Source organism: Falco rusticolus, chromosome 2, assembly GCF_015220075.1.
Source record: "Falco rusticolus isolate bFalRus1 chromosome 2, bFalRus1.pri, whole genome shotgun sequence".
In the NCBI taxonomy this organism is placed as follows: domain Eukaryota; kingdom Metazoa; phylum Chordata; class Aves; order Falconiformes; family Falconidae; genus Falco; species Falco rusticolus.
This window is the reverse complement of record NC_051188.1, coordinates 69,001,288-69,119,644: the sequence shown is the minus strand read 5'-3', so window position 1 is coordinate 69,119,644 and position 118,357 is coordinate 69,001,288. Positions and strand designations below refer to the sequence as shown.

General features: G+C 42.5%; 4 protein-coding genes, 1 long non-coding RNA gene and 1 other non-coding gene across 8 annotated transcripts; 1 reads left to right on the top strand and 5 right to left on the bottom strand.

The window, feature by feature from the left end:
* Window positions 1–19,198: 19,198 nt before the first annotated feature.
* On the bottom strand, window positions 19,199–23,785 carry LOC119143824. 2 transcript variants are annotated; one of them, XR_005102836.1, is made up of 2 exons: window positions 22,177–23,785; window positions 19,199–19,499 (listed from the first exon to the last, which is right to left on the bottom strand). It is a non-coding gene; the product is annotated as an uncharacterized LOC119143824 (long non-coding RNA). The 2 variants fall into 2 exon arrangements; XR_005102835.1 differs by lacking the exon at window positions 22,177–23,785 and adding an exon at window positions 19,754–21,663.
* A 526-nt stretch (window positions 23,786–24,311) lies between these two features.
* On the top strand, window positions 24,312–37,773 carry CNOT11 (CCR4-NOT transcription complex subunit 11). Its single transcript, XM_037375984.1, has 7 exons — window positions 24,312–25,001; window positions 25,663–25,827; window positions 29,929–30,081; window positions 30,651–30,853; window positions 31,607–31,809; window positions 34,711–34,807; window positions 37,425–37,773. The coding sequence occupies exons 1-7, from the start codon at window positions 24,329–24,331 to the stop codon at window positions 37,620–37,622; spliced, it is 1,692 nt and encodes a 563-aa protein (XP_037231881.1). The 5' UTR covers window positions 24,312–24,328; the 3' UTR covers window positions 37,623–37,773.
* A 2,310-nt stretch (window positions 37,774–40,083) lies between these two features.
* RNF149 (ring finger protein 149) lies at window positions 40,084–62,811 on the bottom strand. The gene is made up of 8 exons (XM_037375985.1): window positions 62,214–62,811; window positions 55,622–55,872; window positions 52,691–52,759; window positions 49,748–49,830; window positions 49,182–49,278; window positions 46,337–46,532; window positions 43,872–45,957; window positions 40,084–40,695 (listed from the first exon to the last, which is right to left on the bottom strand). Exons 1-7 carry the CDS (start codon window positions 62,671–62,673, stop codon window positions 45,899–45,901), a joined length of 1,215 nt encoding a protein of 404 aa, XP_037231882.1. The 5' UTR covers window positions 62,674–62,811; the 3' UTR covers window positions 40,084–40,695; window positions 43,872–45,898.
* Window positions 43,441–43,556, bottom strand: LOC119143922. The gene has a single exon (XR_005102890.1). It is a non-coding gene; the product is annotated as a small nucleolar RNA SNORD89 (small nucleolar RNA).
* A 2,429-nt stretch (window positions 62,812–65,240) lies between the features above and the next one.
* CREG2 (cellular repressor of E1A stimulated genes 2) lies at window positions 65,241–86,112 on the bottom strand. Of its 2 annotated transcripts, XR_005102697.1 has the most exons (5): window positions 84,247–85,340; window positions 81,873–82,042; window positions 79,906–80,042; window positions 77,881–77,964; window positions 70,621–70,735 (listed from the first exon to the last, which is right to left on the bottom strand). XR_005102697.1 is itself a non-coding variant. In XM_037377641.1 (4 exons), the coding sequence occupies exons 1-4, from the start codon at window positions 84,646–84,648 to the stop codon at window positions 68,681–68,683; spliced, it is 846 nt and encodes a 281-aa protein (XP_037233538.1). In that variant the 5' UTR covers window positions 84,649–86,112; the 3' UTR covers window positions 65,241–68,680. The 2 variants fall into 2 exon arrangements, 1 of the variants encoding a protein (XP_037233538.1); XM_037377641.1 differs by lacking the exons at window positions 77,881–77,964; window positions 79,906–80,042 and adding an exon at window positions 65,241–68,840 and having other exon boundaries at window positions 70,622–70,735; window positions 84,247–86,112.
* Window positions 86,113–90,810: 4,698 nt separating this feature from the next.
* Window positions 90,811–117,595, bottom strand: RFX8 (regulatory factor X8). Its single transcript, XM_037377918.1, has 15 exons — window positions 117,585–117,595; window positions 116,138–116,261; window positions 113,334–113,395; window positions 111,782–111,868; window positions 107,222–107,280; window positions 106,139–106,233; window positions 105,004–105,132; window positions 104,848–104,925; window positions 104,217–104,330; window positions 103,409–103,559; window positions 101,942–102,000; window positions 97,495–97,651; window positions 95,831–95,925; window positions 94,557–94,671; window positions 90,811–91,093 (listed from the first exon to the last, which is right to left on the bottom strand). Exons 1-15 carry the CDS (start codon window positions 117,593–117,595, stop codon window positions 90,837–90,839), a joined length of 1,593 nt encoding a protein of 530 aa, XP_037233815.1. The 3' UTR covers window positions 90,811–90,836.
* Window positions 117,596–118,357: the final 762 nt, after the last annotated feature.

The following is a 118,357-nucleotide window of genomic DNA, read 5'->3' as shown; positions in this document are numbered from 1 at the left end:
GGGCCCGCCCAGCACCGGGTCCGTGGGTCCGTCCTGAGCCCCCGCCGCGGGGAGCCGTCGGGGCAGCCGCAGGGACAAGGGTGCCCTGGCCCGGCCGCGGGCAGCTCGGCTCCCCCGTTCCCCTCTAGACCACAGCCGAAAGCTGAGCCCGCAGATACTGACTTTGATGTTTGAATGCCAGTGCCTGAAACTTCACCTCTCAACCGAAAAGTCAGAATTTAATTTTACGGGGTTGGGGTTTTTTCTCATTTAAGTAATAAGCAGGCGCTGCTGGTGGTTGAGCTGTTGGTAGGATCATTTGCGAAGCTGCACAAATGGTTACGTACATTGGTAATCCTGACACTGTATTTCACACTGTCATTAACCCATATTGCCATTAAAACATGACCAGTGTACTTTCTCTCAGTCATGTTCCGCTTCTGATTAACAGCAAATATTAAGTAAGTTCTTATAACCACTGCAGTAGCAGGCTGCTAACCCTCACGCACTCTTCATTTGGATTAAAGACCCCAGTCACTGCGGGTTAAATCACGTACTCGTCATTTGGGCGAAGATCCCTCTAAGTAGAGAATTTTTATTAGGAAAAAAAGACCTGAGCTTCACTTCACCAAGCTCAACCTACAACGTGAGCTGTGAACTTCCCAGCTCTTTGAAAGGGACTGATGCTGCACTGCGCTACTTGGCATAGCCAGAGGTGATTATTAACTGGGAATTGGAAGGTGCCCATGCGGACTGGTTTCCAGCTGCTGGTGGGAACATTTAGCAGGCAAAATTCTGTACTCAGCTGCAATCCAGTAAATGCTGTGTGATCCATGTTCTTTCAATTTCAATGTAAAGCAATGATTTCTTTCCATACATAGAATAGCAAGCAAGCATTGTGAGCATACTACTTGTCTGATATATAAAAAGAAAAGCTATTAAAAGGACAAGATGATGGGCATCCACATAACAATGTATTTAAAAATGAATGAGAGTGTAAGAATGCTCTTTCAGGATAAGAATAGCTCAGAGGTTTCCCCTGCCCCCAAAACAATCCTGAGGACATGTAAGTCTTGAAAGTTTAAATGTTCAGGGAAGTGAGGTGGTAAATATTTCTTCCCTTTTCAGACATTTAAGTATTATTTTCCACTATTGTTTTTGGAGTGGTTTTTGCATTCAACGTTGGGTTTTGGGCAAGCTGATTTGAGACGTTAGAAGAGGGCCAAGCAGATTGCTGACCTTTAAGGTGCTTTTGAGTTTGAGAGTTAGCAAAAGAGTAAAGCAGCTGGTTTCAGGATCCGGTGTCACAGATCCTGCCTCTGTTACCTGCCTCTGTTAATTAGATCTTGAGACATGCTTCTGGTTGAACCCCACCAACAGTACTCCTTCAGAGTCATGGGCTTTGGAACCACATCCAAGTTGGCCCAATGATTATTCAAGCAAAATGGGATCATTCGTGCTTTTTAAATAAGAAGCTCTTGCAACACATGGAACTAGTGGAAGGTTATTGACAAAGAACCTGTGAGAGACAACTTCAGAGGGGGAAAAGAGGGATTCGTAAGATGAGGGAAACTGATCCAGGATGACAGGGTAAAACAAAGCACTTTGTAATATATATTGTAATAAATGCATCTACTGAAAGTAGGAGCATACTTCTCAACGTTCCCTGAGATCTGAGGAGAGACACTCGCTGCCAAAATGCCGCTGAGTTTTAGGACACGACTACCCTCAGTCCTACCCACTGAGGATGTCCTCTCCCATAGAAGTCCGCAGAACACATGAACCTGCCGGAGCTCCCTCAAGCACGAAGCCGTTCAGTGTGTACCGCATCCCTGCCAGGCAGGCATTTCAAACAGTCCCTGGCCTGGCAGCAGCATGGCTGAGGGCCATTAGCACACACCCTTCCCTGGCTCTTCTGCCCCATTCCTAACCTGGGACAGATGGACAGACAGGCAGCCACAGGCATAAAGAAGCAGTAACACAGCCACTTCGGCACCGAAACAGGCACTGATAGCCTCCAGGTCAAAAAGGCTTGCAGGTGGAAGTTGAACATGCTTATTGTATTATTTAACTGAAAACCATCAAGGAAAGAACACCCCAGATATATATGTCTCATCACCAAATGGTGCAGCCTCTACCTGCTAACTAAAGTCTTTGGCAACAGCTAACAGAAGGTTTATGTTCATGGAGAAAGTCCTGCAGCGATATACTGGCTGTTTCCACAGCTGGTATTTGAACAGGATTTGGATGATCTGAGTATCTTATGAAATCTCCTGTGAGGCAATAGTTTTATAATGCTGGTGTCTAGAGAGATAAATAAAACCAGGGAGCACAGGAATCTAGTAGATTATTAGACAAAAACCAGGGTGCTGTGAGAAGTTATACACCTTTTTTATATGTTCTCTGACACAGTCTAGAAAAGCTAGGACTATCTTACTCAGTTGATTGAAGGTATTTAAGGTTAGTAGGCGGCAGAAAAATAGCTTTAGAAAAAAATGAAGATATATTTGAAAGGAAAGAACTGAAAGAAAATGAGGTCTCTGGCCTGATGCCGCCCTTAACATGAGCTCTGAGATGACTGTGTTTGGATTATTTATGATGCTGGGTCCCTTTCCTAGATTTCAGTACCAAATAGCACAAGGCAGGAGTCTGCCATTCGGACTGCGTTAGAGCACAATATCAGTCATACCTGGAATAAACTTCAGAGATCCTGAGCAGCCATGAGATGGAGTACAGACTGCACAGGGTGCAGGGGACAGTCACAGAGAAAAACGTGCTTTCCTTTCTTCCCCTTGTCACTGACTGCCTTCCCAGCCCTAGGCATGCCCTTTGACTTCACACGGATTCATCATTTTCATCCATGAAACATATATAATTTTTATTCTGGATGTCACTGAGATGCTCAGGAAGACGGATTCCTCACGTGCATCAAAGGAATGATGCCTCCATGGCCAGGAAACAGGCAGACATGGTCGTCTGGGCCTCCTGCCTGCCTGGCCCTCTGCAGAGGGTACCAAACCCTCTGAGCCTACATCGCAGCAGAGCTGGGGACGCTCGAACATACTTAGGAGAGTGTGTAATGCTCTAGGATAGACTTTGAGGCTTGCAGTTGTATAGCTGAAGCTGATAGATGTATGTGCTGCCACCAAAACAGGTTGTCCATGCTCCCCCCACCTCCCACCAGAACTCCTGTAGTGAATTGCATTAACTGAACCAGTCGAAAACTAACTTTTATTTACTTAAGTGTTTTGGATAGGTTAGGTCTTTAGTCATGTTGTGATTGTAGGAAAACTAGGGTGAAAACACACATCCTGGGCTGGGGGAAAGAAACAGGCTGATCCTTCAGGCAGCAAACAGTAGGGAGATTAATTTGCATTTATCATTAAATGACAACCTAAAGATTTAGGCTCAATTCATTTATACTTACAGCAAAAAAATACCTGGAATTTGTCTAGCAGAAGCAGGTGCACAGTCCAATCATCTCCATGTTTCCAGTTACGAGTCTTTACCTTCTGTCTTTATTAGTGTCTGAAAAAGCCCTAATCAGTGAGCTAACTAATTTCTGAAGACACAGTTGATGAAACTCCCAGATGATCCTGAGTTTGGACACACTAGAAGCAGCACTAAATGCAGAGAAAAAACGTGTAGGGTGCTAGGGAAATAATACACATTAGCCAATACAGCACTGGAAATTCAAACTGCTGGCTAATACATCTAGGGAAGAATAACTAAAATATACTTATCCCAGGGAACCAAAAAAAGCTTTACAGAGATTAATCAACAGCTGCTGTTTTCAAGCCTTTGTTTTCGGCACCCCCCCAAAGTTTTCCACTACAGCTTTAGCCTCCTGTAGACCAGTTGTCAGCAGGCATCAATACATTGCTTTCTTAGTGGCGTGTCCCCTTGAGGCCACCCGTTAATGTGGAGGTCTGCAGCCCTCTGCCTGAAAACCATTGAGCACTCAGACATCAGGAAAGCAATTTTCCTGAGGAACTGAAGCCACGAGTCTTCAGGTTCTCCATATTGATATGTGGCTGGATTTTGAAAAGACCTTATCTCCCACCTACACTGAACTAAGGAGCAGATGTGGTGACACAGTTGTTCAGCACCTAGCAGCAGCCTTAAGCCCTCAGCATGCTGCTCCGGGCACAGAGTCACCCTTGAAAGGACCCTCAAGTTCCAAAATCCCCCACTGCTAAGTCTGCCAAGCTTTCCATGTAACATAGGATTGTATTTCCCACATTGTGGAGACAAATCCCCATCACAGACCAGGTAGATAGCAGTCTTCCTCTACAGAAGCCTGAAGGGACCATTCCTGATACATCATATTACATTCAGAGTACTTCAGTGCTTAAATGATGTAGATCTAGCTGAGACAGTTTGAGAAAAGAAAACAGAAATTATTAAGGGTTTAAAACTGGCTTTTGAGCTCAGATTGGACGGGCCTCAGCTGAAAGTGACAACTGAAGTGGTGCACAAAATAGCTGCTTACAAGTATCGGTGTGTTAAATACAAAGATGATGATGTATTTGTAGCATTTAAAAAGCAATTCAATAAAAGCAGTAAGAGGGAGATTTATTTTTTTTTCAAATAGGAAAGGTTAGATTAAATACTAAGCAAATCCTGCTGACCAGGAAGTTTTTTTACTGTGCTGGATAGTGTAGTGAGGGATTAGAGGCATTTTAGAAATAGTGTAAGATGAATCCTTTTATATAAGATGGAGTCACTTTCTAATGTAACTCTGTGATCAGAAAGATTAGGCAACCCAGCAAGATGCCCTGTGCCTCCTGTGATCGGCTAATAATGACTTTCCTCACTACAAGAAATCACCTACAAGAGGGGATTTTGTAAGGTGCTTTGAAAGGCTCCTCTGCAAGGTTTCTCACATCAGACACCCTCTCAGACATTGTCCCGTTGGAAAGGGGCCATGTTTGCTTCTCACTTGCAGAAAATCCACTTCAAATTTGGCAGAAATGAGAGGGCCCAAAGGGAAATCATGGTAATTCACACGCAGCTCCCAACTGCTGGCAGCATGCCTCCATTGAAACCGCACTGCAAAGACCCCTCCCATCAGACGTATCAGATCCTGGGAATCTGCTAAAGCAATTCTTAGATCTTTTCAATACATACAAACAAACGATAGATTTGGGTTTGAAAGTATCCAGGAGATGGCAAAAGTAGTCAAGGTCTTCCACACTGAGAACTGCTGTGGAAAGGCCTGAACATTCTCAGCTACACTTCTAAGTAAATCAGTCTTCACCATCTTTCTCCTGTAATGACTCGATTGCAAAAGTCAGTTAATGATTATGGGTCCACATGTTTTTGTCTTCCCACCTGCTCTAGTAAAGTAACAAAACTGTTACAACTTGTAATTAATTCCAGAGGATTCATTTACTATCTCTGATTAAATTAATGCCTGCGTAATAATGAAGATATAAGAAGGTATAATACACTATCAGGAGCAAGTGCAATTAAGCTACAGGCAACACTGTAAAAACACATCAGAGGTTTTGATTCACAGTTTTATGCAATAGTATTTCACAGCTTTTTCCCTGTCAACAACATTATAATGTGCACTTTTGTATTTCAACTGGTTGAACTCATTCAAGTACCAGGTCTTTTGATGAACTATTTAGGACAGCAACGTCCGAAATGTTTGGGCTGCTGATTCCACTTCTTGTTTTACTTCCAGCATCACTCCCTGGCTTTCAGTTGCAAAACCCACTTCTGCAATTTAGGACTGCCAAACCTTTTCTGGGAACCACACAGTTACTGTGACACTGGAGGGGCTATCACATTTCAAGGTGTTTGACAACACTTCCTAAGACAGCCCCTCTCAGGACATGTAATTAAAATAATACATGCATGTGGTTTAAGGCAGTAATTCTCCAACTTTTTTCTTGGCTCAGTCAACTTCCAGCTCTCCAAAACACTGGAGGAAAAAATGGTCCTGGAGGCCTATACTGACATGCAGCAAATCCCTGCAGAACACGCAGGCGATGGAGGGGAAACCCAGGCAGGGGCTTCACGGTCACTGTTTCAGCAATGGACAGCAGAGGAGTGTGACCTGGGCTCGCCCTGCCAATCACTTGATATTCCCCCACACCAGTGCTTAATAATGCTTCTGCACTCTGCCGGAGTTCAGTCATGCCCGCTTTCCTCTTCACCTTCCGTAGGTGCAGAAGACCTCTCTTCATCACAGCTTGCCCAACTCTATTGGTAATGACCCTGGGAAGCCGAGAGATGCTGTTGATGACTTCAGGTAGGATGGAAAGAGGAAGGCACTTCCCATATTACTGCCCAGGGTACCCTCCTTGACCATCCTCCAAGGGCCTGACCCCACACCTCAGAGGCATTTTCATTCCCAAAGACATAGCTATGGATAGATCTCATCCTCTCAGGACTTTTATATATTACCCAGTTTGACACTGAAATCTAAAATTATCCTGGTACAACAGGAAAGGAACGCCTAGCCCTGTATAAGAACCTGCATTCCAAGAATACCATTTAGTTTTGGCATGGCATAGTCATTATAATGTAGTGGGAATGGAAGACCTGGCCTCCTGAAATGCATTGACACTCTTTAAGGACAGCAAAGCAAGCAGCCAATGGTTTTGATGCTTTTTGGAACGTAATTAATTAAACTTTGTGATATGAGATCTTGAACAACAGAGCGAATTGGTGGTGCCAAGAAGAAAGGTGGCAGAATCAGAAGTAAAGGTGCAATGGCTCCATAACCTGTGACAAGGTGAAAAGCCTGGAGCAGAGAGGATAACATTTCCTAAAGGGAGGTTGTAACCTGCCTGTTTCCTAATTGCAGTTTTGTGTAGAGCAGTGGTGTTCCAGCAGTGAAAGCAAATGACCTTGATAGGAAAAAGGTATTACTGCACTAACACGCTACTGAAAGCGTAAGTGCTGGCATTCGCTCGTGCTAGGCAGTCTCAAAGGAAGCCCGAAGTGGAGTGGCCAGTGTTAGAAGCAACTTCCTCCAGGACTGTTTCCTGAGTCAAAATCCTCATACTAATTCATCTCCCAAGATCAAAAATTCTTCAGGAGTTCAGCAAAAGTTAGTTGATTCTGGGAATAAAAAAAAAAAAACAACCAAAAAACAAAACCAAAACCACCTCCAAAAGTGTGCCAGCATTGATTATAGTGCCCCATTTCATTTCTGTATGAAGATGGGCAGTGGTATTTCTACCATAGCTGTCTTCTGCTGAACCTGGGAACAACCTGCCTTAGCTAAAAGTATGGCCCAGGAAGCTGGCTGAATTTCGATTTTGCCTTGTTGCACTTGGAGCCAGAGGTTCTTGTTGTTTTAAAGATTTCCTTTAGGTGTTTGCTCTGTTTTTCCTTTGAGTAACCACCCTCTGGAATACTGTCTGTGTAGACAGTAAGACCTTCCTGAAATCAGGAAATAGCCATGCCTTTTTCTCAGTCACAGATGACTCAAGGCACGCAAGCATTTCAGAACAGAAACACATAAAGCTATATTATCTCCTTTAAAGTTATTATGGTCTCGCTCCTGCCTATATACAGCAGGGTCTGATGCTGTACTCCTGTTGCGTGGGATTTCTCATGACCCTGTGCACACAAGGACCCTATGACCAGCCTGGAGCCCGATAAAACTCTACTCTTTCCATCTTTGCAAATCCTGCCCACTTGTTTGGCAGCTGTGGGGAGCCAGCATCTCCCACCATGGGGACCAACACCATATGGCCACCTGAGCAGCATTGGGGTGAGTGTGACGGGGCTACTGGGGCTGCTGGTGGCGCCGGGGCTGGGCGTGGTGGTGAGGCAGAAGGCACAGAGAGGAATCGCCATTTCTACTCACCACCTGAGGATTTTGGACCACCTGTGGGGAGCTGCAGCTGCAGAAGTGGCAAAACTATGTCACAACACAAACCCGATCATCACAGAAGTGTCAGCGCTTTGACGCAAGTTTTAAAATGTGTGTGAGTGCCTTTGAGATACCCTTTAAGATATTTTTTTCTGGCAATTTTTTACTCATATTTGTGCACGGGAGAACCCAAAAGAATACTTCCGTTGTTATTCTTACCTCTTTCCACTGATCTGATATGACACCCAAGGTTATGCTGAGATTGTACTTGGCACCTTGCTGATATCACCAAGTTGGAACCGTGCTGCACATGCCTAGGACTGGCTTTGAACCTGTTTTGAACCTGTTCTCTTTGATCAGTACTGCACTTCTGCTTCTACCTGACTGCTATATCCTGGATGAAAGCTCTGTGATTTCCTCCTGCTTTGGCTGCTGGCTAATCTAAATGTGACACCCACTGTTTCAACAGAATTTGGAGGCTTTTTCACCCACCGACCCATGTTTTTGCAGGTAGGCAAACAAGGTGTTAGTCTTTGAAACAAACATGACCACAGAACAATAAAAACTGGGAATGCATAATTGCAAAGAAAATAGCTATAACTTTTTTTATCTTCTTTTTTTTATTATATTGCTATAAACAAATTTTTTTAGAATTTATTTTCTGGTCTACCAACTCACATGGTTTCTAATGAAGTCCTGCATTGTTTTGCTCTTACTTCAGCAAAGCCGGTGACTACATACATGTCCATATTTTCTATTCCTTTCAGGAATAAAATATTCATCACACAGAGAAATGCACCAAACCATCTGCCTAGTCTTTATGGGAGATGTAGAAAGATTTGCAAACATGCTCTGCTTCCCTTCCCATTTTCACAGATGAATAGGTTTACTTGGAAGTCTTTTCTTTTAATCTTTGTTTTACTTTGCTCTTTTTGTAAGTGTCTGAAGTCCACAGAGTCTTTTTCCATTCTTGTCATGGCGCAACAGTAAGAAATTAAAATGTTTTTACGTATTTAGTTCTCTCATAGATTAGTCTCTCCCTGTATATTTTGGGAAAATGCAACAAGCCAACAGAGCCTGAATTTTCAGAAGCTTTTGAGTGTGCAGGTTCAGACCTAGCTTTGCAGAAGTAATCAGCATATAGTTGACGATGGCAACTGTGAAATCAATCCCTTTGGAGTTCTGGTGCTGAGTGTCAAGGAGAACTCATAAAAGTAGTTTCTGCTTTTGAAAACTTTGGACTTAAGCCAGAACTTTCATCTCCTTATCTATGAAAATGGGATATGACTTAAATACCTCTCCAACAGTTCACGAGGGTTCATTAATGTTTATAAAATGCTTAGAATTGAAAAGCACTGAGTATTACTGATTATTTATTAATTCCCATTGTCTTGCATTTTCACATTCCTTTCACTTGTCAAAGAAGAGGATTTTGTGGGCAGCAGAACCAGAAAAACCTGTAACAGCCTCTGCTTTCCTCTCTGTCTTCCCTTACTGTAATAGCCTCCCTGTGCCCCCTCTCCAGATCCCCACGTTGCCTTTACACCTTCAATGCCCTCTTCCTGCAATGCCTCCTGTCTCCCCTCCTTCCAGCATGCTCCTGGATGCCCTCCCAAGGCCTCCCGTGCTGGGACCAGCTGGTCTGACACAGCTGCAGATTGGCCAAGAAGTGAGAGCATGAAAATTGGTTAGACTTGAGAGTCTGAAGAGCAAAAATGGGGGAAGACTCCATGGTAGACCTCTTCTCCTCCGCCAAGCTTCCAGCTGATGGAGTTTGTACAGCTCCTTCTCTTCCAGGCCTCTGCCTCTCTCTCTTTCTCTACTGAAATTAGCCACAGGTTTAAGAGTTACTGGGAACGGGGAGCTTGGTATAAGACTGTGTAAACGCAGAGTTGGTTTCTTGCTTTTTGATCAAGTAGACTTTTGAAATGCTCTGAATGCTCGGATCGTAAATAACACAGGGAGCAAACTCACTTCTTCTTGTTGAAACCATTTATCTAAGCACAGCACTGACATTTCTCTGTGCTCCTTTTTCCAAGGTTCTGCTCACAGCAGTACGTGTCTGTGAGTCGCTCCATTCATGGTACAGATTAAGCCTTCTGAAGGACACAGTGGCTTGTTTCAGAAGTGCTTATGTTCTCCAGCAACAAGACTCAGGACCTTAACAAAAAAGCATTTTCCAAAGCATTTGCATGCTGTCAAACTATCCTATAGTAGCTCTCAGCCCATCTACCTTGTGCCAACGTGACAAAGTTTACTCTGCCCCGGCAGGGCCTGTGGAAGCTGCAGTAACTCCTTCTGGCCAGGGGAAGGGTGTTGTAAACGGAGGAGCTTGCTGGGACATGCCATCTTCTAAAGAAAAAGAGCATATCTACAAAAATACAGGAACACGTACATCCGTACAGGCACTTTGAATACCTGTATGGAGAAAGCAGTGAGGTAACAGAGGAACTGAAACCAAGCTAGTTGTGTGACTGCTTTGCCCTTTTTTGGCTGAGGGGCAGCCCTAGGACTTGGGAAAACTGGTGCTTTCAGTTCTGCCACACATTTGCAGCTCTGGCAAGTTACACCTCTGCCTGCTTCTCGCTGTAGGATTTACCCTGGCTTACACACGTGGGTGTGGATGCCCAGACAAACCAAACTTGCCCGAAAGCACACATTTGATTCACAGTTCTATATGCAAGTCCACGCGAGGAGTTTTGGGAGGGTGGCTAGGACTTCAAAGCATCACCTGTGTGAACTACCTAAGGAACCGTTCCACTGCGTGCTGCAGAACAACGTGTCTGTCTTCCCTCAACTCTGGCTCACAGACATTCCTACTCCATTATTAAACAACCAAAAATAAAATACTTCTGATTCAGCATTTTCTCCCGTGTGTCCTCTCCAGCTGCTGCCCAGGCATGGATCCTGCACTAGCGAATGAGCTGTTGCTGTTTTGGACTGTGATGTTATTTCAGAAGGATGCACACAGAAGGCTCTGGCCATGAAGGGCATTTCAGCAGTGCTTTTTCTTAACCCTTACTTGACGGTGATAGTTCCTGTCTAAGAAATGGTGCTGCTCACGTAGCAGAATGAAGACAGCTGTTGTCTGCCTCGGACCACACCAGCTGAGGTCTCTGGTGCCACAGGGTTGTGAAATTGAATCAAGATCTAGAGTAAGGGTGATGAACAGCAGCTCTGTAGGGAAAGCCATCTTCAGGGAGCCCTGTGAAGAGCTTCCTCTGACCCACAAGTGCTATAATAAACCAGGGAGGGGGGGCAGTGCATGAATGGGCCATCACTACTAACCAGGAGATAGCTGTTGCAGGCTTAGGTAACCATTTTCATTAGACAACTTCTAATGCTGTGATAGTAAGAAGTTTGTGCTGTGGCTGCTGATGCCAAACCACAGGCTCTGGTAGCTAATACATGTGAAATAGTAGCTGGCTAAGGGAGAGTGCACTTTTCCAGCTACTCTGACTGCATGCATCTGTCCTTGGTGTGATCTCTGCAAGAAATGCAGGAATGATTGGCAGTCAGGGACATAGATCTGCAGATGGTGGCTGATCACAGAGAAACATTTGTGGACACAAGCATGGGATGCATAGTACATGAAAAAAAGGATCCTAAGGAAAGCTAGGGTTTCCTCTTTGGAGAAGGGATTCATTGTTTCCAACAATATGCTTACAAGTAGAATGTTTCTGCCCATTATTACATTATTTGACCCACTTCATCATCTTCTGTCCTGGCATGCAAAGTTATATGCTGAAGTCAGTTCACCTGATGGGAAAAGAAAGCCTAATTATGTATTAAATACTTGCAGAATGGTTTCAGTTGCTGAAGGCAAAATGGCTCAGCCTTCAAACTTGTTTGGATGCCAGTGCGCTCCGTGCCATTTGCGTTAACACAGCACTCTGCACCTTCATAGTTTCTGTGAGGGTGTCAGTTAAGGATGCCAGTCTTTTGTGACATCAAAAGAAATCAGGGATGCCACAGGGCCTCATGTCTCTGTACTGCACGTGGCATGCTTGTACACTTGTGTGCATTCCACTTTGTGCAAGTGAGAGGAAGACTTTCATGCTGTAGGTACTTCTTGACTTTTCTTCCTTTCCCATGCACTCCAAGGCCAACCACATTTTAAAAAAACTTTGGATCTCTGTCCAATATCTCTAAGCACTTGCAAAACAGGGAACCTTTATTTCCACCCACTCACCCTCCCCCTGCAACAGATTCCTGCCTTATTATCTTATCTAAGAAGAAAACTGTATTCTTTTTTTGTTAATGGAGGAGGGGAGGAGAGAATTTTCTTATTTACATTGATCATCACAACAGGGTATCTCTTTCTTCTCATCTCTACCCATTAGCCCGTTCCGAATCCCTTGCAAGACAGTAGTTTCCAGACACTCAGATGCTTCAGATTTAAGCTTGAAAGAATTCGGGAAACATGTAACCTGGGTTTAGTGAGGAAGGGTAGGACAATTGAAGAAAAGGCATGTCACCAACACGGGTTTAAATAAATTTTTAAGGTACTGACTTGTTGGAATTCCCTAACAGAAGAAGCTGCTTCCCAGAGTGTGACAAGAAACCTTATCTCTTTGCTAAGGAGATGTTTAAACATTATCTGCTGACCAGCATGTTAGCGAATAGGGAGGAACTACAGGAAGCTTAGTTTCTTAAATGATCTTACCAATTTCTCCATTTAAATAATCATCACGATATGGATGTGAGGAAGGCATTAGCAGATGTCAGATTAAGTTGGAGAAGCTGTCTGAAAACCAAAACTGCTTTTCCTTTAACTTGTGTGCCCTTCTCCCATAATGTGTCATCATGCTACTTATCTCCAAGGTGTTTACGCACTTCTGTTGCCACTTAGACATAAAATACAGGTCACTGGGGACAATGCTGTGATGCTGAAATATAAGAGAATATATATGTCACAATGGACGTATGAGCTCATGTACACAACGTTTATAATCTTAGCTTTATCTTCAGACTATTTCCCAGGTTTCTGGGCTATTTTCCAGACATCACTGCAGACACAGGTACAGTGAATAAATAATTATGCTCCGCACTTCCCTCCAACACAGAAACACACATACACTGCTCAGGACCATATCTTACAGTGGAACAGGCAGGTGGTCAAGCAACCAGGGGACAGGCTGGGCTTCTGCCTTGGTCTGAATATACTTGCTACATTTGGTAGGTGAAAGTCTCCCAACAGTGACACTGGAAAAACCCAGAGTCTGCCCACAACTTAATATATGGACAAATCTGCACTCTTCATTTGAGGCAGCACATGCGCTTGCGATGGGGCTATCAACTGACTGGTTAGGTGTGAACCTGTCCCCGTTCCTCCAGTGTGTATTATTTTCCATGACAGGAATTACCTGGGAAACACTTGTCAAGTAATGGCAGAGACAGTGATGACCACTTCTCTAGCATTGGCTTTGCAATTCTTTTCCACTGTGTTCCTTGAGCCACCACTGAGAAGCTTCCCAGATCATAAGCTTAATATTCAGTCCCTTTGGGATATAAAGAAAAACCCCAAGCATGCTCTGACCCCTGCCTCCCACACGTCCAACAACCCTGCTCCTTCCCTTCCCCTGTGCCATGTCTCTCCCCCACACCTGAAACACTGCCAAGCACCCACGAGAGCCCCTCCAGAAGCACCTCTGGACTGTCACCCTGGTCCCTCTTGTTCTTCCACCTTCAGGAGCTATCACACATCACGGCAGTGTTACAGCTACGCACAAGATGACTTTGCCAGCATGTTGCTGCCTACCACTGAATTCCACCACTACTTACTTCTCCAGTGATGAAACGGATAAGATCTCTCCTCTGGCCCAGCCACTGATTTTCATAAAACTTAGAGGTACGTCACACTTTTGAAAGAATTTTGCCTTTCTGTCAGATCTGGCTGGAAAAGATTAAAGGTGAGAAGTTGATGGGGGCAGGGAAGGGGGGGAAGGGGGCTGATTTGATAGACAGACAAATAGACAATGTGATTGCATCAGTCTCATTTCCTTAGGAAACCCGGCTAAAAATAAAAGGCTTTATTTGCCCCTGGGAATAAAGCAGAATGCCTCACATCTTTACAAAACATTTGTTTCTATGTATACTTATAAATAGGATGAGGGAGGAAGTTTGCACTGGATTTTGAGCTAAGAAATAAAAGGAAGAGCAGGAGGTACATGAATTCCAGTGTCAGGATCCTTTCAGGCAGATGACAGCACAGCAACGCATGCAGGGTCTTGTACACCAACGCCACGTCACCCATGTGTATCCATCACTGGCCTGCAAACCAGCTGCTCGTTGGGCAATTTTTCACACCGCCACAGGACAAATGCACTTTTCCTGCACCAGTGATGGATGATGCACTTTAGACCAAACCCTTCACGCACTCTGAAGTCAGCACACTCTCTCAGGTGTGAATGAGTGACAAGGAAATTGCTGTATTTGATCAGATTTATGGTCTCTATGATCAGATTTACATATTTGTAATCAGATAATCTATGATCAGATTTATTTTCTCTGATCAGATTCCTGGCTGACATTGACCGAGACTAGTTACTTCAGAGGAAATACTATCCAAAAAGGTCTCATCCATCACCAATAAATTGTGTAAGCTGAAGAAGCACTTACACACCTTCTAAATTTCTCCTTTCCTGCATTAACTCTCAATATTTTGTTATCTTTGAAAATTTCATATGCTTCCTCACAACCTTGGCCTCCACAATAGTCTGTGGCAGTAAGTTCTTGGTATGCATGCTGTATGTAAAATGTTTCTTGTTTACAGGACTTGAACTTACTACCTTTCGGTCTTGTTGAACTGGCAGCATTGTGGGCTTGGGCTTTTATAGGCATACTTAACAGACAGGGAGCAAAGTAGTTCCACATCCTCTAGAAAATTCTGATTGTTGCATGACACGAATGCTGACAGAACATCAAAAAAAGAGAATGCTTCGTACAGCAGGAGCCGCAGCGGACTTCCCTCATAGTGGGCTGGCAGAAACAGGAGCGGCTGTGTTGTCCATCTCTTTTGCTTTTGCACTGTCTTTCAGTTTTTGCTTCAATGGCCTATGCACGGAAGCCCCTTCTTCCTGAGACATGCTACAATTTCCATTACAGGGATGCTTTGCAGTCCCAGCAAACGCTGTACTGAGGACTGTCACTAGAGGCAGTCCTTGTCCTGAAGAATTTATGTTTAAAATATGAAAGACCAGCACAGTCGGCAAAACAGGGATGCAACACACCACTGCAAGACAAGAAAAGGAACATCTATCTTGCCTGCAGGTATGACTGGGGCTCTTACCAGGAGCTAGCCTCAACTCGGCTTCAAGCTTGATCTTGCTTCTCCAGGGGATGAGATTGATCTGTCCTAACTTAGAGGTCAAAAATGAGACATCCGAGCTCATGAGGGATTCTACAATCCTCCACCACCAGGCAAGAGAAGTAGGTACCTCCAGGAGACCATTCATGTGGCCTATCTTAAAAATGTAACAGCCATTTCTTCTGTCTTCAATTGTATACATTTGAGATTTCTTCTCAGACTGGTTTAAAACCCATGCTCCGCTCTGCTGCTTTCAGCAGGGTTACTCATTCCTACTGCCATCTATTCAAGATTGACTATTTTTCTCATTTCTAAACTTATCAGCCAAATGAAGATGGTCTTCTGGATCATCACTGTCAGTAGTTAGAAGTCAGTGTCTCTGGTATGGGCAGAAATAGAACTTTTCTTACATATTAATCACAAAACGTGCCCATGCCTGTCTTAGGTATCTCATTTGTTAAATAGTTTTGAATTCCTTAGGTAACCTCTGAGAATTATGTACCTTAATTTCAGCTTAACTTGCACACTGAGAACTACTACTAATTCAAAAAGCATCTTAGACTTCAAAATCACTTACATATTCTCAGAAGTTTTGCTCCTGATCTCACTTGCATCATGATCTTGAAAGAAAAGCACAGAGATGGGAAAAACATTGGAACAAAATGGTAATCAAAGCAGCTGATTTTTTTATTTTTTTTAAGCTCAACAGCAAAACCTCTGTCTAATTATACTGAACTGCAATAAAGTCTGAGTCATGACTTGTCAGGTGATGCTCTTGGTTGATGTGGTTACAAACCAACAGCTGCACATTGAGAAAGCAAGCAAATTAAAGACCTTTAAAAAGCATGTGCTTTCCTTGTTTCCGTGGCCCTTTGCTCTTCTCTCTCTGTATTACCTTATGTTCGATCAACTCATAGGGCAGAAACTGTGTTTCCTAATATCTTGATAGCGCCATAGACATTTATGTTGCTGTACAAATAATTGATATGTAAAGAATATGAGTGATGCTGTGAAAAGCCAGAAGGCTAAGGTTAATACTCAATGTAAACTTGACTTGTATTCATTTGTTATAAACACTCCCTGAAAAAAACATGTCACAGCACTAGAAAAATAAGGCTTTCTTATAACACAAGGAAAATATATGGCTGGTGCAGCCTGGCAACGCTGCTGTTTGTTAGTTTTATGCCCAAATACCCACACATGCAGGCTAGTCAGGGCACTGTTTGGCTGCTTCACACCTTGCTTATTGACTTTGCAGAAACCTCTTCTGAAAACAAAACTCTCTGCAGGATGTAACTGCTGAGTTATTCATCAAAAGGGACCTTCTATCATATCTTACATTTATGTATGTGTTTGCTGATATAATTTTTCTTTTTGTTTTTCTTAGTCCACCCACTCTAGCCTGAGTTAAGAGTGTTCCATAACTCAGCTATCTCCTATCTAGAGGGCATCCTGGGGCAGTTTACTTCGCTATGGAGCTAATGTGTTGCATTCTCTGACTAGATGTGGAACATTAATATCTTCATCGTGACCAGAGCAGACAACCAAAGCTGTGTCTGGATGCAGTGATTTTGTGTTTTTCCCTTTTATTTCCTTGTACCAAGGATGATGGCTTGCTTGTTGTAAGACACTGAAAACTATGTACTTCTAATATGGCTGATTGCAAGAAACAGATTGTGGGCGAGGTGGGGAGACATTCGATAGATAGAGATTGTGGATTTTTTTAGTAGGGAGATATTGTGTTGCATTTGCCTTGTCTTTGAATCACATTAAATATACACGCTGTTAAAAGGCTATTGAAATGTTCAAATGTCAGTGTTTCAAATGAAAATCAATAGCATGCTATTAGGCTCATTATACTGCTGTTATGCATCATTAAAATGTATTTAAAAGCTTTCAGCATAAAACAGGAGATGGGATGAATAACAAGACACTTTGAAGATATCCAGCATACTTAGAAGGCAATAAAGAGTCAGGCACAAGAGAAACTTTGTAGGCACTGGGAAAGAAAGCCCGGCAAAGAGCTCACCTGGTGTTTGAAACATATGGGAACATGAGAAAACAAATGAGACAGAACTCAGGATACAGATAAAATGAGTGGAGCTGCACCACTGCTGGAGGAAAACAAAATCATCAAAATTTTTTAAAGATACTTTTATAAATGGGTCTTTGCAGTTTGAGATTCTCTCTTTGCCTGGTCTATATATATCACTGTAGCACAATGCTCAGTGATGACCCTAAAAATACTACTGACATTTTGCCTTCTGGCACGGAAGGATTGTATTAGGTCCTAAAAGCACATTTATAAACCAGCTTTTCCAAGCACCTTTCTGGTCAAATGTCATGTGGAAAAGTGTCACTTCATCAGATACTACAACCTACTTCTTCCCTGTCTGAAATATGTTTCTAATGAGAAACTTTGGGATTAATATTTAAATATGTGTGTATTTATACATGAATAAGTATGTATACATACAATTATATACATATGAGAGAAAGAGAGCTTCCTTACTGAATTTCTGGAATTTTCTTTCTAATATGAAAGAATGGGAAGAAGTGACTCTCCCAGTGGCTGGGAGTTTAAATGGGCAAGAGGGACAACAGATTTTCAGTCCCTGCACACAAGTATTTTTACGCTTTTATACCTGATTGCCATTGAGCACGTTTGCGTTCTTCCCAGAGCAGGACTAGAACACAGACCACCATCCTGCATCTCACTAAGAACACTCTCACTAAAACCATCAGACCCTGCTTTTGCTCCCTTTCCCTTGCAGTGAATCTTCAGTCCCTGTAAACTAAGACAAGTAACTTCAGCTTGAGGAGATGAATACTCCTCTCTGCTCCTAAGAGCCATAGCCTGGGCTGGAGTATAAAACCCAGCAGGCAGAGGAAGAAAGAGAACTTGCATCTCCCACTTCCTGGACAAGAACTCTAATCAGCTCTGAATTATTGAATACTCTTTCAGAAGGTGGATTTCAAATTTGTATCTTAAAGCATAAAGTCCTTCCTCCTGCAATTGTATCTGCATAGGTAAAGATCCAGCTGAAATTGATTTTGGATGAAAACAGAAACACAAAGCATAAGTCAAGTCATCGAGCCAGGGAACAGAAATAGTCCCATTTGAGTCAGATATGCAGTTGCATAGCTCAAATTATAAATGCTGAATGCTCAAATTAAAGTTCACAGTGAAGAATTCCCGAGCAATGCATATACTCAATGTTTTCACACAAAACACACGCTCAGCTATTTTAGAATTACAGATTGATTTTTAAAAATCCCTGTCTGATTAAACAGTAAGAAAAAAGGAGAAATGAAAATATCATTTTGCTTCAAACCATTTTTTGAGGAAAAAAATGTTTCTGAGTTATCACGGAAGGGCCTACACAAACAGATGTATGCAAATAGCTGTACTTTTATGCTGCTTTCATGTGTCAATGTGACCTTGCTGGAGTTTCACCATTGATTTTAACTGGGGCCAAAGCACCATCTCTTCTGGAAGTGCCTAATGCTCAAGAAACTGAGTGGACTAATATTAATTTACACGTGTGAGCATGTGCCATTTGAAAACTGGCTTAAAATGCAGAGGTATTGCTAAAATTTACAGTAGTTAGAGAATTCAGCAACAAACGTTTATTTCTAAGCCACCCAGTGTTCAGCACTTACAAAGTCATTCATGCAATGGTATTTTTGGTGTCTCTTCAGCGCTCTTCAAGCTAGTATCCAATTATCCAAGAACCCTTGGCACCTTTGAGGTCTGACTTACAAGTAGAGATACATTCTCATAGTTACTCAGGAAGGCTTCTAGGCATTGTTGGCATGCCAGTGTTGTTGACTACTTCAGGAATAACAAAATCTTTAAACCGGTGGTCCTATCTTGTGTTTTGAATTAAAGAGATAAACTAGGAAGAAAAACATGCAGTGGTCACTAGAAAGAAACACATGAAGAGATGCCTACAAAGTGCACCTACTCCTTCCTCTCCCTGTGTTGTTATTTAAAATACACTGTAGATGGGATGGGTCACTGAAATTATTATGGAAAGGAATTAGCGTACAAGAGAGAATTCTCACGAGAATAAACAGAACAATCTGGAAACGCTTTAATTTACCCTTTGACTTTAAGGTGTGATTTAAATCCTTCCCACTGCGTTCTTCCCAAATGAAACATGGGATAAGATATGATGGTGGGAGTTGTCTCCTAAGGATCCAGTCTCTTTGTTAGAAGAAACGCAAATACTTGCTGCAGAACAAGTCAATTTAATACATCTTCTTTGCCACTTTTTCTTTCTCCTTCCAAATGCTGTCCTTTTCTATTGATCCTTCATTAGTATTTTTTTCCTAGTGCCCACAATGCAGTTTGTGTTCCTTGGCTGTCATCTAAAATACAACAGCAAACAATAACATAATCAATTTTAATAAGGAAAGAAGGAAAACCAACTACAGTTAAATTATATGGCCTTTCCCTTAGCTCAGGAAATCAAATCAAATCAAACTGAATGCGTTTCTTTGGTCATGGATCTAATTTTCCAGTAACAATTTATCAAAGTCTGGTGTTCATTCAAATACTAAAACAATTGCATACTAATGGCCAAACAATTTGCAATGGTTTATTTGTATTTGTAAAGGGTTACCTGCCAAACTAGATTGTGTCCCTTTTAGTCTGGAATCTCTGCATCTGTATTAGCATTTACGAGCCAACAGGACAGTCTGACAAGGAGACTGAGCGTCAGTAATTTCAGTATAGCCCAAATCCCTTTAATCCGTCTTTAGGAACTCAAAGCATGATTTTTACTGAGGTTCTTACTCAAACCCAAACATAAAGAATGACGGGTATATTTTATGCTTTTATTGACCGTTTAATAGCTATTCTACAAGCCATCTAAAAGAAATGGAATATGTCCAGCCTGCTCCCAGAGGAGCTGTTTTGCAAAGGCAGAAAACAGAACTCTTCCCTTTACACTGCGAGACTGTGCCGCAGTGAAGTATCTCCTGCGGAATCCAACTCCCCCAGACCCACCGAGGTAGGTAGCTGGGGCCCCAACCTTCCTCCCTGAGCGTAATGTGACCTATTTCAGAAATCAAATCTGGCTGAGAACTCATTTTATTTGAGTCTGTGCTAGTATTACATACTCTTGCTTCTTCATTACGCAGGTTTTGAGCCCAAGCACATCCAAGACATGCCCACAGAATACAGCACTCCATGCAGTTACAGAAACACTCTTTTGCAGCACGCTTACTACACTTCCTGCCCCAGGAGTATTTTACCCCCATCTTTTTCTTAGATTAACATTTTTGCTACCCTGAAACAGCAATCTATTTTATAATCATTCAAAATTCCCTTTGTCAACCGATTCTTGTGCCCATCCCACTTCTTACAAAGTATTCTATCTTCTAAACTGTTAGCTTCCTGCTCTGACCAGAAACCTTTTAATCTGGATAAAATAATTTCAGATGGCTGCATTAGCCACGTATGAGTCACACAATTTTTTTGCTATCTCAGTCATTGGGGAAACTTATTGCTCTTAAGTCCATTTCTGCAATTCTACATTCGTTATTCTAGTAAGTACATTATCCAAGAGTGGCTTACATTTCTGAAACTTATAGGAAAAGAAGAGGCAGCTTTCTCTTTCTAAACATGTTTCTTCTTTTTGCTCTATCTTCAGCAGAGCTTTTTATTAGGAGCAGGGTGTACCAAAACCACCACCTGGACAGAAGCATCACAGGTCTATTTGACTGCATATTAGCACCCAGCAAACTGTCCCTCAATTTAAGGCACAGTTTGAGGTATGATCATTTCTAACCATAAACTTCATACCAAAAATGAGCAAATACAACTTTTGCGAGCACACTAGAAACAGAAAATCTGCTGGTCAGTCTGAGGTCAACAGATGATCACAACATACAAAATTCTCAAGGAAGGATTACGAGAAAAGCTAAATTAATTCTTTGCATCTGTCCATGGGATCTTGGAGACCTTCCCAGACAAGAACCTTTACTGATGGGGTACAAGTGAAAAGAACTGTCTCATGGTGAGTGCTAGTAAGAGATGTAACATGAAATGCATAAAATGAGTCACTATTCATCACCAGGATCAGAGATTTGTACCAGCTGAAGGATGAAGAGGCTAAACTATGAACTGTGATGTGCAACCTGCTCATCAAAATGGTCTCAGTACCAAAGAAATAAGGGTGGTAACTTTGATACCAATCTTTAAAAAGGCTGTGGAGGTAATCCAACAAACTACAAACCACCAACTCCAATTTCTGTACTGAGAAAATTGCACAAAGCCACAGCAATGACCAGAACTTGTGCACACAAAGATGAGACTGAGGAGTAACCCCCCTGTGCATGTGTAAAAGGAAGGATGGTGCACTCTTTGAGGTACATGCTAAGTTTCCTGGTGAGAAAAAAGATCATTCAGGACTGTAGAAACCAAAACTGGCAGGAAGGTGCTGCAAAGAATTTTCATAATATTGCATGACTAAATTAAATAGAAGCAATATCACATATTTCATAAATGCAAAGTAAAATATTGCAGTGGTGGGTGCTACCTGTCTGTTCTCACTGGGGAAGTCACGGGGGGCAGTTCTTTTGCAGTGTCAGGTTCGTGGCTCAAAAGAGCAAACATGAAAAAGAAAGAAGTAAACAGGACTCATACTGTAAAGGTGCGTAAAACTATGGGACACTTGCAGCTTGAACACTGGATGCAAGTTTGGTCCCCCCTTCTCAAAAAGGATACGGCACAAGTAGGAAAGAAAGAAGGGCAGCAAGGACAGCAGAATGAGGATGCCAGAGAAAGGGACCTATCTTTAGGAACAACCGAGGTGAGACATGATAGCAGATGCAGAGAACGATGAGCAATGAACAGAGTGGAGAAGGCAGTACTGGTCTGCACAGCACGGTTCTTACACTGCAGAACTCATTGTCACTGGGTTTTATGCATGCCAAAAATAACAATGGTTTCATAAAGCACTTAAGAAGAGCTCAAGGTAAAAAATTTCCTTGGGGCTGGGAATCATATTGATGAGCATTCAACCTTTGACTCAGGAAGTACCTAAACAGCAGATGGCCAGAAGCCAAGGGTCCACACAGGAAAGCATCACTCTGTGCCTTTCCTGCTAGATGCTTCTTCTAGCAGTCATGGACAAGATGCTGTGCTAGATGAACATCATCCTACGGCTTTGTGTACAGTTATGGATGCTTATAGCCACAGCTACTCACACGAGTTTCTTTCCGTTGCTCCTATCAGGAAAAAGTAAGTTTCACTTTAATGAACTGTTACTCCCTTCAGTCTTTATACCCTCGTATCAAATCGTATCTCCTAGTCTCTCTAGCAGGCTTAAGAGAGACCCAGAAACAGCCACTGGCCCTTCGCCACTCTGCAGACAACTGACATAGTTTCAGCTTCCCGATCTATTGCAATGGTTTGTCAGCCCCACAGAATCAAACCTCTTCCTCTGACAGGAACGGACAACTACAATTTCTCTGCAAGTCAGCAATACAGAGAGGAAGACAAAGATGGCCTGTTCTGTACGCCCTCAGCTCCTCTGTAAACTGAAATGTTTTCTCATAGACTAAATATTTGAGTCAGCTGCCAAAGTTCATCTTTCTACCTATTTATACGGAAATCCATGCGTTATGGGGAACCTCCTTCTCCCATAGAGTCTTCCTCTCTAAACTACTGAGCTTGCACATTATTTGCCTGAAGATATTCAACTTTTCCCTGCGCATCACAAGTAAGGGTGAAAAGCTCTTGTTCATGTTTATGCTTTCCCAAGTTCTCCAGCTAGCCCTACCGCACACCTACACAGATCACTTCCCCAGCAATCTGCAGTCCAAACTTTGATCTTCTTCCTAAATCCTACAATTAAAGTCCTTGCTGCAGTCGTTAGTAAATTCTAAATAGGCCCAAACTTCCAAGGACTCCTTGGAATATGTTGGCCATGGCAGGAAGCTCACTGGCATCCTCTTCCATCAGCTTTACCATTTTAGCTGCGTACCTCACAAGCAGACCTCACTGCAATCTAGTCAGCTGGTGGGTAGCTGCTCTATCAACAAAGCTTTCAGATCATGTCTTACACGGCTCCAGACCCTATTTTTCTCCCAAAGTCATCACTTTTTTAACATCTGTGTATGTACATGAAGCCTTTACACCTCTCAGATCTTGGTTTCTTTCCCATCAATAATGTCAGTTAAGAAACACCTCTATTACTTGGTCTACGTGCAGAACACCAGCCTTCAATTCATGTTATTTCAGAAACCGAACTGCATCTTTTACACCGGTATGGCTAACTAGAAAGCCAAGGTCCTCTGGGCTGGGTGGCTTGAGGGGAGCACTATTACTGGAAGAATCAGACAGCAGCAGCAGCGTCTGCTCTCCGGCCTTGCCAAGCCCTTCTTCTCCCGGCACACACCACAGAAAGCTCTCCCTCCCGGCCATGCCCTCAGCACTTCAAGCTGTGCCCGAGGTCTGTGAGTTGCCGTGCCTCCAGGCGCAATCCCACAGGATCAGCAGGTGAAACAATCGTTAACGGGGATGGCCTTCCCCGCTGCCCCACACCCCTACGCCGGCAGGTCTCAGCCGAAGCGGATGACGCGGATGACGCGAGGCACAGACGCACGACGCCCCCCGGGACGCCCAGGGGAGGGCAGCCGGAGCGGGTACCCACCCCCAGCCCCTTCGGCACCCGAGGCAGGGCCGGGGAGCGCCGCCCGCCCGCCCCGCGCTCCCCTCGCTCTCCCGGGGGCACGGCCCCGTGGAACGCGCCTCCGCTCCCGCCCGGGGCGGTGCCAGGGGACGGTGGCCGGGCGGGGCTTCCCCGCCTTCAGAAGGCGAGGGACGGCCGCACGGCGAGATGCGGTCACACGTGTGGCCGTTCCGTCGTTCAGCGAACGGGCGGTGAAGTAACCCGGGTCACCCGCACCTGGGCAGGGAGAGGCGGCGGCACCTGGGGCCGGGGCTCCGCCGCAGCCCGCCCGCTCCCTCCGTGAGGCAAACCCGCGTTTCCCGCTCCCCACGCAGCGCCGGCCCCGCCCCCCCGCTTCTGGCCGGAGGCCACCGGGCCCCAGACCGCGCGGCCGCGCCTGAGCCGAAGCCCCCCCCCGCCGCCCCCTGCCCGGGCCCCGCCGCCGCGCTCCCCCTGCCGGCCTCAACGGCCGCCGCGCCCCAGCCCAGCCGGCCCCCCGGCAGCGCGCGGCGACAGCCCATGCCCCGCCCCCGCCGGTCGGCGCGGACCAATCCCGTTCCGCGAGGCGGGCCCCGCGGGCGCGTGCCGCCGCACGGCCAATCGCGTGCGCGCCTCCCCGGCTTCCCGGCGCCGAGCCGGAACGTCCCGTCGGCCCCGTCGCCTTACGGCCTGCGCCGTAAAGCGAGGCCGGCGCGACAGCGCGCGTGTGGTGTTACGGCAGCGGGGAGCGGCGGGGCCGGGCCGGGCCGGAGCGGGTGGGGGCGGATGCCCGGGGGCGGGGGGAGCCCGGCGCCCGGCACGCAGGTGGGAGCGGAGGCGGGCGAGGCAGGCGGCGCGGCGGCCGGCGGGCCGGCGGGCGGCAGGATGAGCCTGTCGCCGAAGGAGCTGTCGAGCCTGCTGAGCATCGTGTCGGAGGAGGCGGGCGGCAGCACCTTCGAGGGCCTCTCCAGCGCCTTCCACCACTACTTCGGCAAGGCCGAGCACTTCCGCCTGGGCTCCGTCCTCGTCCTGCTGCTGCAGCAGCCCGACCTGCTGCCCAGCCCCGCGCAGCGCCTCACCGCCCTCTACCTCCTCTGGGAGATGTACCGCACCGAGCCCCTCGCCGCCAACCCCTTCGCCGCCGTCTTCGCCCACCTCCTCAACCCCGCGCCCGAGCGCGGCGGCGACGAGGCGGAGCGCACGCCGCTCTCAGGTGCGCCCCGGGGGAGCCTCCCCGACCCCCGGCGGAGCCCCCCCCTCCCCCGGCACCGCTCGGCGCCGGTGCTCGGCTCCCCGCCGGCCGCGCCGCTTCCCGCGTTGGAGGAGGCGGTGGGGGTTCCGGGGAAGGCTCTAGGCGTCAGGCGGGCCGCTTGGCGGGGCCGGGGGGGGAAGCCGCCGCGGCCACCCGGGGTTGTAGGAGGCTGTCCGACAGCTCTAAAGCTGTGAAAGAAAACCGCTGCAATGCCCGAAACGCTTTTTTCCCACTTCGGTAAATACAAGCGTGGCAGCCGCGGGTAAATCGGTCTCCAGAAATTACTTTTATAGTGTGAATTGCAGCGTCTGCTTGTATTTAATAGCTCACTAGTTGTCTACATGGAGAGCGTGTAAAGCAATCGCAGGGACTGACTTGGCCTCAGATGCTGTGTGTCGGGATGCACGGTACCCGTCAGTGTAACGCTGCATTTCACATCACTTCAGGAGCTGACTAGGTAACAGTATTGCACATACTCACAGAGGCTCTTCGGCTGTGCCGTCTTGCCATAAATAACGTGTTAGCTTGCGTTTTAGTTTTGCTCGTTCTGCCTGAAGCATATGGAAACTATTAATGCTCTTGCCTTAAAAATTGGGGATTGTCCTTCATTGTGTCTCTGCAGGCTTCTTGCCTCCCATAACGCCTCCAGAAAAATTCTTCCTTTCTCAGCTGATGTTGGCCCCCCCGAGAGAACTGTTCAAGAAGACTCCTCGGCAGATTGCTTCAATGGATGTGGGGAACATGGCCCAGTCAGTGGATATAAGTGGGCTTCAGCTGGCATTAGCAGGTAAGGAAGATTGGGATCTGTGGTTCAGTTATGAATAAAAATGCTAATTGTAATGTGGCTGTAAGTTACCTGAGAAGCACTCTCGCCTAACCTGAAGATGGAAAAGGTTGAACTGTCCTTTAGGGTCTTCAGGCCTGTGTTCAGGCACATTGAGAAACTTCAAGTAGAGATTACATCTTAACTGTTTTATCCTACTTAACAAACAGCTTTTTAAGCATATATGTCACTGCCTGAAACATGAGAACATTTTGCAAGTATAGGAAGACTTTCATCTAAGGCTTTGTGGGAGGTTTTTTTGGCTGATTTTTTTTTTTTGGTGTATTTTTATCCCTTTTCACTCTGCAGTATTTCTAGTATGAGAGAACAAGCATAGCTGTCACATACCGGTATTTCAACCGTACCTGGCAAATTATTTTATAGAACTAAAAATAAATTGTAATAGACAGTCAGATCTTGCAGTGTTAGCTGAAGAGTGGGAAGGTGGTCCACTTTTACTAGACTGAAAAGAAAAACAATGTGGTGCTTATCCTTTGACAGGAGAGAAGGAGCAGGAACATGATTGTTCTGATCATGTTGACTGATGAGTCACGTCTGGAACTAATCTGAAATAGAAAATATTTTTGGGAACAAGGAGCTGGTTTGAACACTAATAAATAGTGGGTTTTTTTCCTAGGTATATGCAAATGGACCCACTTGCTTGAAAACTGACCATCCAACTTCTGTTTCTGTACAATGCAGTTTATTGCTCTGAGGTCAGGCACTAACTAGGCTTTCTCTGTCCTGCAGTTTTATCTTGGTATCATTTTTTTTTCTGCAGAATTTGACATTGACTTGTTATGCTGTGGTATACTGGTCTTTGCTCACAGTGTACAAATGTCCTCTGGTGTCCTCCTTAGCTACTATTTCCAAACTGTGGAATCTTCTGAAAATGCAAATTGAATACCTTAACATCCCTCACAGGCAAGACAAACCCTTACAGCTCTTTCTGTTCATCCTGCCTGTATTTTCTAGAATACTTTAGTGAATTCAGATTTTGTGAAACTTCAGGTAACTTGAGATTTTTAGCGTGTCACATGTGATGCTTTAAAAAGTCTGGAGTTCTTTCATTTTTTTTTTCACTTGTTTTCCCCTTGGTACTGTGTCTGCCTTCTGAACAGTTTGTTCTCATTAAAAATGAAACACATAGAGAAGGTCCAAACTGTGATTGTATGGATGGGTACTCTAGGCCATGCATTTTAGTTTGTCCTTTTTTGAGATAAAGGCATTGATGGCTTAAAGTATGGTGCAAAGTCATTAATGGTGCTTTGCAAAATTAAGTCCTGTAAAATGTGCTTGTATCATTATTTACATAATACAGTAAACATGCATGATTAATTGCATATGAGCAGTTGTAGGAGTTATGTAACGAAACTGCAATTGAAAAAGCTTTGTGCTATCTTTCTCTGACTTGCTGTAGTTCCCTAGAATATGTCTGCTTTCTATTTGCTTCCTTAGAAGATAAATCTTTTGCTTGTTTTACTAGTGTGATGTTTCTTGACTGTCTGTTGTGTTTTGGAAGGTCTGTGAGTTTTATACAAGTCTTGAGTATATTTCTCCTGCTGATTCAATATGCAGGATGAAGCTGGTGCAGGATGATGGCGCGTAGATACAATGTTTGCACTGTTGTGTTTACACCCTTTCCCCCCACATTTCACAGAATATAATAGCTGTAAGGCTTCTTGGCTGTTCACAATTTTGGTCCCTGAGAAAAATTCATGGCTATTTAGAGCAGGTTTATTTTTACTTGCTTTAGAATATACCTCCAAAATAAACTTAAAGAGTTTAGAATGCATGAAGTTTTTCTCAGTGTACCTATCCCAATCGTTTTTTCTTCCCCCCCCCCCCAAAAGGAGGGGGAAAAAACCACTTTGGCTTATCTCCTGATCTTGAGCTCATGGTGACAATTCGCTTGCAGCTGTATGGTGGTTTTTCTAGTTGTGGTTTTCTTTTTTGGTTTTAGCTGCTACCTGCTCCCACATCCCACCCCCACTCCACCAACCCCAAAGAAAAACAGAATGTTGGAATGGGTATTAAAAATTGCTTTGTTCTTTTCTCCCTTTGGTCTACAGAAAGTATTTTCAAGCCTCAGTCCCTCCCAGTAACTTAGTTTTGTTGATCTGGCATGTTAGTGTACCAAAAATGTCATATTCTCCTAGTTGCAGGGATGAGTCTTCCAGCAAAGTGCTCCTGTTCGTCTGCTAACCCTTATTTGATCTAAGAGTAATTGACCTGTATTAAGAGTTAAGTTTGTAATGTGCTGTAGAGGTTTCCTTCAGAAAACAAAGAAAGCTTCCTTTTACCTGTAAAAAGAAAAACAATAGCTCCATAAGGGAGCCTAAGTGATCATTTGCAGATTTTATTTTTTTTAATTTCAATGTCTTAGTTCAAGATGCTATATTCTTTCCTGTTAAATCACCATATTCTAACTCTGCCTTCTGCTTACTTGAAACTGTTGATTCAACCCTAATTCTTGAAGCAGCAAGGGTGAGCTTTTGAGCTTCAGTGTGTATAAGGGCTCATGCAGGCTTCTGAAGTCAGTGAATTGAAGGACTGAGTCTTAAGCTTTTATATTTCTAATTAAACATCATTAATCATTTGAGATTATGAGGATACAAACGTATCAGTAACTTACTTTTACCAACTGATGGATTTAAGTTCTAGACTATAGATTAGAAGGACGAAAAAAGACTGCCAATATCTTCCTCACCCCCACACCCGCCAAACTTCATTTGTTAAATTGACCCTTCTGTTCAGTGGCTAAATTGGCTAAATTAAAGTACTTACAAGATGGAGTTTGAAAAAGTTTATAAAGAAGAAGGTGTGTTTTATAAACCGGCTCATTTGGACTTTGACTTATTAGTTATTTTAAAAAAACACTTTTGAAGTATGCTGGTTGTTGCTTTTAACAGGTAAACATACCCTGCTGTGGTGCTTCAGTGAGCATATCTGCAAATGTTTGCATGATCTGAAATAATTGGGTAAAGTAGGACAGAAAGCCAAAAAATAAACTAGCAATCCACAGTCCTTTGTTTTAATGATCTTTTTGTCACTCAGTTTGTGTCTCATGGATTTGGTTGGAGGCATATGAAATAGTTGATATGCATGGAAAGCTGGGAAGGGTCGACATGACTGCCCAAAAAGGAACAAGCATGCTTTGCTTAGAAGTGATAGAGACAGTACACTAAATCTGACAGCACTACACTTAATTAGTCAGGAAAAGGAGTGGCGTTTAGTTTCATGTGGAAGTTTTTCCAGGGATTCCTTGTGTGATGCCAACAAGATCTCTCAAAATAGTACAGACAATATAGATCAGCCGTTGAGTCTTGATGCTGAAGAGTGATAGATCGTGACAGAACACCACCTAAAAATATGACAATGCAAGTATTGAGCCCCACAGTATTTTTGGCCAGTTTCTCCAAGTCTTCATCTGTGTATACAAACCTTAATATTATTTTTATGTAATTTGTGTTCTGTTAATTTGGCCTTTGAAGGGACACTTTCAGCTCCTCCCAGATTTGTTTAATGTAGAAGCGCATAACAATTACACTTTTATTTTTCCAGACAAGCGCTTACTGTCGCTTGACAGCAAATGCAAAAGTAGCTTATGCTGTGCCACTGAAATGTGTTGCATAACTTTTGAATAGCTGACTTCAGGTCTAGTATGACCATTATTGTTGCAGAGTCTGTAAATCTATCTGCGTCAAACTTTTACTTCCTTGGTCTGACTGCAAAACTAGGTACAGCATGTGAACTCCTTCAGGAGTACCATGTGAACCTACTAATGTGCTTTTAATGCAGATTACATTGCTTACATTTTCTAAAGCCAAGATTGTTTCAGACTAATTTCTCTTTTTTTCTTTATCCTTGCTGCATATCTCTGTCCCTTGCCTGTCAGCTGGCACTCTGAGTACTAGCTGCCTGACACTAAATTTCATGTTGATGTTACCTGGTTTATTTTAAGCTAGTTCTTCTCTAAAGCTGCTTGTTTCTCACTACGTTTAGTATTCCAGGCATCTCTGTTTCAATTTTATGCTTTAATATTATGGACTGGCTTTCTTTCAGAGCGTCAGTCTGAGTTGCCAACACAGAGCAAGGCCAGCTTCCCCAGCATTCTCAGCGACCCTGACCCAGATTCTTCAAACTCCGGTTTTGACAGCTCCGTTGCCTCCCAGATCACGGAAGCCTTAGTGAGTGGACCAAAACCTCCTATAGAAAGTATGTGCATTTTCACATCTTAGTTTTTCTAGTTCATGACATGCTATGTTGTTATACTTCTCCAGATGTAATGTAATTTGGAAGTATTTTCAAGGTATGAAATGGGAGTGAAGATGAATGAAATGGTACAAGACTGTGTCAGGGTGTCTCCAGATCAGACTCCGTAGTGTTCACGTTTCCAGACTTAAAAATCTGGAGCCTATCTTCAAGCTCTTAACCATGTCATCTGTTGGTTAAAACACTGGGCCTGATGCCCCTTGGATCTTAATCCTCTAAACTAAGATCTGCATTGACTGTTAATGCCTTCCAAGGAAGACTTACTGTGGAAGGAAAAAAGACCATAGAATCAGTAACTTAGCAATCTGAATCAAGAGGAAAAATGGGCTGATATAACAGCGTCAATAAAAATCAGAAATAAATGTTTTTCTAGGAGGGAAAATAAGATCATAATGCTGTTCTGGATGTTATGATAGCTTAAAGAAATGGGGGGGTTGGGGTTCTTCTTTTTGTACTGATATAAAACTCAATACCTGAAGCTTAAAAAACATTTCACGTTGTTGCCATTTTAGGTCACTTTCGACCAGAGTTTATTCGACCACCGCCTCCGCTCCATATATGTGAGGATGAATTGGCATGGTTAAATCCAATAGAGCCAGATCACACCATTCAGTGGGATAAGTCAATGTGTGTTAAGAACAGCACTGGAGTTGAGATAAAAAGAATCATGGCAAAAGCTTTTAAAAGTCCCTTGACTTCCCCACAGCAAACACAGGTAAGTATCGTGCACTTTTCTGTCTAAAATGATTTTCTAATAAGCTAACTCATGTATTTTAGGAAACTGATCACTTTAATTGATCTGTGTTTGGATTCAGGAAACTGCAAGGACTTTAAATTGTAAAAACCCAAGAGTTTTGACTTGGGTTGGTATGAATAAGAAGAAATCTTTAAACTTCATAGCATTGGCTGGACATAGGTACAGTTCATCAATAAGTGGCACCAATATTTTTCTGCCTGGAAAAATCTTCTTATAGTAAAGTTGTTCGTGGAAGCTTTTGATAAATGATTATTTCAGAAATGCCAACACTGAATTTTTTTTTTTTTCCTCAATCTGATAGTATTATTCCTGATTTCAGTGGGCTTTTTTGATAATCATTATGCTAGCGCTATAAAATATCCTTTTTTTGCATAACTTTTTCTGACAACAGTGAACTCAAAACGGAGTTTCTTTCTGCTGGACAGGAAACTAAAGAAGGCTGAAACTTCGTGTGTGTTTTTTCCTCCCTTCCTTGCCACCCACTGATGAAAGAACTACTAAGTGCCTTATAAAAGGTTTTATGGGCACAGTTGCCTTTAACTAGAAATTTTAAAGTATACCTCCAGTGTCTTTCAGTAGAAATGCCTAAGTCTAAAGGGTTATCATTCTCCTGTAGCTTAGATGTATTATAGTGGTTTCTTCAAGCAGTAATGTAAATAGTTAAGGAAAAAAACCCTGAGGGTTGGTTGGTTTGTTTGTTTTTCTTTACAGCTCCTTGGAGAACTGGAAAAGGACCCCAAGCTTGTTTACCATATTGGTCTCACTCCTGCCAAATTGCCAGACCTGGTCGAAAACAATCCTTTAGTAGCCATAGAAATGTTGTTGAAACTGATGCAGTCTAGTCAGATAACAGAGTATTTTTCTGTCTTGGTCAACATGGACATGTCCTTACATTCAATGGAAGTTGTAAATCGGTGAGTACTATCTCAAATCTAAGGTTTCCTTAAGTATGTGAAATAACTGAACAGTTACTAAGTGAATATGAGGCTGGCCACGGCTGTATCTGAGTGCATTCCAAAGACTACCAAAAGTAACAGGAATTGAAGAAATGACTAGTCAGATTACAGTGAAGGAAGAGTATTAGACTATCATTCCCTTCTCAGTTTCTCTATGCTGTTTGCAGTGTGTTCTTTTTTTTAGTATTCTCTTAATAATAAGACTTAATGTGCTTGATTAATCCTGCAGAGAAAGAGAGTGCTGTGGATTTGTTGCTTTCTATGACTACTGGACTGTCTAATTCTGTTTCTTTCATAAAGACTTTACTTGCTTTTTATGTAGTTCCTTATTGGTGGTGTCTGTAGTTAAAAGAAAAACCTCCTATTTTAGTCCAGATGAAGGGTTGGTAATAAAGAATTGAACCTCTCTAGCATCGTCAGTGCTAGGTTCAGAGAATGCTGCCAATTTTGTCGTCCCTTTTTACAGCATTGCCACTTTAAAATATTACTGTAATGTTAACAGCTTCCTATTAGCAGTAGGAATAGGAAAAACCCCACAATTTCCCAGCAGGAAGATGTGATGGTGGAGGCATATATGTTACATTTTGTATTGAATATGTATAATTTTATGAAATTTTCTGTTTTAATTAACATATAGTATATATTAACATTAATATAATTTTATATTGTTTGTAACATACCATGTTTGACCATTTTAGGTATTGTAAAAAGCACGCTTCTTGGATAGGTGCTATGCTACTTAATTTTTCAGTCCCTGCTTCAAGAATGGAGGGGCTTATTCAAAGAAAGTAGTGTGCTGCTATTTAGCATTAGCCAAGGGTTACCCCTTTGAAAAGAATGGGGAAAATACGTATTGTGTTGTAGTAACTGGAGCTGATAATTACTACAAAATCCCTTTATCAAACTGTTTGATACGTTAATGTCAAAACCGTATTTAAAATGGTTATCATTTTAAGGGAGTCTGTCACTGCAATTCGTAATATGTCTAAACTTTTATTCAGATATCTGGGTCCTGGTTAATACACAAGTTTCACTAGTAAGTACATGTTCTATGTCCCAGGAAGCTGCAAGTTTAGTTACTGACTTGCAAAATGACCAGTTACTGAATGTGTATGGTTGTGTCACTGTAGTGACTGTCACGCCCTCTAACAGGTCATAATCCTGTTGTTCCTGATGAAGAATTCACATTCAACATTCATTTCTCATATCTAAAAATTAGCCTTATCTCTAGCTTCTGTCTTCTCTTTCAACTGAGGTAGCAGTTGTGTTTTATTAGGACATCTGGAAATGTTAATTTTGATCCTTCTTGAGGTATGCTTGTGTGGAAGGTAGAAGACCATGGTGGGACAAAGGGCAGTTATTGTGAGAATCCTCCACAAAAAGTTAATGCCACACTGCTGCTCTGCTTAAACACAATTTATATGCTTGATGTGGCTTAAGTGAACAAAAGGTGGTATTGTTAAATAGCTATCCTGCTTTACGTTCATGACATGTCTTCATTGGGAATCACTTCTGCATATAGGTACAACCCATTTTCTTAACAGAATGCTAGCCCCTTGAATGGGAAAACTCAGACAGCTAATCCTCACAAACTACAGAAGTACCTCCTCCCACTTACTTTCTTCCATTTCTTGGCAATTACTGAATGTGAACTACCAAATGAGGCTTGTCCAGCAGTTTGTTTGCAGCAGAGTTGAATTGCACCTTAAATACCATTTGAGGAAAGAAACATTTCTGAAATAAAACCCTCCCACGGGTGCAGACTGCCCTGAAGTTTGGGCTAATGATCACAACATGGAGAAACAGTGATAAGGAAAGGGCCTTTCCTCTTGTCCAGGATAGCTGCACCACCAGTCAGGCATGCTGGTTCTCCCATAGTGTAACTCCCATAGGAATGACTTTTCTCAAGCTGCAAAACGACTGTCAGCACAAACAGGGAGACACTGATTTTTAAGTGAAGTGGGACAAAAGCTTGAAACTGAAATGTCTAAAACAGGCACTGTTTTCCCTGTTGTCTCCCTTTCACTACCTGAGATGGGACTGATTAGTTATTTTGGTCAAATTCTGTCCTATCTTTATGGCAGTTCTACATTTATTGTGTGTTGTTTTCTTAATAGAACCCTATTGCTTGTTCAAATAAACCGCGGCAGCTCAAATACTTCTGTAGTTAGTATTGTTAAACCACAAATAGGTATGCTTTACTGTTAACCCTTAAAAATACACTAATTCTCAAATTCTTCTGTAGTAAGAACCTTCAGAGACTATCGTGCATCATTAATCTCTAAGATTTTCATCTAGTAAGGGTCTCTTCTATTTGATCTGTAGATATTCATATTGTTTCAGTCCCTAGGACTAAAATTTGGATTTGAAGGAGCTAAGGAAACTGATTTTTTTTTTTTTCTGTAACAAAGGAGTTATCCTGGCTGTATACTTAAGGAAAGAGTTCAGCATCTAGATTCCGTACCTGAAATTCAAATATGAGTACAAAATTGTATTACAGTGCTTATTGCAGAAGAATCTTAGTACTTGGATAGCTTGGGGGCTTCATCTTAAATTGGAAACTAATGTCATTGACTCACTTGGTAAGTGAAATGTATAGCAAATGTTTGTAGGTGTGTTAAATATACTAGAAACCAATCTAGCTCAGCTTCTGTACTGTCAGAACTGAAAAAAAAAAAAGGGTTTGGACTTTTAATGAAGAAATTTAAATTAGAACTAAGTCTGTAGAAGCTGTCAGAAAGCAGTTTTGTATGACATGACTGGGAATAAAGTAGTACCACAGGTCTAACTCATCTGTTCTGCAATGGAATCACTAGATTTATGGCTTCATAAAGCACTGGATATTTTTAATTTGAACAGGCTTACTACTGCAGTTGATCTCCCACCTGAATTTATTCATCTTTATATCTCCAATTGTATTTCCACGTGTGAACAGATTAAAGACAAATATATGCAGGTGAGTACTTCAGTAAACTGGTTAGGAGAAAGGGTCCCATATATTGCTTTTTGTAATATGTGCTGAGATTTTGTAAGGTTGATAGCATTAAGTTATTCTGTCTTACTGCTTCTTTTTTCAAAGGCACTTTTTTTTTTTTTGCTAACACACTATGCAGTTCTTTATAATGTTTAACAGATGTTTCTTTATACTGTTCCCTACTTTTCTGTAGATATAATACACTTATCCCTGGCCAAACTGCAGTTTTATGTGGCTCGGGTCCTTACTTACAAAAAAAGTTTATCTGTCAGTCAGTGTAGCTTTTCTTCACCCACAGTATTAGTTGTTTACCTTCTGCTTAAAGCTTCAAGTTTCTTTTCTGTGCAAGTGTGCCCACCACTTACAGACATTTGAGGTGATTAACAAAACTCACGTGGAAGTCTTGCCCTTCAGCCATGACCTACCACAGCTTGCAGATTTCCTCAAAGACCTAAAAAGCTTGTTTTCTGTCTTCCTAACACCATAGTCTCTGCTTCCCAAGCCCGTCGTACTTCCTCAGCCCTAGCACGCTAGTTGTAGCGATTTCAAGGATCTCTACCCCCTGGGGAGGTTTTCACACCTTTGGCAGCAAGGTTGCCTACATGCTGTGCAAGGTAGTTACTTCCTTCTATCCTAACTCATCTGTTGGTTTTACCAAGTGCCCAGCAGAACTCGTTTTCTTGGATGTGTCATTGGTGAAAAACCATTCCATGTTCAGTTTACCCAAGGCTTTGTGAATCTTGACCAAGTCCTGCCTCAGCTGTTTCCTCCTAATACTGAAGGAGTGCAACATCTTTAGTCTTGTGCAACAAGGCAGCTGTTCCTTTCCCTTAAGCTTTTTTGGTGTCCTTCTCTAGTGCATTCTCTAGCTCTACTATATCCTTAAGCTGCAGAGATGAAAATTGTGTGCAGTACACAAGATATGGGTGCAGCGTGGGTTTAGATAGCAGCAAAACCCCCTCTCTTATTCTCAGTACCCTTCCAGATGATGACTAACCATTTGTTATCTTTTGATGGCTGCTGTTGCTTTTCTGCTTTGGGACTCTGCCAGATACACATGGGTGGCTTGTTCTGTGACCTGCTAAATGGCTGTGCCTATTATACTTGGTAGCAGAATAGGAAAATAGCAGGAGATCTAGGCTGCAGCTGAGAATATGCCCACAGAATGGGACACTTGTGTTCGAAGGGGCTGCTGAGAGCATGTAGCAGCTGTGCTTCAGGCACGCAGTGGACAAAAAAGAACAGAGGGTTGAGGAACACATACTGATCACCAAGCAGCATGCAAAGTTTGTGAGATCTAACATTTGTTAATACTCCATAAGAGGCCTCACAGCAACTGAGACATAAGATGTTTTGTTTGAAAAGTATGGTACAAAAACATTCCTTTTGGAAGTGAAGGAGGCATGGTCCTCAGAGACTGGGAGTCAGCCAGTATGTTGCATTTGTACTTTTGTTCTGATTTTCGTGTTCCTCAGTTATTAAAGTTACTCTTGTAACTAATATGTGTGCAGAGAAAACAGTTCATGCCTTTTGACTGCAGTGAAGGAAGTAACTTGTTCAGTTTCTCGTGGTGTAGGTAGAAAGTTTTGCAGTAGTAAGCTCAGTTCCTCTAAAAATAGTTGATATCTTATTTTCATTGTCAAATAACCTAAATTGATTTGGACACATCATCTATCAAGTCCCCTCAGTTCCATCTGATAAACATCAGTTGTGTATATAGTAGCCTTTAGGAAAGTTTTGGGTTCAACTCTTTTTCACAATGTGGAAGTATGAGACCACTTTATTATTAAAGATCTCCTTTTGTCCTTGAGGAAAAATGTACTCTGTATAAAGCAGAGTTAGTGGCTGGATCTGTGTGGGTTCCAGTTCCTAGGTCTCTGCTTCCCAACTCACCAGTTTGCCCTCCGAGGTGTTACCTAAGCAGCCCTTAGGAAGGAGGAACACCTCAGAGATCCCATCTCGTCACTGGATCAGGCAGGAAATGTGCCAGGAACTCTCAGGCATGTTCTTGGGTTAGATCTCCCTGGTACTGTCTTTCCTTCCAAGATAGAGCAGGAGGGTCATGTTCTAATTCAGCAACAAAGCACTTCCCACAAAGCAAGTTTGAGATCAATTCTGTTGCTGTCACTTCCCATCTGGATTGCCTTAATCATGTGGTGACTGGGGAATTTTGAGATGTGAAGCTTGGGGGTTTTTTATTATTATTGTGTTATTGTAGAAAATAAGACTAAGCAGGACCCTAGTGATACCATCTTAAGCTATGATCCCTTCTTTTATGCAGAGATTACACAATAGATAAATTTAAGTACAGTGCAGAGGTAGATCTGGCGCTTCATTTGTGCGTGGGATTAATCTTGACAAAGCTCCTGTATCTAGAAGCTATAGAAGTACTATAAATCAGAGGTGTCCATTTCTTAAATACAGTAGTATGGGAGATGGAAGAGTTGAGGCAGCATGCATGAAGCTTGGGAACAAGATTACTGCTGAAACTGAATTGCTCCTGAAATGCCTCGGTTGTACTGCTGAGTGCCAACAGTCCTTCAACTGACTTGGTTGCAAACATTTATCTGGATTATGAAACCTTTCTTTTCAATTTCAGAACCGTCTGGTACGTCTTGTTTGTGTCTTTCTTCAGTCTTTAATCAGAAACAAAATTATTAATGTACAGGACTTGTTTATAGAAGTGCAAGCATTCTGTATTGAGTTCAGTCGGATACGAGAAGCAGCTGGCCTTTTCAGATTGCTGAAGACACTAGACACTGGGGAAAATCCATCAGAGACAAAAACATCAAAATAAAACCACTGCGTCGCTGGCAAAAAAACTCCCAAACCTGCCAGTTTTCTATGCCAATTAATTGTATATTTTAAACTGAAATCACTGGATTATGTAATACATTATAAATAGCATTTTATGCATTTAAACAATAAATAATGCTTTTTCTGGTATACATGCTTTGGTTTGTGGAATGTGTTAGGCCTTATATGTGTGCTATTGTTGACTGTGGGTTAAACTCTCTGTATGTCATGCATATCCTGAACTACAGGCTCTAATTCCAGAGAGATTGTGAATGATACTTGCCTTGTGTCTGGAATAGTTTGGGAGTAACTAAAGTCAGTTTGTATCAAGGTAAGTCACTTCAGTTCCCGTTTTTCCTTTCTTTCATGTCAAGACCTAGAAGCTGGATATAACTTCCTAACGATGCGTGCTGGTTTCAGTGAGTAAGGGAAAGTGTGTCTTGGTGTCTAGAAAAAGCTAAAGGTTTATCTTTACATGGCAGAAATTAAGTTTTGGGTGCTGTAGGCTGAGAGTGGTACTCGGAGATCACTGAATCTTTCCAGAACACTGGCCTCATACCATCCCTAGCTGAAATACCACACCTATTTCATGCTTGTAAGAATGTTTCTTTCACTGAGGAAAGATGGCCCCCTCTTTTCCATAAAAATCAAAGTTACAAGCTGCTTCTCACTTCAGAACTTGCATAAGCAGTTGCTCTGTGGCTACCAAAATTACTGTAGCCTCTTCCTTCTAAAGCATGTAGTCACAGTACCATTTGGGTGCTAGATGCCAGGTATTGGGAAAACTGGGGAAGGAATCAGCTGAAGTATTACTTTAAGCTGATGGCAGAATAGCTGCTGTTTAAGCCCTGAGACTGAAAAGGAAAATAACTTGAAAAGCTGGCTAGTTCTAATTTAATGCTGCTTGATAAATGAAATCTGTTTTAAATCTGCATCTGCTTCTCAAACTTTTATGAAGTACAAGATCAATAATGCAAGGTCAGTCTTGACTGCCTTTTGGTTTTCTCTTTCCAGGTAATTTAAGTTGCTAAATTGCTTGGATTGAAAATCCCATTGATCTGTCATTTTATGCAGCATAATCTTTTGGTAAGAAGTCCTGTGAGAAGCATCTCTGTTCATTAGGGGTTAGACTTGTATAGCTTCCTAGAGTCAAGATGTATTAGGCTAACTAAATTAGCATTTATTTAAGGTCTGTTCCAATTCTAGACATTCCTTCTAAAATCCAAGATGTTTGCTAAAGTCAGTTAGCAGCAGCTGACATAGCTTGTGCTCTGAACTTGTACCTTAATGCTTTACATCTATTAATGTTGGAAGTTCAAATTGAACTATCTTCTATGTACTAGCACCCCTCTTCAAAAACATGGTTAAAACCCCATTTTATATAGGTTTTAGGCTTTTGTTTGGAATTTACTACCACAGCTTATGACAAAGTAATAAGCTCCATCAGAAAACTGAACCAGTAGATTACTTTAAAAGAACTTAAGCCTTGCCAAAAAAAAAAAGTTGCTACTATACTACAGCGAAAGCCTAGCTATTTTGCCACTGCACACTGACATACACAAATTCCCAATCCCTGCATTTGTCCCATAACTATAAAAATTATCAAGGAACAGTTTTATGGTTTCATCATAGGTACTTAATTGCACAGGGCTCTGAATTGATGAAAACTTTCAGACTTGTTACTGAACTTGCTATATGCTTCTGAATTGTCTGAAGGGAAGGTGAGCTATGCCTTCCCAGATTTGTGTTGGGTTGACGTGGCAAGGTTGTGGTACTGGGGGGGCTGCAGGGTGGCCATTCTAAGGCAGGACCAGTGCTGTGCAGGGCCAGCGCCAGCCTGTACAAGCTGGCAGAGCCGATACCCTCAGCCAGGCTGGGGGCACCTCTGTGATGCCCTCAAGCAGTCTGTACCCCCTGGAAAGTATCCACATTAGAGTAGGATTTGGAGGAAGGAGGGAAGCCCACAACAGAGCAGGGGAAAGGTCAAGGAGGGAACAGCAGAGATGTATTGTTACAGACTGACCCCAACCTTCCTTCCCCCTCCCCCTGCCACCACTCACAGGTAAGGGAGAAGCAGAAGAGAGGAGTAAAAGCTGAGCCTAGGAAGGAGGGTAGTTTTAGTTTCATCTTTGTTTTGCACTCTTCTGTTATTAAATGGCAATAAACTAGTCAAGTCTGGTTTGCCTGTGCTGGTAACTGTTTCTTATCTTGACCCATGAGTTTTTCTATCTCCCCCCCTCTTCAGTAAGGACACGGGAAGTGAGAGCAGCTGGGGGGGTATCTAGTAGCCACCCAGGGTTAAACCCCCAGAGCCAGGTAGTGGTTACATAGAAAAAATGCCACATGTTGAAAAGATGTGCCTCTTCAGCTAGCCAGCATGAAGTTAAGTTTGTTTTGTGCTGGGCTAGCGCTGAGTGGCCTGGAGCTCTTTAAGCACAGCAAAGAAAACAAAACCCTCAAGCTTCTTTTACAGTGCTTTTTTTAAAGGTGTGTATAATTTATTACAGAGCTTGAGCTTTTAGCCATTAAGTTACAACAATGCATAACTTGACATTCTTACAGTTGTACATACACAATGGAAGAGACATAGCCCAGTGCTTAATCCAAACAATGCAACCAAGTTATTACAAGGTTACCATGAAAGATAGTCAATTGTGAATACCTGTTGACAGACTAGCAAGTCCAAATGTTTATAGTAGAAGTAACTGGCCTCAAAGTTTTGGACTTAAGCTTCAGACTCACAAAATGATGAAAACTCAAATTATTTCACTCTTCTGAATTAAGAAGAATATGCTCCTTTTAAAAATGCAGTATTATTACCATGTTTCAGATGGTGAAAAGCAGCTTCAGGTCCAATGGAAGTATAACAGACAGTTTCCAGGCAACGCATTCTTCACACAAACACATGCAATTATAGAGACATTCTACTTTTAAAACTTTCTCAAATCAAGTTTTGCAATACAGCAGGATATCAGAGGAGAGAGATCAGGACTTGTATTGAACAAAACCAAAAGCCTTCAGCTTGATTTGTGCATGTTTAATCTACAATTCCAATTCCCAAATCTTCACATCACCTAGGAGAGAAAAGAACACACCTAGTAAAGATCAGTTGCAAGGACAGAAGACATGTTACAAATTTTTACAGCCATTCTGTTTAGAAAAAAAATAAATGCTGCTGCTACCTTCCATTTCAGGAACTGTAATTCACCATGGCCCCATTATAAACTGCATCTCTTCAACTTACCCAAGGGGAGTCTTGCTCTTCCCTCCTCCACCCCAACTCCTCATCCTCTTAGCCCAGCTCTAAAACTCAGTAAGGATATTCAGTTTCCTAGCTTGTCAAAGTACAGCTTTGATGAATCTAGTGTTCTGCCTCTTAAGATGAATCACATACTCTTAATCTGAATGTGAGACAGGAGCAAGTAAACTAGAGGAGAAAAGGAAAACTAGAAAGGACCACTATTTCTTCTTGCAACAGCAAGCCATTAAATCTGTCCAAGCCATTGTGCAAAGTGTCTCCCAGCCTGGTGGCTGAAAGGAGACACACAGAAGAAAACAGTCTTGTCAAGCTGCCAACACAATTTGATTCACCCAGCAGCCAACATCAAGAACTCCACTCCCTTCAGGTTAACCCAATGAGACACTGACTCCTCTAGTGCATTTCAGTTCCACCTCTAAAGCTGCAGGGTCAGTATGTTCTTACTGATCTCAGTATCTTTGTCCAGCACAGAAACACTGAATTCAATGCCAAGTGCTGAAAATCAAACCAATGAAAACTACACATGCAACCTCTCCACTCCAAAAACCCAACCAACAAACCAAAAACCCCACCCAAAAAGCAAACACACACACACACACACCCAAACACCCACCTAACCTTCACCACAATATCATCATTACTGGCTTGATTCGGGATGCTAAAGACTCTGTTGAGCAACAGTTCGCAGTTTTACACATCAACATACCCAGTGCTGGTAACCCATATTTTTATTACACTAACAACTGAAATAGTGTTACACAAATTCAGAATGCCGTTCCTAACCTACTGGTGTATGCTTCAAAGTACAGTTGGTACTGCTAACAGTAGTTGTGTATCTAGACAGAAGTCTGCTTTTATGGGGCAGCTAAATATTCAGCCCAACCTTTGGGTCCTATTTGTTGCTGGTATAATGTAAAACCAACACCTTTTGCTTCCGATCGAGCTTATCAAAACCCTGCACACACAGATACTGCCTCTTGCTCAGGCATCCGCTGAACCACAAGGCATGGGAAGTGGGGTAACCATTGCCACACACTTGCTGGGCTCCTTCTCTGCGCAACTACTACTAGCTCGTCTTGGAGAAAGCTTAGCAGGCCAGGCAGAAAACCTGGACAACCATTCCTGAATCTGTAAGTGATTAAAAAAAGTTTTTGTGTGTTTGACAAAGTTGTTGCAATGGTGTCTCTCCGTGCCAGTTACACCCTGGCACAGGATCAGAATTCCCAAAGTGTAACAGCCCAGCTTTGGCAGAATATACTGATGCCCAATTTATTAAGTCAGCATGGATTAAAAGCATTCTCACTGTAGTTAAATTATCCTACGACTCCTCTGGCATACCTCCAGAATCTAGCACTAATTACTGGCAACAGGTTACTGGACTATATTCACATACTCAGGGGGGAAGGAGTTACTGCTATCTAATCTAACTTCCCTAGTACTTGCAAAGAATCTCCTCCAAGTATTGTTTAGAGTCAAAGCAGCAGCAAGTCTAGGGGTCATTAGTAAAAGAAAATAAAAATTTTCTAGTGACTTTGGTACTGCAGATAATTAACTCACTATTAACATGCATTTAGATCTGAAATGTCTATGGTTCATTTTTGCTTGCTATCAAGTCTGAAGGCTGAAGCTAGTTTAAACAGTTACTGTAACATTGTTTTCTAGTTTGACATTTGTAGACTATTATTAATAAACGAAAAATTCTGAACAAAGCGGGGCCTGCAGTTTTCACTTTAAACACCATTTTGACATGTTCATAGCTCCTTTTTAAAAATCACTGCAGCTTCAGAAATTTTCTCCCTGACGATAACAGCAAAACTAATGAAGCCGTGCTGACGAACACCATACGAACAAAACTTATCCTACAACAATAACATCCCTTAGTCCTGTTAGGGATTCTTCCCAGCTGACTTCCTCAACATCACGTTGGGGGGCTGTCCACTTCACCTGGGCGCTGTGCTTCAGCTTCACACACCATCACACCACACGGATGCCTCTAGTAAGAAATCCTCTGCCCGATTCGAGCAAGATCTTGACAAAGGGACACAGGTCTCGGACAAGTTCCTGCATGTTTTATGAAAAACATGCAGCCAGGAAGAGAAAAAGAGATCAAGGCCGGGGGGTGGGGGTGCAGAAGGAACCCACAAGACATACAGCATCGGCTCGCAGGTAGCCTAAGTGCAAGAATCAGATTAAAGGTTCTCCAAAGGTAGGGAAGGGAGTCACAAGGCACCTATCCTGCAAAAGGGTTCGGGAGGGGCAGGGCAGGGCAAGACTCGTGAGTTCTGACCTTCACAGCAGCTTTTGGTAGGTAAAGTGCTAGAAACACCAGTTTGATCCAACATAGTAGTTCCAGATCAACAAAGACTGGGAACCTCTATTTACCTATAGCTGCCTACATCTGTTTACTCAAAGTTATATATTAGCTGAGCTGTAACAGTAGGTCGTATGCTCCACATTTCTAATCCTCTCCTGCTACTGTTTTAAGCTCTCTAGATTGTTTCTTCCCTGCCCTGTACTTTTTATCTTACCACTCTTTTTGTTAATACACATCAGCTTTTTGACTGAGGTCAGACTAATGATTCGCTTCGGAAGATTTTTGTCATTGTGCTTCCAAGGAGAGCAAACTGCTTGCTGGAGGCACTGCAATTCGGCCTTTTATTGTCATCATTCCTCAGCAGCACAGCTGGCCTTACCAGACCTAACTGCACAGATTAACTATGTGTGAACCATATTCGACTGAAACACCTACTTACAAGTTACTACTTTTGTAAAAGGCTGAGATGAAACAGGTATAGTACCAGCATTAGAAACATAACCCAGGAATCTTCATGCTCTGACATTGTTTTAAGTCAGTACACTTCAGATACCATAAGCGTGCTTTTCAGTTTGCAGGTCCTTTAGCAGTCGTATGGCTTTCTGCCAGATCTCAGCTTTGATTCTTAAAAAAAGCTTTTGGTTCTATAGCTGTTAGGTAAAAGCTGAAGTACTTACCACATTTCTCCTCTCCAGCATGAATATTGTGCTGCAGGTATCAGCAAGACACAATCCACTGGCTGACAAGACTTCTCTTGGCAACTCCTTTTGGTTCCTCCTTGAGCTAGAGTTTAAACCCTCTCAACATTTACTACATCAATGTTCAGTTTTGTGTTAAGGAAGAGGGAGAAGACTTAGTTTTTAATAGTGAAGAGATAGTTAAAAAGGCAGTTCTAGAAATGTTGACAAGCTTCTTTTGGAGACATAAATGTCCCTATACATGGTCTGGTTTAGTTGTGGGTTGTTTATTTTTTTTTTAACTTGTTCAGTTTTGGAGATGGCTGGTCAGTCGTATTCCATTCTCATGTGCTTCTTGAAAGATAAAGGCATCACAAAAACTTGCACCTGCTGGTGACATCAGAACTACAACCTGACAATTTTTCCAGTAAACCTATAAGTTACACTCCTACAGGGAAGAGGCAGATTTATTTCTTTAAAGTAGGCATTAATAGGATTTTTTTAAAGGAAATTTAGAGTGAAACATCTGCTCCGTGAAGTAGAAGTTCAGATTATATTTCCCCAGCTGAAACCTCTGTCATTTCTGGAACATTCATTCTAAAATTAAAAAAGTTATTGCTTCTACTGAAGCTCAATATAAGTTAGAAAAACAATTGCATATTTTCTTAAAAACATTCCAAATATACATATTAAAAACAAAACACACCCTAAAACAAATGTCTAGTAAAAGACACTGTTTTAAGCAACCTGTAGTAACAGCTTTACAGAAGAAAATTGAGGAATGTATACTATTTATAACATGACAATGCTAAAATCCTAAACCATTCACTTAACACTCTTAACAAGTAGTGTTTTAAATATGTGTATTTCTTTACGAAACAGCTTAGCAATTCCTTATACCACTTACAGTATATAAATATTTGAGTAAGAGGTCATAATGGGAGATGCCAGGGTTTATATTTACTCTCAGATGCTTCAGGTTTCTTAAGTGTTTTACTATAAGGCACAATACTGCTAATCTAAAAGAAAGGAAAAGCCATTGGCAAACCTAGTCAAAACTCTTAATGTGGAATATCCAAGAGAAGAATTCCAGCATCTCCATGCAAAGGGAAAAAGAAAAAAAAAAGAACACCCCCCCCAAAAAACCCCAAACTTTGTAGAGCCTAAGAAACAGTTTCAATTTGTACATAATGAAGTGGGACAGGATGGGAACAGGAATAAGGAGGAAGTAAATTCTTATAAATAAGACTAATAAATATATTTTAGCCATAATTAGCCCTTTACCTCTGTTCTACTGAGTTTAAGATTGAAAGAGGTAACCAGTGTGCATATACCTAAATAAGTCTACATGCTCAGCACGTTAAGACCACCTAGCACAACCTACTACTGCCAAATTCAGTATAAAAAGCTAGCAAGATGGAGAAAGTCTCCTTTTCTCCCAGCATCCACTCCGAGCAGAACACATTACAAGATCAAATTAGTATTTGTTACATCTAAGGAAAGTTGCAACTAGCAATTTTTTCATCACAAAAAAAAAAAGGATATGCAACATATCCGTGAAGTTATTTGATTCCTTCAAGATTACATTATGTCTTTTCTAAGCCTATCCATCTCCAATTACAACAGAACATTTTAATAGTTGTAGTCTTGTAAGTGTTCTCCATGTGTACATACCGAATCTAAATAGTGCATCCAAAATATCTGTTAAGACATTCTACATTGTTTTCACTGCCTAGTCTTCATCTTTGTTAAAGCCCTCTGGAACACAATGACATTGTAACAATGCTTACAGAAAAAGGGTTATTGCATCTTTTTTTAGGATGAGACATCCAGAGGAGATTTTATAAAATCCTCCTGTGTACAAAATTCTTAGTTATTAGCCCTTTTGGAACACCAGCTAGAAAAGTTTGAAAGGTAAAATAATTTACATTGTTATTTTTTCCATTAACTAGACAAAAGTCCATACTAATTAAATAAAAAATAATAGTTCTTCAACAGTCTATTCAAGGTATCTTCCATTAAGCAGTTCAGTGGGAATTTCCATTAGATAGATGATCTCCATGCCGGTTATTACTGACATCCACATCTAGAAGTCAGAAATTAAAAGAAAAATTGATCATTGATTTACCATTTTAATACATTTTATCTATTACATTAATCCAAACTCCAGCAACAAATTTCATGTTCATATATACCTATGGTTCTTAGGATTCTCTGGGTAAATAATCCTCCTAAGACACTGTTTACATCTTCCCCCCACCCCTGCTCAAGACCAGTTTTCTCCAGCTCAACAGAATTCTCCCAAAAAAACCTAGGTGATTGTATTTTGAACATCTGTAACCAGCTCCACTCAGTCTGGTCCCCACTGCGATACTAACACTACTAACATCCATCAGAGAATGGCTTCTTCTAATGCAACGAATGGCATTATGGAATGTCAAGTGATAAAGTTAATTGCTACTTACCAAGTAATGCTGTTGTTTCACCTGCATCCTCTTTTAAACTGGTACACTGTAATACAGACTCATTAGTGGAGGAAGCCGACAATTCGCTTACTTCATTTCTGTCATCATCTTGTAAAGCAATACTCAGACTTCCGACTGAAACACTGCCACTTATCGATTCAGGTATTGCAACTTCAAGTACATCTTCAGGGTCCCCCTTCAAAATGAAAAATATTTAACTGACACTTTTGTCTACCATTAGGCATCACCATTCCTCCATGTTACCACTTTGTAACCTCACCTTATTGGAAAAGATACCAGTTTTTTGCCTATTATCTACGCACTCATGGGTACACTGTTGAGCAGTGTCCACTTCCAGTGCTATTGTCTGCAAAGAAACAAAGCCAAGCAAAAGAAAAGCCACTTTTTCAAATGCACCCCAAAGCTAAGAGCAGCAACAGGAGGAGTCAGCACAGCCAGCCTTCTGGATGGAGTATTTCAACACCGTAGCAACAGTATTGCTGCAGTCTGGCTAGGAGCAGGCTCAGCACATACAAAGGCTTCACTGAGGAAACTTACTGATCCTTCATGAGTTTGTGGAAGCCTCTGTTTTTCATGACAGTAGTTGGGCAAAGTTAGACTTTTTTTTTTTTTTTTAACCAGAGTGAGCAAACATATGACATCACAACAAACTTCCCTCCTCCTCTACCTCCAGCCTAACTTTCTGTCTGTTCCAAAAATGCAAACGTGCCGGCTTGACACTTTGCAGGAACAAACATCTGCAGCACAGGCAAAGGGATTTATTTCACCCATTGTATAGCATGAACCATTTCTGATCCATTCTGAAAGTTAATTCAAAGTCCTACATGCACAACTCTGTTCTTACAATTAAACAGACCACCTTCACTAAACCATTGCCACTGATGGACTGACATTATTTATACATAAACAATTACACTGCAGTACAAGTAGCTACTCTGTGGGCTTCATAACAAGTATTTTTCCTCTCTTCAAACAGTTAGCAAAGACCCGTCTTAAGACTTAAGAAATTCTAGGCTTGCTTTCTTTAGCACCAAAGCAACCTATTATTTTGAAAGAAACTGAATTTTAATAAGCTATAGAACTGCTACAATTGCACACAAGTGAAGGCATGTGATACTAATCTCTACATGTGTGGGAAGGGAGCATTCATGATTTTGGATTCCACAGCTTGGGTAGTTAAAATAAGCAGTGAAACTACAAGATACAGCAATGCTCTACTTAGTCAGACATGCTGAACTGCAGTTCTTTTTCTTGCAAGGAATAGCGTAATGCAGAACTAGACCACTGAAGTCCACTATTTACAAAACAAAAACTAGGTAGTAAGACTTAGTGCTTCCTTTCTACTTTGAGCCTTTAAAAATTTTGAAGCATTTAAAGTCTTTTTTCTCCATAAAAGCAAACTGAGCCTTCAGCCTCTTTGCAGAAGGTTTAGTATATTTCTATAGTAAGGCTGCTCATTCTTGTCTGCAGTTATGTCATTCAGCAAGCACAGCGCTGTAAGAAGCTGCCTTGCTCTTCACACTTTTTTCCTCCCATCAGTGAAAAAGTCACACACTCTACAAACTAGACAGAGAAACCTGGATCAGGCTGAAAATTAGGCTAAAAAACCCTGAACGACTTCCCACATTATTAGGGACTGATGCACGAACAGGACACATTTCTCCCATTCCATTAAAAATCAGAACTGAGCTTCTGTATTTAATGCAATCCCATTCAACATGCTTTCAAACATGCAGAGGAGGTATTATGCCTCCTGGTTAGGCCTGGTATCAGTATTCTCTGCAACAGCATGAATTCAGGAATAAAGGTTCTAGTTCTTCTAGTATTTCAGCCTGTATACAAAAGGCTATATTCCTTCTGCACATGACAAGTTACATCACCTCCAACAATTAAGAGTGTACAAAAAATAGGCTGCTAACATAATATTTAAGTACTAATAGCTATTTCACATGACAAAAAGGTTGCAACTCTTGGGTAAAGTGACTTACACAGAAACCCACAATCTGGTACATATATTGCATAGCAAGAGTATTGTCACCTCTGACCAAAAAAAAAAAAAAAATTCATAGAACTCCTCCACAGACCTGCTAAGTCTCTGCAACAAAACAGGAGAAAAACTAGTCAAAATGCAGACCTAGTCTATGAAAGGAAGGTCCCTGAAACCAAGGAACACCCCTGTTTTCTGAAGATCTCCAAAGATTGGTAGAAGAGAAAAGAGGTACATTCATGCCTACGCCATTTTAGTTGAACTCAAGACTATTTATCAACAGTGACCAAGTAACCTACCGCATGTGTCTTCATCTCTCTTTTCTGGTGCTGTCAGAAAGAAATGAGAGCACATCATTTTCTCTACTTAACCAATTTCTGGTGAATGTCTTTAGGAAGGTTCTAAGTACTGGCTCATTTACAGTGATAAAACATGGCATATGTGGTAGTACACAAGCACTCAAAATAGAAAAAAACTGTCTTTTTTTCCTTTGAATCGCAGTTCTCAACAAGATCAAATACATGCTCTAGATCTATTGTATTAAGGCAAATTGCCTCACCTCTGCTTCAACTTCTTTCCTATCATCAGCTGGAGACAGAAAAAAATTTGGTTTATCACAGAAGAGTACACAGAGGATTCATAAGCTGCCCAATACACTGTTTAAGTTCTTAGCTGTAAAATTCCCTTAGTTTTTCTGGTTCTCACCCAATTACTCTTTCATCTTTGCCCAGCTTCTTCAGCCTCGTCAAGCAACAACTGTTCTCATTGTGAACAACATGAAGTCTTTCCTCCTGCACTGTACTTCTACCTTGAAGATTAAGTAAGTGTGCAACATACCCAGTATCCCAAAGCTTTGATAACGTCTAGTTTACACATTGGACAAGTTCGGTGGTCCAAAAGCCAAGGGTCAATGCATGTTCTATGGAAGATGTGCCTAAAGAAAAGAAACGCCCTTTAGAACTTACCATGAAAGCCACACACTATTCCTTCAAACAACGTGCAAGTTACCACATTAAAAAATAAACCCATTCCATTATAGCCCTGACAATTAGGTACTGCTTAACTTAACAGGACAGACAGTTCTGGAAACAGCATCTTTCACATTAGCTTTCTGAAACAAGAGATGTTACTAACCACACAAACACCACAGAGTTACCAGTTCAACAGTGTACAGTTCTAACTTAAAGCTCTACTTCAATCCTACACTTCTCCCAATTGCTCCTTTTTCCTACATAGATCCAAACCGCTCCATGGTCTCCCAATGCCCTTCAACACGTAACAGGGCAAACAAATGGCACAGCTTCAACTCTGCTACCAGAGCTTCAGAAGAATTCCCAGAAAGCTCATCACCTATTTCTTAGGGAAAACATGCTAAAGAGGAATGAATAATTACGGCAACTTACTTGCATGGCAGAATTCGGACAGTGTCTTTCAGTTTGTAGTTCTCAATGCACACAGCACAGTTTTCCACATCAACATCTAAACCCTAAATATGTCAACACATTGAAATGCATTACATGCATATTTCATTACAGAACAAGCTTTGTGTAATAACTAATATGTATAAAATGGTTTAGCAAATAAAAATACCTCTCGATATTCCAACAAGAGGTGATCTGATCAAGTGATACCAAATACTAAAGCAGCCAAACCTGGATTTTCCAATTTGAATAGCTATACATGGTACCTTAAGTAATTTAAGTCTCAAACATTGGCTTTGCTCATGGGAGCACAGTAAAATTTCAGTTCAAAATAACTACAAAGTGAAGAAATTTTAAGGGGTCAGCACAGATGAAAACAATGAATTCTTAACTGATGGTCCCAAAGACTTGCAAGTGCTTAGAATTCATTCTTGGGGTTGAATACCGCAAATCCCTTCTTCCCCAGTTTTCACTTTTTTCTGCCACATCCTAGCAGATATCCCTTGGTAGCCAAGAGAACTGAAGCATGCAACTTGGGATGGTTTAAAACTTCTGTCCAAGCTCACACCAGAGAGACTGCATTTTGACTGTATTTCCCCACCTCAGTATGTTCCCTTCTAAGGTTTATGTATCTTTCCTAACAGGTCTTACTGTCTTCTTGAAGCAATACTTATAGCTGCAGTGCAAAGTGATGGATATCTCCAGATTCAAGAAAAATAACTCAATGTAAATTAGGTTGTATAAAACATGAGTATTAGAAGAACCGACAGTGGGCCTATTTCATCCCTTTCATCCCCTATAAAATAAGAAATAAGTTTTTTGTTTACTGATTACTGAAGCAGTTCAATTTCATTAAATTTTTTTAATTAAAAAAATTCACTCAAATGAATTACTAATGCAAGCAACTTTCAAAGTTCCAGGCAAGTACCTCCCTCCTTGCATGCATAATTAATACCTTAAATTCCCAAGTAAATCAAATCAAGATTTTTTTACAGAAGCAAAGCTAAGACAAGTACTTATTCTACAACAAATATTTGTTTTATTCTGTACAAGAGGCAAAATCCAAGCACACCATATGTAGCACATACTCAAATGAGTGTCCATTTTACAGTAATCCCATAAGCCTCTCAGGAAAGACCTACATGATAGCAAATACACTTTTAAAATATTGACCTGTTTTTAGTTAAATACCTTAACCCCAAGTGAAGTGATAATGAAAGACTGTACTGTGTCACAATAAAAGAAACATACTCTTTTAAATGCCTGAAAAGAAATATTTAAAGGTAAGGAACTATGTACATTTACAGAGTAGATAGGACTGTTTTCCAGATAGGTTTGTATTAATTCATGAAAGTACCTCTGCATCAGTAAATTACATAAACTTCCTGATAGTAGGCTGATTCAAATCAAATTAGCAGACATGATTTACCAAGCAGAAAACTTTTATTTTAACAGACAGTTTTTAACCTTATCTCATTCTATGTCACTTAAGAAGCATTCATAGTTACAACCAGCATACTGCGTGTAAAAACTTACATTCCCCCCATTTTATTTATTTTAGTCAATAGTATATCAATGGGAAGGAACTATCTGGTACACCGCAAAAATCTCACGGTACAAATCCTTTTTAGAGGTCTACTGAACATCAAGTTAAAAGCAGTTAATATTTTCCTTGTGGTTCTCACCATAGGTTTTATCATGGCCATTTTACATCCATTTCTTCCTATGCTGATGTTATGCTTTGATACTGCTTTACCCAAGTTTTGGTTCAATTCCATCTTGATCTCTGATCGCAACATTGTATGACCAGAGAAGCATGAATATCCCTCTGTTCACAGCTTGAAATAGATTATTTTTAATTATATTCTAAATTCCATCAGAAAGTTACAAATACTTGTAAAATGCTACTTTAAACATGCTGAATGTATAAGAGGAAAAAATACAAGTTCAAAGATGGTTTTAGGTTTTGTTAAGTTTCAAAACTGATTTACTAAATGAAAGACACATTCTCTGTAGCATGTAACCCAAGCTGAACAGCTTCTGTTGAACTACATCTTTTAATGTTCTTACACATAAATGTCCTTTCTCACTTCAATTTTACTCATGGATTAAAAACCCCTAATCCTTTTTTTTCCATCTCTGAGCAAATCAGTCCTTAAGTAAAAACTAATCAAAGACAACAAGGGCTGGGGAAAAAAAATGCCCATGTAGTAGCAGAAGTCTAGTCAGAAGCTAATTTAGCATCTAGGATTAGAGCTGCCTGAAACTAAGACAATATTTTCTTTCAAAACCTTGGCTTTTCCTACTTCAGTTACTAGAATACAGCTATGAGTTTAAGCCATATGCTGTCAAAGCTAACCTTTTGAAAGCTGTTTAATTTTTAGAACAGCTCTCTTTCAATACATAGAAAAGTACTTCTAAAAAATTTATGCTTCAAGTCTCTACAGCTCCTTAATGTATTGTATGTTAAAAGATGAAACAAGTGTTTCATTTTTCAAAGCTTTTTGGATTTCTAAGGCCTTCTGATCAATAAAAAGATGGATGTTCTTTTAAGAAAACAAAACATTACAGCAGCTGTAAGAACTGTGCAATCAATAGGTCCTAGGAAGTATTTTGCAATCCACTTGTTGATGTTTTCAAGTGCTGAAAAGATGTATTACATTTCCTCATCTTTGCAGTATCAGCCCTGTGGTCTCCTGTGACATTCTGTATAACCAGATACTATTTGCAACAAAACAGCCTTACATTTCATAAGTAGTTCAAATTTGACTCTTAAATTTCAAATTCTGCCTTCTAAGCAAAGGCCCTAAAATAAGCCTAAAATTGTCACACTGAAATTATGTTGTGAGGATTTTAGTTTAAATTCTACGAAGCCATTACAACAGTTTTTAAATCACACAGCAATAGCCAAAGCCACTGAATTACCTTTTCTCCACGTTTCACAGTATGCAGCTGAAGCTGGCTGATTGCTTTCTTGGTTTCTTTCCTATGTCCCTTGAATAAAGATTAAGTATTAGTATACAAGTTTGTTTTCAGAGTTATGTTTTAAAGCTTTTCAGTATTTTCCATGTGGATTACTAAGTCTTCTGAATGCATATAAAAAAACATTGATCTCCGATTAATATTTTCACAAAATACTTCCAACCAGCAGATGTTGAAGAACTGCAAGTTTTGCATTCTAGGGGCGCAGCAGCAAATATCTACAAGTGTACTGCTCTTAGAATGAACTCAACAAGCCAAGAACTATGCAGATCAAGTTGACATACATAGCCTTGTATCATGACTGCCTGTATTAAGGGCCTTCCCACACAGGACAATTGGAAATAATGTAGGCTTTAGAGGCAATCAGAGCTGAAACAACAGCCGTAAAACCAGAGCTTCTAGTTAGGCAAGCCTGTGAGCAAGCACACCGTGAGTTTTGCACCAGCTTGAGAGAAGGTGGAATCCTGCCGGGCAGCCTACAGCTGGCCACCAGGTCAAAAGGCTGCTTGTAGCTATTAATACTTCCCCTCAGTTAAACGCTGCCTCACACATACAAAGCTCTGCACTGAAAGGATACATTATGCAAAGGAGAAGACAAGAAAGGCTTAACAAACATGCGACACCATACTGGACTTCTGTACAGTAACAGCCCTACTTATGCTCAGAAGGGAAGCAAGGAAATAAAGCGGTACTGTATTTGAAGACAAAGTACTAGCTACTTGCTAGAGACTAAGAAACTGAACGCTCCCAATTAACAGATGTTGACCTGTCTAGCAGAAGCCCCCACTGATGAAATACCACAAAGGAACAAAAAACCCAAAGTGGCAACTTTCCTCTGTGGTGATCATTACGACATATCATTCCACAAACTTACAGTATTGAAAATTGGAATTTTTATTTTTTGTAGTGTTAAAAAGAATTAGTCTGAAGGTTCTCGCAGGAATGGACAGAGAACCAGCAGCAGCAGTCTGTTCCACCTTCTGTATCAGCTCAGGGTTTTCTGCACAGTCCTGTTTCATCATCAGTAGCAAGGAGATCTTAAAAAGTTTTACTGCTATACTGATGTTAGAATAAATCTTAAGAAACCCATATTCACCTTAACTTAGCAGCTACACAGCAGCTTGCTTTAAAGCATGACATAGTTAACTCCAAGTTTTAATTATACTGGAGTCAATAAGCCAAGCAAAGTAAGATTTGGGTCAGAAAAGTAGCTTTTTGTTTCCAAAATTATTTTAAGATTCCTGAAGAAAAATCTTGACAAAGATCTTCACAAATTTTTGTTTTCAATGGCCATTTTAAAAGAGGGATAACTGAGAAAGTGGCATAACCTTCTAGCACTAGACAATTTCATTGAATTGAAAAGCACTTGTATGACAAGCCCAATGGCAAAATCTATTAAGAGTCTGCAGTACGTATTTCTGGTAAACATTACATTCACCATAAAAAAAAATGCTGTTACAACTATTCATAAAGCCTGTGAACTTCCCATACCATGTACTATCATAAACCCAACAAGAAGCAGCAGCTTTCTTCACCAAGCAACTGTTACAACAAAAAACGCACTCCTTTTTCAATAAATCCTTCTCAAAAATTTTGTTTTCTTGAAAGTATTCTCAGAATCAAAGTTCAAAGCTTACAGCTTAGTAGAAAAAACTCCAGGGAAACAACATTGAAAGGAAACCGCAAATTTAACCAATACAGAAGTCCCACATGTTATCCTCAGTCACTGAAAAAAGAAGTTAATTATTTTCCTAGAAGAGTCCTGTAAGTCCCAATCAGACCTCAGACTCCTGAAGGCAAACAAAAATTCCCTTCACTCCTCCCTCAAAGCTAGGATCTACACGTTCAAGCAGAAGGCAGGGGAAGTCCACGTGATAAGCAGCCATTTGAAACAATTTTTTGTTTTTCTGAACCAAGGATTAAAAAGAGAAATGCTTGCCAAGAAAAATACGTGCAACTTTCTTTTTCACTTAGTGGAGAACTATGGCAGAGCTTGCTGATTACCATGGAAGGAACCTAACCCATGTGCAAGAGTTGACAAGCACAGGGAAGTTCCATGCTAAGATATTTTCAAAACTCAGGGGGACTAGGTCCTCAGCTCCAGGTAAGTTACTCCCTTGAATGTGGGGGTTTCAACCAGATAGCCTCCAGAGGTCCCTTTACAACCGAAATTACTCTAGGATGAAGTACTTTCCACAGGGAAAGAAGTAAAGCTGACTTCTTTTAACCTATCAAATAACGGGAATATGGAAAGGGTAAATAAGGAGCAAAGTTATTGCTTCCTAGTCTTCCCAGTACTCCCACCACTCTCAGCACTTTGGGTAGTCCAAGAGAGCTGAATCTCACCACGCATGCCCTTTCTAGGTTGCTGCTATTCAGTACTCTACAGTGAAGTGGCAGGATTACAAGTAGTTTTCATAAAGGTTTAGAACCAAAAATTCTAACTACTTCTGGGCCTTAAGAAACAAATTTACCATGGTCTCTTACAATTTACAAAAACCTAGTTAGGGAAATTAGTACTTTCAGGATGAAAATTACTTAAGAATGAAACTAATTTTTAGTGTCAAAAGGAAGGAAGTTAAGTTAGGTGACAAGTCCTACAAGAAGCTGCCTTTACTCAGTTGTTGACAAATGGCTAAATATACTTCCCATGACTTCATATGCATATCTAATAATTATAACTAGCCAAACCTGCGATGCCAATTAGCACACTGCTTACTAGCCTCACTAACCATTACTGAATAGCATTCACAGAGAGTAAAGTAGCCAGAAAGCACAGATTTTCAAGAATGCTTCAATAGACAAGAAAAGTTAGGCAACTGATTTGACACGAGAAGATCATAAATACTCTAAAGCATCGTCATCTCTTATTACCTGGTTTCCAAACTGTGATCCTGTATACAGGAAACGTTGTATATAGTAAAATATGAGCCAAGCAAGTGATATAATCATCATGGTGATGAAGGCGATGGCCACAAACACAACTGACTGACCACTAATATATTCCTGCACATGTCGTGTGCCAACAACAATAGTCATTTTTACTGGGATCCCTCTTCGTACAGGCTCCAATATCTCTATTCCTTTTGGATAGCCAACCATTATCACCACTGTATTTCCTGTTCCTGTTGGAGGGGAAAAAAAAAAAAAAGTCAGTCATCACAGTAAAAACTAGGCATTCTGGCTGGATGCTAGTTTGGACCTCTTAAGATCAGTGAGAAAAGTTACAGGAAACCCACTGAGTTTTTTTCAGGCATAGCAGACTTTTTATGTTAAGTCTATTAGTAAAGAACCCTTTATTTACTTTAGGAACATCTCAAATGCAAGAAACTCCAACAGATGCATCTTTACTGTTTCAAGGCCCTATACTCATTCTACACAGTGAGGTGGGATGTGGACACCATGCAAAAACCAGACAAGTTATACACATCTCATCTTGAAGTTGCTGAAGTTCTGACATGCAAATCAGGAACAGCTGGTCTTTTATTCATCAGTGTGGGAATTTTAGCTGCAGATGGAGACAGTATGTGAATACCATGAAGAGAGACACATTCTATTAAGTTTGAATTTCAATCTGAATCTGTAGCACAGTTACACTGGATGTGTGGACAAAAAGAGAAAAGATATTCAGATATTTAAAATTAAATTACATTAAACATTGAAATACTTAAAAGATTCTTCAATACTAAATATTCAAAATGTAATGTGACTTCACAACAAGAACTTGTTAGAAATACTCTGGGACTCTTTCGGGGAGCCCGGAACCAAAGCATTTTTCTATTCTGTAGGACTTGAAAGCACTCAATTCATATGAAAAAGTACCTAATTACAAAAAGCTTTAAGCACTATACTGCCACCAAAACCAGTATGATACTGTCAAGATACTTTTGGCAGAAACCAAAGATCCTCTGTGACTAGAGTTTTACTCCGTTTTGTTGGGAAGCATCTCCAGTATTGCCTCAGAAACATCTAACACATCCATTACAAAGTAAATTACAAACAAACATATTTGTTACAAATGTCCCCTTTTTACTGGTCTATGCTATTTTTATTGGAATAGTTTGTACTTTGTGCATACCAACAATGTTATACACTATAGCTTTACAGCTTGCTTTGCACGCCTACCTTGCAGAAAAAGTGAAAGTAATCTGACAGAGAAAGTAGAGGAAGAAGAAAGAAGAGAGAGGTTTTCCTAGCTGGAAAGCTAAAGCTGTAATGCCACAGCTACCTTTTTAGATTTACAAGATTACTCAACTGAAACAAGACCTCTCACTGTAAATTTAAGCCTTCTTCCCTCCTGGTTGTGCTAGGTCCACTACTGAGAAGCTATGTTAAAGGAAATGGTAGCCTAATTTACAATGTTACATCAGGTGGCAATTTTCAAAACTCAAAGCAGCATTCCAGACTCATCCACCTCTCTGCCTACTAAGGCAGAGTTAATTTGCCTGAAATATTTTAAAGAAACTCCTTTAGCTGAGCCAGTTCTGGCCATGACCTCGTTGACCTGGCCACTCTGCTACCACGCCAAGGGGAATTCCCAGAGGTTTCACAGCTCTTCCCTCCATGATGTACAGATGGTCTGCTGTGGATAAAACACTAGAGGTTCCAGTTACTAGCTGAATAACGCTCCTACCTCAATGTCAGTTACCTTTTTTCAGCTTCACCTTACGCAGCCATCCCACTTCTGGTCACCTACTGTAAGAAACATACCCATCTGCCAGATCTAGACCCAGCAAAAGAGCAGGTTTTCCAAATAGAGCTACACTTCTGGAACTTTTGAGGATGGTGCAGGAAGACAAGGAAAAAGGCGCTACTGGGGAAAGGCCCAACCTTTGTCTCCCCTCAGGCACCCACCCAGCTCGTGTTGGCTTGCCTGGTGGGTGCATGAGGAGATACAAAAAAAAATGCTGAAGACAAACAGGACAAATCCACAAGAAACAAGGCTCCACTAATTAATTCTACTCACCAACAATGTGCCGATTCACACAACACAAGTCCAAGCATACTAAGAATTGGATAATGTTATTCTCCTCTCTGAACCAGCATGAAAGCATTACCAGAGACACACATGAATCTCACAGAAAAAAGTACATGAAACACTCCTTGCTTTCTGATCCTGCACAACCCCACAGGGAGTTCACAAGAAAGGAATGTATGAAAGCAGAAGTTTATCTCATATTGCTGAGAATTGTTATCTGCATAACTAAATCAGGAGTTTGGGTCCTACGTCCTTAATCAACTGTAAGAGTTACAAACAACAGAAGGTTGCCTAAGGATGGCTAGTAAACAGTACAGGAGTCCTGAGAAGATTTGTGGTTTCATTCAAGCTTGAGGAAGAAAAGAAGGCTTCAAGATTAGAGGCAACCTGGATTTTTCAATCAATAAAGGTTTCTTCCTCAATCCCGCAATCTTGAGTCAGTTTAATCCTGCTATCTAATGCTCTGTGTGATTCCTATCAAAAAAAGTATCAAAACCCCCACAACTAACAGTAATGCCCTTCTGTTTTGTCGCTAGCATGTCCAACTATCAGCCGGTAATTTCCTTGAAATGGAAGTCAGGCTACTTTTGTGCAACGGCTGCTAGACACTGTGACACCTTCCAGTTTTAGAATTAACACAAGTATGCCATACATTTTTAAATAAATGCCTGTTAAAAGCCTTTTAACGGTTTTAAAGACTTGGTGCTGAGCCTGCCATTAAAGTTACTCCTGCTTCCTCTGAACAACATAGCAGCTCAACAGCATACAGTCGCTCCTTGAGTTAAGCAAGCCACTGATTTCAGATCCATCCTTTCAGTGGTACAGATCCAGAAGCTTTCAGTAGAAAGCATCAGTAATACAGAAGTTATGCACCATCTGAGAATCCCGAGTAGTGCTGAAAGGAGTGTAGCAGAGCTGAATTACAAGCCAAGATAACCCTAACTGCTGCTTTGGAGCTGGCAAGAGCTTACAGTATTGTGAGTACACAGTCGTTTGCATCTGTTTTGTTCAATATACCTGCATAAAAAAACAGGACAATGAGGAGCAGAACCAGTTGGGTGTATTTTGGCAAAGCTACACCAAATCAAAGATCATTTTCTTTATGTAGCCAAAGTCATACACTCAAGTCCCAAGCTTCCCTTAAATTGACAAGCCACACACCAAAGCTTCACTTGAGACCTATCAAACTATTGTAGTCAGCCCTCCTTTCTCCCTTCCCTCTGCGTGTCAAGCACAATCATATTTTATTTCGTAGCCTTCAAGGTATCGCGCTTACACTCTGATCAGGACCACCAAACCCTACCTTGAGAGGAGATTCCAAGATGACTGGATGCCCAGCATGAAGTATAACAGGAAAAATACAGAACCAGACCTTTTTTCTTTCCACTGCAGTATACCCCTGCCCCCCACAAATGTTCAAACCAGCACCAAGCCTCTAACTTTCAGCCTGCTCTCCACAGTACTCCACACCCTGCCTCTCCAGACTCCTCTCCCACCCACTCCCAGCTAATATTTACATACAATACTTACTCTGGTTTTGGAAAGGAATTTGAAGCCTCACCACCACCACCAAAAATAAACAGAGTTAAGACTGCCTGCAAAGTCTGTATTCCTGTAAAACTTAAGTCTGAGTTTATATTATTCAGATTCAATAACTGAAGTACAACTCCTTGGGTCATTTGGGTAAAATGAGTATCTTCCACTGGAAAAAACCTCCTCAGCCACACGTGAAGAAGATGTTTCACCATCACCTCTCTCAAGGAGGCAAGTCATCCAGCATTTTGAACAACATAATTCAAGCAGAAGGCAAAGGCCTGAAAAACATGACACATCAGTAGTCATATTTGAAAAACCTTCTTTTGGAAGGAGGGACATGACTGTAAGGCTACATATTCAAACTCTCAACTCTCCTGTCCCAAAACTTTAATTAAAAATCCTACTCACTGCACTCACAAAGCTCATAAAGTACTCACGAACAATAACTAAACTGCAGACTATTTGGAACATTTGTCCTTTATCAAATGCTTTGACACCAGCTAGAGTAAACACTTCTCTGCCTGATCAAGAATCTCTTTTTACTCAAGTTGGAACGTGTCTATGAACACCAAACTATCCCACCACCACCACCAGCACACACATCACCCACCAGAAAGTTCAAAGGCCAGGTTTTTCAGAAGAACGAGAAGACTAAACTTTGAGATCAAAAGGTTATCTATTTACCACCCTCACGTAATTCAGACTGCGCCTCTATCAGCCATAACCATGTTACACCTCACATAACTTTCAGTGCCATTAATTGCAAGTCCATTAAGTGGATGTTCCTTAGGCATGTAACTCCACTCCTTAGTTACAGCACTGCAGATTTCCCAGAGTATTTATTCTTAGCACTCCTCTCAGAAGTAGGGTTTGTTTCCTCATGTATCAGTTCGCAGATCCCTTTACCGGAATGGCAAACTTGGATCTTGTGAAATACAGCTTTACCTTCCATGTTCTTTCTTGCCCATTCTCCACAGACTTCTCCTCCGCCTCCACAAAAATCCAGGATTTAAAACACTAACAGTAATTCTTCCCTATGTTCCCAAAATGCACTGAAAAATTTAAACATTCACATGTTTGATGCAAGTTTCAACCATGAGACAAAGACTTTTGATTCCAGCTGAGTTAGTGATTACATTGCCATATATTGTATTCCTGCCCCATCGAAAACATCCTGAGGTCCAAGCTGCATCTGTTAAGTCAGTAAGTATATTCTTGTATATATACACAATACTAAATCACACTATTTACACAGGTAGAGCTTTATCAGCAGCATTCTGCCTACTTAAGAGAAAACAAAACAAAGACAACCAGCAATCAGGGAGCGCTTCTCTTTATACCATTTACAGATCTTAACTACAACAGCAAGTCCAAACCTGAGTATATGCCCAAGAGGTCTTCTGCAGCACAGAGGTAACAGAAGAGAGACAAGAGACACGTAAAGTATTGTCAAAATAAGCAAGATGAGAAGAGGAGGAAGAGATTCCACAAAAGAGCAAATAACATTTGAGGGGCTACCAGGGCATACAGAGGAATGTGGGAAAATTCCCATAGGCAGGAAGATAATTTTTTTACTGACTGGCCAATACAGAGTGACAGGAAAAAAACTGACAGAAGGTGAAGAGGAAAGAATTATTAACCAGAGTACCTGAACTGCCACATGAGATCAACATTACATCTTCCCTAGCATCCCACCTCCACTTTCACAGTGGATTAAGAACACAAGAGACAGGCCAGGCTGACCTACCCAAGCAAGCACGAGGCTAAGAGGAATGGTAATCCCACTTCCAACCCGCAAACTGGTGGCCACTTGGTATTCCAAGAATAGAGATACATTGGTTTCTACCCAATATATCATACACGCTATGAAGTAACAGGTCTCTAACCGAGATTTTTCAGCTCACTATATTAAAGAAAGTAAGTTTGGTTTTTTCAGTTCTACTTCACCTAAATTCCTGGTCATCCCCTTCCTCACAACCAAGAACGACAGCCTGGACATTAACAAACTCACTGTTACAGGACCATGCAAAGCACACATCTGAAGCATTTTTATTTTTTTTATACTTGGTTTGCTTTGTCTTTGTAGCTGCCTCTGAAGATCTTCCAGTTCCTCGGAAGTCTACAAACGCAAAGGGATTTTATAGCAGTTTCAAGATTTTTCCCTCCCCTTTGATTCAAGCATTTGATGTTGTCACGCTCATAAAAATCCAGCAAGACACTCCTGTCGTAGCCCAATCAGACACTGCAGCAGCAGAACATCTGGGTTCTTATCTCAGCAAAAATCAGAGATCTCTTCCGCAGGCTACAGATCACCTGCACGCTTGGACAAGCCAAGCCAACATCCTTCTCCAGGCTTCGGTTTTCCTACCACATTTACAAGCATTTAAGAATTACCTGATACTCAAACCTCTCTCCCAGCCTTTGCAGACCCGCGGGAGGAGAGGACGACGAAGCTGTTACAACGAAGCCTGTACCAAAAGCTATCTTCCAGCCGCCACAGCTCTGCCTTCAGAGGCGCCAGAAGGCATCACCACGGTACCTGGCACGTCTCCGCACAGCCTGCGGACGGCGGCCTACCTGCACCGCCGGAGCCCTTCTGGCAGGGGGTGCAAAGCAAAGAGGCAGCGCTGCACGCAGCCGTGTCCCCGGCGCCCCCCGTGCCCTCCCCCCGGCAGCCCGGCACCCGGCTGCCCGCTTCGGTGGCTTCGCGCATCTCCTCCCCGGCGCCAGGGCGTGAACCGGGCAGACAGAGGCCGGTCCCAGCACCTCGCAGCGCGGTTTAAAGGAAGAGGAAGCAAAACCCGGGCTCTCTGCATCGTTTTTACGGGGATTTCTGCCTTCCCCCGTGCCTCACCGCGCAGAGCCGCGTTCCCGCACCACCGAGCGGCCCGACGCCCGCCACAGCCGCCCCCCCCCGGCCCCGCCGGGAGCGCCCAGCCCGGCCCCGCTCACCCAGGTGGGACATGGAGACGGTGCTGTTGCCGAAGCGGGCCTCGTTGTAGATGACCACGGCGGCCGCCCGCTTCCGCGCCGCGTTGGTGACCTTGTCCTTGAAGGTGCAGCCGCCGCGGGCCACCAGGGCGATCCAGGGCGGCGGGTCGCCCTCCGCGGACCCGCGGCCGCCGGGCAGCAGCGGCACGTCGTAGTCGGTGTCGGCCGCGCAGCCCTCCATGTGCCGGGGCGAGGCGCCGCGGGGGATGCCCACCAGGCCCTGGGCGCTCTCCTTGGGCGAGCTGTCCCCGTAGCGGCCGCTCTCCGTGCTGCCCTGCACCGTGCGGTTGCTCAGCGGCTCCACGTACACCGTGCTCACCCACGCCGTGTACCACTCCAGGGCCCGCGCGCCCTGGCCCAACGGCGCCCCCAGCGCCACCAGAGCCGCCGCCACCAGCGCCAGCCGGGCGCGCCGCACCATGGCCCGGCCGCCGCCGCCGCGACGCGGCCCGCCGCGACCAGGAGGAGCGGGAGCAGAGCCGCACCGCCGCCCGCCGCGCCTCGCGCTACCCGCGGCCACCCCGCGCGGCGCAGGTAACCCCCGTGCCCGCCCCGGGCGGAGCCCGCCCGCCGCCACGGCTAATGGCGAGGCGGAGGCCGGGCCGCCCCGCCCCGCCCGCGCGGCTGCGCATGCGCGGCCCCGCCCCCCCGCGGCGGTGTCCCGCCCCCCGGGGGATGCCGGGAGCCGGGGCGGGGCCAGCGGCCGGGGCGGGGGGCGGGGGCACAGCCTGAGGGCGGAGGGCGGCGAGTCGCTGCCCGTCGGGGTGGATACGGAGCGGCTCCTGCGCGGCTGGTTCCCGCCGCAGCCCTCGGTCCACCGGCCTCCTCGCGCGGCGGGCCCTGGGACGCTGCTGGGCTCCCAGCCCCCGCCGTGGGTGGCGGTTCTAGGCCCGGCCCGTCAGCTGGGCCAGCGGCACGCGTGGGGCAAAGCAGCCGCTGCGGCACCCGCGGGGCGCGGCCCTCACGGGTAAAGCGTGTCCCGCTGCGGGGTGGCGGTGGGAGCGCCGGGCAGGGCGGCCGGGACGTGGGGTGGCAGAAGCCAGCCGGGGATGGAGCCGTGTGCGGCCACGCAGGGGGACAGGGACAGCGCCGCTCGCTGCCGGGCACAGCAGGTGCCTGTGCGGTCGCACCGAGGGGAGAGCATTTCAGAAGGACGAAAAATAGTAAGAGGCAGTACCATGTTAAAAAAACTAAAAAAAAACTGGAGAAAAATGTATCGACATACAGCGGCATTAAACAAATATGACCATTTTATGGATTCGTTTTCCATGGCGTAGAAATATTTGCTATATACTACTTAAACAAGTTTAGCCTTACCTGTTTTTTCATACAAGGCATCTGTACCTTTTCCCAGCGTCCGAAATGGATCGCCTGTTTTCACCAGCTACCAGTCTTTTTTGAATGGTCTCCTTCAGAAGTCGTCAGTGGTGTGACCACACATGTTGTCACATGTTGTCAAGCAACATTGCCAAACCTTGGTAATGTCCTTCCTCATGATGATCTGTTGTGGCTGCTGATGCAGATGGGGTCTAGTAGAGCCTGGATTAATTTGTATGGAAGGGGTCATCAGACAAAAGCCACAAGCTCGATGAACTGCCCAGCTCTATATCGGCACCAAGGCCATTGTGTTCCCATTTCTGTTCCAGAGTTGGCGTTTAAATAAAGAAATAAGTACCTTCAAACCCAAAGTATTCTTTAAAGTAACTCTCTAGCGTTCTCCCAAAATGCTTGGCAGCGTTAGGACTCTCTCCAAAGGCACTGAGCATTGTAAGAACAAGATTAAAGTAGCAAAATCAAGAGGGTGGTCAAGACTGGGCAGACAAAGTAATGTGGAAGGGGCTGTAGAGAAGGAATTGGAAGTTGAGGGAAGAACATGGGAAAACTAGAGGTAATGAAGAAAAACTTAGGAAAAAGAGGATAAGGCAACACAGGAGCAGGAGCATGTTAGATGGGAGAGGGTGAGTGGAGGTGGTGGTGGTGGCAGAGTAGAGGCAGGTAAAGGGTGAGCTGTGTTGAAGGATGGCTAGTGACAGACGATTCAGAAGGAGCACAAATTAAGTGTTTGGCAAAAGGTGATCAAAAAAAGTGATAGTACTTTAGTGAGTCCAAAAATGTTGTTCAAGCGAGAATCTTGGTAAAAAAGTGAAAGACACTTAGTGTAATCAAGAACAGATATCACTCTGGAAATGGGATAAAAGTAAAGAGAGTTGGTACAAAGGAAAAGAACAGCTGCAGGAAATGTTCTTTTAAGAATATGGAATCACTGGAAATAGGAAACTGATGCTGACTGTGATTTGTTCAAGGTAGGAAACTTGTCACAGTCCTCACAGCAAATACAGTCTAACCAGTGGCAAGACAAAAACTATAAGGCATAAATAGGAAACACAGGCTGTTTCCTATAACCTTTATTGGATACAAAGCGGGGCTTTTAGTGGGAGAGCTTGAATTTTGTTGAAAGGAGATGGTGCGGGAAAGAAGATGAAAAAAATTGTCAGCCTTGGCTTAAGAAGATGTGCCAGAGGAAAGTGGACAGCAGAGAACAAGCTGTAACAAGAACTTGTAAGAGCAAGGTTAGAAAAGGGAGAAATTGCACCAAGGAAACTTACGAAACACCATTAATGCACACCTGAGAGGTGAGTGCTCAATGCCCATGTGCAGAAAAGAGCAAGCATTGTTAAGACTGACATTTATCTGCCATGGTGAAAGCAAAGCTGACAGTAATGAGAAGACGAAGGAAAGATAAAAGGTGCTTGGCTAGACTTTTCTCCCCAGAGAAAACTGAGGCCGTACCAAGGCAGACGTGAGTCTCAATTCCCAGAAATATTTTGAGATAAATTAACTTGGTTCAGGAATACTGGAAAAAAGAAAAAAAGAAGAAAAAAAAAAGCATGGATGTTCAGATCAGATAGAAATTATAATGGCTGTCAGCAAAAGATCAGTTACTCTGGCTAATGCTGTACTACAGATTCAAAAATACTCTAACTGCAGTTTCCACGCTGAAATTTGGTTTATTTGCATTTCTTCTCAGTAGGCATTTTGTTAACAACGTTCATTGTCTTTAGAAATCAAAATACATTGCAAATTGCAATACACATCCAGAAACGAGACAGGTTGCATTTTGTCCACTGAACTGATGAAAAGTTCATCAGAAACAGAGCATTCTTTGGTTAAATAAGAACAGCAGTTCAAACTAGCTGTGCTTAAATGCTGTACATGCATTAGGTTTGCACAAATTAGCAAAAAGAAGTGAGAACCCAAGCTTAGAACTTTCTCTTCCTTTTTTCAGCAAGTATACAAACATGACTAAATGCATCTCTTAAATATTGCAAAACCACAGTTAAAGTTTTAAATAATACATGTTGCACAACAAGCTTTTTGGGGGAAGCTACAGAAATAATGAAAATATAGAACACGTGGAAATGAACTACACATCAGGTAGTTGAAATGCTTAATAAACTCATAAGGGCTTATCAAGACTTTTAATAAATATGCTTATTTGATCTAATAATTAAAGCACAACAAATAAACAGGATTTTTGCTATTCACGTGAACTGAAGGAAGATCAGACGCTTTACAATCTGAAGAACTATGATTTTACCATGGCATCTCAACACTTTTTGGGTTAAAAGCTTCAAGAAACATCACTTACCGCATGATGACCAATCACTTGAGACATTTGCCAGTTTAAAGAAACATTGGAACTAGTATATAATAATGTAAAGCCCAATTAAGCAAAATATCATCTCCTCCCCTTTTTCTGGTCCAGAAAATTCCATTCAAAACCTGCAGGTCATATCTTTGATTAATTTCTACAGACCTTCAAGGGCTTTTACGGTAGCTATTCCTTGGGAGAAGGAAGCATGAAAGGAGAACAGGTAATTTAAGAAGGCATTTCTTCCTGAAGCCCATTTTGTCACTTTACATTTCATGTTTTGAGTTTCTGTCAAGAGCCTCACAGCCAGTCTGTATAGAAAAGCTTCTTGATGAATGTGTCAATTTACAATACAGAAGCTACGCCAATTAATCTAGGTGTGCAGATAGACGGCCTATAGCAAGTAAGGTATTGTAAATTCAAAACCCTTCTTAGTGCACAATAGCTTCTTAAACAGTTTAAAGCTCTACTGAACATTGCTGATAAAATCCCTTACCACTTAAAGGCAAGAGTGTTAATAAGTTAACAGGTAGGACATAGGACCATGTCACTGTTACCAGGCTGTCTAAAGATATAAATGAAATTGAAAGTATAGTAACAGCGGCATTTCTAAAATTCTTCCTCTCTTCTTCAGCTTGTTTAAACATTAAGCTTGTACACTGAATTTGCTCGGGGGGGGTGTGGGGGAGAGATAATAGGCAGTTCAGGTTTCTCTGGGAAAAGTAGTGAAGTGGGATAATGAAACATGTAATTAAAGTTGCACAGAAATGTTAGACCTGTCGAGATTCCCCTACAGGGTCTAATACTCTGCCTGTTGAACTCAGATTTAAAAGCCCCATTAATGATAATGGCCAAAGTATCAAATTCATAGTGGACAAAGATCTCCATGGCAAAATTATATTAATCAAGGAGGATTTCACTTGATGGCATTCTATAAATCTGTACAGGACAGACCGTTTTGCTTCAGTACTACACAGTGCAAGATTCGGGGGCAAACTCAAATGGGAAAATGGTGCTCATCTGCCAAGGAAAAAAAAAAAAAAGAAATAGATTCAGGCAGGACACTTCCTTCTTTTGCATAATTACCTCTGCAAAAGATCTGCACTGCTAGCAGAGTCTCTGGCAATGAGACAAAAAAAAAAAAATGCTTAGTGAGTGTCTAAACGAAGTTCTTCCCCATGCATTTGTCTTCAGTTCTTAGAGAATATCAGGAACAACAGTGATGGTCAGAGCCTTGCACTTGACCAAGGGCTAAGCAGCCCCTGGTAGTTAAACTAGCACGATGCTCAGCTCCACTCCGGGAGTGGCTCCCTCTCTCCATGCCTGAACCAAAATAAGCTCAGCTACACTTAACTGGTTTCCAGCTGGTCATAGCTCACGCAGCTGCCTCTGAGCTCTGCCCAGGGATTAACCTGTGCAAGCTCAGGTCACTCGCTTGGGGAGGGTCCTGCAGGCTGCCACCCAGAGCTCAGGTGCTCTCCCAGGGATGCTGGAAGACCTTCCCCACAGGCACAGAAACCTCTTTCTTAATGTAACAGGGAGAACAGCCGTCTAATTTGCAAACTGTGTAATGACTTGGCTGGTTAGCCATGGGAACTTTCTTACTGCAATAACCGTAAGAACTGCAGAATAAGGTTACCAGGACATCTAGAGAAAGGGCTGAAGGTGAAAAAAACACCTTTGAACTCTTTTGGTATTATCACGTGATGCCTATTCATAATGTGTTTGCAACAATGTTTGCACTTTCCACACTAGGAAGATCAGTTTTTCATGGCCTGAAATGTCTAACTATCTTTATTTAGGCTTCTTTAAAACACAAATGCATCAACAAGCCCTTTAAAACTTGGTGTGGAAACAGAGTTAAGGGACTGGCTCTACCCCTACATGAGTTAGTGATAGTATACAAAAATGAGTTACACAAATGAGTTAAAAATAAAGCGGTGGCTGGAGAAGGGGTGCAAAAAAAATCAGGACTACAGGCTATTAAAAGTACTTTTCCTGTCTGATAAGAACAACAGGCTAGCTGAGAACACTTACTTAATTATTCTTATGAGAATGTTTATACTTGTATTAGGATAATCCTTGTGGGGCTGATTTGGTTTTGGCCCTTAACATGTTTAACCAGCTTGGTGCCAGCAAGAGACAAGTTATATTGGAGCCATGTTGTTTGAGCTGCTTGCATTTTTTCTACTAAAAAAGAAAATTTCTACTCAATTTCCAGGTGAAATATCAAATTACCTAATTTGAGAAAAGCACATGTAGAAATTATAAGTTACCAAATGAGGACAGCTTTAGCAAAGTATTTTTTTAAAACTTAAATACCTATATTTGCAGCTATTAAGTTTCTCTTAGAGTACTTCCAAATCAAGGGAGACCAAGCTGCAGTAATACCTCTACAATGCATAGGGGGTTCTGAGTAGGCAATTTGCTTTTTCTGTTAATCAGAACATTATATTTAGCACTTACTGTAGTCTCCCTGTGGGTGCACAGCAACAAAAGTCAAAACAAACAGATACAAAGCATTTTTAAGCACCATTTAAGATGATGCAATGCCTATTTGAAATGACAAGTTTGTACATTGCAGGGTAGGGCTAGTATCCACTTCTCCTTTATAATTTGAAAGTCTGTGTTGGTTTATTTTCACTCTGCTCCATATGAGACAGGGCTATTTTGAAGCCGGGGGGTGGTGGGGGGGTGGGGGGCAGGAAATCACTGTAAATTGACCATCCAGCATGAAATTTTAAAAGTGTTTGGAAAGGAAACTTAGAACTCTATATCAAAGTCCATTCAATCCTTTACTTGGAACAGCTTTTAAATACTCTTCTACTGCAATGGCAGAAACTTCTCCATACCAGCTTTGAAGCCAGATGTGCTCAATGTTCATTTTCATGAAGAACCACTCATAGCTACGAGGCCACTTTCTTACCACTGGGTGCCTGGAAGGACAAAGAAAAGAAAAACATTTAAAAGAAGTGCCAAAGCATATGCAGTCTGCTTTTTTCCTTCAGCCTAGTCTGCTCAGCCAGAGTGAAACCTGAGATCTGAGAACCACCACCATTCACCTTTTTGCCCTCCCTTGCAGTGAGGTTTTTGATCTTCCACACCCCAGTCTGGTGAGAACTGCAAACAAAGGCAGCCAGCGAACATCAGCTTCCCTTACTGCAGAACCTCATCTCTGAAGGCAGATGTTGTTTAGTCTCTAAGGAAGTGAAAAACAGTTAAGAGGAGAATCTCTGAACATGTGTCAGGGTTGTCCTTTTGTCTGTTCAAAGGCAACAGTGCTCTGAAAATACTACATCTTTGGTAGTAGTTGCTGTGATATGGCAAGAGAGCTAATAAAACTGGCTAGCAGGCACAGCACAGCTTCTTCAAGCTGTCGCCTGCTAGAGCCTTCTCGTCCTGTATCTCTGTCTCATTTCTTGGGCCTGCCCTTAGAGCTAGCTCAAAGAGATCCTCCCTGCCAGCAATACTGGGTGCAGACATTTGGTCCCTAAGCCCCAGCGAGTACATCTGCAGAGGATGCTGGGGATGCTTGGCAGCAGTGCACGGAGCGGCTACAACCGCTCGAGTCGCAGTGTTCACAGGAGCAGGGGGGGAAGCAGTGCGAGTCCAGGCAGGGTTGACCCAGTGCAAAGGACCCTGCAAAAGAGATGGTCTGGCAACCTTTGGGTTGAGCTAAGGTTTCCCACCATTTTCTGAGTTGCTCCTTTGAGCACCCATGACTGTGGCATTGGGAAGTGGCTCCAGCTGCTGCCAGCATTGTATGGGGTGAGCCCCGTCAGCCCTCACTGTGTCATTCTGGCTTTTGCTCTCTGACAGTGGAGCATCTGCTGCCGAGGCGCTGGTGGACTCTGGCTCACATGGAAATCTGGTTTCTGCAGCCTGCATCAAAAAGGCTTGTGCGCCAATATAGCCCCTGTCTGTCCACGGTCCCATTTTTGCCATTGAGGGGACACTCGCTGACAGAGTCCCACCCTAACCCCTTCCAGCAGGCCAGAAAGGATATTGCCTTAGGGCTGTTTTGGATCCTAGCTTATCCCGGTTTCCCAGCAGTATTTGACTGACCAGGCAGGGTGTGCTTGAGGATCAACCCTGGCAGCCTGTGTGGGAGGTGGGTGCCCCAGCTCGGGTTCGGAGCCACTGGAGGGCATGGGGGCACACCCTGGGAGTGTGTGTCTGTGTGGGGGTTGTGCTTGCATCTGTTCAAAGGAGACTGTCTGGTAAGTAGTATGGCTTTGGTAGCAGTTGTCGTGGTAGGAGAGGCAACAGAACCCGTAAGCCCCATCCTGCAAATAGGTGTAAGCCCAAAGGCAGCAGAGCTCTCTGTTCTGTCTCTGAGTAGGGGGCTGTAGCTGAGAACACAATCTGTCCCAAGATGCGGAAGAATCATTAAAAGTAACAAATACACCCTGGATTTATGGAATCTCTCCTTGGAGCCAGGTGAAATATTTTCATAATCCCTGGATTATAGACCACGTGCCTTACTGGAATCCAACAGTGACTAACTGCATTTCCGTATTTTGTTAACTCAAGAGTTAAAAGGAGGTTGCACAGCTCGCCCTGTCGTTCCAAGCTGCACAGGAGCCAACATACTTTGTGGCCCCAAAGTAAAGATAATGTTTGTTACTTCTCAGATTCTCCATACCAAAGGGCCACATACGTATATTTGTCTCAGACCTGCGGGTTGCACTCTACTGTGTGCCTGTTCCATACAGACCTGGAAAACATTGCTTGCTTGGCAAATTCTGCTTCCTCCGGAGGCACCGTGACCATCTGTCCCATGAGAGTCAGCCTGGCGCACCTTGGATCCTCCGGATCAATTACGTTTTTTCTGTGCACAGAGAAAAATGCTTATGTGTAATAGTTTGGTTTCTTTTTTAAAGGTTTTTTGAGAAATATGAACTCCTGCTCACATATAAAAAGCTGCGATATTTTGTCAAGCCTTGCAGGTCTTTTCTACGCCCAGCTGAAACCTTCGGCGGGGCGGGGGGGCTTGGAAGGAATACTTGCCTGAAACACAGCTCTGCTGTAGGTATTTGCTTGATCTTAATTTATGCGCTCAAGAACTGGATTAATATATGTTAAGATTCTAAAAAATGCGAAAATGGCTGTTTTCCCAGAATTCAGGATTCTGAAAAAAACTAGTGAGATGGTTAGTCTGTCCCTATGCCTACAAAGTAAGTGCATGTACATGTATTTGTGTGTAAAACATAAAGTCTCTTCCTTGTGCCTATCCTAGAAACTCAGTCCTCATTCATTTTTGCCCATTTTTCAACTGCTTTACATCAGAGAGACAAGTAATACCTATTAGAAAAACAACTCTCTTCATCCTTCAGACCGAGATAGGAAAGCTACTTGTTGCTTTTTGGTTCTTTCTATTCAGTAATAATATGTAACTCCCATTAGCAGTTGTGGGGCAATTGCTGACTCTGGCATATACAATATAAGGATATAAATCATAAGTAAATTGACTAGTTGTAAAAAAACGTTGTAGGAAATGACTACAGAGGCCTGATCCTGGCAAGTGCTGAGCAGCCCCAAGTCCCATGGCCAGTGCTTTGAGACTGCTCAGCATCTCAGAGGACTGCCTGCCTGCATAAGAACATAAGCCTGAAAACCTACATTAGGAAACTAAGACCGTATTTCTTGTCCGTGTTTTAATTGGAAGCAGCAAATCACAGTAAATTACATCTCATCTGTGTGCGATTTTACTTAAAGATCCTGGCTTGAGCCCTTTAGCCTTAACTGTGTGCAATATGCATTGTTAGGTGGTTTTTTTTTTCTTTGGTTATAATTCTCAGTATGTGTCTACTGCATGCAGGAAACATATGGACATCCTCCTGCAGCTAATTTAACACCTGCAGATTCCACACAGATGGTTATGAAAGGCTGTGTAGCTCACTGGATAAAGTATCTGCTTTTCTAGATAGGGCCATGAACAGAGATATGCAAGGAAGCATAGCGGGCTGGTTGATACTCATCTACACCCAGTAAGCACTTGGCACTGTTAGTCGAAGCTCCAAAGAGCTGTTTACAGTCACATCGTCTCTGGGATGTTTTTTCAGCATCCTGTTCAGTCTGGAGCAGCAGGTGTCTGAAGTGGGTGTTCAGCGTAACGACCTCTGGACAAACTCCACTCATACTCTTCTTCCTCTACCACACTTTCTGCATGGGAGGAAGAGCAGCTGCCAAAGATCAAGGTCAAACTTTCTGTTCACATGAATATATAATGGTCTAATTTTCTCTAGTACATTTTTTTTATCGTGGAGTAATAAATGAATGGTGTTCTGAGTACCTGAAAATCTGCATTCCCAACCTTGGCATTGGGTTATTTCTATCAGTGATTATTCAGAGTACAAACTCGTCTATGTGATCACCTTGGCGTGCTGTAGATCCTCAACGCTAACTCCTACTGCATGCTGAAGGTGCGGTTTCACAGCTGGCTTACAGTGGCCAGAAAGCATCCTGTCCCTAAACAACACAAGTCCATGCCCAGGGACACCGGTTCAGTATCCATGATCCAATAACATGCTCACCCACCAAAACATGAATAAATATAGGTGAATACAGTGTATACAGCTATAGAAGAGCTGAATCCTATAGACAGAGGAGCTGAATCCCACGTACAAAGGGTGTCAGCCGAGGACCTGCATGTCCAGCAGCCAGGGCAGTGCAGATTCACGCTCTTGCAACTGTTGGCCCTGGCGAACAGAGTCTTTAAGTCCATCTGAAGTGATCTCCGGATCTATTGTTCTTTTGTGCTTAATACTGCATCAACACCCTTTATGCACGTTTAGATATTTAACTCGACGATTCTTAAAAATACAGAAGGGAAGGGACTTCTCACTAGCAAAATGTCCGTTCAGAAGATTACTTTAATATCTGTCTATATGAAACTACTTCCTCCGCAGGCTAACAGTGTTGTAAAACAACTGAAGAGCGAGGAAAAGCATGAGTATTTGCAAGTGCCTTTGCTGGGTATAGGTCCTAGGTAAGATGTTAGTTACTTTCAGAAGGAATTAGAAAAGGATTGTTATTGAAGGATTTTCACTGAGTGGATCAAGGTGATAGATTTGGGCATGATCAGGCACAGTGAGAGGTTTTTGTCTAGCACCTTCTCAAATGACAATTATTTGATCTTTTTGTGCAAGTACATGTTTATTCTAAAAGTGTACTCGTTGATTCTGAGTAGGCAATAGATCTGACGTTGCTGTGGTTAAGCAGTGAATCCCGCCTGCCTTTGCCAAGATGGTTTTGCTTGATAGGACTAGAGTCAGATGTGACTCTACCCTGATTTACAGGAAAAACTGCTCTCCACATATTTGGCTGACAACAAACCCCACAGTCTGTACATCCATATCTGGAATGGTTTTATTTCTGGTTTTTCCCCTGGCTCCTTCTTCAGTTTGCAGTTTTCTCTATGTTCTTGCCAGTCAGGGTGTTACAGATTGACGCACACAATATTGTCTTCCCAGTAAAAGTTACCCAAACTGAATTTTGCACATTGGAATAATGTTCTGGAGGGTCAGTTTGTTTTTCTGGGAAATGAGGCAAACAAATTTTTTGTAGAGATTATGTTAGATGAAGTTTTGGAAGAGCTGAACAGGACAATGATACATTTGAGTTCAGTACACTGTGTTACTACTTGGTTGGCTTTGCTTTGAGTGCTGCCTCTTATCATACGTTTTCTGTTTCAGAATAGGAACCTTGTATTCTAATCTTACATTAGCATTAGTATTTTCTTTATCAAAGGAGCCCTTCATATTCTGCGGTAAATCTGTTTCTGCATCATTTTTGGCATAGTACTTCCCTACTGATGTGTGATTACTGTTGTATTTTTTAAACCATCAAAACCCACTAAACTTGCAGCTATCACTTCTAACTCCATTGTGAACAGGTCTTGAATTTTCAGTGCCATTACCAGTGCAACTAATGTAAATGCAGGCTTTGCTTCCTAGGAGTAAAAAGAGCGAGCCAGGGATATCTCTCATATTTTTACATAAGATAATAAAGGGATAACAAGGATAAATAGGTATATTTACTAAAATATTCCTCCCTCACATCTGTAGAGGTCTAGTAATACATTCACTAGTCACTTCTTGCTTCTGTGTAACTAAACACATATTCAGCTCTCAGTCCTTGGGTGCTTTTTATCTTTGCTTGCACAAAACCAAGTAGGTGCGGAGGAGCAACTTTCTGTAATATTTGTGCACTACTGACTGGGGGCAAGGGGGAGGCAGAGCCAGGGGGAGAGATGGCAAGCCAGTGACACTGTCTCTCTGTCGAGGAAACCTGAGGTGGCTTCTCAGGCTTGTTGTTCCCAGAATCAGGTCCTCTGCCTCTCTGCAGAGGATTTCACAAAGGCTATGATGAAGTATGAACTGAGGGGAAAAGAAAGCAGGGGACTGTGGAAGGAGACCAAGCAATAGGGAACATTTATTTTTTATGCTTATTTAAAATACATACACCTTGTTGCAGAAATTGAGGGAAGCCAGATTAAAATGGAAGAAGACTCAGTTTATGCATTTTATAAGAACACAGTGCATAACGAGAGCTCATCTTAATTATTCATCTGATTTGTGAAGAGAGAAGAATTGATTGTCTCTGTTCCTCTGCTTATGGTGAGCAAACTAGGTACGCAGAGTTTGACCCAGACCGGGCAGCTGTCTTTTCCAAGCAAGTGAGATGACAGCGTGAACTTCATTCACTTACAAAGGTGCCAGCTTTACTGAGCTTAAGGAGAAAACTGTGTCCCAGTGAAACACGTTTCCCAACAGAGATGCAACGCCATGAAGCACGCTGCTGATGAACACGTCCCAAATGATTTTACTGCTTACCACTTCTGCGCTTTCTGGGTCATGGTTCAAGAGTGGTTCAGAGTTAAGAGTGCCACCTACTCATTAAATTGTTTACTACACTAGCCATCTCTTGGATCTTAATTAGAAGGTTCCTATCCAACAACTAGCCAAATCCAGATCTGATGAACCCATGGTTCAGGCTGATGCAGTTATATCGGCACACAAGGTGATGATACTGGGACTTTGTTAGGATTCCCTTTCACAGCTGAGATCTCTGCTTTGACTGACGATGCTCTGTCTCCTGCTTTCTGACCAAAAGTATCCTTCAGTATTATGTTCATTTTCAGCCTGTGCAGGCCATTAGTGAGGTGAAACAGATCCGGCACAGGTCAGCAGTAAAGGCAGAATAGGAGTTTGGGAGGTACCTGGCAAGGAAAGCCAGGTGTCCCCAAGAAGGAATCAGTAGGAGGAAGGCAGGAGGGTTCAGTAATGCTCCAGGGACTGGGCGAGGAACAGGGGTCTGTGGAGAGGAATCTCTTTTAATTCTTCCCCAGCCTCCTCTTCCCCTGCTTTTACCCCTCTACTTCTTTAGCAGAATAGAAAAAAAGTTGGGAAAGAACTTTCTTTCTCCTATTGCAGAAAAGGAGAGCCAGACAGCGAAGAAGAAAACTTCAGAGATCAGGTTTTCTACATTTTTGTCTACTGCAAAGCATGCAGCTCACATGTGGCGTAAGGGCAATGACTGTCTCCACACATCCTCACCTCTCCTATAGCAGCCCTACAAAGCCAGGCGATTAGGAGGTGGGGACTAGCTGCTGGAACAGCTCATCCCTGTCACCTCCCACGGGCGCAAGGTAGGCACCCTGTCACCCTGCGCCGGTGGGCTCCTCTTTGCCTAGCCCCAAAGTGCGCGTGAGGTTAATATTCAAAGTTATTTTCTAGTATCTACAATACATCATAGGATTTTTTGTCCCCTAAAATCTACAGAAAGGAAGAGAGGAAATGCTGTGTCCTCAGAGAATTACTGTAAAGTGCTTATAATTTTGATTCATAAATGTGATTAATTTTGAAAAGCAAGTTATCTTCCTCATACATTTCATTTGCTCACCGCTAACTACCAGAGTCTCTGAAGCAGAAAGAATGTATTGGTGCTGCTAATCTGTGTGGCATGAACGTCAAACAAAATCTCTGCTGAAAGCAATTTCATAATCTGCAAAGCTGTTGCTGGTCTTCAGCTGGACGCGACTGGGCGGTTCTGCCCTGCCCTGCTTTGATTTTGACAAGACTTTCTTTATCAGCTGTGTTTGAGAGCCAGCAAAGACAGTTAAAAGACATCTTTGCTTTTGCTCTGGGACGAGCAGTCTTCTGTTCTGAATCTGAAGTCAGGCCTGGGAGCTGAAGAGTATTGGTACAGTGGCTATTCTGCATCTAAGAGAGCCTGTTTTCATAGTTCACCTGTTCTCATGGTTTAAATAATTTGATTCGTCCTAGAAGATAATCCTTCCTTAGAATATTTTAATTAGAGTGTGTTAAGTGAAGCCAGTCTGTTTGTCTGTCTTCCCTGACAATAACAACTCATTTCTTTAGCTGAACTGTTTCAGACAGGAAACTTTTACACAGTTTAACCACAGACAATTCACAGGGGAAAAAAAAGAATCACAGCATCAACTATTTCTGTAAACAGAGTCAGAGGAAACACATACTACTTCACTAGAAAGGGATTTGGGGAAGTTGGTCATTTATGAATACAGGAAAAAACCCAGTAATTTAGAGCTATATTGTGTGCACTGGGTCATGATGATAGTAGGTTTCATATTTGACTTTCCAATTTGGTATCTTCCTGATTTTTTTAAATGCAGATTTTTCAGGAACAGCTACTGACATAACCCTTTGCATATGACTAAAAAGGGCCAACATAAATACAAGAACCAGAAATGGGTCTGTGCCACAAAACCAGGAGGTGGATCTCAAAAACTGAGGGATGTCTGAATTCAGCCTTTGTTTTCTGCATGCATCATTTCTCTTTGTGTGAAGGTGCAGTACCAAATTTCTTTGTTATATTCATCCTCATACGGCGACTCTGCAAACCCAGGGGTAGCTATATATTGGATGGTCAACTGACATCTCAAAGGCTGCCACCCATGGCAGGCTTATCTCCTCTCCAGATTGCTCAGGAATGAAGTTGCCAGTTTATGCACGCTGCTGATCCACCGCGCAGCAGGGACCCTAACCCACCGAATTACTCTCCTCCTCCTGTGGCCTGGTGGTATCCAGAAGCACTGGAGATGCTCAGCGCTTCCTGTCAGCCTTTTCAATGTAGAGTTTAGGAAACCTCTGGGGCCAGCTTTTATCCACTGAAGATGTCTGCCCAGTTGTGCCAATCTGCTACCTCAAGCAGCAGATGAGCATGGTGGGTAAAATGGCTCGGATGGAGCCACCCCTGATGCAGGTCATAAACCAGGAGAAGAATCTGAGTCCCTCAAAATCACTCGCAGCCTGCAGTGTGGATTTGCAACACGGTCCTCCAAACTAAGAGCAAAGGAAAACCAACGGCAGACTGCTCCCAAAGCTCGTTCCTTTTCTTTTTTCCTTGTGTGAAAACCTCTTTTCTAAGAAACCTGCAGTTGGTCCCTATGAATGTGCTGAACCCGATGTCAAGGAGGTGACACAAGTTTAAAATTAATTGCCTGTTTTCCAGACTGCAGCTGTAATGAGGCAGGCCTAGGAGCTTACTTGGAAAGAGGTATCCTCTGAGCAGCCTGTGTGTTGGGAAATGCATTTAGAACAATAGCTGCTTTATTCTTTAACATCGAGCTGGGTCTTGCTCCCTCTGAAAGCTGTAAGAATGGGACTCAATCTTTTCAGCTCATCTGTGGCACAGACATACCATCTTAGTCTATTTATAGCCCTAAACCATTTAATTTTTCTTGCCTCTATTATCCGTTTATCAGCCTTCAGATAGGATGCAATGTAGTTGCTAACAAATGCTTTCTCTAGCCTGGCCATCAGAGAGCCTTCTCAGAGAAGTGCAGCCCGGTTCCCTCAGGGAAATGGCAATCTCTAGGTCAGAGATGAGGAATCCAGACTGTAGCTGCAACTTTATCATGTCGTGCAATTAGTGCCTATTTGGATGCATGGCGGCTCTCTTTCTTTCATTATTAAATGTTGTTTCTCTTACTAGTTTAGGCTTTTCCATTTTGCTCTTAAGCTGATTAAATTTTAAGGCTGGAGCATCAAAAAGGCCACTCGGTTCCTCACATCCCTGAAAATGAAAATATTTATTATCAGAGTTTGGAAATTGAGTCTGTTCTGAAACAAAAATGAAATTCGCTACAAAATAAATTTAATGTCAAATTGATGTACAGGCACACAAGTCACTTGAAACTCATTAGATACAAGAAGACTATTGAAATGTCAGCTATATTTTCTTTCTAAAGGCCAGAGATTTCTTTTGCGTGCAATAGGTCAGAGGCATTTTTCAGGAGAGTGTCAAATACTCGCAGGAGCATTGACTACAGGCATCGACCAGCTTTCACATTTATTTTAGTTCTTGCAACCCAGAGTAGGTTAATAATGAAATTCTAATAAAATCCCACATGAAAACAAACTACAAATACACTGCTGGCATACGAGGACATGAACTTTCTCATGTAGAACATTATTCATTTAGCTATTTTGTGTCATTATTCTAAAGCCAAAACAATTAATGATGCTCTTGACCAAGAGAACTTCTGGTATTTAAACCATCTATAAATGACACTTCCCTTTGTGAAGAAAACTTCACAGATACTTTTTTAATACTAGCAGAACCTGAGGTCTCTCTGAGTAAAACGTCTTGCCTGTCATACAAAGAAGAGGAAGAAAATTGCTATACAAAACCTGAGCCACCACACAAAGCTCTGCACTAAGGATGCTATGTGCTGTTTGCACGGCACAGCCTAGCTATCTCAGCAGGTAGAGCACACCCCGAAGGGATGCCTGGGCTGCCAGTGGCAGAGGTAGCAAGCTGGCTGTGTTGCCAGTGGTGGACCCAGTACTGCAGGCAGTGCTGGGGATGGGTCACCCCAAGCACTGACAGCAGGGCCCAGACACGCTGCTTGTTTTCTTCACTGTGGTGGTGCCCACAGAAGCCCTTTCTGTAGGGTAGCAGTAGGGTGGTATGCAGGGCTGCAGTTTAAGATCTTGCCAGTTTCAAATGTAAAAATCACTCACAGGTTGCTAATATAAAATGTAAATTCATTTCTGACCCTGGTTACAGGGGGAAGGGAAAGAAAAAAGTTAGAAGTCCCAGTGCCCACATGCTTCCTGGCTGGAGACAGCCCCAAGGCTTGCTCACATTTTCCCAGCTATCATCAAAAACACAAACTGCAGCTCAACAAATGTCCCAGTTCTTCATTCTTTGTATGCTTGTTCTTTGCACTAATGCCAGCAAACATCTGTTCCAGATGAGAACTCCAGAAATAATGAAAAACAAACTCAATGTAAGAACAGCATAAATAATGGAAGGAGCACTGATCATACTCTGAATCTGTATGTTCAGTAGTAAGCTCAATATTTAGAGTGTGGTTTCATGCTAAAATGAGGATGTCCTATTTTCCTCCACCTTCTCCTTTCCCCTCTCCTTTGCACTCCTCTGGCTCTTGGGGTGCTGATTCAAGTTACTAACCCAGTAGAAATCTCATCCAGGAAAGAAAGGGAAAAAAAAAAAAAAAGAAAGAGACGAGGTTTCTGCTGGGTTACTGAGCTAAAATAGACCCACCATATGGTCAGCTGAAAGAAGGGGATGGGATTACATGCCCAGGAGCAGCAGCAGCCAAGAAAGGAAGAGGGACTGGAAGAAAACCTTATTCTCATCTCTGGGTTCATTTTCTTCAGCTTTATGTTTCAACTCAGGGTTGGGCAAAGCCCAGAATTGATATGAGAAGGGGGGCTGGGGCCCACACACACTACATGACCGATGTTAAGGAGGGAGAGTAGGGATAAGGCAACTGGTAATTAGTTCAGCCCAAGCTGTCTTGGAAATCCAGGTTTAGCTCCTCAGCAGTGCCCAGAGAGCTTTTCTTACCAGAGAGTGTGGTCTCAGGCTGCGGAGGGGACTAGAGAGTTGGGTGGCAGAATCCAGGTTGCCCTGGCTGCAAGGCAAACAGCAGCAAATATCTGGCACATGGAACAAAAGGGTAGTGGTTTGGAAATTAATAGTTACCTAATAGAAAGACAGCGAATAAATATTCTCGAAGGGTTGTGATGTATATGAATTTCATGTTTCCACAGATCATGCAGCGCTTCTCTTTTGTTGGTGAATTGGCACTTTTCAAACAGGTAAATCGGGCAGTGGCATTGCTAAAATATAAAAGGCAAAGACTTTCAAGAGTGGCTGTTTAAAGTCAGGGATGAAAGACCACACTTAAGTGCCTAAATAGGTGCATAATTTTCAGAATTGCTCAATACCAGCAGTTATCAATAGATGTTCTGATTCTTGAGCATCTGAAAACAGGGCATTGGGTAGGTGCTAGGACATAGGCCAACATAAATTTTTAAGTACTTGGTCTAGATATTCAGCTTACTATTTGATGGAATGAAAAAGTTTAGAAAGCAAGAATAAGCTCCATTAGCCTGTTACAAAAGAACTGATACATTTATTTATTAAATGATCAATACAAATTATTTAATGATAGAATTCTAAGGAGCAAGCGGAACCATTGTGGTGTTAACTTCACCACTCTGTTGACCTTCTCAAGCATTCAAAGCTGAACTACCTTAACAAAAGTTGCGATAAAAGGTTCCTATTAAGTGTTAGACATTGTGAGAGGAAGCCAAGATTTCCATTCCTTGGGAATGGGATGTCAGCCTGAAATCCCTTGTACTGCTTTCTTTCATGAAAAACGTGAAAATGAAAACCATTTCATTTTCCCACCATATAACTCTTAAGAAAACAGCATATTCTGGAGATAAATACAGATGAGTGTAACAGTAATGTGCCTTATATTTGCCACTTGCTGCTTTTTCCAGCATTGTTCACAGCTAGCAGGCTTGAGAGGCGGGATGATACCCGAGGCAATCCCCAGCTGAGGGAATCAGGGACCCAGTTCTTAAGATAAACCTTTCCTCCCCCAAAGAGGAACTTAAATTGGGTTAAAAACTTTCAGTGCCATTTCTTTCTGAAGCAGCCTGTAATTTCCAGTTCTTCTCCCTCTCTCCTTGGATATCAGCTAAGATCTGCTTTGGTAATGGAGTCCTGTCTGACACAGTTTCGGTGTCATGTACCTCGTCACGTAAAGAGGCCTTTGGAAATAACACTTCACATAAGGTTGACCCAGCCAAGTTTGCCACATGTTTAACTGTAAACAAACATATGGCAGAGATACATCTTTTACAAGGAGACAGAATGGAGGGGAAAATTGAAACATCTTTGAGTTTACATACGTACATTTTACATAAAGCTTCAGTGATCTGGAGTTATTCACTGTACATATGATTTGGAAGAAGTCAACTCACTGCTGTCTCTAGAGAGACGAACCTGGGGCTGGCCGTAGATCAGCAAATCTCAGACCCAGCTTCCTTTATACAGGGGATCATTCACGGACTGTTTATGATATACAAGGTGTCAAAAATTTGTGATACCGTATTCGATCATACCCTCTAAAGAGGTGGAAATTAGACTGAGCGGCACGGTCCCGCGTGTATATTGTGAACTGAGAGCCTGAGATCCCCTTTTAGACCCCAGAGAGCTTAAAGCCCTGTCAAGACAATCAGCAGGGCCTCCCTCCAGAGCAAAGGTGTCTGCTTTACCATGACTTGAATAGCCCTCAAAACTCTATGGACTTTATTGACTAGATCACCATGGCCTATAATAGGATCTTGAACACCTAGATTTTATGCAGGCACCTCCAAGAAGAGATTAAATTTAGGTACGTCAATGTGCAAGCTGAAAGCCACTCCAGCTGTTGATGCTACAATGTACTTCAGTGACACTTCTGCTTTTCTGAAGAAGTGCTTTACTGGGGCAACCTACTGCAAAATAAGCCTAAGGAGGGGCAGTGTGGCTGATGGTGACAGCCAAAAATTGGCACTGAAGGGCACTGAAGGACACTGAAGGTGGGAACTCAGCATTTTGTTCTGAGGACCCTGTTCTCACTGGCAAGGGTAGTAGGCAGATAAAAACTCCATTACCTGCAGAAATTTCCATCTGTCTCTGGCAGGGTCAGAGAAGCCATGGGATTCTTCAGGAGATCTGCCACAGTGTTATCCTTCAGCGTCACGTAAAAGAAGGGGATTCCAGTGCTGTTATTGACAGGACCATCGCTGAGAAGTAAACAGTTCCCATAGGGCATACCTTGGATCTGCAAAATCCAATGAAGCAACTGGTTACATCTTTGCACGCAGACACTTTACAACGTCAGGGATTCCCTCAAGGGCTCTAGCAGACAGGACAGCACGGGTTGCCCCCTCTGCTACTGGGAATTTGTGCTCCCACTTTCTGTTGTCATTGCGAGACAGACCTCCTTCTAAATTAGATCCATCATGCTTCTACAAAAACAGATCCTTCCTTTACTTCTTCTTTCCAGTCCTGTCCATGGCACTTCCATGTCCATGACTAGAGAACATTTTCTCTTCCACTGAGCTTAAAGGAACTACCAAATTAAAAATGTTTAACTGCATTAAAATCAATGCCATCAGCGTCAAGAAATGTTTACTCTGAAACAGTGCTGACACCTTTTCTCAAACCCACAAGCCTAATTTAGCCTTGATTCAGCCTGCTTTTTACACTTGCCTCCCCTTTTAGCCTTGATTTGCAATGTGATTGCATCAGTTTGCCAAGAGGAAAGCATTTTAGTCAGAGCTGTGTTTGAAGTCAAACAGGACATCATCCTAGCTGCCTGGGCAGCAACTTCAGCTACGGGGCAAGGGTGTCTCAACCACCAAGCCAGCAGAGCAAACCTTCCTCCCATGTCAGAGGAGGCACCCTGAGGAGCCAAGATCCCTCCTGTATACTGATCTGTGTACACACAGTGGATACAACACGTGCAAAAATGTCCCTGCCCAGTAGTGACACACATTAATATTCTCCATAGTAATTTATATTCCTACTATGCTTTTCATCCCATTATAAATCGCAATGACAGATACTTAATGAATTACTATTTTTTGATGTCTTCAGATATTTCTTTCCTCATGGTCAATTAGATGTTAAATAGTAAAATCATCAGTCACTACATTAGTTCAATGTAACTGCTAAATCCTTTACAGCAAAATCAAATTAGTATGAACGATTAATAAGAAAACCCTGGATGATGTTATGACCTGGATTGCATGCTTTCTGATGTTTATATGCCTCTAAAATTGTAATGCTTATAGTGCTTGTTAGCATTCCTTAGAAGGAATACTTTAATACTTGTGTATTATTAAGTTACAATGAAAAAAAAAAAATAGTATCTGTCAGGAATATTGCAGGACATGTTTCTGTTGCCTAAAATGCCCGGTCTGTCATGCATGGTTAATATTACAGCGGATTCTCAAAAAGAACTGCAACCACAGGCAGCACAACTCAGCACTCAGAGCAGCAGCACCCCTCCATCTATTCCAAATTTTATTACAAATCAGATTTTCTTCTGTGTCGTAACTGGAGACTATATTATGGCTGTAATTCCACCAAGGGTTTCTGGCGAGAGCATAAAGCAGAAGAGTTAAGAGCATATGATTTAACAGGATTTCCAACAATCTGGTGTAGAATTACAGGCCCTTTGTGTGTGCACATATATTTATTTAATGGTACCTTTTTTTAACCTGTTGCTTTGTATTTCACAGTAAGGTAAACTGCCGCTACCTCAGCCAAGCTTTCTGACGATTAACATGCTTCTGACTTAGTCTATTTTTTTAAAAATTGTGAGTTAGTTACTGCGTGAATACTTTCAAGAGAAAGTTAAAGATTGGGGGGTTTTGTGCTTCTTTCTTTACTTTTGTCTGAATGGCATTCGATGCTGTGTCTCCTTCCAACCTTTCGTTTTACAAAGGGAAATATTTTAAAGCGGAGAACAAACCAATGACCCCAATTCTCCAGGCCAGCCCAGCCATTTCTCTTAACGCTTCCGACAGACAAATCGTTTCAAGCTGGTGCAGCGGGACGGCTGCGGGCCGGGCACATGCACATGTGGTAGCCCAGCAGGTCGCCTCCTCCTCCTCCTCCCTCCCCGCCCCCCCCCGCTGTCAGGGGCAGCCCGGGGGAGGCCGAGGGGGCCGGGGGGGCTGCCCGGTGCCAAGGCTGCTCCGGCCACCACCGCCGCGGCCGCCGTGGCTCCGGCTTCAAAAATTCGGCTTTTCCCGGGCCCCTCTGCTGGGATTTTTTCTAACGTGCCTCCCCGGCTGCACTCCAAACGCGGCTTCTCTTCCCAAAAAAAGAGTTTGCGCTGTTTTCTCCGCGCCCGTGCTGGCTGCTGAGCCGGGCAGCGCTGGCGGCGGATCGGGCCGCAGCGCCGGGCGGCCGCGGGGGCCGGGGCCGGTGCGCCGGTAACGCGTGAGCGCGGCCGTGGCGCCGGGCGCTCCGTACCTTTCCGTGCGCCGCCCGCGTCGCCACGAAGCCCCAGGTGTTGTAGCGGGCGAGGAAGCGGGCGGTCCCGGCGCGGCCCGGCGCCCCGCCGCCCTCCCGTCGGTAGGAGAACATCCTGGAGGGGGCGGCCCCCTGCTCCGGCCGCCGCGCCGCCGGCCCGGAGCCCAGGGCCGCGTCCTCCCGGTAAGCCGAGGCCGGGTAGCTCTGCTTCCAGAGGCCGCCCGCCTCCTCCAGCAGCGCGGGGAGCGTCTCCTCGGTGGAGGAGCTGTGCAGCTCGTCCGCCGCCGCCCCCCCGTCGGGCAGCGGCCAGGACACCGAGCTGACCACCACGTAGCCCCCCGCGCCGCCCCACAGCAGCGCCGGCAGCCAGCACCACGCCGGCAGCCACCACCCCGCCGACATCTTCTGCGGCAGCGCCCGCGCCGCGCCGCGCCGCTCCGGCAGCACCCTCCCGCGGCCGCCGCGCCCGCAGCCCGCCCCCGGCCGTCCCACACCCCGGCGGCAGCCCCCCGCCCCCGTTCGGCCGGGCGGCAGGGCCCCCTCCCCAGCCCCGTGCGGCTGGGCGAACCGTAGCGCTGGCTCCGCCGCCCACGCCGGCCGGGGACACCCGCGGGCCGGCCACCCGCGGCCTGGGCGGGCGGAGGGCGGAACTCGGCCCGTCTGGGCTCCCGGCCACGGCAGGGCAGAGCCCGGCAGCGCGGCGGGTTCGCCCCGCGGCAGCCCGTCGTTTGCTGGCGACGTGTGGGGCTGCGGGCCCGGCCTGGCCGGGGTCCCCTCCGCCGGGCGGGGGGCTGCGCTCTGCGTGTGCTGCCGCGGCGCCGGGCAGGGAAAGCGGCCGGGCACTGCGGGGCGGGATCTCCGCCCGTACGGAGAGGGAGAGGCCGGGAGGGAGCGAGCCCGCCCGCCGCGGGGAGAGCTTCTGCTGGGCACCGGGGCAGGACCCCGAGCCCCAGGAGGCGGGCGGGCGTCATGGGCTGCGGTGCTGGTGGCATTCCCTTGGGCGTGCAGGTGCACGGAGCTGCTGGGCAATGACACGTTTCCCAGGCGAGGCTTTATAATTCGGCAAAGATCTGAACGTGTATGTGAGTCAATATCAATGGCCCTATTAGTAAAGGCGCTTTTGCATCCTGCGCCTTTTCCGTCCTTGGCAGCTACGCCCCTTCAGTGTGCCTGCGCAAACGTGCAATTCTTGAAAATTATATGCTTGTAAACTTCCACTGCATTCGTGCAAATTATTTAAGGAATACAGGTTTTGATGGGAGACGGGGCGGGATGAATCTCACAGGAGCCTTTGCCGCTGCGGTACATCTAACTGACCTTGCCTTTCCGATAGCTGTGAGGGACAGACCGCGAGGTCGGTCTGCTGTTAACAGCTTCGCCTTAATTGCTGCATGAGAATATGCTGCATATCTAATCTAGAATATAAACTTCTATAAATAGAAGTGGGCTGGGAAATATTGAATGTTTTTAGCTTATGTTTTTTCCTAGACCCCCCTGACTCGTTTTTTATCTTCACCACAAAAACCTGAAGGATAGTGATAATGGGTATAATGGGCCTTAAGGCGCAAATACATTTTTCTGACTATGAAGATACGTCACCAGAGTATGTAATTTTGCTACCAAACTCTTAATCTTCTCAGCAAAATTGAATACGTGACTACCGTTTCCTTTAGCACGTTGCCTTGTCTACATCTGCTGTAATACCACCCTTTTGAATATTGATTCCCACTTCAGTGCTTGAGCTGAGACAGAAGAACGTAGATGCAAGTGGAAAATAAATGAGGATTTCCAAAACCAAAATGAGTGAAAGCTTGCTAAGCTCCTGACAAGTGCTTTTCTCTAGTTCAGGAAATGTCCCTTCTTAAAATAACGAAGCACTTCTCCCTTCTTGAATTAATGATGAGGCCCAGTCAGCTCCCTGCAGACATGCTTTTCAAAAAGATTTTAAACCCCAATTTCCCTGGCATTTCAGGCATTTCAGGGAGTTTCCTCATAGAGTCTGATGCACACAAGATACAAATTTCATACTCCGTATTTACTATTTCATGCAAATTCATTCCAGGGTTTCTCTTTAGAAGAGTCTGTGCTTGTTCTTTGCTTATAGAACAAGTTCAAACAACCTAGTTTCTAACATAAACAAATCAGTAACTTTATATACAACCTGGTTTATATCAGTTAATAGAATTATATGTGAAATTTTGTGTCCCGCAGAAATGGGAAACAAAGCAGGAATTTCTCAAGACATAGGAGTTAGTGACAAGTTCTATATGCAGTAAATACACATTTTAAATTACGTACAGTGGACACAAAGGAGCGTTGGCACAGAGTCGTTCGTATCTTCTGCAGCTTCCAGATAAATTTACCACGATGACTTCAGGTAGGCCTTCAGCTTTACTGACAACAAAAAGCAGAAGAAATAGATAAAACCGAACCATAAATACTTCACCTTTCTCTTCTGAAGTGTTATTCAAACACAGTCAAACAACTGAATCCCGTGACAAATTCAAATAACTGCGTTGCTAGCACGGTTTTGCATGTGGTAGTATTTCCAGAAAAAGGTCTTAAATTTAAATTTAAGAACAAAACCAGTATTTCTTAAAGTTTTATCAAAAAGTAAGAATGGTCTAGCATAAAGAATCTTCAAGTCAGGCTAGTTTTCTCTGAAAATTTGCTGTTCATCAGAGGCAAAAAAAGTGTCTGTCCACCTTTTTCCAACTTAGTAAAAGTTTCAGTAATTCTCTCTTCCAAAATGACCTGGATGAGCTGAAAATCAGAAAAGAAACATGGAAATGCTTTGACTGTAAGAACTGTAAATTTGTAAAAAAATTTGTGACAACTGTAAAAACTGTTCCTCCCTTCACTGAATAACAGTCTCCTCTGTTCTTTCCTGCTGAACCAGAGGTATTTTACAGATAGCCAACCTTATTTTACATCAATTAACCCAACAAGAGGAGATACAAGTTGGGTTTCCTCATAGGGTGGCAAAGGTCTGCTACAAGGGCACATCCTTTATGCATACTTTATATATCTGCTATAAGCCCTTCTATTCTTTTTAAAAACAAATAGTCTCAGCCTGTCTGTCCCCTGATGGGGACTGGTTTTTCATGCTGAAATCCTGGCTTTCTTGAAGTCAGCAGAAGTTTTGCCACTGAATTTAAGCAGGGTCAAGATTTTGCTCTCAGTTTTTGATCATTTTAGTTAATGATTTCACTTGATCTCCATATCCTGGATTATACAGACCACTCAGATGAACACTTACCGTTCCTTTAAGTGAAGTAGTTAACCATGTCCTTATTTTTTCTCCCTTTTTAAGAAATCAAAGTGTTTGATTTGCTCTCTGCCAACAGAGCTATGAACAGCATAACCTCAGTCTCTCCACGTCCTGATTTGCAGTATATTGTATGTTCCGAAGGTGTGGAATTGGATTAAAAGCTACAGCACAGTGCTCTGCAGATAAACCCGCTGCAGGTGTGCAGTTTAATAGGATTTTTATTTGGTAACAAGTGAACAAAGAGAGGGAGCCTGGAATGGGATTTTCTAGATGAAAAAATGCTATTCGTGCTGAGAGAAAGCAACTGCAAGCTCTGTGATGAGGAATAAAGACTGGGCCAATGCTCTCTCACTTTTGTAGGTTATGGCTTACTCGGAGGATCTTCATTACTGCCACCAGTTTCAACAGTTCTTAGTTCATACTACATGCATTTGGCTATATAGCGTCTCATCTGCCACACTCCCCGTTAAGCCAATATGTTCAAATCTTGTATTGTCTCACTCGCCGCCCTTTACATTTTTTCATATAAAAATAACGTTTTCCTCCAGAGATGTCACCAACTTGGAATGTGTTCTGTTCTCGAGATTATTAACAATTATTTTCATGTTTCAAATTATATATATATATTTAAAAAAAAGATTCAGAAATGTGCTGCGCTGTTCAAAATAAATGGAAAAACATGGTCTCTCTGCCAAGGAATGTAATTTATATTCAGCATGAACTAGGAATGGAGGACCAAAAACAGATGGGGAAGGAAGAGGAAGAATGAAGGTGACAACTAAAAGATCACGAAGGGATCTGCTAAGCCACAGACATGTACTGATGCTGCTGATATCAGAGCAGGGTTGGGAGATTCTTTTCTGACTTCTGTTACCAGTCCTCCCTCTCATTTTTCCAGGGTTTCATAGCAAAACTGAGCTTTTAGTACTAATTTCAATGAGATGAGGGTGGAGGTGTGATGAACAGATTTTTTTCCCAAGTGTGACAGGCTGTAGAGAAGGCATAGAAATACCCTGTGGGACAAGGTTAAAAAGATAAGGACGTTGGTGGTGTTGGCAGTGGACAGAGTGGAGGATGGGAACTGACGAAAGACACTGGGTCACGGAGAGCTGCAGAGGCTGCACGAGTTAAAGGAGTTAAAAGGAAAAATATGAAATACACCCGTGATGCACAGAGCGGTATGTCAGGCAGCAGAAGCACAGTCCAGGAGACAGCAGCGTGGCTGCTGGCTGCTGCTAGGGCTGCCGAGGGTTTAGATACCCTGCAGGACGGGTTGTAGCTGAAGGGGGATTAGTCAGGAGCAGGGACAGATGGTTGCTTGGGAGCATGATGGTGATGAGTTTTGGTGATCAAAAGTCACAGAACACAAATCCTTACGCAATGGGAACCTATTCAGACGATCTACAGAGATGGCGATACAAAATGGTGGGTGATGGAGATGCTTCCGGCAGCTGTCTTTTCAGCAACCTGTGGAATTAGTATCGATACCAAAAAGAAGGAGCCCGCAATGGTTGAAGTGAGAGCTGCCACCCATCTGAAGGACACAAGTAGGCAGACGTGCGCGCTGACTCTGTCACAGCTCCTGAAACCCTTTTGAGCTGCAGGGTCAAGTTTTTCAGCTCCCTCACAAACTGCAAACACTTGAACCACAGCATCAGCAGGCTGTTACTGGAATCTCTTTCTCATCTCACCTTTATCAGCATCTTGCACATGGACTGGTAGAATCCATCAGCTGGTGGGGTCTTTAATCTCTAAGCTCCTTCTGCACTCTTCCAATCCTTCATTGTCTCCTTCCCTCTTCCATACCTTCTCTCAAGCTGTCATATTTCTACACCTTTCCTCTCTTACTCTCACACCTCACTCTAATCACCCTTTCTCTGCTCTTGAGATCATGTACAAAACAAGCAAAATTGATAGGCATATTTATAGGCACATCACTGACAGAGACACAACCTGTGGCAGACCCTGGTCTGCGGCCACTTGCTGGAGAGCATTGCAGTGGGCAGTGTGGGCCATACAAAAGCCCATATGGGCAGCCTAGTGAAAGAGCATAGGAAGCAGGGCAGGTACTGCGTAAGATTTCTGTGGGTTTACCTCCTAATTTCTGACCATCGGTGGTTTAGAGATTCCTTGCTCATAGCCTGCACCCAGCTCAGTTTGGGTTTTGACATTAAGGTGGTATGGCAGGGTGGGCCATTATATTACATTTGAAAAATAACAAATGCTGTCAAACATGCCTATTACAAGTATAAATTGTTCTTGGTTTGTCCCCTTTGTGCCTTCTTTCTCCCCTCCAATTTTCACTGCTGAGCTAGTTTTAGTATATGTTCTATTTAAAAAACAAGGGTCCACCAAGGGTCTTTATAACTAATAAAGATGTTTTTAAAGAAGTCCATTTCCAGTCTTGGTCCTAGCTCATGGAAGTTGAATACATCTTGGGAGTAAAGTAACTACAGCAGGATCACCCCAAAAATGTAATTTTCTTTGGAAGTCTTGGTGCCAGTAACGTGTGTCTGGCAGTTTTCTGGAAAACACAATGTTCTCTGAGATTTAAGACAAGTCCTGTTACCGCATGGAAGAAAAATCTGAAAGCAGCTGTATGTCAAATTCATCGCTTGTATTAAGCACAGAGGCTTGATCCATGTTCCTGTATGTCCTTCTTTTTAGCCTTGTATCCTAGGAATATTAGAGTCTATCTTGTTTTCTGCCTGTATGTTATCCCTTATGCTAGTAAGTTTGAAGCAGTGGACTGACTGCAAGAAAGTCTGGTGGAGCAGAAAGGTCTCAAGGATTTCATACTTCTACATCTTTTGATAAAATTAACAGGTAGCTGGAGGAAACAGAGCCTCTCAGGGCTTCCAACAGCAAGGAAAGACTGCACCATGTGCTCTCTCTTCTGATCAATAAATAACATGCAGCCTGTTTCTCAGCTGCTCCCAACCCACCAGCGCAGTGCTGCTCTTTCTTAGGCAATGCTTGGGGAATCTGAAGGATGCCAAAGGTCTGCTGGAAACCTAAGGAAAGAATCAGGGATCTGGAAAGATGGGGAGGTGCGGTTTATGATGCCTCGATGGGATTGTGGGGTGGGGATGGGATGTGGAGGATGCTTTGTGGCCTGAGGTTTGTGTGACGTTGGACACAGCTCCATGCAAACTTAGATTTCATTAGTTCTACTTTCCACACATAAAAAAACCCAACCAACCACACCCCTCCCCATCCCTCCTGATTTTTCCAATTTATAACTTTTGGGGGGGGCTAATTTTCTGTAAAGTTAAAGTTTATTTCACCTTACTGCCTGTGGCTGTGTACACCGAACAACTCAGAAATCTGGAAAAGTTTTGCTTATTCCAGAGTTACTCTGGTTCTCCATCGAAGTTATGAGAGCTGCCTGTGGAGCACTGGCTTGAGGCCACTGCTCTGAAAAATAGCCCCCAAGGTGGCTGGGGTCATAAACACAAAGAACAGCCGATTCATTCTGCACTGGGACCCAGAGGTCTTCTTCTCCCTTCTCTAGATAGGACAGGAAAACGTGAGCCACAAAATCCATGAGTAGCATACTAAGCAAATGCCAGGATCCTAGGTTTAAAGAAAAACAAAAATAATTTTAGCAATCTCTTCATTTACTTATCTTCATATGTACTTTTTTGAAGGGCTTCATTATAGTAATGGGCTAGGCAAAGTAGCAGACTAACAGTCATCAAATAGTACTGACAAAATTAAGTACTTCAAAATATCACAGCAAAACAGGCACCAACTGCAGATTTTAAACATAAGCAAAAGCCTTTCCCCCTTATTTTAACTAGAGAGGAAAGTGTACTGGTGTTCATTTGCTTTCCTGTTCAGGTTCTTCCCCCACATTCACTGCTACTACCAGGCTTATGCAACAACCACGTCACTTTCACTCTTCCCTTGGACAGATAAATCATCCCATCTCTTCCCAAGCAAACCCTCCTACAGTCGTCTGGGTGTCTTGTACCTATGACATTAAATGGTCTACCTTGCAGCTTGGGACATAACTGCTAAAAGCCAAGAGAGACTGAGGCCACTGACTTTTGAATCATACCTTGGTTGAAAGCCCTTACAGTAAAAAGTAGGTCTTCTTCCATGCCGTCAACCTGCACAGGGATTCATCAAGCGATTCATAACCTCTGCATCTCATAGATATGTTTATATGGACATCAACAAGGAGATACCACAATTTATATGACTGACCAAGGTTTACAGAGCTTTAAAAATGGAAAATACTGCCTCTTTTGATGTTATACGTGCCTGAGAAGCTGCTCTTTGTCTTTTTGTCCTACATTCCAGCAAAGGAAGTAGAAGTACTTGTTTATCTATGGGACAAGGAAAGGGACTTTTATATTTGGAGTTCCAGCTATACAGACCTGACACTAGTAGTCCGTGCGTGTTTCTAAGTCTCACCAGTGTTTTCATTGTATTCAAGAGGAGTAAGCGTGACACAAAAGCTAAACTCTAGTTGTCCCTTGGAATAATACAGAGGGACACAGTTTTGAAAAGGGAGTAGGTTGAAGCAGCTTGCTTGCAAAAGAGGAACGTACAGGTCACTGTCCAGCCAGTGTGGCTCATCAATACATCCCTGAATGCCTCAGAAGGCAGACCCGTAAGGAAGGGCAGGTGTACCAGCTGACATGAAGCTCGGTGATGGACATAGGCAGAGGCACATTTGGTGGAGAGGAGGTACAGCTGAAAGAGCTGTAGAGGTCCCACTAGCCCTGACTGCTGTAGCGCACTTGTTCCTTGCTGCCTTACAGTGAAGGGAACTGCATGGTTCCTCCCATCACACTTGAGCATCACCACATGGAGGCTGGGCTGGAAAAGCGTAAAAGTCAATCCTAAATTCTGAGGTGTGAGTATGCCAGTATATTATGTGTGCCAGATGTGCCAAGCTCCAAAGTAAAAGCCCCAGACAGAAGTAAGTTTGCTTTTGGTTACTGGTATGTGATTTATTTTTGGGGGAGGCACACTGCATTAACATGACACTCACACATTTCCCTAAGTAATTCTGTTTCTTCAGTGTGGATGCTACATATTTTGACTTGCAAGATGCCCACCATTCCTGCAAGAAATGCTGAGACTTAAGGTTTTTCTGAAAAGCAATAACCCGTAGTACAGAACTTTTACACCAGATGGCTTGTTAACATAACTGTTTCAGCCTTGTCCACTAAAACTCAGTATCTTACCATAACAGAAAGATGGGAGAGAAGGGACATTGTTAGCTCATATAATCCAACATCTTAAAGAACGAAGGGTGTTAAGAAAAAAGATAATAATGACCAAATTAATTGGAGCATCTCAGCAAAAGATTAAAAAACATTTTAAAACTCTCTTATACGTGAGAATAAATTCAGCCTTAGTGTTACTGAAGTATAGTAGGAAGACTGTCATAAGTGGGATGAAAATATAATTTGTGACTAGTTTAAGGAAAGCTAGTTGTTGGTAACAGTGTTGTGTTCCCAACCACTGACAACTGCAGAACAGGGAGGCAATTCATTAATCAATTCTTATTGTGGAAAGAGGGAAGAGGATTTCACCACCATGGGGAATTTCAATAAACATTATGCTTCCAGTGCTGTTCTTGGAATTCATTCCCAGTTTCCTCATTGCCCAAAATATTACATGTAACATTTAAGAGTGTGGTGCAGAACTCCTCTGGAGAGAGAGAAAGGAATGGTTATTTTATTATTACAGGAATGCAGCAGCTGATGGACAAGGGACCCTGCTGTGCTATGTTCCCTGCAGACACAGAACAAAACTCTGATCCTGCTGCAGACAGTTTGCGATCTAGATACAAGGCAAAAGATAGTGGGTAGATGCAGAAAAGGGGTGCGCACATACCTGCACAAACACAGGCAGTAATAGGGGAGGAATACAAAAGGCGACAACCGTAACATACCCCTTTGTTATGTCTTTGTAGGAAGCACATGAAAGTATGGTTTTGAAGGGGAATTTTGAAGAAGATAATGAGGTTTTCTTTGGCTATCTGTGTGAAGCCCCATCCAACAGAAGAGGAAAAAATATGAAGGTGCTCCTTTGAAAAATCTAAAAAGCGGTTCATACAGTTTGGGATCAGATGTTGCTCAAAGGAGATGGTGCATTTCTGCACAATGAATAATAGAGAGCGAGCCTCTGAAAGGTTTTACAAATGAAGAGAAAGACAGGTAGGGTTGATGCAATATAGAAATGGAAGAGACTGAACGGATTTAAGACATGGTTGTACCACTTCAAGCCAGTTCAAGTGAATGTGACTGCACAGTCCCTTTGCTTCTCCTGCCTTGCTCTGGTGCATGATGGATTTGCTGCTTGACAGCTTGGAGCCCTAAAACGGGCAGAAAACTAACCCAGCTAAAGGAGTGTCTAGTTTTCGGTTAGTGTAACACCTTAAACAGGCTTGCTGGTGGTAGGCAAGCCCTTATGTCAGTGTAAGGCCTAAGGAAAAGGAGCGTATAGCCGTTTGTCAGAAGAGCTAACTGCCTTTTTGGCAAGCAGTTATTGCGGTGGCTCTGCTTGGGCTGCATTACATAGGAAGGACCTGAAGGACTTGGAGCCATCAGTTGAGAGATTTGGAATTTTTATGGTTTGGGCTATCAGTGGCCCCAGCGGGGGTGTGCAGGCCTTTTAGGGAGAGAGAGCAGCGGCTCACCCTTGGGGCTGCCGTTCCCCATTTCCCCACGGAGAAATGATGGCTTCTGCCGAAAGAGGGAGTCCTGCCCTTCCCGCCAGGGCCGCCGGCACGCTCCTGCTCTCCCTTCTGCTCATCCCAGGGTTTGGGTCAGAGAAGTCATCCCATCGCGAACTACTCGTTTCATTTCCCTGACCTGTCTAACCACATCGCCAGGCGAGTGGTGCTGCCTGATGCAAGGAAGGGATTAGGGAGAAGTGATGCCCCTACGGACTGTAGCATGAATTTATGCCGGTTAAAAAGATCTGTTGCCTCAGCTGTCTCAGGTCAGATAGGGGCATCAGGCGAGAGTTAATATACATAAATATATGTATATACATGTATAAAGACCCTACGTACCAAAACTGCCTGAGCAGTTGAGGGTCATAGCCTTGCTTACTCCACTCAGCAGGAAGCTCCATCTCAACTGAAAAGCTGATGCCGCTTCTCTAAACTCCTCTTTACTCCTGCTTGGCTGCAGATAAGGAAAAAAACTGCTTTACGATAAAGTTTGTTGAAAGAATTCCTTATTGTGTTGCAGACTATTTCCCTGTACGAACTGCATACAAAAGGGAACAAGGAGTTTTTTTGTTAGAATCCTAAAATAGCTTAGGCTGAGAGGGAATTTAGACATCATCTAATCCCACCTCTTGTCCAAAGCATGGCCAGCTTTGTAGTTCAGGCCTTGCCCAGCCAAGTTCTGAATACCTTCAGGATGCAGGTTCCACAGCCTTTCCAGGTAACCTCTTTCTATGCTTAACAACTCCCATGGTATTTTTTATTCTTTTTATTTATTGGAAATTTTTTTTGCTGCAACTTGTGTCTATTGCCTTATGCTCTATAACTGTGAATCCCCAGGAAAAGTCCCACTCCATCTTCTCTACACCATCCCATGAAGTAGCTGAGGGTTCTCTGAGATGAAGGCACCACAGAACTGTGAAGTACTATTCTAAATTAAAAAAAAAAATTAGGAAATAATCAAGCTAAAGAAGTACAGTTTACCCTGCTTCTTCAGAAAGGGGAAAAAAACCACACCAAACCCAAACTTTAACCACCACCTAGACCCATGTTAATTGGTTTGGCAACCAACTGAATGCAGCAGTACCATCAAGATATCACTAATTCTGTAACAGTGATGGACCAGGGATGGTAGAGCTGGTAGCCTCTGGAAAGGTACATTTCCAAGGATGATCATACTTGAATCTTCCACAAGAGCTAGAGACATTTACTAGAAATTCTCACACTCCTACCACCTGCTAAAAGTCAACAGTTTCATGAATCAATTATTTCAGGAAACATTAAGTTTTCTCTTCATTTTTACTAACATTTTTCTTCCGAATTTTAATTTACTGGGGACTGTTATAAAGTGTATCTATGAAATGAGAGTAGATATTGAAACTGCCCAAGTGGATACATGCGCAGAAATTTGCTTGTAGTGGTTTGGACAGATGGAATTTTTGTGTGCCAATTAATTCTCCCTTTTTCTGCAGCATGCATAAATTGTATTTATGCAAATCTGCATTTTGGTCAGGTTGCTAGTGTACAAAGTAGCTTCTGCAAACTAGTGACAGTCAACATATAGCAGGATAAATGATGTGATCACTCTTTCTCTTTTGAAATGATTGATTTTATACCTCAGTGAAAAAAGCTTGAAGATTTGAAGCCACACATTCCAGGAGAAGCTGAATATCTGTGAAACGTGACAGCAAAGACACCAAGTCCTTCAAACCTATGAAATATAGAAGGGAGATCATTACTTAGAGTGATTGGCTTGCTTTTTGTTTCTACAGTTTTAGCTTTTTTTTTCCTTTTATCTTTAGCTTAAAATATATTCAGACATCTGTTCTTAGCATTTTGATTAATATAATAATACCATTGCGTTAGTGAGGAATAGTACCCTACTCTGAAGTCAGTCAGAATTCATGTTTATGTCCATTTCCACCATATCTGCACTGACCTAGTCATTGTGGCAAAGGTGGCAAGAATAAACACTTCCAATGTGAAAGCTGAAATTTGGTTATATGCAATACCAACTTACTTATCTGAGATTTTATGTGGTTGAGAAAAAAAAACCCAACACTTTTTTTTAAAATCTGTTGAGAGGGAGAGAAGAGTCTTAAAACAATAACAGAAAATGCAGAATATTCTGTAGACCAACAGAAATATAGATGATATTGCCACATATCAGTGCAGCTGTTCCCCCAGAAGACTGGAACCTATCACCCAGTACCAAAAGGTGCATCACTATGGCAGCTCTCTGAATTTATACCCTTGTAACTGAGACATCTTCCTTCAAGAAGGCATATGGATAGGGTTGGTGAAACCTTGCTTATTATAAATTACAGTTTGGAAAAACAATGAAAACAAAAAATGCAATAATACCACCTTGGAAAGAGCGAGATCTTCATTAATATAATGAGCAGATGTAATAAAAGCATCCTGCACAGTGGTTTTGATTTTAAGATGTACATAAATATTTTTTAAATGGTTCTCTTGATGGTTCTGTGAAGAAGGCAAATTATTATTCCTACCGAAAGCAGTCACAGAAAGGCTGTGGCACACCCCTTGTCAGCGAGCAAGCTGGTGGCAGGCCAGAAGCAAAAACCTGAGGTTTCCCTCCGTCAGTTCTCTGCACAGCCTAGTCCAACTTGCTCGTCTCTTACTAATAATTTAAATGGCAGCCCATTAATCTAAAAATTAACTTGCCATTATGCTCCCATCCCTTTTCATTAAGCTGGCAAATGCATTATGTCATGGCTGCATACAAACTGTATATTTTATTGTTTACAGCACAACATCAATCCCAAAGGTCACAATACAGCAAAAGGACACGAAAGCTGAAAAGCCAATAGTCCTCGTCCAGCGTACAATATTTTAAAACCTGGCCACAAGAAATGATTTTGTGTACTTTGATTAATGAGAGAGGAAAATATAAAAATGTAACACTTGGAAACTTCTTTTTTTTTGTCAAAGAAAATGATAAAAAATTAATATGTCTGCTTGTCAACCTTCTTCTAGAAGATATATAATTTAGTAACACGAACCCAACTCCTTTCCTGCAGAAAGCTTTAAGAGTCAGAACGGAAAGCCTTTCATTCTTAACCTTTAAAGTTAGAATGATAGTGTTACATGCTCCATTCTCAATTTTTTGGCTCTTTTCCAGCACTTCGGGTTACAGCAAGACTGTAATTCCCATTAGGGCCGATGCCATGAATAAACAAGCGGAAATGCTGGAGCTTTAACAATGGCAAGCAAGGGCTTAAGTGGATAAGACAAAATATAGCAAAAAACCCATTACATTTCAGTTCTATGTTGTTCTGCAGCTCCTCCAGATTCCTAAGCTTGTTTTGAAAGAGGATTCCAGGCACATCCAGAAATCCCTGATCGATGACAACATGCAAGCCTGATCGCAGAACAGTGACTTTGCTGTTGTTCTCCAAGACTGTTCTCATTGTCTATAGAGAATAAGGAAATGGTTAATGCCTTTAATTTTCTCAAGCCCTTAAGTCAGTCAAAAAGCTTCCCTTATTCAATACTAGACTTTATATAACCAGTCTCCAAACTGGGGGGGTGGGGGTGGGTGGTGCAGAATCAAAGGAAATTAATCTTAAGTTCTCTTTAAGGGGTTTTTCTTTGTTCTGGGAGATACTCTTTTCAATGACTGTGTTGTTGCCTCTGATGGAGCAGACAAGGCTAACATGCCTGAAGTATCTGGGCAATTGCCTGGGCATTTGGTTTTGGTTAGAGTTATTACAGTTACGCCAAATACCGGTGTTTGGTCTAAAACATGGAATGGGGTATCAGGGCTGACCTTCCCTCCATGTTACCTGTCCTTAGTACATGTTTCAATTAAATTCAAAGGCAAATTTTCTCAGGTTGCCCAAACCTTTGAGAAAGTAAAAATAACGTATTAGTTGAAATAATATTACTCAGGATTTTATCCCCATTTATCTGCTTATGAGTCATTTGTGAATGAATCTGGCTTCATATTTGTCCCAAAAAGTACTACTCACACAGATAGTGCAAACAATTTTCAGCCTAACATTTAATCCTCATCTCTTCATTTATTTATTTGTTTTTAATTAATTGCTAACATCACACAGTATTTCTTCAGGTTCTTGATGAAATTATGAGAACAGTGAAGGAAATTAGAAAATAAACATGATTCTTTTAAAAAATCACTAAGCCATGCATGTAGTCTCACACTTCTGTACTGAAATCAGTGAGATCCTAAAGCCTTTGTTGAATTTTGGGCTTTTATATGAATAGTCCACATCCAGCTGGGCCTTCCAAAGGAAAAATATGTTTTGTAAAATTCAGAAAAACTTCAGGATGCATAGATATTCAAACAAATCCCATTCACCAGGTGCTTACCATGACCCCACGAGCAGCAGTGAATGCAGCTGACCATTTGTTCGCAAACATAATTTCCAATCTAGCCATTTTTCTTTTTCGTCATTCTTCTAGCTTTACTGAAATACCAAAAGCACTCTAATTCTCACTCAGTAATCCCCTTCAGCCAAGTTGAAGACAATGTTTTCTTTATGTTTTTTCTTATGTTGCTTTTTTTTTCTTTATGTTTTCTTTTTCTTATGTTTTTTCTTATGTTGCTTTTTTCTTATGCTACTTGGAATTTCCAGTGTCAGAAGAAGAGCTGCTGCTTGCAACACATGACCCAAAGGCTGGGAATGACTAGGGGCTGGGAATGATGTATCTTCAGTACACTGCTAGCACATGACTCTATGCCCCAATATTCGAGAGTGCTCCCCTTAGCCATTGCACTTCAATATACTAAATATAATTCTCTAAATGACTGAGAGTCAGCTCTGACAACACTTAAATACAGCTTACCAGAGGCAGGAATCAGCCCCAGGAAACAACAAGCATCATATTCGCATTCCTTTCTCACAGAGAATTTGCACCTTTTTATGCTCTAATTACTTCTGCATGTCCAGGTAGTAGCAGCTGTCAGCCTGCTTTATCTACACATGATAGGAAAGAAACTTTTTTTTCCTTTTGAATATGACCCTGCCAAAATTGTTCCTATTTTCTCACCAGGTGGCTAAATTATTGCAAAGTACTCTACAAGGGATGGTGTTATTACACCCTTCAGAGGCTGCAGCTGCACAGCTCCTCCATAGTACTTCTCATTAGGAGCACTCTCACCTGCTTTGACCATCAGTCTCTATTTGAAATTCCAGGTGCATTTTAGACACAGAAAACTGAGAAGGTGATTAGAAATATCAAATTACTCCAAAATATGAGAAGATAAGATAAAATTCAGCTTTGGATAGAAGTAACTGAGGAAGGATGTAATGGAGACTTGCAGGGAGAATTACATCAAGAAGGGTTTTTAAATATTACTTAAAGATTATAGTAGTATTTTTTCATGTAACAAATAATCCAACCATGGAACTCACTACCCCAAGATGTTGTGGATGTCAAAATCAAACTATTAAACACCAAGATGTAGATATAACCTTCATCTCAGATTGCTGGAAGCCAGGAGAGTACAATGGAGGAGTGAGGTATCACTTGTTCTGCTCATACCCACTTTGCATGAGCGTCTGATGAGGGCCACCAGGTGAAATGGGATACAAATCCACACAAGTCTAGGATCAGGTCTGACTGACTAAAACCCTCAGCAGTTCTTTCTGAGGGATGTCCACCTCCCCATGAAGCATCTGTGTGTTTCTCACAAGCTGAAACTTTTAAACACCTGTGGTACTCAGCTAACCACCTTCTGGTGTGTGCTGGACTGGGGGATGCATTTACAGGAGAACGTTTGGCTGGTATTTGTTTCTTGCCCTGTTTCACTGGAGCCCAATATCCACGGCTTTGGCAGGATCTCTAATGGAAGCCGTAATAGAGACTGTGCGACTGCTGAAAGGCTATCGGGATGCTCGTTTAGAAGACTTACATAATTTCACTTATTGAAACTACTGTTTTTAAATGGCCAGTGGGGTTAATCCTCAGGTACACTGGAACGCCTTTGCCCTTCCCTTGTATTTTAAAGAGGCTCTACAGAAGGTACAAACATCATTTACTTGTGAGAACAGTGCCAAGAGCTTGTTAACATGAACAAGAACCAGGATGTGCTCAGCTGTAAGTATAGATTTGACCCCGATTCTCAGGTCTGCTGGGTTCCCTTCATGCTGGTTAAACAACAAGTAACGGGGATGTAGTGCAGCCAGAGGCTGCTGCCAGAGAATGCCCTCCAACTAGGCTGCAATTCTCTTGCTGTAGATCTTGTGGGTGTAAATTCAGTGTTGACTCTCTGCAGCTTTTCCACCCATTAGGAATAAGCAGGGAAGAATCACAAAGCCACAACCAGTCCCTTGAGATAATGGCTTGAGCACAAGAAGGGTGACGTAAAGTCTGAGCGTGCAAATGGAATTGGCACTTGCAGTCTTGCTGGATCACGTTCTTCAACGCATAACCAGCACTGTTTGGAAGCACATGAAGCTGAGCTTTTCAACTATTTAGTATCTCCATGGGCTGCTGCAGTAAATGAGAACTGTGAGTGCTCAGCACTTCACTGAACTGTTTGCCTGTGTTAGCATACCTATACATGTTTGGTGCAATGTTTGCACCTATTATTTTTATTTTTAAGAACTTCTTTAAACTGAAGTGTATGTTTTGCATGCTGCTGGTAATAAAGTTTTCCTATAAAGAAAAGCTATGTTTATTAAGGAAGAATGTGACCCTCCTGTGTGCAGTCCAAGAAGCCACATTTCCATTCCTTCCTGCCCTTTGGTGTGGGGACAGAGTGCAGTGACTTAAGCCAGGCAGCATGTTGGGACAATCTTGTACTTGCTGTTTGAAGGAGAGGAGAGAATATACCATCTGTTCTCTTTTGCTTTCTTCTGTGTTCATGATCTATCTCTTCTGTTGTGGCCCAGACCAGCTCAAAGCCCAAGGTTTTGGAAGTATCCAAATGGAAATGGATCACACCAATGGAAAGAATGCTGCAGGGAAGGTACAGCCCCTCATAATAATGCAGCACTGAATGAAACAATTTACTTTGCAGTGTTCAAAGGGTTAAAAATTCAGCTCCTGGATGTACATCCATAGCTGAGAAGAATGATACTGTAGAGCAAAAAGCAGGCAGAGATATTAATTGTTAGAGAGATTTTTGTCTCTTTCTTCCCAAGGAAAAAAGCCAATCTGAGTGATGACCCTGAGGAGGAAAGTTCAGAGGGTGCCACTCTGCGGCGCTCCTTCCAGCGCTGCTTGGCTAGAGGATGGAGAAGATTTTGCTGGCTGATCTCTGCGATCCATTCAAAAGGTTCTCTCACTTCAGTGTACACAGCAGCCAGTACATTTGTGATTTCCCTTCGTGCAGGCTGCTGCTGCACTCGTCAGAGAGTGGCTGGGACAGTGCATAAAACCAGTTTTAGAATAACTCCAGCCATGTGCTGACTGGCTTTGGTGTGGCTGGGTGGAGATACTGGAAACTGTCATCTGACCCTTCCAGCTACTGTGTTCTCCTCTCCATGGGGGACCACTGACTATATCTCAGGGGCTCTCACAGGATCCTGAGGGAGGAAGAGGCCCCTTCAGCATACTTAGGGTGTGGGAGGAGATAGGTAGGAGGGTGGGCATGATTTGGACCGTGGTCTGTATGCAGCTAGGAACACCTGTGTTGCTGCTCTTGTCCTACAATGGAGCATCTCATACACAGTCCAAACTGCCTGAGCAAATGAGATGCCCAGCTTTTCTGTTTCACGGATTCTGGAACATACCTTGGCCAAGTTAGAAAGGTCTGTCTTTCTCCTCAGTCTTTTTATAAACACTGTAACTTCTGTCAAAGAAGAGGCAGATGTTTCATATCATTAACATTTTACAGTCTAAAATACATTAATTAAGCCAGATCTTTTAAGTTATAAAGTCGATCCCTAGGAGGGCTATGGAGGCTAAGAGCAGGCACAGCGGGGGTGCTGAGCTGGCATTAGGGGCTGGGCTGGGACCCTCGCAGTCAGAAGCTGCCCAGGCCACCACTCTTCTTCCTTCACTGCAAATCTGTTAACCCATGACAGACAGGAAAAATACTGCCAATCTTTTTTTACATTAAGCACTTCTTAATCAAGACTAATACTGTTTTATGTGTATGGTTTAAGGTGAATGAGTGCAACGTTACTTCTGAACCTCCTGGGGGTTTTTTTGAGCGCTTACATCTCAACCTTTATGCATCTATAATTCTGCAGTACTGCTAATAGGAGTTGGTTTCTTTTTCTCCTGTTCATGTGTTGTAATTATGACAAGCACAGTTAAAGAATATCCTTTTTAAGAATAAAATATAAAGTAACTGACTCTTAGTTACAGGAAAACCAACTATAAAGCTACTTACAAACTTCTGTAGACAGGGAATGGTTTTCAAGTGAAAATTTCTGCTTCTTTAAAGTTTGTACAAACCAGAAAGATCAGGATGTATATACAAAGGGTCGCAGCTGATTAATTACGTGTACTTCCATGCACACACATGTTCAAAACGCATTACTAAGTTTGCTCTGTCAAGCATTCACATGTAAGAAATGCTGGAATTAAGACTGTCTGCAAGTCTTCCTTGAGCATATGAATACTAATACAATCTTTTGTCTACACAGGAGCCCTGCTTTGCCACTGAGAAGCTGGTCTTCACTCAATGAGAAACTGCACAACATTGTTTTAGTCAGAATCTTCAGCTATTTATATGTATGTATATACATATTTACAAACACACACATATACACACACCTTTGTAGAGTAAAGATTTTTCAATTCCTCCTCTAATGACAGTCATAGTTTCCCTATGGGACTATGGCTTTTTTTTCCCTTTAGATTGAACTGCACTATAGCTGTTAATTAATTTATCTGCACAAACCCCCTTGCAAGGTGAAAAGACAGAACAATACCTAAATTTCAGAGGGCAGACTGCATATTATTCAATCATCTACACAACCAAAGTGATTATGGCAAGAGTCAGATCTTTAAAAAGATTCAAATACACTCTAATTTACCATGAATTGGGATAATTTTGGCTTAAATTTGTTCTCACACATTATCTGAGACTTTATTTTTAACTGTATACCAACTAATTCTAGTCCTCACTAGGATTGAAGCTACGTCAGCTTAAAATGTTTCTACAATACTTTCCCTGTGAGTCTTGTAACACAATCTCCTCTGCAGTTTAAGATAACATTATTTTATGAAAATCTATTTCTCAAACATACCTTCAGATTTAGATGTTTGGAGTGGTAATGGAAAATCTACCAAAGCATTAAGCAGCCAAAGTTTAACATTTTTACTGAACAATCTGATTGACCTCATGTGTTGTATAGGCACCTCCTCCAGGAAATCATCAAGTAGGATCTTCTCCATTTCCTAGAATACAAGTTCGTAGAGCTGCACGTGACAGGTGTACTACACATATTTACAGCAGCATGAAACAGAACTCGTACATTGATAGTTTAAATGTAAATGTAAAGAAGCCTGGGGTTTTTTGCCTTCCAATGAAGCAATAGCTAAGTTACATTTATTAGCAAAAGGGAAAAGATCCTAACAATAAACATGGTTTCATTAATTTATTAGTAGACACTAATTAATCACCTGCTGCAAATATGAAGCAAATTATTTTGATCAGAAAACATCATATTTCTATGTAGAACGTCACTGAGAAATGCAGTAGTAATCTCAAAGGAAAAAATAACTCCTGTGATTTGGAAGAAGAGGTATTAGTCAACATTTCAGTCACATAACCTCATGCCAGAACACAGACCACATTTATGACAGTATACTCCATTGATATTAAGAGACTTTCAAAGGTATATATAGCAGCAAGATGGAAGAAGAAAAGAAAGGTTCCTTTCAAAATCTGTACTGTGCTGTTCCAGAAGAAACCAAGGAACAGACTTGAGGTATGAACAAAAATCCCATTGTACAGCACAAAAGAAACAGCTGGCCTTTCTCCTCAGGTAGCATTACTGAAAAGACACAAACACATAATAACATAATTGCAACAAACAAACATGTCTACAGTACCTTGAATAGCTGCCTATCATAGCTTTTCAACATCTGGCATACATCTGGCAAGGACATCAGTGGTATTATTTCAGGCCGCAGAGACTTCCAGAATGACATGATACAGCCTTCCACCTGTCGCACAAAGTCCTTTATGTATTTTCACTGGTTTGACACTTGTGAAATGTGAAGCATGATTCAGTTAAATGACACACATAAGCACAGAAGTGAAAGAATGACTGTGGACCTGGACTCTTTGCCTGGCCCCATCCTGACTGGGCTCCAGCGCAAGTGGAAGCATCCTGGGGCAGCAAGCTGAACTTTGCAAGGCAGCATAACAAAGAGGAAAGAAACAAAGCATTGTGCCATGGATATGTGGATACAGTGAAAGATATATGTCCATGGCCTCATGTTTTGTGCTGGGCTCAGACCTGTTGATGTGCCAGGAGCACTCAGGATAAGCCTACAGACTCAGATTCTTGGAGCATGATGTGTTAATGAAGAATTCCCAAACGATTTGGCTGAATGTGCCTTTTCTCTATAAAAGATCATCTACCTTAGATCAAACCATCACGTAAATAAGCTAAACAGAAATAATTTTATCCTTACTATCGTTTGCTGTCATCAGAATGTTATTAAAGCAAAGGCATACCTTGTTGAACTTGCTGTTCCTCACCATGTGTAAAAGATGTTGGCAATGGCTGCAGTACTCATGGGCAAGCAGTACAACCTGTGACCAAAGAGAAGGTACAAAAAGATCTCACAGGCAAAGAGCTAACTTGCTTCATGACTGAATACTTGAACGTACCATTTCGTAGGGGTATGTCTTCCCTAGGTCTTGCTCCCTAAGACAGGATCTGCTGAATTCAGCCCACAGGTACTGAAATCTCTTCCGTTTACTCTTCAGATAAATGACAGATGGAGAACAGTGCAAATTCTTGCTCTCAGTGCATCATAATTTATTTTGAACAACAACAACAAAAAGATCACAATTATCTTGTCAGTTCTGTTAAAGGTATTAAGTACTTCCTTGAAATTGTATAACATGATTTTTTAATAAGATGTATTTCTTCAGAGGATTGCTTGTCTTTTTTTTTTTTTTTAGAAAGTAGGGGTGGATGAAAGAAACAAGCATGGCTGACTAAATATTTAAATCCCAAACAGTACATGAATTTCTTTTCAAAACCAGTGAATATTTAATGCTATACATATCTTCCACATATATTTTCTATAGCACTCATGTCACAGTTGTAACCTAAATAAGGCTGCAGATAGCTGGCTCTGCTGTCAGGCTGACAGCACATTTCTCATCAGCTGTCATTATATCCACTTCAGAGCACTCATGACTGCGCCTGAGTGCTCTGTAAAAATAAGACAGACATCCAGTCTCCCCTTTTTTCCTTACTTTGGTCCACATAACTTTGTTGCTCTTGCTCTGCTGGCTGACTTCCAGCAGCCCTAGTGTCAAGCCATTCTGTGACAGCACGCTTGTGTGAGAGCTGCCACAGGTCAGCCTCACATCTCCCTTTTCCATGAGCAGGGGTTGTGCTCTTTTTTTCTTAATCATTTCCTAGTATTTAAACACCTAACGTGCCAATAAACCCTGAGCACATTGGAAAGATGTGAGGGTCTGTTGCAGTGGGCCTCAGACAAGGAAGGCTGTGCCCCACTAGCTCCCCTAATATCCAAAACACGAGCTGTCAGCCACAATTTCCCCTCTCAGCACAGATAAATATATTTGAGCTGACGTTAAGACAACAAAAATATTTAGCTACCAGGTGAAATAGGAGAGGGGGAAGTAAGCATTTAGTGAGATTATGCAGACAAAGATTATTTTGAAGAATATGCTGGGTTAAATGAGTTTCATCAGAACATATATTAGCAGTTATAATTAAACACACAGATAGACATTTTGCTATAAGCCTAAAGTATCTGAAACTCACCGTTCGGGTTTTTTTGCTGTTGCTCTTGCGACCAGCTGCATCTCCATAACTGCAGGCATTTCCATTGTGGTAAAATATATGACAGAGAAAAAAACCTTTTAAAAGCTCACCAATTTATTCTGTATTTAGTAAGAAAATTAGCTCAAACTGCATAGAGTGCACTAGGTTGGAGCACTGTGTTTGGGAAACAAATGCTGCTCTCTTTCCTGTCATTCAGCAGCCCTGTGATATTCTAAAAAGTCTGAAGACCAATTTCTTAATTTTAAGATAAAACTGAACCATTCATTATAAAGATGGCAAGGTATCAGCCATTTAGCAGTGCAATGCCTTCCAACTTCTTGCACAAAAATTGTGGGTTTGTATTTGTGGTTGCAGTTTGTTTAGAATTATATTAATAATTATAAACATGCAAATAAGGAAAGCATAATCATCCTTGTGCTTTGATTTCACAGTAATTACATTTTTGCACCCTCTGTCAGTTTAGATGGCATTTTGTTTCTGACTTTCCCCCATTTACTTTGCAAGCCTGCAGTGCTGTTCCCCGTGGTCAGAATTCCCCTGGACCTGCAAAGGCTTGACCACTGGCTTTTGGCTGAGAAGCCAGGGGTGCAGGCACAACAGGCTGCTTCCTTGCTTTACCATCCCCTGCCTCTCTCCCTGCCTGTGTATCTGAGGCTAATCCTACAGGAGGGAGAGGCAATGTGGCTGGTAAAAGGGACATGCTGTGAGAGCTGGATTCCTCCAGTCAAGCCCCCATCTGCTGCTGACACCTGCTCACTGTCTGTGAAGGCATTTCAAACTCCAGGGTCCTTTTGGACTCGGCTGTTTTGAAAGGTGGCAGGCAGGGGATTTGTAGAAAATGTGCTTCTACTGGTGAGTGCAAACACTCAGACTATCTAATCAGATCCTGGCTGCAGGGTTTCACTGCTGTGATGTATTATAAACCAGGGTACCACCATACATCCTGAAGGGACAGAGGGCAAAATGTAACAGCTTGTCTGCCTGGAAACTCAAGCCGCTGAAAATGCCTCCTCTGGTTTCTCTGCTGCCCACAGGACTGAACCTTGTCACCTGAAAAATTACCTTTCCCTCTGCCACCACTCTGCCATGAAGGCGATGCTCCAGCGAAATAACCAAACTGGCTGCCCACGACAGGGCACAACATTCATGTTGGGTACATTTGGTGATGCTATTGACTCTTTCTCGCAGGTATTTTAGAGTTAGTGGCTGGACAAAGGGAAGAATGTGTGAGTAGAGATGTTTCGTAACATAAATTATAAATTCATTTTCTTTCAAATGGTCCTTCCTGCAGATTTCTAAAGCCTGTGAAACAAAATTAATATTTTCCAGCTCCTGCTTTCCCCACGAAGGCGGCCAGCTGTATCTTCTGCTGCTGCTACTATGGCAACACGTATCAGCATCGCTCTCCTCCAGTGGGCTGGCTCCCGCGGCAGGCTGGCTCCCTGCTCCCCCCCACGGGGATGGTGAGGTACAAGAAGGGGTGCTGCGTGGGTCCCGCGCCCCAGCAGGCACTCAGGAGCTCAGTGCTGATTTAGTGCAAATACCTACAGAAAACCAACGTCTGTGTGCTGCTGCTGTTAGCAAAGGGGGTTTGGACTCACCCGGTGCCCACAGAGGTACTGGGCTGGCAGGCAGAGCTGCTGGCTTCCCCTGCAGACAAGTACCTGGGTAAAGACAGGACACACAAAAGAGAAGGTGGGTGGGAGAAGGGGAAAATGGGTGACAGCAGAATCACAAGGAGTTTCACTGTATCGCTTGCAGAGTTTGGATGATGCTATGGGGTGGGAACTAGAGCTAAAATGGGAAATACAATGGTGGGGATGACAAAAAGACTAACAGAGGAGGCGGCCGGGAAGGACAAAGGAAAAATGAAAAGAGGGAGGGTGGTGAATGTGCATGCTGTTGACTGTCAGATTACAATGAGATTAGAAAAGCTAATTTGGTAGATTCATATCAGGGTTTTTTTATTAAAAAATCATGGGTTTGCTTCACTGGAAAGTCAGAAGCCCAAACCTTCCCTATTATAAGAATCCTAAAGTAACTCTTACGAAAACAAAATTCACTGGCGTCTTTTTAACACTGCTGTACTCTGAGCCACAGCAAGTACCATTTTAGGGAGAACTTGTCCTCAAAGCTCCCATTCCTAGAGGGCCCCCTATTGTAACACAAATCGGTAAATAACATGCTCCTTTAAATCTCTGTAATACATTTAGAGACCTCATTGATGACAGTTGTGTTTATTATCACTTCTTTCATCACATTATCATCAGAGCTGTGGTACACATGTCTTCAAAAAATCCAAGATTTCTAAACGAACCAACTTACAGGTGCTGTGTAAAAGCATCCTCATCGCTCCTTGTGTGAACACGTTCCAACGCAGCCTATGAGAAGGCAAATGCCTTCTCACTGCCATTTCTATAACGTCAACAAGCACAGCTCCCAGCCTGCTAGATCCTTGACAGGCCTAGTTCCTCACCACCAGCACCATGTCCATTGACAACTATCTCAATATGGCCCAGAAATATTATTTTCCATAAATAGAAAGAGTGGACCATAGTTTTGAAACCGTCCCTTTTTTCACAGACCTGCAGGCTGGGTGGATGCCTTGGTCTCTCAGGTGGGCTTCCAGCTCTACCTTCCCCTCAGGAAGGTTCAACAGAAAAAGCGTTGATGTGTTGGACTCTATTCAGGCATGGGAGGGAGCAACAGTTATTTAGGACACAACAACACACTCAAACAGACATCCCCTGTCTCTGCCAGAAGGAAATGGCAACGAGCCAGAGAAGTATATCCCATTAGCAAGGTCTGGACCTGCATTTGGACTGCACTGAAATGGCGTATTAAAAATCTTCTTCACTATAATTTGGAAATTTCCACACCAACACACTCTCAAAAATTGAGATGTTATAGGTCAAATACCCCTGCTGCAATTACATGATTACCTCTGCAAGAACAAAAAAACCCACAAAATTTGTTCTTGCAGGTAGAAAAGTCTTCAAGTTTTCACTACTCTTTTTCTAAATTTCCATTTCCTAATTGAAAAAAAAAAAGTCTAGATTTTGCCATTGTTAAGATTTATGAACTTCATTGGATCATGAAAAATTAATTCTGATTTCAAAACGTACTGAACCCTACTGAGAGGACAGTAAAGGTCAGGTATTTCCTATACATGTTCTTGTTTATTTGCAAAGAATGTACAAAGCTCAATACAGATGAAAATAAACTGACTTATTTGGTTGAAGGTACTGCTTATTTGCTATGTGACCTAATTATTTGTTTTGGAGTTGTGCTGCTTGTGCTTCTCTGGCTGTGTTTTGTGATTTTTTACTGCTTTCCCTCCTTTCTTTTCCTGCTGTCCTTTATCAGACACTAAGAAGTAATTGTGACACCCACTTGCCCAGGTGTTGCAGGCCTGCACGTTGGCTTGGGACAGGGCTGTGTGGCTGCATTTGGACTGGAAGCTGTTCTGATTTCAGCTGTCTGGCTTCACACAACAGCTTAGTGACTTCTTATAACCATCTTAAATGAAGGAAGCATCAGACAAGGTAATTTTGTAGTTAAGAGACTTTTCTATTGCAACTAGTAAGATGTTCTTTGTTTGAACATGATCTCATCTTTTTATATATTTTTTAGATCTGAAAAGTTATCCCAAGGGACTATGTAAAGATCACTAAATGGCTGGTTGATGTCAGCCCTTTCCCTGGAATACACCTCATTTTCCTTTGTTTGACCAAATCATAAGTAGTTTTTTTTAGGAGTAAGTGTCCAGGCAGGCACCTCTGGCAGCTGGTGGAGAAGGAGAGGGAGGTCTGCAGCCAGTGCAGTGGCTCCCCTACAATTACTCATGGGCTATAGCATGTTCCCCAGCCCATCAAAGAACATGGCTCGTTTCCATGAGGAGGGACAAGGACAAAAGCTCTGCTGGCATACACGGTGCTTCACGCTCCCACCAGTGGCTAAAGTCCTTGTTTCTCCACCTGGCCTGGGCTGCGCCAACATTGCTTCTTTGGTTCCTCCTACATTTTGTAATTTTTCCTCATGTTTCTACACTGGGAGGAAAAAGAGCAACAATTCAAATTTTTCTGTTCTCTCTCTCATCTCCTCCACAACCAGAACTTGCACCTCTCTAACTGTGCCCAACAAGATTGCTGTTTCCAAGTGACGTTGTGGGGAACCACCTTTCTTTCCCTGAAGAAGAAAGACCAGCAGAGACTCAGCCAGAGATTTGCAATGTTCCTTGAACAGAGGCCAAGACCTTTCCTCATTACAGATGTCAAATTTTAGGCCTGTTCTGGTTTTACTGGGTGATGGGTAGTGAGGGATACCACTCCAATAAGGGTCCCATGGGAAATAAGCCTCAAGTTACCTATGAATAATTTGTTTGGTCTCACAACAACCAACTGCCACTTGATCATCTGCAGAACCTGATCCTCTGCCGTGTCCCATTCTTTACTGATGTCACACTATGCACTTCTGTAACATTACTCTAACACCCGTGGAGAAAGGCAACAAACCTATGGGTATAATTTTTCCATGCTCTTGCAGAGCATGCACTCAATTAAGTAACTAATATAAAATATCACAAATGCTGGAACTGTTTCATCATCACCAGAATATCTGGGTGCTTAATAGGCTGACTTGTATCCCTCTAATATTCATGCTAGAGAAAAATGTTGTATCTCCATATTAAAGAATGGAAACCACGGTACAGAATTTATCCACATACACATTAAAGTAATGTGTAAGTCTGTATGAGAGTGAGGAAATGAGCCTGGTCCCCAAAGTCCAAGGCATAGGCTGCACCTATTTTTCTTCTCCTGTGCATTTAAAAGGAGTGTAAAACTGTTAGGGATGGCAGCATTTCCCTTCCTTTTTTTCTGTGGAGAAACACAAGCCTGTGGTTTGTTTATCTCAACCATGAGCTTAACTGTGAGAACTCTTCCTCACCTGCCCACAACTGGACCATGCTCACGTCTACACTTTAGTCTGCCAAAGTATCTTGCATTCATGTTATTTTTAGACTTTTAATTTTTGCAATCAATCTATACCCTTCTTATAAATTTTCTTATTGTTCCCTTACAAGAGGTGATTTTAAAATCTGAAATTTTAAACCAAAGCGAAGGCAGTATTTTGAAAGTAATATGCTTCATTGTTTCAGGTAGTAAGAAACCCCCAGATAACATGATTGCATGTAGGACTTCAAAAGAGTGCAGCCATTTATACTTTAATACATGTTTCTTCAGCCTACTGTTTTAGTAAGGAAGGTGCTACAATGTCATGAAGCGATTTCAATGGGTTTTTGGAGCTCCCATTTAGAGTCTCAATATATTAAGCTGTTCTTTTAGCATGAGCTGCTGCTCTTGAGATCTACAAGGCTAACATGTCCAACTCAAGGAAGTCTGATTAGGCAGAGCATATTTTCAAAATGGAGCTTCTGAATAAGGGCACAGCACTTAATGGCACAGCACTTTTATAGTGTGTATAATAATAATAAAAATATAATACTGTTGTCAATGTTCAACAGATGAATTACAGACTTTGACGTACAGACAATATATAGACTGTCATGTGACATTTTATGATTAAAACATTTTAAAAACTGAACCATTTTAAAAAACGAACCTGTGGTCATTATTTTCATACAGAAGACAGCAATAACGTGCATAAAAGGAAGAGTTCTTCTTGATAGTTATTCCAATATAATGATACCTAGACAAAAAACAGAAAAATGATGAACTGACAACCATATGATTTTCAACAAGTCAGCAAATATTTCATATTCCTCCTCTGAAAGCAGATGGTCATTCCATTTAAACAAGAAGAGACCAAGTAAATAAAGCTACATTTGTTTTTTAAATTCTGCTGAGAGTTAATTTTCCCCAACAGAAGATAATTGTACAAACTCTTTACAAACTGTTTTGAACAGGTTTTGCCCTGGAATAATACCCTCTTGTAAATGAAAAAACTGAAGCCACTAAATGGGGTGCAATGGATTAGCAGTCAGCAAAGTCAGGGACCAGAGTCTTAGCTGACAGTGTTCCCTGTATCTCGTAGAAGTTGAAGGGACTGGATGGCCCATCAGTGAGTGGTCATGGCAAGCTAAACTCCAGACCTTCTCTAAGGTTTATTCTGACCTCGGTGAGCAGTGGAGTTGCCTTCCCTGCTACTGAGGTCCTACCAGCTGGCTCTTCCCAGGCTGGGTCCCTGGGAAGCCAGGGGAGCAGTGCTGTGGTTTTGGGCCACCAGCAGCCAGCAGTGGGTAACCTTCTGCTGATGGGAAGAGAGAGCATGGAGACTGGGGGGTATCACACACCATCCCAAATCCTGCCAGCTATGAGGAGAAGCTTGGGAGTGTCTGTGGTGAGGCACTCCCAAAATAAAGGATCTTGCTTGATCAAGCTGATAGCAAGTCCAGACTAGTGGAGAAAAGTCGCAGATCAAGTAAGGGCATGTCATTCCCAAAGCCAGTACTTGACAGCTACTCAAAACGCTTGTAAAATTATTTGTGTAGTGGCAGTCTCTGCCCTTAAAATATCCCTTTTTCCAGTCTGGATGTTCAGCATGTGACTGTAAGTTTGGACATAGGAATCAATGACAAAGCATTGAACTCTGTGCTCTAGAAGAGAGGGAAGGGAAATGAAAGGCCACACAGGAGTAGGACCTGAGGTGGTCTGATTTTAAATGGTTTTAAACTGTTTACAACACTTCCGTTGACCACCAGGACATGCTGGGTCACTCCATGGATATGTGCAAGGATGAAAAGCACAACACAGACATTAATCACGGCTCCCAACCCTGTACATCCCAGAGCTGGGCTTTCCTGACCCAGTGGCTCAAGAGCTCTGAGTAAGGTTGTGATGTCGGGCAGATGCCTCATGCAAGGCATGCTGTAATAGCCAATGCAAACTGGAGAGCTAATTTTTAAAAAAACAGTCTCACCTGGAATTCATGCCCTGTCAAAGCAGCTCTGATGTGGTGATTTTCATGAATTAACTCTATTTTAATATACTTGGTGACATCATGAATCACTCTGGATCTTGTGAGGTATTAACAGACTTGCAGCCAACAATTCAGCCGCTATATTACAGTGCTGGAGCTGAAAATTCAGCCATTTAAAAGTGTTATTGGAACAGTTAAACCTAACATTTTTAAACAAAGGATGCAAAACCAATACCTGGTACTCCCTCTTGGGCCCAGCCTTTTTGACCTCAGGCCTGGGAAAACTAACCGAATAAGCTGAAAAAAACAAACGGAAAATTAGAGGTACTTGGCAAATTCATTCTAAAATGCAAAAACATATCTGTTACATTTTTTTCTCCTTAATCACTTCTTCTTTCCATCATTTGCAGGCTAATACCCCGTTCATAACACACCTCTGAAATGGTAACAGTTGAACTGAACTCAATCAAGCTTTTGTGGATCAAAAGCTGAGTAATTTAAGAGATTACCTCCCTCAGGTGGGAAATTTTTTAGGCTAGTCTGTTTTACCTTGCACGGAGACACAGTGCACACACCAGGAGACCACCCACACTCAGGGGGGGTATATCAGCTAGGGGAACTCGAAGATGCTGTGATTCTCCACTACTCTGCCAAACCTGCAAGCCTTACTCATTTGAGTAGGACTTACTCACACAAGGGACTTTGCCTACCCACTCGCTCTTGCAAGGAGGACTTGCAAGATAGGGCCTGGCTTATCTGTTTCAAAAGGACGTGAACCATCAAACTGCAAAGCAACCTTTTGACCACCGCAGTGGTAAGTGTGAACTGAGGTCACGCAGCATCCGTCAAGCTTAGACCCTACAGGGTAATAAGATACTGTCAGGAAAATAATCCACTTCACTATGATTATTCTGCATGAGCTGTCCTGTGAAGACAGAGACTAACTCAGGACAGCTGGAGCTAACATTTCCTATATAGCAGGAACAGAGGACCGAGTGCTCAGCCTTAGCGAGGAGAGTGTACACGCAGCAGCACACAGCTTGGACTCTGTGCAAAGTGCACTGTGCTGGTGCAAAGGCCTGCTGAAGGACAAATTTCCCCAACTCACATCAACATGCACCTCCAGTTTTAATGGTGTGGGAGCTGTCCTGTTCTTTGCACATTTCTGCATGCACCCACCCCAAGTGTTCCCTTTCTCAAGCTGGTATTTCAGCATAATATCATTTTCCTAAAAGGGCAGCCTATAAAACTGGAGCGTCTGTGGCTTGAGACACATACTTGTGCCCGCTGCCTCTTCTACAGAGACAGTGGTGCATTTGGGTAGGGCAGATGAGGTTAGTAGTGTCTTAAGTCACCACAGTTTGATTCACACAGGGCTCGACTGCAAAAGTCCTTACAGCCTACATGCATGTAATGCAGTCAGGTTACTACAGCTTGATGAATTATTAACAGCTCCGCCCATTAGCTAGGCTGTGGTAACTGATTACATGTGCACCTTTAGTTTAAAGCAGGGTTGCTGCAGGTCCTGCCCTCTGCAGCCTCTTGCTGTGTGGTCCCACCTCCTGTTGCAGAAGGACAGACAATTTCCAGCCGCTGGGGAGCTGCACCCCAGCTCGCTCACTTGGGATGGGTTAACTTGCACAGCAGTGCACTGAGTTGGTTAAGGCTGTGAGCAAACAGTTGCAAGCACCAACCTATAGCAGCTATGGCTCATCAGCTAAGCTCTTCTGCGTGACCAGACCCATGCTTCATCTATGCATGTCCCAACTTAAAAGTAAAATGCATTAATTTAAACCACAAGAAGGCTTAGCTTACAGGTGGTAACTTGGTCATGCTGGAGCACCTGGAAGTGTACAGACAGGATGGAATTAATCTTACCTATGTGGCTACAAGGAAGAGATGTCTAAGCTAGTCACAGCAGACTCTGTAGTCAAGGGAGAAAAACAGGCACTTCTGAGGCACGTTTTATCTGAGCTGCCTAAGATGACTGATTTAGCGTGAGAGGAATCATATGCAACTACTTATTTATGTCCATTGGCTACCAAAAGATTTTAAAGTGACTAGCTTCATGGCAGACATCTACATTGAGCCAAGCAAACCCTACCCATGGGCTCGGTTGATGGGTGGTGATCCATTAAGCGATGGTAATAAATCACATTGGATCACTTACTCAAATCTCAATTTTAAGTAAGAGTGATTTAACTTAGTAAAAAAATTAGATGCAACTGAACTGAGATAAATGATTCCTAAAATGAGGTTATCCACAGAAATGAAATTGATTTCCGGTACAACTTTTACTGAAATTATTTTGGTTTTGTGTTAAAACAATGCATAGTAGGTCTTACCATGGGCAGTAATAGGAGGACAATAGCAGTAAAACCAGGAAATCCTGACCAAAAAGTCTTGTGCAACAAATAATCACTAGGCATTCTATCTTCCTTAATTTATTAAATAAAGTTGAATATCTATGAGTGTTTGTTGCAATTGGGATTTCTAAGTGGTAATTGCTCTGTGGGTTGTATCAACCTCCATGTATCAGAAGTGTGGAACTGTTCAAAGGAGATTGGGTTTTACATCTGCATTTGTTTTGCTTGGATGATTCTGTAACAACTTTTTTAGGGTGCGTTTGGAGCAAAATCTCCCCAAGTATACTTAAAAAGGAAAGTATAAAATTATGTAACAACAAAGGGGTCTTTCAAAAACAGAAAAATGAGGTCCTCAGGACAAGTCTATTAAGTTTGTGCTGTTTACCCTGGTAAAGCTTGCTAAAATACATTGGCAAAAGAAATCTTTGCTGGCGTAACATACACCAGTTCCCTGAAAATAAACTCCGTCAGAGACAATACTCTTTTCTCTAGTATAACTGTGACTTCATGAGGTCTTACCAGAAATAGATTAGAAAACACACAAGCATAATACATTACATATTCATTCTTCACTGTTATTTAATCTCTTTTAATATTCAATGTGTATATTTGATCATCATAGTTTCTATTTAGGTATCTCTGCTTCATATGTTATACATCCTCTCTACTCTACCTTTCCAAAGGTGGCTGAATTTACTTGGTACTTGGAATCTGGACTGCAGCTTTCCAGATATAATTCATATACTAGCCGATGGGGAACAGTGCATCCTTCACTCACACAGAAATTATCAGCTACCCTTTAAAACAAAAACACAAACGTTGGCATTAGAAGGAAGGATTGTTAGCTTGTGATTTTAATAGCTCATCAGATTTACTGTGACCATGTAATAGTTACTCTGATTTTACAGGAGCATTGAATCAAAAAGAGAGCTACTGATTTTATGTTACTCTGTATTCGGGGGTGGCGGGGGGTGGCGGGCAGGGAAATAAACTGAACCATTTTTATATACACAGATACACACACACACATTCTGTGTTTGTTTTCAACTTTTAAAGTTCTACTTTTCTTGCTTCCAAACTGTAAGAGAGGTCATATGAGACTCTGCTAAAACTAGGTAACATCATTTTTACTAAAAAATTACAACTTACAAATACCAGTATCACATTAACAGCAATACAGACAGTATTAGCACCTCTCATATGATAACTGTTGTTGCATCAAAGGATGTGACTTTGATCTTCTAATTAGAAAGGTTTCCACTATACCAAAGATAATAATATATATAAAATAATATATCATATATATTTCCATCTAAAATGTATAATGTGCTGTTTTGGGACAGAGGGTGCACAAACTATGAAGGACCAAATTCTGTTTTCATATAACTTCACTGATTTTAGCACAAGTTTAATAAGAGAACAGTTTTAATTTATGGTAACTATGTAACAGAACTGCCAGGATTGAAACTGGTTCAGTTGTTTAAACACTCATCCTTTGCCTAAATCCCTTACTCATCCTACTTATCAGAATGGCTGTAGCCAAGTAAATGCAACTACTTGTGTGAATACAGTGAGGTAGACATAAATTTAGCTACTTATTAGCCTAAGGTATTACCTTCACCCCCCCAAAAAAGACCTTTAATTATGAGATAACATGAATGGTTTCGATGTCAAAAGATAACAGCCTCCTGCAGTACAAATACAGGAGCAAAGCTGGAGCAAAGAAGCAGAGAGATTAATTTTCAAAGCATGACACACTGATCGTATGACAGTGTTTTCTTACTCTGACTCTGCTTCTGTTATACCAAATTATTTATGCATATTTAATTAATTTATCAGCTGAACGCTAGTGCAGCACAGTGCCAGTTACTCACTGTGTCTTTACTGATAATCGAGTTGGCTGGGAAAGCACACTTCATAATCACCAGGTGAGATAAGCAAGTTGCATTTTAGATCAGCATCCTCTCTTTTTGTAGTAGCCTGATTTCAGGCAACCCAGTGTTTATCTTTCTATATTAGCTGTATTGGCAGTAGGTAATGGATAAGGTCTTCAGCAAAATGGATTGCTAGGACAGACTGAGCAAGATGATCGCTGTGCAGCCTGACGACGTCTACCTCACCTTTTATTCATGCCTCCTCCCTCTTATCCAGGGAAGAAGTCTGACTGCCTCCCCCAGCTTTCCCTTTCCGTAGCAAAAGGCCCCCGAATGCTTCGCTTTTACCCCCTCCGAGCCCATCGTCTTAGCCACCAGCCCAAGAGTCAAGCGCCAGTGCTGAGCTGTGCTGGGCTCCCTGCCAGATCCCGGCCACCTCTGACCCCACCACCCGACAGCCAAGGCTTCACGGCTAGACGTGAGCAGGAACCTGCACCAGCGGTAGGGGAGCTGCTCTGCTGACGGGGTATTTCCCATCTTGGGGTTGAAAGGTAAATGAAATTTATTCTAGATAAGAGTCCTGACTCAGCTGAGCATCACAGCAGGCAGAAATGCTTGTTTCCTCCAGAGCAACCATCTCAAAGCCCCAGAGGAGATTAAACTGAAGTCCGAATTCATCCTTAATATAACACCACAAGAATCACTGGAAGCGCAGCAGAAATTAATTCATCCTTCAGTAGTTGGTTTCTGCCAGTAGTTTTCCCTCATCATTTAACTATTTAGTGACAAAATATTTGAGAATTTAATTTTGTTAATTTAGCATCTGTTAAACTGCCAGCCTTTTTCAAATAACAAATCAAACACATTCTTAGCACTGACACATAATAAAAAAATACTGTCTATCAGGAAAAAAAAATCCACACAGAAAAGAGCACAGTGCTCATCTTCTTGCCTATTAGCCCTGAAGTTCTCAAAACTTGTTTATGGCATGCATCAAAACAAAACTGTTCATAAAGACA

What these genes read in the sequence shown, in the direction of transcription:
- RFX8 (XM_037377918.1), bottom strand. An exon ending in AGACATACCCCTACGAAATG is followed by an intron (nt 104,926 to 105,003) that starts GTACGTTCAAGT and finishes CTTTGGTCACAG; the next exon opens with GTTGTACTGCTTGCCCATGA. An exon ending in CAACTGCTCAGGCAGTTTTG is followed by an intron (nt 91,094 to 94,556) that starts GTACGTAGGGTC and finishes CTTTAAACCTAG; the next exon opens with GATCCTGGCATTTGCTTAGT.
- RNF149 (XM_037375985.1), bottom strand. Translation starts at nt 62,673, where the DNA reads ATGGTGCGGCGCGCCCGGCTGGCGCTGGTGGCGGCGGCTCTGGTGGCG. An exon ending in CGTCTCCATGTCCCACCTGG is followed by an intron (nt 55,873 to 62,213) that starts GTGAGCGGGGCC and finishes CCCCTCCAACAG; the next exon opens with GAACAGGAAATACAGTGGTG. An exon ending in CTGTGAAACGTGGAGAAAAG is followed by an intron (nt 49,831 to 52,690) that starts GTAATTCAGTGG and finishes TGACATATTTAG; the next exon opens with GGTTTAGATGTTGATGTGGA.
- CNOT11 (XM_037375984.1), top strand. Translation starts at nt 24,329, where the DNA reads ATGCCCCGCCCCCGCCGGTCGGCGCGGACCAATCCCGTTCCGCGAGGC. An exon ending in GGAGCGCACGCCGCTCTCAG is followed by an intron (nt 25,002 to 25,662) that starts GTGCGCCCCGGG and finishes GTGTCTCTGCAG; the next exon opens with GCTTCTTGCCTCCCATAACG. An exon ending in GCTTCAGCTGGCATTAGCAG is followed by an intron (nt 25,828 to 29,928) that starts GTAAGGAAGATT and finishes GCTTTCTTTCAG; the next exon opens with AGCGTCAGTCTGAGTTGCCA.
- CREG2 (XM_037377641.1), bottom strand. Translation starts at nt 84,648, where the DNA reads ATGTCGGCGGGGTGGTGGCTGCCGGCGTGGTGCTGGCTGCCGGCGCTG. An exon ending in CGCGGGCGGCGCACGGAAAG is followed by an intron (nt 82,043 to 84,246) that starts GTACGGAGCGCC and finishes TGGATTTTGCAG; the next exon opens with ATCCAAGGTATGCCCTATGG. An exon ending in ACAGATGGAAATTTCTGCAG is followed by an intron (nt 70,736 to 81,872) that starts GTAATGGAGTTT and finishes CTCTGTGCACAG; the next exon opens with AAAAAACGTAATTGATCCGG.